The sequence below is a fragment of the Moschus berezovskii genome, chromosome 14 (genome assembly GCF_049115385.1).
Source record: "Moschus berezovskii isolate FMDL1 chromosome 14, NW_MosBer_1.0, whole genome shotgun sequence".
Taxonomy (NCBI): Eukaryota; Metazoa; Chordata; class Mammalia; order Artiodactyla; family Moschidae; genus Moschus; species Moschus berezovskii.
In genome coordinates this window covers 84,288,024-84,432,202 of record NC_142473.1, presented here as the reverse complement: position 1 = coordinate 84,432,202, position 144,179 = coordinate 84,288,024, and the positions used below count along the sequence as shown (strand labels likewise).

At 37.9% G+C, this 144,179-nt stretch overlaps 9 protein-coding genes and 5 pseudogenes across 10 annotated transcripts; 11 read left to right on the top strand and 3 right to left on the bottom strand.

Moving 5' to 3' along the window:
• Positions 1 to 8,512: 8,512 nt before the first annotated feature.
• LOC148775730 (olfactory receptor 10AG1-like) lies at positions 8,513 to 9,478 on the top strand. Its single transcript, XM_088843566.1, has one exon. It carries the CDS (start codon positions 8,513 to 8,515, stop codon positions 9,476 to 9,478), a length of 966 nt encoding a protein of 321 aa, XP_088699692.1.
• An 8,567-nt stretch (positions 9,479 to 18,045) lies between these two features.
• LOC129554101 (olfactory receptor 5T1-like) lies at positions 18,046 to 19,073 on the bottom strand (annotated as a pseudogene).
• Positions 19,074 to 26,564: 7,491 nt separating this feature from the next.
• Positions 26,565 to 27,569, bottom strand: LOC148775729 (olfactory receptor 5T1-like). The gene has a single exon (XM_088843419.1). It carries the CDS (start codon positions 27,567 to 27,569, stop codon positions 26,565 to 26,567), a length of 1,005 nt encoding a protein of 334 aa, XP_088699545.1.
• A 15,654-nt stretch (positions 27,570 to 43,223) lies between these two features.
• On the top strand, positions 43,224 to 44,165 carry LOC148775728 (olfactory receptor 10AG1-like; annotated as a pseudogene).
• An 8,874-nt stretch (positions 44,166 to 53,039) lies between these two features.
• On the top strand, positions 53,040 to 54,827 carry LOC148775727 (olfactory receptor 10AG1-like). Of its 2 annotated transcripts, XM_088843564.1 has the most exons (2): positions 53,040 to 53,061; positions 53,899 to 54,827. In XM_088843564.1, the coding sequence occupies exons 1-2, from the start codon at positions 53,040 to 53,042 to the stop codon at positions 54,825 to 54,827; spliced, it is 951 nt and encodes a 316-aa protein (XP_088699690.1). The 2 variants fall into 2 exon arrangements, with proteins under 2 accessions (XP_088699690.1, XP_088699691.1); XM_088843565.1 differs by lacking the exon at positions 53,040 to 53,061 and having other exon boundaries at positions 53,859 to 54,827.
• A 14,862-nt stretch (positions 54,828 to 69,689) lies between these two features.
• On the top strand, positions 69,690 to 70,656 carry LOC148775726 (olfactory receptor 10AG1-like; annotated as a pseudogene).
• Positions 70,657 to 77,324: 6,668 nt separating this feature from the next.
• Positions 77,325 to 78,243, top strand: LOC129554105 (olfactory receptor 10AG1-like; annotated as a pseudogene).
• A 7,205-nt stretch (positions 78,244 to 85,448) lies between these two features.
• On the top strand, positions 85,449 to 86,414 carry LOC148775725 (olfactory receptor 5W2-like). Its single transcript, XM_088843562.1, has one exon. The coding sequence runs from the start codon at positions 85,485 to 85,487 to the stop codon at positions 86,412 to 86,414; it is 930 nt and encodes a 309-aa protein (XP_088699688.1). The 5' UTR covers positions 85,449 to 85,484.
• An 11,054-nt stretch (positions 86,415 to 97,468) lies between these two features.
• Positions 97,469 to 98,416, top strand: LOC148775724 (olfactory receptor 5W2-like). The gene has a single exon (XM_088843561.1). It carries the CDS (start codon positions 97,496 to 97,498, stop codon positions 98,414 to 98,416), a length of 921 nt encoding a protein of 306 aa, XP_088699687.1. The 5' UTR covers positions 97,469 to 97,495.
• Positions 98,417 to 101,037: 2,621 nt separating this feature from the next.
• On the top strand, positions 101,038 to 102,264 carry LOC148775723 (nucleolysin TIAR pseudogene; annotated as a pseudogene).
• Positions 102,265 to 107,444: 5,180 nt separating this feature from the next.
• Positions 107,445 to 108,374, top strand: LOC148775722 (olfactory receptor 5W2-like). The gene has a single exon (XM_088843560.1). The coding sequence runs from the start codon at positions 107,445 to 107,447 to the stop codon at positions 108,372 to 108,374; it is 930 nt and encodes a 309-aa protein (XP_088699686.1).
• A 10,737-nt stretch (positions 108,375 to 119,111) lies between these two features.
• On the top strand, positions 119,112 to 120,059 carry LOC129554111 (olfactory receptor 5W2-like). The gene has a single exon (XM_055422744.2). It carries the CDS (start codon positions 119,127 to 119,129, stop codon positions 120,057 to 120,059), a length of 933 nt encoding a protein of 310 aa, XP_055278719.2. The 5' UTR covers positions 119,112 to 119,126.
• A 9,830-nt stretch (positions 120,060 to 129,889) lies between these two features.
• LOC148775721 (olfactory receptor 5W2-like) lies at positions 129,890 to 130,855 on the top strand. Its single transcript, XM_088843418.1, has one exon. The coding sequence runs from the start codon at positions 129,890 to 129,892 to the stop codon at positions 130,853 to 130,855; it is 966 nt and encodes a 321-aa protein (XP_088699544.1).
• A 7,630-nt stretch (positions 130,856 to 138,485) lies between these two features.
• On the bottom strand, positions 138,486 to 140,256 carry LOC129553700 (olfactory receptor 5D3-like). The gene is made up of 2 exons (XM_055422449.2): positions 139,335 to 140,256; positions 138,486 to 138,574 (listed from the first exon to the last, which is right to left on the bottom strand). The coding sequence occupies exons 1-2, from the start codon at positions 140,254 to 140,256 to the stop codon at positions 138,486 to 138,488; spliced, it is 1,011 nt and encodes a 336-aa protein (XP_055278424.2).
• Positions 140,257 to 144,179: the final 3,923 nt, after the last annotated feature.

The window sequence follows — 144,179 nt, the reverse complement described above, 5'->3', positions numbered from 1 at the left end:
CAGAATTAGACTTCAGAGTTAAAAGATTGGGATACCTTGAAATGTACATTAATTTTTTTTATTGTTGCATAGACATTATCAAAATTTTAGTTTAAACAAATACACACACACAGAGCTACATAAACACAGACACACAGTAATTATTCCCAAGTTCTATAGGCCAGGATTCTTATCATGGAGTTGCATGTTCTTCTGTGCAGGGTCTCACAGGACTGCAATCAGGGTATTATCCAGGGTTGTAGGATCAGCTGAGGATTAACTGGAGAAAGACCCAGTTTTGTTGGCATAATTCAGCTGCTCGCAGTTGTCAGACTGAAGGCGTCACTTCTGGCCAGATACTGGCTACAGGCTCTCTGTTTCTTGCTGCATGGTCCTCATCATAAGCAACAACTAACATGATAGATTGCTTCTTTAAGGCAGTGTGGACAATAGAGCCTCCCACCGGGATGGATGTCACAGGCTTCTGTAATGGACTCTTACGTACATAACCATAGGCATCTTATCGTACTTCCCTGCCTGGACTAGTAGCAGGGGATGTGACCAACTACAGTCAGTTGGAAGGTATTGACCAAAAGTATGGTTATCAGGAGGTAGGGACCACAGAACCCACCTTAACAGTCTGTCCATCACAGAAGGAAATTCACAATGTTAATCTCATGACCATGCTGGTTTTGTGCCTGGAGACAATTTCCTGATCAAAGTTTGAATAAATAGAACTGAAAGACTAGCACAGATGTATCACTGAACTGACAGGGCAGAGATCAGAACTCAACCAAAGATCCCAAGATCTGTCCCAAGGCACAAAACATAAGGGAGGTGTGTTGGTGGCTGGGGCTGGGGACCAACCAAGAGACCTGTATAATATTTTCCTGAGAGTCTCTGGCAGAACAATGGGATATGCATATCCCAGAGAAGGTTGCAGGAGGCTTCTAAGAAAATGACTGCCATGTGGTTGCAGAAGGAATGGAGATAATAGAGATAAAGCATAGCTCAGAGTCATAGGAGTTGCCTCCCAACCAGAACAGTCAACATCTGGGTGTATTTGTGAGGTGGGCAACAGTGGGCATCTGGGCCAGACACCTGGCGTTGTCAAGTGGAGTAGAATTGAGCCTTTGTTCTCACCCCGATACCCCAAGGACAAAGCCAGTGGCAAAAGCTGAGCCCTGCTAAAGCCAAGAGACGTGTAGGTGCCCACTCCTGAGGTCAAGGAAGGCTTCCCTGTGTGCACGTGTGCAGGAAGTCCTTGGGGGTTGGAAAGGGAGAAGGCCCCACCCTGTAGTAAGTGGACATGCATCCACACACCTCTGTGGCGGGATCCATCTTAGAAAAAAAATGTGCATTCCTCTTGAGGAGGATCCAGGGACCAGTCTGGTTGAAGACAAGACAACTGGCCAAAGGTAAGCAAAGCCCCAAAAGGACGGTACTGTGTGTGTGATTTACACACCTCCAGAGCGTGCTCCTCCTCACTCAGGACACACCCACCTCCTCTCAGGGTTTGCATCTCTGCCTAATTTCTGAGACACTGCACTCCTCCTCATAGAGACGATGCCCATACCCTTTCTTTCTGGAGGTGTATCCCTGCCCTGCTTCTGAGTTGGATAAACAAACTGTTTTCCTGTGTGATCTCCTGTGCATTGAGCTATATCTCTAATAGTAAAATTTGTACCTGTTTTACAGTTTTTCTCTTCTTGAAACATTCTTGCTTTCAGATAGGAGCAAGAGTCAGAGCCACTTTAATTCTAGCCCCTGTTGGTCTTGTGGCTAGGACTCTTGGTTTTCATCCCATGCACCATAGGCTATTTAAATTACCAGGAATATGAAAAGCTCAGGAAGACTAACCTACTGTCCAGAAAAAAAAAAAAAAAGAATCAATTGAAAATGACTGCAAGATGTCTCAAGTGATGGATTTAGCAATGCCTCCCATAATCTCTTAATAGGATAGCCAAGGACTTGAAATAAAATCTAGCTAAACAAAATTTGAGTTAAATACAGAGTTTCAGGACTTCCCTGGTTCAGATGGTAAAGAATCATCTTGCAATGAGGGAGACCTGGGTTTGATCCCTGTCTGGGGAAGATTCCCTGGTGAAGGGAACAGCTACCCTCTCCAGTATTCTGATCTGGAGAATTCCATGGACAGAGGAGCCTGGCATTCTACACTCCATGGGGTAACAAAGAGTCAGACTTTCACTTTCACACACAGAGAGTTTCAGCAAATATATTAAAAAACTAGAGTGAAAGGTAAAAAGAAAGGAAATGAAATATAACTAAAAAGTTGGGCTTCCCTGGTGGCTCAGAGGTTAAAGAGTCTGCCTCCAATGCTGGAGACCTGGATTCGATCCCTGGGTCAGGAAGATCCCCTGGGGAAGGAAACAGTAACCCACTCCAGTATTCTTGCCTGGAGAATCCCATGGACGGAGAAGCCTGGTAGGCTACAGTCCACGGGGTCGCAAAGAGTCGGACATGACTGAGCGACGGAATGGAACGGAAGTAAAATGAAAAATTAATGGGATTAGATTTACAGTAACTTGGACATGTTCAAAGAAATGTCAGTGAACTTGAATTCAAATCTGGAAAAAATAAAACCCATAAAGAGTATTTAAAAATTATATTAAAAAATCACAACCTCAAGAACAGGTGGATTGTCTAAAATTGTCTAAAATATGAATAACTGAGGCCAAGTGTAAAGAAATAATTATAGTGACAGAATAATTTTCAAATTTGTTGGAAATCGTTAATATACGTATTACGGTGAGCCCCTTGTGAATGAATAAGAATAAAACCTATCACACCATAGTGAGACTGTTACAGAAGTCAAGATTGTGTCCCTGACGCTCAGTGAAGCCAAACACAGCTGAAGCATCCCAGTTTGGAGCAGAGAAAGCTTGACTGCAGGGCAAGAACAGGTGCCTCAACAGGTTCCAAAAACATTTGGAACTCTGACAAGCGTTTTAAAGGCCAGATGAGGGAGGGGTCCCAGTGTGCATGATCAGCTCAGGTACAATTACGTATTTGGTTGATTCTGAGGTAACAGAGCAGCTGACATTATCATTCACTAGGTGCCAGTAGGTCTGGAAATCAAGCAGTTAATTTCTTCCTTGAGGGCTTCCCTGGTGGCTCAGACGGTGAAGAATCTGCCTGTAAAGCAGGAGACCTGGGTTTGATCCTTGGGCCGGGAAGATCCCCTGGAGAAGGGAATGGAAACTCACTCCACAGTTCTTGCCTGGAAAATCCCATGGACAGAGGAGCCTCGTGGGCTACAGTCCCGAAGAGTAGGACTTGACTGAACAACTAACGCTTGACTTCTCCAGCATCGGAAAAACGCAGGAAATATGTATGAAACACTGTTATCTGGGGTCTTCACAGAGGGACTAGACAGAGCATTTCAGGGAGGCCCAATAGGGGTCCTGATCTGTTAGACAAATGACTACTCAAAGCTAAAATATTGACAGATAAGGTGGGGTTACAGTACAGACACAAGTATAATATACGACACCAGCAACACAAAGAGCGCAATCTGAGCAACTGGCAGAACACTGTTACAAGCTATGATGTTTGCGAGACGTCCGGTGCGACGTGCTTGATGTGAGACATGAAGTGCAATGTGGAAAATTGTAAACAAAGATCAAAGTGGAACAAGTTTAACTGTAGGCGAACATTGATATCTTGCACATTTTAAATTGTAAGCCCTGAAGCAATCACTGAAATAATAATAAAACGTCAGAGCAAGATATCAAATGTAAAATATAAAACAATTCCAAAATTGGCAGAAGAGCAGCAAAATGAAAGAATAAATGGAAACAAATAGGAATTTATAGTTAAAAAAATGTTAAATATGGAGTAAGCACTCCAAGTGAAAGGTAAACATTAAGATTTTAAAAAGCTGTATGTTCAATATCTGCCACATTGAACTGCATTTTTAATAAACAGATTAAAATTGATTGAAATGAAAAGAAAGAGTGAGATAATTTCATATAATAAATTGTTAATAAATATTTTTGAATGTGCAAAAGTGGAGAAAAGAAAAAAATGAGATAAGGTATAAAGAAAAAAGAAAAAGTGAAGTCACTCAGTCGTGTCCGAATCTTTGAGTTCTCACGGACTGTAGCCCACCAGGCTCCTCAGTCCGTGGAATTTTCCAGAGAAGAGTACTGGAGTGGGTTGCCTTTTCCTCCTCCAGGGGATCTTCCCTACCCAGGGATCAAACCCGGGTCTCCCTCATTGCAGGCAGACGCTTTACTGTCTGAGCCACCAGGGAAGCAAGGTATAAGAAAAACGTATATAATATACTAGATATTAAAGAGGTCATCGTGCAAGTATGTTCTGCATGGGGTGTGTGTGTATGTGTGTGTGTGTGTGTGTGTACGCTATATTGCTTCAGTCACGTCGGATTATTTGCAACCCTATGGATTACAGCTCTCGCGTTCCTACATCCGAGATTTCTCAGACAAGAAAACTGGAATGGGTTTCCATGCCCTCTTTCAGGGCATCTTCCCAACCCAGGGATTGAACTCTGTCTCTCTTAGGTCTCCTGCACTGGCTGGTGGGGTCTTTAGCACTAGCGCCCCTAGAATGTGTTCTGAGTACAAAGCAAATCTGTCAAAATCAGAAGCGGAGACAGCCCTCAAAGAACACCTTTGAAATAGGAAAGCATTTTTTCAGCAGCAGTAAGATGGGAAAAAACAATCAGACATTTGCTTGTACTATATGTAGTTTATCTTGTTTCCCTGCTTCATCCATAAACTTCCATAAACAAATACAGCTTGCTTTTTTTTTTTTACATTTCATTTATTTATTTATTTTGGAGGCTAATTACTTTACAATATTGTATTGGTTTTGCCACACATTGACATGAATCCGCCCCGGGTGTACGTGTGTTCCCCATCTTGAACCCCCTCCCACTTCCCTCCCCGTCCCATCCCTCTGGTTCATCCTACTGCACCAGCCCCGAGCACCCTGTATCATGCATCGAACCTGGACTGGCGATTCGTTTCACATATGGTAATACACATGTTTCATTGCCATTCTCCCAAACCATCCAGCTTTTGTCAGTAATAAGAGTACTTCCCAGCTTCAGGAAGGAGATTTTTGTAAGGATTCCTCCCGGCGCTGAGTGTTGTGTGTGTACACGGGGCGAGCGGGGCCGGGTAGAAGACCCGTCTTCTCTTTTCTGGCTGCAGGGAGCTCGTATCAGAGCCTCGTCATGATCATCAGATTCTCACTGTGTGTGCACTGGGCATTTAGGAATCCTTTTCCTAGGAATAACGTGCTTTGAGTCACAGGGTTCCTGGTCAAAATTCTGTGTGTAACACAGTCATAAGGTCCCTGTGGGCACATGCTGCGTGATAAGTGTTTGCCCCAAAACCTGTGGGGAGGGTAGGGGCACATGATTTAGAGTCAGAAAGCATAGTCTTTATACTTTTACTTAGAGTCTAATTCTACATTTTTGGCAGTGAAAGTGGGATCCAGCCGACAGAGGTCAGCGTTAGGTACTGTTTGAAATTACCTAACATCCCCAATAGAAGTATGGTAAAATAATTGCAAGGGAGTATAATTCTTCTGACTAAGTAAAAACAGTGAGGCTCAAAATTCAAAGAAATAGTCTCCTAATACAGTGTAGATTAGCAGAAATCCAGGCCTGGAAAATGACTCTGTTACAGGAACAATAGCAAAACTTGGTCTGTAAACGTTAGATTCATGCTTGAAGTACTTCTCTTCACAAAATATATGTTTGTGTGTTGAAACTAAGAAATGTAAATTACTAAATGTTTCAGTAAGAAAGAGGAGTTTTTAATTTAGAAAATTTTACAAATAATGGTTGGTCTTAGGACTTCCCTGGCAGTCCAATGGTTAAGACTTCACCTTCAAGTGCAGGGGATGCAAGGTCCATCCCTGGTCAAAAAACAAAAAAACATGAAACAGAAGCAATATTGAAACAAATTTAATAAAGACTTTAAAAATGATCCACATTAAAAAAAACTTCAAATAATACAGTTGTTCTTAATCTTTGTTTATAGATTTCATTAATGAGCTGTATGTGTCTATTCAGGGATTCCCAAGGTGTCTGAGAGATAATCGTACTTTGAATAAAATAATCTGTTTTGCTTAAAGGTGAGAGAATAAGTAGAGCATGTTCAGATGATGATGATGCATGGTTTTTGGGAAAAGACTATTCAGAGGAATTATAGAGAATAAAATAACACAGGTAAGAAACCAGTTGATAAAGAATTCGGACATTTTCCTGCAGGTACTGTTGGACCATTCAAAGTGTTTCTTCTTCTAGGACTTCTTTGCCCACTAACTGCATTTAGGAAATGGAGAAGGCATGAAATTATATTCTGTGAAAGGCCTGAAGGAAAGTCTGGTCTACCATGGAAGAATTTTTTGCAAAAACACACCAACTTAATTGCCAACTGAAGCATTTAACTAGCAATTTGTATTTAACTATCAATTTAGATGTATAGAGGGAAAAGAGATATTCCCTTGAGGAAGAAGTGAGGATTTCCTCTATAAAGAGCCTTGCCTTATAAAAGCAAGTGAACTTGTTTAAAAATCTTACAGATCTTAAACAATATAACATTTTAAAATATATTTTAAAAAATTCATCAACAGCACTAAAGTAACCAGAAAAATTTGAAAAAGGTAAATATAAACTCTTATGTATTAATATTCTATTTTAATTCAAGATAGTTTCTAAATTTCAGGATCAAGATTTAATAAATAATATTGAACAACTATGGGCTTTCCCTTGTGGCTCAGATAGTAAAGAATCTGTCTGCAATGCAGGAGAACCAGATTCAATCCCTGGGTTGGGAACATCACCTAGAAAAGGGAATGACTACCCATTCCAGTATTCTTCCCTGGAAAATTTCACAAAGAGAGTAGGTAAGCTACTCTCCAAGGTGTCACAAAGAGTCTGACATGACTGAGTGACTAACACACATGTCAAATAACTACAATCATGAGTATCCATGTGTTGAACACCTGTTTATTTTTTAAGATAGCCTTATGTAAGTTAGACTTCTTACTTTCTGCATTAAGAAGTTAAATAATGTGTTTGAAGCATTTGAGATATATGCTTCTAATGTGTCTATTGCTAACATAATGCTAACATTAATATTATTTATTTCTAGAAATAATCGATTAAGAAAACTGTAATCAAAGAATGCTATATTGCATTCAAATTAATCAAACGTATTTTGCTAAACTGACAATAAAGTAAATGTTGCCACTGTAACGAAGATAATTTCGATGAGAAAGGATCACATTTTATTAGTGAATTTCCTTCCATAGAGCTTCCTGAGTGGCACTAGTGGTAAAGAATCTGCCTGCCAGTACAGGAGACATAAGAGACACAGGTTTGATCCCTGGGTCAGGAAGATCCTTTGGATGAGGGTATGGCAACCCACTGCAGTATTCTTGCCTGGAGAATCCCATGAACAGAGGAGGCTGGTAGGCTACAAGGTCGCAAAGAGTTGGACACGACTGAACATCTGATCACTTCCCTCTGTAGTGGAATATATGAAGCATTTTGCACATCCAAATTATAATTTCCTGAAAAAGAATATTTAGCTTAACCTTTTTGGTTGATTTTTGTTATTGTTTATGTTACTCAATCAAATCAGACTGCAAACAGGGAAGGAACTGGACACAATATCTGACTGCATTTGTGAAACCTTTATATATTGCTCTTTCTTTTCCCTGCTACTGCTGCTGCTGCTAAGTCGCGTCAGTCGTGTCCGACTATGTGCGACCCCATACACGGCAGCCCACCAGGCTCCTCCGTCCCTGGGATTCTCCAGGCAAGAATACTGGAATGGGTTGCTATTTCCTTCTCCACCAAAATTACTGGGATTAAAAAGAGTTACATGTCAGAAAGTTGTGTTTTTAAGCAATGAGATGCATTTTAATTCAGTAATTTGTGATTCTAATCAGTGGAACCTTATGATCTTGAATATAAAAGCTTTGTCTCTTGCATTGTTACAGTTATAGCTTTCTCACTCCTCAGAAAATAGCCACTTCTAATAATAATTTCTACTTTTGAGTTAATTCAGAAGCATTTATGAAGCAGTAAATTAGGGCAGAGCCTTATGCCGTATCTTTATAGAATGAGTTATTAGATAGAATGTTAAGGGTAAAAAGGATACATAGTCAATAGAATATTGTGTTACATGTTTTAGACCAGATATCATATTATAGGCGAGATTGATTGGGGAATAAAAATCACGGAAGTTAGACAATTAATAGTTAGTTGATGATTTGACTATAAGAAGTAGTTTATCTGCTTTCTCCATTCTCGTGCCATAATTTAAATTAAAATGATGAGACATATGGATTTTATTAGAATGTGGATGTAACATTATAAACATTTAAGATTTTTTTTTCTGCAGATGAGTTTATAGCTCCTGATTTCAAATCAAATCTCCCCAAATCACAGAACACAAGTGTGTCAAAAAGTAACTGAGAACTTATTAAGACTAAAGCCCATGTCCTGGCACAATTGTACAAAAAGAAAATGCAGTCAAGAAATGTAAATTTAGAGAGAGAAGATCATTTGAAAATTACAGAAACAAATCTTACTATCATAATGGAATTTGTCCTTTTGGGTTTCACTGATATTCCCCAATTTCAATGGTTTCTTTTTGGGATATTCTTAGTTATCTACATGATTATCCTGTTGGGGAATGGCGTCATAATTCTAATAACCAGAGTAGATGCCACTCTTCAGACACCCATGTATTTTTTCCTCAGCAATTTTTCCTTCCTAGAAATCTGTTATGTATCCACCACTCTTCCCAGGATGCTCATGGACCTTTGGACCCAGAAAGGAACCATTTCTTTTTTCACTTGTGCTACACAAATGTGCTTCTTCCTTATCCTTGGCGCCACTGAGTGCTTCCTACTGGCCGTGATGGCCTATGACCGCTGCGTGGCCATCTGTGACCCTCTGCACTATCCCCTGGTCATGCGTCCCCAAGTCTGCGTCAGGCTGGTGGTTGCCTCTTGGGTCAGCAGTGCTCCGGTCCAGATAGGCCAGACATGCCAGATTTTCTCTCTGCCTTTCTGTGGCTCCCGCACAATCAATCATTTCTTCTGTGACATTCCACCATTATTAAAACTGGCTTGCGGAGACATCTTTGTGAATGAGATGGTGGTCTATGTATTTGGTATATTGTTTGTCACTGTTCCCTTTTTGCTGATACTTGGCTTCTATATCAGAATTAGCTCCAGCATCCTGAAGTTGCCAGCAAACACAGGACGGACCAAAGCTTTCTCCACTTGCTCTTCCCACATCACTGTTGTACTTTTATTCTACGGATCAGCCACTGTCACCTACTTAAAGCCTAAATCGAATCAGCATGAAGGTATAGACAAACTGTTATCTCTTTTCTACACCATTTTGACTCCAATGTTCAATCCTATCATATATGGTCTGCGGAACAAAGACGTTAGAAAGGCAATGAGAAAATTTCTTCCCTAATTATCAGGATTAGGAGACATTTGAAATAATACAGAAATTATGCTGCATTTATGTATGTAATTTGTTCACAGACTTAATTGAAATTTACTGTTTGGTATTGTCCTAAATTTTTAAATACAGCTCATGCTGTAATTTCCTTTTAGTAGAGAGTTATGTCCTCAAGTTTATGGCAATTGTGTTCATTTACTTAGCAATGTTTTACTCTTTAAGATCAGTTTTCTCCTGACTGTAAACTAGTAAGTAGAGCTGTCTAAATAAACAAGCAGGTGTGACAGTCGGGATGTGCTATAATTGAAAGCATGCCATTTTCCCTTTTTTTATGCTTTCTATACTTTACTTTTATATTCTCTATTAAATAAATAAAACACCCTCAGATGCTACAGAATCATTACTAAGTGATTTCCTCATAGGGAAAAAAAAGGTCTAAATATGTAAGGGTATAAGTATGAGAAGTACTTGTAAAAACAATAATGTGTAGTGTAATGTTTATTGAAGCACTATTTTTCTAAGCAAAATAAAAAGGAAAATGAATGCTCATATCGAGAAAGGTTTTAATAAGTATTGTGCATAAATATAATAGAAAAATATGGAGTCATTAATAAAACACATTACATGTATAAGGTAAGGGCCCCCAATAAATCATTTATTCTTGTATCCATGTTTTTTTGACATTCCTTCCTACACTGACCCTTTGTTTAGCTATATGATTACCTTTGGCAAGGAAACTTTAGTAAATATGAATAGCACTTTGACTTTATAATCTGTCCTCTCTAACAACAGAAATCTTTACATCACTGTGTTAAAAAGCTCAGTCTAGACTCCTGGACAATTAAAGAGCACATAGAAAGAAGCTACAGCTCATAAATGATATAAAGATGGAATCAATTTCAACAGACTTGCAATCTTCTACTTTAAGGGTTTTTGAATCAATTACACAACATTCTTTCAGTTCAGTTCAGTTCAGTCGCTCAGTCATGTCCGACTCTTTGCGACCCCATGAATCACAGCACACCAGGTCTCCCTGTCCATCACCAACTCCCAGAGTTCACTCAAACTCATGTCCATCGAGTCGGTGATGCCATCCAGCCATCTCATTCTCTGTCGTCCCCGTCTCTTCCTCCCCCCAATCCCTCCCAGCATCAGACTCTTTTCCAGTGAGTCAGCTTGTCACATGAGGTGGCCAAAGTATTGGAGATTCAGCTTTAGCATCAGTCCTTCCAATGAACACCCAGGATTGATCTCCTTTAGAATGAACTGGTTGGATCTCCTTGCAGTCCAAGGGACTCTCAAGAGTCTTCTCCAGCACCACAGTTCAAAAGCATCAGTTCTTCGGCGATCAGCTTTCTTCATACTTTACATGCTCTTTAAAGCGTATCTTATTCATTGATGTTAAAAATTTCTCAATCTCTTTCTGTACTAAAATGTGCATTTTATTTTATTTATTTATTTTTCTTTTTTTTTTATTCTGCTCTACAATATTTATTGATGTGTAAAATATATATCCTTTGTGTACAATGCCTAGTACAAGTTAATTATGCAACAAAGGTACCTTCATTGAGTACCTTGCCTCAACAATACAATAAGATGCATAAAGTTAAAATATATTTCATGAGTAAATTAAAATGTTTATATTTTACCTTTAGATGCACTTGTGCACAGTAGGCAAATCTCCCACCCCTGAGCTGTATTTCTTCTATTTATTTTTTTTTTATTTTTTTTAAGTAAGTAATTTATTTTTTATTGGAGGCAAATTATTTTACAATACTATATTGGTTGGTTTTGCCATACATTGACATGAATTCACCCCGGGTTTACATAAGTTCCCCCTCCTGAACCCCCCTCCCACCTCCCTCCTCCCTTTATCCTCCCTCTGGGTCATCCCCGCACGCCAGCCCCGAGCATCCTATAACATGCATCAAACCTGGACTAGTGATTCGTTTCACATATGACAACATACGTGTTTCAATGCCATTCTCCCACATCATCCCACCCTCACCCTCTCCCACAGAGTCCCAAAGACTGTTCTATACATCTGTGTCTCTTTTGCTGTCTCGTATACAGGGTTATCATTTGCATCTTTCTAAATTCCATATATATGTGTTAGTATACTGTATTGGTGTTTTACTTTCTGGCTTACTTCACTGTGTATAATAGGCTCCAGTTTCATCCACCTCATTAGAACTGATTCAAATGTATTCTTTTTAATGGCTGAATAATACTCCATTGTGTATATGTACCACAGCTTTCTTATCCATTTGTCTGCAGATGGACATCTAGGTTGCTTCCATGTCCTGGCTATTATAAACAGTGCTGCAATGAACATTGGAGTACATGTGTCTCTTTCAATTCTGGTTTCCTCGGTGTGTATGCCCAGGAGTGCGATTGCTGGATCATATGGCAGTTCTATTTCCAGTTTTTTGAGGAATCTCCACACTGTTCTCCATAGTGGCTGTACTAGTTTGCATTCCCACCAACAGTGTAAGAGGGTTCCTTTCTCTCCACATCCTCTCCAGCATTTATTGCATGTGGACTTTTGGATAGCAGCCATTCTGACTGGTGTGAAATGGTATCTCATTGTGGTTTTGATTTGCATCTCTCTGATTATGAGGGATGTTGAGCATTTTTTCATGTGTTTGTTAGCCATGTTTATATGGAGAAATATACCATGTTCATGGATTGGAAGAATAAATATTGTAAAAATGAGTATACTACCCAAAGTAATTTATAAGTTCAATGCAATCCCTATCAAGCTACCAACGATATTTTTCACAGAACTAGAACAAATAATCTCACAATTTGTATGGAAATACAAAAACCTCGAATAGCCAAAGCAATCTTGAGGAAGAAAAATGGAACTGGGGGAATTAACCAGCCGGACTTCAGGCTCTACTACAAAGCCACAGTCATCAAGACAGTATGGTACTGGCATAAAGACAGAAATATAGATCAATGGAACAAAATAGAAAGCCCAGAGATAAATCCACGCACCTATGGACACCTTATCTTTGACAAAGGAGGCAAGAATATAAAATGGAGAAAAGACAGTCTCTTTAACAAGTGGTGCTGGGAAAACTGGTCAGCCACTTGTAAAAGAATGAAACTAGAACACTTCCTAACACCATACACAAAAGTAAACTCAAAATGGATTAAAGAGCTAAATGTAAGACCAGAAACTATAAAACTCCTAGAGGAGAACGTACGCAAAACACTCTCCAACATAAATCGCAGCAGGATCCTCCATGACCCACCTCCCAGAATATTGGAAATAAAAGCAAAAATAAACAAATGGGACCTAATTAAAATCAAAAACTTCTGCACAGCAAAGGAAACTATAAGTCAGGTGAAAAGACAGCCTTCAGAATGGGAGAAAATAATAGCAAATGAAGCAACTGATAAAGGATTAATCTCCAAAATATACAAGCAGCTCCTGCAGCTTAATTCCAGAAAAATAAATGACCCAATCAAAAAATGGGCCAAAGAACTAAAATGTGCATTTTAATTGTTGTTTTGGAATACTCATATATGGTAAATTTTTCTAAGTGCTTTCATGTCTGAAAATTTACTTCACAAAGTTAATATTTTTGGTCTAAAATAAAAGTCTCTCTGCTGAGTACTCTAGATCAAAATTTGAATGACCTTCAGTGTTACTACAAAGCAGTAAGGCACACACACTGTTAGATACTGGGAACAAGGATAAAAATTTCACGACCTAGTTTTTTTAAATCTACAGTTCTCAACACAGTGGTAAGTGTATCTTTACTTTTTTAAGGAAAAAAAAATTAACAAAAAAGACAAAAAAATGTAAAACTAAACAAACAAAAACAAACAAACAAGTCAGATTATGTTTATATGTTCTATCGGCACAATGGAATTAAATTTAAATGATATTTTGTGAGTGGTGGGGAATGGTGAAGGGAGGGAACATGAGAAAATTTCTGCATATGATAGACATGTTCCTTATCTTGGTTGAGATGGCAGTTTCACTGGTGTACACACGTGCAAAATATGTCTAATTATAGGTTTTCAATATTCACTGTTTATTACACTTTATGCTTTAGGGCTTCCCAGGAAGCTCAGCTGGTAAAAAATCCACGTGCAATGCAGAAGACACAGGTTCAATTTCTGGGCTGGGAAGATCCACTGGAAAAGGGACAGGCTACCCACTTCAGTATTCTTGGGCTTCCATTGTGGCTCAGCTGGTAAAGAATCCACCTGAAATCGGGAGACCTGAGTTTGATCCCTGGGTTGGGAAGATCCCCTGGAGAAAGGAACAGCTACCCATTCCAGTATTCTGGCCTGGAGAATTCCATGGACTGTATGGTCCATAGCTTCCCAAAGAGTCAGACATGACTGAGCAACTTTCACTTTCACACATTAGCAAAATGTTAAAAAGAAATTTTAAAAAGATTGGAATTAAAAGTAGAAACTAAAATAAATAAATAAATAAAAGTATATATCATTTAACAAAAGAAAAGAAAACAAAGCAGAATTGTTACTATCAGTCTTGATCTATCAACAATGTCAAACAAATATTTAACCTGTAGTAACATGAACTGTTGGTAATTTCATATCAGAAATAAACTAAAAAATACAGTAAATACAAGAATAAGCATCACATATTATGTTTCTGTTTTATTTTCAATGCATATGTGTCTTTAAAACAAGCATTTTAATATTATAATTATATAACTCTAGTTCATAAAAGGTATTATAGGTCTTATGGTAATTTGGTAGGTAATGATCAAGTGTTCAGTTTCTACTAATGCCCAGTAGCAAGTCAAGAGCTCAGTATTAAAAAGAAGAGTACTTTGAAGAGAATGAAAGAATCTTACTCAAAAATCCTAAAGGCTTGAGCTATAATTCACTTTTGGGGACCTGTCAAAGGCTTCAAGAAGCATTCCTATCTGCCATGACACTTCAAACACCATTGGGTCTACTGAAACATATGGACCAAGTGATGGAGAGGCTTCGATAATAGCTTAGACCTATTGCAGAGCCTTCTGTTGTTCTAGGCTTCACTCAAAACTAGCAGCTTTTGGGGCCACTTGGGAAATGGGCCATAGGAACACACTTAAAAATGGAATATGTTGCCTCCAAAATCTACAAAGGCCCAGTATATCTGATCCTTCTTTCTTTGCTCTAGGAGACAACAGATGCAACAATGACTGTTCATTTGAGAAGAGCCATCTCAGCATGCTCCACTTCACTGGCCCTCCAGAAATTTCACTGAGTCAGAAGAGCCTTGAAATTTAGTCATGTTTATTTTTCACCCCGTGATAGGAAAATATTTTAGCAACAAGCCAGAGCATTTGCTTTGTTCCCTCGGTCCAGTCAGCATCATTCCATCAGTGTTAGGACCAGTGTTATGTTCTTTGGAAGAGAAAGATGATGAAGAGCTCTACAGACCAAATTATGACAGGGAGATGAAGAGCTTCAGTTCAGTCCAGCCGCTCAGTCATGTCCGACTCTTTGCTGCCCCACGGACTGCAGCACGCCAGGCCTCCCTGTCCATCACCAACTCCCAGAATTTACTCAAACTCATTTCCATTGAGTCAGTGATGCCATCCACCATCTCATCCTCTGTCATCTCCTTCTCCTCCAGCCTTCAATCTTTCCCAGCATCAGGGTCTTTGCAAATGAGTCAGTTCTTCACATCAGGTGGCCAAAGTATTGGAGTTTCAGCTTCAACATCAGTCTTTCCAATGAATATTCAGGACTGATTTCCTTTAGGATGGACTGGTTGGATCTCCTTGTAGTCCAAGGGACTCTCAAGAGTCTTCTCCAACACCACAGTTCAAAGCATCAGTTCTTTGGTGCTCAGTTTTCTTTATAGTCCAACTGTCACATCTGTACAGGACTACTGGAAAAACTGTAGCTTTGACTAGATGGACTTTTGTTGGCAAAGTAATGTCTTTGTTTTTTAACATGCTGTCTAGATTTGTCATATCTTTTCTTCCAAGAAGCAAGCATCTTTTAATTTCATGGCTGCAGTCACCATCTGCAGTGATTCTGGAGCCCAAAAAATAAGGTGTCCAGTTGTTACAGAAAATTATGATTATTTCCTTTTCCCCAGTGCATTTGCCTTGACAAAATCTTTGAGTCCCTTTGGGGAGGGTGGGATAAATATTAAAAATAAAAATTCTGGCTATTGTAGCAAGTCCTTCATTAGAAGACCCAGACTCCCCTTCAGTGAATGGTTCCTGGGGCTGTAAATTGGCTCAATTCTGGGAATTAATGAGGATCCATGACTACCTATTTTAATAATTTTGGTTAGACTTTGGTTCCCTTGAATTAAATCTCTTCTGCTTACAGAGATAAAGTAAGAATTTAATAAGCATCTATTTTGCTTCTAGGGAAACCACGATTGCCTAGCCAATGCCATAGGTCTGTGTGAATCATACTGTTCTGATGCTACTGTCCATTACAGTAACTAGGACGACTGTACCTTTGGTGATTGATTGTTGCCAGTTGGCACTTGCCACTCCGGGACCCAGTAAACATCACTGCACTTTTCAATTTAGTGCTTGTGTTCCCTTTGTAAGATTTGATCTTAGAGAAGACCACATATGGAGATCTTCAAGAGCTAGAGCTCCCTTCACAAATATATTTCTCATTTTGTTGGTGAAAAGGATGCCTTTTACACAGTCCACTGTGAATTAATAGATCTTAAGTGACAAATTTACTTTAATATTCCAACCCCTCCCTAAGACCGTGAGTCTCTTTCCCTACATCAAACAAAGCAGATTGGCCATTGCCATATATCTCACTGTTGGCCACCTTTTTTCCATGTTTTAGCCAACTCATCAATCAAACCTCTTTCAGTCTTTTTTAACTCACTAAACTGTGGCCTAAAATAAGAATCTCTGCTAAATTGGTCCATACCAATGTTTGGCTTAATCTAACATTACGTTCCTTCACCATTACTCCTCACTCTTAATAACCACACATGTTCCCCATATGACTATCTGTAAAACTCAGAGACTGTTAGTACTGACAGAGTGTGATATACCTACACATGGGTCAGTTCATGGGTCACTCCACTTGGGTCTCACCTTTTGGGGCCTTCTGGGACTCATGTATACAGGTCTAGAAGCAAAGACAGGCAGTTAGGGTGGGTCCTGATGAGCATCTGCAGTGATGCAGACAATGGCAGCCTCAGAAGAGGCCATAACACTTGCCTCAGGCAATGCTGGGTTATCTGCGTTGTCTGCATGGTCACCTCCAATGGGAAGACCAGAGCGGTAACACCAGTTCTCTTGATCACATAGATTTACTGTTTTAATTTTTAGGTCCCTTTTTTAAATTTTTCCCCAGTCAATTCCCTCTCTCTAAACAGTAGGTACTGTACAAAGTCAGCTGATATTGGTTATGTTTTTAGCAAACTCATCTCTGTAGGTATAGGAGATAAAGGCAGACACAGAAAATTTGAAGTCATGTATATAGCACTCAAGTTGGGAATTTGAATCTCTTATTAGTAGAATGTAGGTGTGACACGGAGAAGGCAATTGCACCCCACTCCAGTACTCTTGCCTGGAAAATCCCATGGATGGAGGAGCCTGGTAGGCTGCAGTCCATGGAGTCATGAAGAGTCGGGCACGACTGAGCAATTTCACTTTCACTTTTCACTTTCATGCATTGGAGAAGGAAATGGCAACTTCAGTGTTCTTGCCTGGAGAATCCCAGGGACAGGGGAGCCTGGTGGTCTGCCATCTATGCGGTCACACAGAGTCAGACATGACTGAAGCGACTTAGCAGCAGCAGCAGCAGGTGTGTTAAGGGGAAACTGAGCCAAAGCTGAGTCAGGACCAGGAATGGAGAGAAACCCATATAGATGTTCTGCAACTTAGTGGGGTAAGGGGAATATTTAGCAGGTACTTGTATCTTATTCTTGAGTTGTGTTTTTTTTTTTATGCTTTAGTTCATGAACATTATTGATAAATGCTAACACCAAGACTCTGTATCTTGTGAGAAAATAATGGTTTATACATTCTTCTGTGTGTATATGTGTGGGTATAAATAAATCCAGTATTTGCCTGTTGAAGTCCTAGACTCCTTACCTCAATCTGTCACTGAATTTAGAAATAGGGTCTTTGAGGGGGCAACTATAGGGTGGGGCCTTAATTCAATATGATTGTGTATGTTGATGAGAGAGGCCTCAGGAGAAAACAACCCTGAATACACCTTGATTTCAAACACAAAGCATCCAGGACAGTGAGAAAATACATTTGTGTTGTTCAGCCACACAGTGTTATGTAGTTTGTTATGGCAGCCTTGGCAAAAGTATATCACCAGTTATCAGCATGTATATGTACATATGTTAATATATATGTGTATATTGGGGTGTGCATATATTTATAAACTCATTAAGAAACCAATGGATGATCATTATCCACATCTGCAAAAACTACACAGTTGGTTGTTGACCACAATCTTTATTTATGAAATATCCAAGAAGAAATAAAAGGCATAAAATTAAAAATAAAAAAACTTGTATCATGACTTTTTATATGGAGACAATAACGTAAGTCTTAATTTCTTCAACTCAGTGTTTAGATTGAAAATGTACTTTATGAACAAACTGATTTTTTCCCAAACACTCTTTTGATTGCCTCTTTGACATCTTTGTTCCTTAAACTGTAGATGACAGGATTTAGCATGGGGATCACAGTGCTATAAAACATTGACACAATCATGTCATGGTCTAAAGCATAGCTGGAACTTGGTCTCAAATACATGAAGAGGATGGTTCCATGGTAAATGGACACTCCAGTTAGGTGAGAGCCACATGTAGAAAAGACTTTCCTTCTCCCTTCCGGGGAACGCATCCTCAGAATGGCCAACAGGATGAAGCCATAGGAGATCAGGACAATCAGGATAGTGACTATCTCAATAGAGCCCACAAAATAGAAGAGTAGAAGCTGGTTTGTGTGAGTGTCAGAGCAAGAAATAGCGAGGAGGGGAGGGATGTCACAGAAGACATGTCTGATCTCCTTGGAGGCGCAGAAGGAGAGGCTGAAAGTAGCCACTGTGTGTAAAGTAGCGTGCAAGATGCCACCAGCACAGGAAGCAGTGATTAGTGACACGTAGACTCTGGGCGCCATGCTGACTGAATACTGGAGGGGGTCATAGTGGCCACATAGCGATCATAAGCCATTGCAGCCAGAAGAAAGCATTCTGTGGTCCCAAAAGTAACTAAAAGAAATGTCTGTGTTACACACTCAAGATATGGAATAGTTTTATTTTCCACCAGGAAATTGACTATCATTTTTGGAGCCACAACTGAAGAATAGCAGGCATCCAAGAATGATAACACACTCAGAAAATAGTACATAGGATTGTGGAGCCTGGAATCCACAATAACCAAGAAAACCAATCCCAAATTCCCTATCATTGTGAAAAGATAGATTGCTAGAAATAGTAAAAATAGAAAAACTTGAACCTCAAAATCATCTGTAAACCCTATCAATATAAACATGGTGATTTCAGTCACGTTTTTTACCTGAACCCTGTATAAATCTAAATCTGATAGTGACCCTGACATTTCAGTTTTTATTTTTTTGTTCTAAAGGCAGTATATGGTGAATATAGAGTCCATGCTATTATATCCTCCTATTTGTTTCTTAGAAGGGTATATTGAAATCCTAAAATTATTTGCAATGAGGGAATAATCAGAGATTAAACGTTGAGTTCAAGCAGATGTATTACCCTGTAAAAATAAATAAATAAATTGTTGGTTAAATTTGTTCCATTAAAAAATTTACCAATTTAGTTTATTTTCTGTTAAATTTACTGCTTACTGTTTTAACATTATATCATTTTAAAAATCACAAATGCAAATAAATATAGGAAGTTTTAAATTAACAAATAATGGAAAGCACACATCTGAGTGCTAACCCTAGATTTTCATCAATGATTATACCTTTCTTCAATTTTGCAACTTGTAAAATGGGAGCAAGCACACATCATAAGACTGTGTTGAATTTAAATGATAAAAACCAATGTGGAAATTATTAAGCTTTAAAGAATGTCCAGATGACTAAATGAGATAAGTTAGACTTTACAACTAGCATACGAGGCAGCTTTTCCAAGCCAAATCATTTTGTGTCCTCTTTTCTGACTACTTTCCCTGTTTAACTAGTACAGATGGAACAGTGGTGAACAGAACCAAATACATTATTCTGCGGGTAAATGCAGTATGCCAATGAAAACAGCAAGTTGTTGTTGTTTTGTGGTTTTGCATTTCAGCTTTTGTTCTTTGAAAAACATTCAGTTTGCCCATTTTCTCCCCCACAATTTATTACACTGCTAACGTTTACTTGACTACCAACTAGAATTTTCCTGTACATACATTCTATCTCCGCAAAGTCCTTGCATGTGTGTTTGAGACATATTCTTAGCAAAAATAAATTGTGGGACATTCATTCCATATATTATAGTTGCATATGGAGTTTCTATAAATACTATAAAATAAATGTCACCTGATGATATATAATAAAGTTCTTTCTGCAGTGTATTGCTAAAAGCATAATATCCTGATTAAATCACAATGTAGTGTTTTATCACTGCTATATTTCCCTGTGTTGGCAGTGTTGCTTATTCAAAGGAATATGAAAACAAGGAAAATGTATAATACATAATCAAAATGTTAATGAGTCACCAGTATCTGCTCCTACAGCTTCCATCTTTGAAACATAATTAAGTATTGCATCTATATTATAGGAGCAAGATTTCAGCCTGTTAACTTTTGTTCTTCCTCAGCGTTCCATAGACCGATTTGCATTAAGGGTGTGCAAAATCTGTAGTGCAGAGGACTGGGTTGAATTCAATGACTTACAAATGATTTATACTCTTAACGTGAAACATTATATTTTTGTTTTGTTGAGACTTGCTTATATCAAGAGGAGAAGGAAACAATTATTAGACGAAAAAGAGAAAAAAAGAAAAAACAAAAGTTGTATGTCTTCGCTTTCCCGGAAACTTCCTTCTAGATTCACATGGATGATTTTTCTAACACAGATAACAAGTAATAATAATAATAATAGCATACTGTATGTGCTAAGTCATTTCAGTCTTGTCCAACTTTGCAACCCTATGGACCATAGCCTGCCAGGCTCCTCTGTCTGTGGATTTTCCAGGCAAAAATACTGGAGTGTGTTGCCATGCCCTCCTTCAGGGAATCTTCCTGACCCAGGCTGTTGTATCCTGATCACTGCAGGAACCCACGGCTCTTATGGCTCCAGTATTGGTAGGTGGGTTCCTTACCACTAGTGCCATCTGGAAAGCCCCGACAATAGCATAATACATGAAAGTATTAGAAGAAACTAGTTTAGTTTGAAGGATACATTAATAAAATAACTTATAAAACCACAATAATAATATGAAATAGATTAATGTATAGAATATCAGAAAAATAAATTTATGTTTTAAAAATTCTCATTTTCTTTCACCCTCATCTATGTCTGTCTCTTGCTCTTCTCTCTCTGTTTTCTCTCTTTCAAGAAAGGAAGCATAGTGTACAAAAGTGCTTACCAGAGAGTGCCAGACACAAAACAGGAATTAGGCAAATAAGAAAACACACAGTGAAAAGAAAAAAAGTATTATGCAAGCAAATTTTGAAATTTGCACCAATAGTTCCTCTACCAACCCTTGACCAACATGAGTTGAACTGTGTAGATACACTTAAACATGGGTGTTTTTCAATAAATATGTTGAAAAAAAATTGGAGATTTGCAACATTTGAAAGAATTTGTAGAAATATGTAGCCTAACAATATTTTTAAAATTAAAGATTATTTAGGTATATCATGAATGCATAAAACATATCTAGATACCAGTCTATCTTTATATAGGCATTAATATAGAATTAATAATCTGTTAGTTTTCTCACTATTTTACAATTTTACTTTAGAGGAATTGCTTGACTTTACAGAATGCTTCTCTCATTTAAATGGAGAAACCTGTGTATTGGCTGGTCATTAGAGGTATTTTTTAATGTAACAATGTTTCCAATAACTGTATTATGAATATGACTGTAATATCATATACCATAATATGTAAGGACTTTATCTCCTTCATCTAAGGTGCTCCAGCACAGGCACTTCTATCAACTAATATTTAAGGAAATTAGAACTGATTATATCCAGCAAATATTACTTTAAGAGATAGAGCCTAGAAAACCAAAAATATGGAATCCAAATTTTTAACAAAATAGCCACATTCTGGAAAATCAAATAATCTCCTCAACTCTCATACAGTGAAAAAACATGCAGAACTTAATATCTGTGAAAAAAAATACTACAAACACCAGTCTTGAAAAGAAGGAAAGACATGATAGCAGTTACCATGTTATTAAGTGGCTAATAGGTGTTAGAAAATTTGTGTACTTCATCTTATGTATTCTACATAACAACCTGCAGTTAAATAATCCTGCATTTTAAACATGAGAAATCTAAGGACTAGCTAAACCAAGTTTACATAATAAGTTACTAGCAGAGTCAGGATTCAAATTCAGAATTTTCTGTTCCCGCATGTTAAGCTATTTCCCCTTGACTATATTGCACTCTTTGTGATATACCATTGTTCTGGAAATTACATACCCCAGAAATAATGCCAAATAATGTCTTCATGTATTTGAATTCGCTTATACAGCCCTTAGGTTAGGGATCAGGATATTAAAGCAAAACAAAACAAAAACCAGAAGTACCTTCTAGAGCAATTAACTGACTAGTAACATAGATTTCAAATTTATCTATATCCCTCCATGAGAAAAACATCCTAATCACCAAATGGCACTTACCCAGTTGCTGATTGATAGTTAACTATCTCTCCCTTTGATGTTTTTTCTTGTTTAAATCAACCTTTTATTTCCATCATTCTCTTTTTGTTACCTTCCATTGAGGAAATTAATTTTCTAATCTGTAGTTCTATATACCTAAGTATAGTCAGAGTGGGTTCTAGTTCTCTATCATGATCCCTGGACTTCTCAAAGCTTCTAAAAGTTTTTATAAGTGATGAAAAACCTTTCCTCTTACCTGTGGAAATTAATTGTTCAAGTAAGGTATAAACAAATAGTAGGCATTAGGAGTCTTCCACCAGATTGCCGAGCTCTTCTTGAAATCTACAGGGAAGCTCCAAGGAATAAACACACTCATTCTCTTCTGGGACAGAAAGTAACAACCTGATTTCATTTTTTTCCCTTATAGTAAACAAGTAGCTGGTTCTGGAGCAATGAACTCTTATTATAAATAAAATTGAAAAAGTGCAGTAGGCCTCTGAATAAAATGATCTCTTAGTGGAAAAAGGATATTTATAGAATTGGAAATTAAATCTAATGATACAGGACATAGTCCTCATTCTGAGACTAAATACCTATATACCAGGAAATATAACCTGTTATCTCCCAGAAATATGTAGTGTTACTTCTCTCAAAATTCTTTATACATACACATAATTTCATTATGTGAAAGCATAAGCTATGAGAGAATTCATAATCATTTAGTGATGATTATTATAGTTACTTAAACTTAAAAGTGCTAGATTTCTGAGTATTATGAGAGACAAATTTTTTAAATAAATCGTTCAAATATATTAAATTTTAGTGAGTAGTTTAATGGAAGAGGTATGATATAAATATATGAATAGATAGTTTGACAGGAGACATGGTACAGTACACAGGTAACTTTAGTATAATATGTGATAGAACCTTATAAATTAGACATTTGGCAGATAAATTCCAAGCTTTTTGAGTTGCGTGGAGACTTGGAGTGTGCCATATACCACTCCATGAATTAGTACCTAGCAATGCATTTAAATTGTTTTCAAACAATTGTGAAACAGTACACACATGCTTCCAGTCTACATCCAGAGATTCTAAATCAGTAATTTGCAAGTACTGCTGATAGAGTCTGAGTACTAAACCAAAGAGAGAAAAAGAAGAGAAAAACAAAGAAAAGAGTGAAAAGAAACAGGAAAAAAAAAGGAGGGAAGAGAAGAGGAAAAGAAGGAAGAAAGAAGGAAGGAGTTTTGTAAACAGTCCAACTGTGAACAAAGGCTCTATTAATTAAATGCAATCCCCAAAGATCTCTATATTCAGTGGAACCACACTTAAAATTACACAAGCATTTTTACAGAAAAGACAAGGTAATAAATTATAATTTTTATGAAAACGTAAAGGAGCTAAGGTAGTCAAAACATTTTTGAAAGTGTTGGAGGCCTCACATAATTTCAATATTTAACACAAACCTAAAATAACCAAGATATTGTGAAACTGGTGAGAGGATAGACATCTAAGTCAGCAACAAAATAGACTTTTCAGAAGTGAATTTACACAGTAGAGTCAATTGATTTTTGACAAAGCCATTAAGGAAAATCCATAGAAGAAGGATAGCCCCTTTTCAAAATAATGATGCTGAATATGGATAATATCTTAAAAGAATACTAAATTTTAACAATATGAAAATGAAAGATTAACAGTAAAACATGGACATAAAGTACAGATACTTTATCACAAAAGATACACAGACGGCAACTTCAGTTCAGTTCAGTCACTCAGTCGTGTCCGACTCTCCGCGACCCCATGAATCACAGCACGCCAGGCCTCCCTGTCCATCACCAACTCCCGGAGTTCACTCAAACTCATGTCCACAGAGTCGGTGATGCCATCCAGCCATCTCATTCTCTGTCCCCTTCTCCTCCCGCCCCCAACCTTTCCCAGCATCAGAGTCTTTTCCAGTGAGTCAACTCGTCGCATGAGGTGGCCAAAGTATTGGAGTTTCAGCTTTAGCATCAGTCCCTCCAATGAACACACAGGATTGATCTCCTTTAGAATTGACTGGTTGGATCTCCTTGCAGTATAAGGGACTCTCAAGAGTCTTCTCCAACACCACTTAGCACATTAAAAAACAAATGTTCAACATGATTTGCAATTCAGTTCAGTTCAGTTGCTCAGTCCTGTCTGATTCTTTGTGACCCCATGTACTGCAGCATGCCAAGCCTCCCTGTCCATTACCAACTCCTGGAGTTTACACAAACTCATGTCCATCGAGTTGGTGATGCCACCCAACAATCTCATCCTCTGTCGCCCCCTTCTCCTCCTGCCCTCAATCTTTCTCAGCATCAGGGTCTTTTCAAATGAGTCAGCACTTCGCATCAGGTGGCCAGAGTATTGGAGTTTCAGCTTCAACATCAGTCTTTCCAATGAATATTCAGGACTGATTTCCTTTAGGATGGACTGGTTGGATCTCCTTGCAGCCCAAGGGACTCTCAAGAATCTTCTCCAACACCACAGTTTGAAAGTATCAATTCTTTGTCACTCAGCTTTCTTTATAGTCCAGCTCTCACATCCATACATGACCACTGGAAAAACCATAGCCTTGACTAAATGGACCTTTGTTGGCAAAGCAATGTCTCTGCTTTTTAATATGCTGTCTAGTTTTGTCATAACTTTCCTTCCAAGGAGCAAGTGTCTTTAAATTTCATGGCTGCAATCACCATCTGCAGTGATATTTGAGCCCAGAAAAATAAAGTCTGACACTGCTTACACTGTTTCCCCATCTGTTTGTCATGAAGTGATGGGACCAGATGCCATGATCTTAATTTTCTGAATCTTGAGTTTTAAGCCAACTTTTTCATTCTCCTATTTCACCTTCTTCAAGAGGCTCTTTAGTTCTTCTTCACTTTCTGCCATAAGGGTGGTGTCATCTGCATATCTGAGGTTATTGATATTTCTCTTGGCAATTTTGATTGCACCTTGTGCTTCTTCCAGCCCAGCGTTTCTCATCATGTACTCTGCATATAAGCTAAATAAGCAGGGTAACAATATACAGCCTTGACGTACTCTTTTTCCTATTTGGAACCAGTCTGTTGTTCCATGTACAGTTCTAACTGTTGCTTCCTGACCTGCATACAGGTTTCTCAAGAGGCAGGTCAGGTGGTCTGGTATCCCCATCTCTTTCAGAATTTTCCACAGTTTATTGTGATCCACACAGTCAAAGGCTTTGGTATAGTCAATGAAGCAGAAATAGATGTTTTATTGTGAAAAAAAGGGAAGCGAAAAGCAAAGGAGGAAAGGAAAGATATACCCATTTGAATGCATAACAAGGAGAGATAAGAAAGCCTTCCTCAGCAGTCAATGCAAAGAAATTGAGGAAAACAGTAGAATGGGAAAGATTAGAGATCTCTTCAAGAAAATTAGAGATACCAAGGGAACATTTCATTCAAAGATGGGCTCAATAAAGGCCAGAAATGGTAGGGACCTAACAGAAGCAGAGGTGGCAAGAATACAATAGAACTGTACAAAAAGACCATCACGACCCAGATAATCACGATGGTGTGATCACTCACTTAGAGCCAGACAGCCTGGAATGTGAAGTCAAGTGGACCTTAAGCATCACTACGAACAAAGTTAGTGGAGGTGATGGAATTCCAGTTGAACTATTTCAAATCCTGAAAGATGATGCTGTGAAAGTGCTGCACTCAATATGCCAGCAAATTTGGAAAACTCAGCAGTGGCCACAGGACTGGAAAAGTTCAGTTTTCATTCCAATCCCAAAGAAAGGCAATGCCGAAGAATGCTCAAACTACCACACAATTGCACTCATCTCACACGCTAGTAAAGTAATGCTCAAAATTCTCCAAGCCAGGCTTTGGCAATACGTGAACTATGAACTTGCAAATGTCCAAACTGGTTTTAGAAAAGGCAGAGGAACCAGAAATCAAATTGCCAACATCCAATGGATCATCAAAAAAGCAAGAGAGTTCTAGAAAAACAACCAGTGTCTATATATGCATATGTGTGTGTGTATACATGTGTATGTGCTTATCTGTAGATACATATATGTATGTATATATATAAAGTTTCATATGAATATGATAATAAAATACATGTTACATATCCATGTTATGTGAAGATAGATGTACATAGATTTTACAGTTTCCTGCATGTGCAAAAACTGCATATGTGATGGGTTGACTATATAATCTCTATTTTAAACATCTAAGAATAACAGGTAGACTCAAATAAACCAATAGAAAATATTTTAATTATAACTTTTTGATTTGAAAACAATAAACATCAGTTTTAATTTATTTCAATTTAATGTTTGGTGTGAAAAATATACTTTGTTGATAAACCAGTTTTTCCCAAACACTCTCTTCATTGCCTCTTTGACATCTTTGTTCCTCAAACTATAGATGATGGGATTCAGCATGGGAATTATGATGGTGTAAAATACAGACACGATCATGTCATGATCCAAGGCATAGCTGGAGCTGGGCCTCACGTACATGAAGAGAACCGTACCATGAAAAATGGACACTCCAGTGAGGTGAGAACCACATGTAGAAAAGACTTTCCTTCTCCCTCCAGCAGAACGCATCCTCAGAATGGCCAAAAGGATGAAGCCATAGGAGACCAGAACAATCAATATGGTGGATATCTCAATAGAGCCTGCAAAATAGAAAACTAGAAGCTGGTTCATGCGAGTATCAGAGCAAGAAATAGCGAGGAGGGGAGGGATGTCACAGAACACATGTCTGATTTCATTGGAGGCGCAGAAGGAGAGGCTGAAAGTAGCCACTGTGTGTAAAGTAGCGTGCAAGACGCCACCAACATAGCAGGAAATTATAAGTGGCACATGGACTCTGGGCGACATTTTCACTAAGTACAGGAGAGGGTCGTAGATGGCTACATAGCGATCATAGGCCATTGCAGCCAAGATGAAGCATTCTGTGGTCCCACAAGTAAGAAAGAGAAACATCTGTGTAGCACATCCAAGAAAGGAAATGGTTTTATTCTCTGATAGGAAATTGATCAGCATTTTGGGGGTGATAACAGAAGAATAGCAAGCATCCAAGAATGACAATGCTGTCAGAAAATAGTACATGGGGTTGTGGAGCCGGGAATCCATAATGACCAAGAAAACCAACCCCAAATTCCCTACCATTGTAAAAACATAGATTGCGAGAAATAGTAAAAATAGAAAGATTTGCACCTCAGAATCATCTGTAAAGCCCATCAGTATAAACATGGTGACCTCAGTCCTATTTTTTATCTGAATCCTGTATAAATCTAAGTCTGATGGTGACCCTGACATCTCAGTTTTCATTTTTAAGTTCCAAAAACAATATATGGTAAAAATAGAGTCCACCAATTATATCCTCACGTCTGTTTCTTAGAAATCCTTTTCAGTGAGGGAACAGTCCAGTGATTAAAAGTTGAGTCCAAGTGGATACATTACTCTGTAAAGATAAATTAACTGCTGTTGATTAAATTTTCATGTTAAAAATAGTGCCAGTTTACATGTTTTAACTTCTAATTTATTTTCTGTTGAATTTATGACTGCTCACTTTCATATTATGTCATCTTAAAATCCACAAAGACAAATAATATAGGAGTTTTTAATCCCAAAATTATTATAGTAGAAAATACACATCTAAATGCTAATGCCAGATTTTCTACAGCATGCATGAAGCTTACAGTTTGTAAAATGTGAACAAATACATTTACATCAGAAGATAGTGTTAAATTTAAATGTTAAAAACCAACATGAAATTTACTTAACTTTATCATGTCCCCAGATTACTAGGAAATAGGATTATTATTATTGTGATACCACTTAGTCACGTCCAACTCTTTGCAACCCCATGGACTGCAGCCCACAAGGCTCCTCTGTCTAGGCAAGAAGACTGGAGTGTGTAGTAGCCATTCCCTTCAGGGAATCTTCCTGACCCAGTGGTCGAACCTGGATTTCCTGCATTGCAGGCAGGTTCTTTATAATCTGAGTCACCAGGGAAGCCCAAGCAGATTCACTTGTACCAGAAGTGAGGTTCGAACCCACAATGATATAAATCCATTGGCTTTTAAGTCCAATGCCTTAACAACTTGGGCATTCTGGTACCTGAATTTTCTATAATTACTATAGTATACAGTCATCCCTAGGTAGGGGGCATGTAGTTCCAGAATTCCCCTCCCACATACCAAAATGAAAGATGCACAAGTTCTTTATATCAAATGGGGAGATATTTACAATATAAGCAACACACCTCTTCTCACATACTTGAACCCATCTATAGATTACTTATAAAACCTAATATAATGTGCATGTTGTCTAAAAGATTGTAAATGCAATTTAAATGCTTTTAGAATAGTTGATGTGCTGCAAATTTGTTTTACTTTTTGAACTCTGCAAATCATTTTCACAATACTTTGGACCTACAGTTGAATCCAGGGAAGTAGAACCCTTGGATATAAATAGCACTAATTGTAAATATCTCCTGATGACAGAATATAACTCTTTAGAAAAGGTATTGCTAAAAGAAGCACATGAGTATATAAACCACAATGTAGTGTTTTATTATGGCTCATATTTCCCTATGATGTCAGACTGTTGCTTATTCAGTGGAGTATGAAGAAAGCAAAGTGCATAACAAACAAGCAAAGTGATAAAAGGTCATCAGTATCGGTACCTAAAGTCTCCAGTATTGAAGCAATTCGATATTTCATTTACTGTATTTAGGAGCAAGATTTCAGTATCATGACTCTTGTTTTCCTTCAGTCTGCTATATAGATCAACATTTATTTAAAATAATGAAAACTCTGCTGTGGGTGGAAATGAGCTGAATTCAGTAACCTACCAATAGCTTATATTACTAACATGAAATGCACTATATCTTTGTTATAATGAGACATGCATAAATCAACTAGAGAATGAGCAAATCAGCTTAAAATCACTTTTAGAAGGAAAACAAAGTCTTATGTCTTTATTTTCCTAAATAGTTCCACCATTCACTTGAAAATTTTTCTTAATACATATAATAAATAATTTTTCAACTATGGAGTTGTCAAATTGAAAAGGAAAATCTTAATTAATCCTTAGAAAAATATATATGGTACAAATATAATATATAATTAAATCAAATATTTATCTCTTTGTTAATTCAAAGAACTCACATATTACTCTTGAAAGTACATATACACACACAAATGTATTATAAAAATTCCAGTTTCGTTTGAATGGTTATATTAATAAAATATCTTATAAAACCATCAAGTTTTTTAACATTAAAATTATTAAGTGTACTAAATGTATTATTTGAGTATCGACAATGTAGTCATTTTTAAAATTCTTTATTACCAATCTTTCTCCTTCAATAATACATATATTACACACAAAAATATTGATTGACAAGAATTAGTTTCAAAATAGGAATTAGACAGATAAGAAAAACAGTAAAGATAATAAAAACACGCAGGCAACTCTCCGACATAAATCACAGCAGGATCCTCCAAGACCCACCTCACAGAATATTGGAAATAAAAGCAAAAATAAACAAATGGGACCTAATTAAAATCAAAAGCTTCTGCACAGCAAAAGAAACTATAAGCAAGGTGAAAAGACAGCCTTCAGAATGGGAGAAAATAGCAAATGAAACAACTGATAAAGGATTAATCTCCAAAATATACAAGCAGCTCCTGCAGCTCAATTCCAGAAAAATAAATGACCCAATCAAAAAATGGGCCAAAGAACTAAACAGACATTTCTCCAAAGAAGACATAAAGATGGCTAACAAACACAAGAAAAAATGTTCAACATCCCTCATAATCAGAGAAATGTAAATCAAAACCACAATGAGATACCATTTCACACCAGTCAGAATGGCTGCTATCCAAAAGTCTACATGCAATAAATGCTGGAGAGGGTGTGGAGAGAAGGGAACCCTCTTACACTGTTGGTGGGAATGCAAACTAGTACAGCCACTATGGAAAACAGTGTGGAGATTCCTCAAAAAACTGGAAATAGAACTGCCATATGATCCAGCTATCGCACTCCTGGGCATACACAGCGAGGAAACCAGAATTGAAAGAGACACATGTACTCCAATGTTCATTGCAGCACTGTTTATAATAGCCAGGACATGGAAGCAACCTAGATGCCCATCTGCTGACGAATGGATAAGAAAGCTGTGGTACATATACACAATGGAGTATTACTCAGCCATCAGAAAGAATGCATTTGAACCACTTCTAATGAGGTGGATGAAACTAGAGTCTATTATACAGAGTGAAGTAAGCCAGAAAGAAAAACACCAATACAGTATACTAACACATATATATGGAATTTAGAAAGATGCAAATGATAACCCTGTATACGAGACAGCAAAAGAGACACAGATGTATAGAACAGTCTTTGGGACTCTGTGGGAGAGGGTGAGGGTGGGATGATTTGGGAGAATGGCATTGAAACATGTATATTATCATATGTGAAACGTATCGCCAGTTCAGGGTCAATGCATGTTACAGGATGCTCAGGGCTGTTATGCGGGGATGACCCAGAGGGAGGATAAGGGGAGGAGGGAGGTGGGAGGGGGGTTCAAAAGGGGAACTCATGTACATCTGGGGCGAATTCATGTCAATGTATGGTAAAACCAACCAATATAATATTGTAAAATAATTAGCCTCCAATAAAAAAAAAGCTTAAAAATAAAAAAAAAACATACAGGCAAATTTTGAAAAATACATCAAGATTGTCTAATAAAGAAATTCTTTTTTTTTTTAATTTATTTTAATTTGAGGCTAATTACTTTATATTATGGATAATACATGTTCACTAACCTTAACAAGAGAAACTTTAGCTTTATTTTGATTCTAATTTTTATTTAACTGGTGTGTTTGAGACAGCACAGTTGTGGAAGATAAAAAATATTGTATTTAAGTCTAGAACCTTAATATTAATCTCAGATATAGCCCCTAATGTGATTTAGCCAAAGTAACTTGAGCCTCCAAATGAAAGAATAAAATTGATCAAAATTTTGGTGCATATTTTGTTCAACTACATGAACATGGTATAACGAGAGTTCTTACTTATGAGATGCAGTAAAATGTTTTATTGAAGTGTCAATTATATGTGAAGGATGCATATATATTAAGTATGACTATAATTTGTTTCAAATTTTTCTTAACTTCATGGGGCAGTTATAAATAAATAGGGAGCTTGGAAATCAAATTTTTTCAAAGCATTGGGTAACAAATAGACTCCAAACCAAAATCTAAGTAGCTCTTCATTTAGTTAAGCTTATGTGTTACATTACACTTAATATAAATTAAAAATATAATTCTCATGAAATTAAACTAACTGAATTCCAGTATTTAATCCTATCAATCATCTTAAAATTATCTTTCATTGCATTCTGATGTAGGGCATATCAATAAAATAATAGTATGTTTACTTAAATATACCAATAATTTTGTCTTTTACAACTTTCTCATAAACCTTTATATCTCTGATCTATTTTTTTACTCCAATTTTTCCTTTATTTTGAGTTTATTTGTTCTTTAATTGAAGAATAATTGCTTTGCAAACTTTGTTGTTTTCTATCAAGCTTCAACATGAATCAGCCATAGGTACAAAAGGTGGATTATGAATGAAGGCATATGTTATTCTTAATCATGCCTCATTAGAGCAATTACCTATTTCATTGCAGAGAAATGAGGGATGATAGATAAAACGTGTTTCCCAGGTGGTGCCAGTGGTAGAGAATCCATCTCCCAATGCAGGAGATGTAGGTTTGATCCCTCACAAAGATACCCTGGAGAGGGAAATGGCAATCTAATCCAGTACTCTTGCCTGGAAAATTCCACGGACAGAGGAGTCTAGTGGGCCAGTCCATGGGGTGGCAAAGAGTCAGACATGACTTAGCACACACAGACAAAAAGAATGGAGTCATTTGCTTCATCCAGGATGCTCTTCAAACAGGCGCTTCTGTCCACTATTAAGGAAATTAGAACTAATTGTTTTTGCATCTAGCTGATTTCACTTTGAGAGAAAGCATTTAGGAAGATGGGTCCCAGATTTTTGACAAAGTATCATCATCCTCAATTCTCAAACAGGTGGGAAACAGACACTCATGAAATGAATAATATTATCAACACAGAATTTGAGAAAAACAAAGCTGAGTTAAAAGCTACCGCAAATCATAAAGTGGCTACAAGAGGTTAGAGATGGTACATACAATGTTCTGTGCAATCTGCATAGCAACCTGCAACCAAATAAATGAGAATTCTTTTATCCAAACCAATGGACAGTTGAAGGACCAGCAAGATCTATGAACTGAGTAAGCTCACACAGTGAGTTATTAGAGGCACCAAGGCTGAAGTACAAATTTCTCTGTTCCCAGACCCCATGCTATTGCATCAACATATCACAAGCTAATTGTTACATGCCACAATTCTGGAATTGCTATGCCCCTAGAAATACAAATTAACATTCTTATGTGTCTGAATCTTTTTTTAAATCAAGCTTAAGTAGACTATGAAAATAAAATGGAACAAAAATTTGGCTGTAGCTTCTAGATCAATCAGCTAATTAGTGAAATAAATTTAAAATTAATTTAATCTCTCAATGAAAAAAAAATGATCTTCAAAAGACGTATACCCAATGGCTTGTTAATAAATAATTTTCTTTCCATTTAATAATTTTCCTAAAGTTTAAATATAGCCATATATTCATACCCTTATTCTGACTGCTGTCTTCCATCTAGGAAATTAAAACAATATTCTAATTTATAGCTACATTGGGCTAAAAATTCAGGGAGTCTTTCTTATTTCCCCTACTATGTTCTCATAAATTTCCTCACTCAATCTTTAATTCAGTTCTGAATTAACTAGAAAATTTTATCTAAGAGTTAAATATTAAGGCATAGAATCTAGTATGAGATTTAAGGTTATCGCTTCTAAAATATTTTGTAGTCAATGAAAATCCTCTCATATTACCTGTGAAAATGAACTGCATGCTCAGTTAAAATACGCTATGAGGATTGAGCATTTGAACTCTTATACCAGATTCTCTGGCTCTTGAAATCTTTAGAGATATCTCAGGGACAAAAAAACACTAATTCTCTTCTGGGATAGAAAAGCAACAAGATCTTTTTTTTTCCCCTCTTCTTAGTGATAAAAAAAAAACAAATGCTTGATTCTGGAGCAATGAACAACAAAGTTAAATGATTATGTGAATGCACTCTGGCCTCTGGTGTAAAATGATCTCTCGGTGGAAGAAAAATATACACAGAATTGGAATGACATCTAATGATATAGGAGATGGAACTAGCTCTAACGTTTAATAGCTATGCCATTGGGCTGATGATTTAATTACTCTGAAATCCAATTTCCTCTACTTGAGAATATAGCTTGCTACTATTCTCAAAATTTTGTAAATGCTTACATAATTAAATAATATGAAAGTACCTATAATAGACTTCATTATCATTAAATAAAGATTCAGTTCAGTTCAGTCGCTCAGTCGTGCAGAAGATATTAAGAAGAGGTGGCAAGAATACACAGAAGAACTGTACAAAAAAGATCTTCACAACCCAGATAATCACGATGGTGTGATCACTGACCTAGAGCCAGACATCTTGGAATGTGAAGTCAAGTGGGCCTTAGAAAGCATCACTACAAACAAAGCTAGTGGAGGTGATGGAATTCCAATTGAGCTATTTCAAATCCTGAAAGATGATGCTGTGAAAGTGCTGCACTCAATATGCCAGCAAATTTGGAAAACTCAGCAGTGGCCACAGGACTGGAAAAGGTCAGTCTTCATTCCAATCCCAAAGAAAGGCAATGCCAAAGAATGCTCTAACTACCGCACAATTGCACTCATCTCACATGCTAGTAAAGTAACGCTCAAAATTCTCCAAGCCAGGCTTCAGCAATACGTGAACCATGAACTTCCAGATGTTCAAGCTGGTTTTAGAAAAGGCAGAGGAACCAGAGATCTAATTGCCAACATCCGCTGGATCATGGAGAAAGCAAGAGAGTTCCAGAAAAACATCTATTTCTGCTTCATTGACTATGCCAAAGCCTTTGACTGTGTAGATCACAACAAACTGTGGAAAATTCTGAAAGAGATGGGAATACCAGACCACCTGACCTGCTTCTTGAGAAACCTGTATGCAGGTCAGGAAGCAACAGTTAGAACTGGACATGGAACAACAGACTGGTTCCAAATAGGAAAAGGAGTACGTCAAGTTTGTATATTGTCATCCTGCTTATTTAACTTCTATGCAGAGTACATGATGAGAAACGCTGGGCTGGAAGAAGCACAAGCTGGAATCAAGATTGCTGGGAGAAATATCAATAACCTCAGACATGCAGATGACACCACCCTGATGGCAGAAAGTGAAGAGGAACTCAAAAGCCTCTTGGTGAAAGTGAAAGAGGAGAGTGAAAAGGTTGGCTTGAAGCTCAACATTCAGAAAACGAAGATCATGGCATCTGGTCCCATCACTTCGTGGGAAATGGATGGGGAAACAGTGGAAATAAAGATTACTGTAGATATTTAAATTTTAAAGTTGCACTATGAAGGGGTACAGGGGCAAAAAGAGAAAGCTCACTGGCAGTTTACAGAGGAGATATATTAATAAATGAATAAGATGATTGAAGGAGGGATTATAAAGCACACAAAATAAATATTTTACGTAGTAAAATCAAGTTGAATATAATTAGGGAAATTTAAACAATGAAGAAGTAACTTTCATTTCTGGTTGTGACATATAGGATCACAGCAAGACATTCCTCCCACTGAAAACACTAGACAAATTTGGATAAAAAATTACAAAACTCCTGTTTTGAAGGAAACAGATAGCTATGAAAAAAAGTAAAAAGTCAATGACAACATCAAAATGAAGGCTCATTAAGTCAAAGAGAGACAGTCCACCTGATAATTCACAATTGGGTGAATGATCATCTTTTACAAACAATGCTGAAAAATGCAAAAGGACATCAAATCATACTTAGGCATGTTTATTGATTCAAAGAGTAATTGAAGGTGCCCAGTTCTTCTCCACAGGTTTGGGCATTGACATTCTCATGAGGGTAAAAAGTATATTTTCCCAAGAGATTGATTGGGGAAATGTCTTAGACTGTTTTATGTACTATATCTACACAATATACATTTTCCATTCCTTTTTCTTGAATGCAATTGAGATTTTGTCCCTATTTTTAAATGATAATTTTCCTCCCTTTTCTGCAAACTGTTACTTCAACTATTTGGTTCATATTTCTACTTTGTTTTATTTTGACTTCCTGATATTTAAGTGGAGCTTATTAATAAAAGCAAATAGCACTTCAGGGGAGGTATTATGTTTTGTCATCTTTATCAAAACATTTTAATTTTACTTTTAGTGTAAGGTTGTACCATGTAAAATTATTTATTTTTGTGTAGATTTTTGGGGTTTTGTGTTCTGCATTCTAATTCTGCATCAATCAAGAAAAACTTTCTTTTCTTTAACAGTATAGAAACATGTACTATAACTCTTTCATTATTTCACTTTTGAAATATTTAAATGTGTAAACCCTTAGAAGATTTTCTTACTCTATTATAATGTTCTAATAAAAATCCATATTTCTTTCTCAAAGTTTTCTCAATAGTTCAATAGCAGTTTTTGTTTTTGTTTTTTAGTGCTCTTATTTTGCCAATTTGGTATGCTATTTTTATTATAGGATAAATTTTAACTTCTATCAGAGTTTTACTCAATATAATTAGTGTATTAATGTGTTTTCCCAGAAAACTACACAGAAAAATATCAGATTATTTTTAACAACTAAATCTCTGTACAGTTAAATTTTTTTCCTTGTTCATTAACAAGGTGAGTGTCTTCCCATTTTTAAACAATTGTTTCGCTCTGTTTTCTGTGAAGTGTTCCTTAAACTATTTGTATCATTTGTATCTAATTTCATTTTAGACTTTTCCTTGATAACTAAAAAATACCTTTTTGTAATGGAAAATAAAAGTCTATCTGAGATATGACATATTTTTTCCAAAACTTTACCCACACTAGTTAACTTTACTTTTGGTGAATGCCCATTTCCATCAAGTAGAATTACCTACTTTTATGTAGTTAATTTTTTTCCGTTTTTGTGTCCTGAATTTTAATTTTTTTAATTTATTTTAATTGGAGGCTAATTACTTTGCATTATTTATATTGGTTTTGCCATACATTGACATGAATCCACCCTGGGTGTACATGTGGTCCCCATCTTGAAACCCCCTCCCACCTCCCTCCCCATCCCATCCCTCTGGTTCATCCCAGTGCACCAGCCCCGAGCATCCTGTACCATGCATTGAACCTGGACTTATCTCATCCGAATTTTAATTTTGAGCCAAAATTAAAGTTTTCTTGCTTCAAGATTATACAAATTTCAATTTAGAATGCCTTCACTGTTTCACTTTTTTGGTGGGAGGAGACGGGGACGACAGAGAATGAGATGGCTGGATGGCATCACCGACTCTGTGGACATGAGTTTGAGTGAACTCCGGGAATTGGTGATGGACAGGGAGGCCTGGCGTGCTGTGATTCATGGGGTCGCGGAGAGTCGGACACGACTTAGTCACTGAACTGAACTGAACTGAACAATGTTTCACTTACTTTCTACACTGTTTAAACCTATGTATCATGTAAAGCTTTCCTATTTTAAAGCCACTGTGCTGTTTCAATAACATTAATTTAAAAGTCTCTATTTTGCAAATATGTTATGGTGTTTTGGTATTGGATGATAAATTTGGGTCTTTTTTCTGAATTTTATTTTCTATGGCATCGGAAGTTTTCTCTATCCCTGCTCACTACACTGTGCTAATTGTGAGACTTTAGAGCTCCTCCCAGCACAGTTGCTCTCTGGTTACGCACCGGCAGTAGCTCAGACCTGGCTGGCTTCTCACGTCACCCACTCCTCACCTTCCGTGATGTCTTCCACATGATCCCTGATACTCTGTTATTACCTTCATAGTCACTCTCTGTTATAACACTACCATGAGAGCTCCCTCTCAGGGAAATATTTTCTGTTTGTATCATCAACCCTTAGAAGCCACTGTTTGCTAATAAGTAACATGGCTGGGAACAAATCAACATTTTTGAAACAATCTAGGTGTTGGGAATAATTGTTTTTTCCCAGAACTTAAGCCCAGAAGACACAGGTTGTATCTTTTCCGCACTATCTCAGTTGGAGAATTCAAGTTATTTTACTCGATACAAAGTTTTGGTATTATTTTCTCTTACAACTGCATTCACACTAGAAATTTGAAACTGAGAAAATAAAACCTCTATTATCAGTGGTTCTATTTTTTTTTTTAATTCTAGGAATAATGATACAGAATTTATCTATCTCTTAGGTCTCCCTTTTTGTACAGTTCTTGTGTATTCTTGCCACCTCTTCTTAACATCTTCTGCTTCTGTTAGGTCCATACCATTTCTGTCCTTTATTGAGCCCATCTTTGCACGAAATGTTCCCTTGGAATCTCTAATTTTCTTGAAAAGATCTCTTGTTTTTTCCTATTCTGTTGTTTTCCTCTATTTCTTTGCACTGATCACTGAGGAAGGCTTTCTTATCTCTCCATGCTATTCCTTGGAACTCTGCATTCAGATGCTTATATCTTTCCTTTTCTCCTTTGCCTTTCACCTCTCTTCTTTTCACAGCTATTTGTAAGGCCTCCTCAGACAGCCATTTTGCTTTTTTGCATTTTTTTTCCATGGGGATGGTCTTGGTCCCTGTCTCCTGTACAATGTCACGAACCTCCGTCCAGAGTTCATCAGGCACTCTATCTATCAGATCTAGTCCCTTAAATCTATTCCTCACTTCCACTGTATAATCATAAGGGATTTGATCTGGGTCATATCTGAATGGTTTAGTGGTTTTCCGTACTTTCTTCAATTTCAGTCTGACTTTGGCAATAAGGAGTTCATGATCTGAGCCACAGTCAGCTCCTGGTCTTGTTTTTGCTAACTGTATACAGCTTCTCCATCTTTGGCTGCAAATATCTTCACGACCAAGATAGTCACGATAACGTAATCACTGACCTAGAGCCAGACATCTTGGAATGTGAAGTAAAGTGGACCTTAGAAAGCATCACTATGAACAAAGCTAGTGGAGGTGATGGATTCCAGTTGAGCTATTTCAAATCTTGAAAGATGATGCTGTGAAAGTGCTGCACTCAATAAGCCAACAAATTTGGAAAACTCAGCAGTGGCCACAGGACTGGAAAAAGTCAGTCTTCATTCCAATCCCAAAGAAAGGCAATGTCAAAGAATGCTCAAACTACCGCACAATTGCACTCATCTCACACGCTAGCAAAGTGATGCTCAAAATTCTCCAAGCCAGGCTTCAGCAATATGTGAACCGTGAACTCCCAGATGTTCAAGCAGGTTTTAGAAAAGGCAGAGGCACCAGAGATCAAATTGCCAACATCCGCTGGATCATGGAGAAAGCAAGAGAGTTTCAGAAGAGCATCTATTTCTGCTTCATTGACTATGCCAAAGCCTTTGACTGTGTGGATCACAGTAAACTGTGGAGAATTCTGAAAGAGATGAGAATCCAAGACCACCTGACCTGCCTCTTGAGAAACCTGTATGCAGGTCAGGAAGCAACAGTCAGAACTGGACATGGAACAACAGACTGGTTCCAAATAGGAAAAGGAGTGCGTCAAGGCTGTATATTGTCACCTTTCTTATTTAACTTCTATGCAGAGTACATCATGAGGAGCGCTGGGCTGGAAGAAGCACAAGCTGGAATCAAGATTGTTGGGAGAAATATCAATAATCTCAGATATGCTGATAACACTACCCTTATGGCAGAAAGTGAAGAGGAACTCAAAAGTCTCTTGATGAAAGTGAAAGAGGAGAGTGAAAAGGTTGGCTTGAAGCTCAACATTCAGAAAACAAAGATCATGGCATCTGGTCCCATCACTTCATGGCAAATAGATGGGAAAACAGTGGAAACAGTGTCAGACTTTATTTTTTTGGCCTCCAAAATCACTGCAGATGCTGATTGCAGCCATGAAATTAAAAGACGCTTACTCCTTGGAAGGAAAGTTATGACCAACCTTGATAATATATTAAAAAGCAGAGACATTACTTTGCCAACCAAGGTCCGTCTAGTCAAGGCTATGGTTTTTCCCATGGTCCTGTATGGATGTGAGAGTTGGACTGTGAAGAAGGCTGATCGCCGAAGAATCGATGCTTTTGAACTGTGGTGCTGGAGAAGACTCTTGAGAGTCCCTTGTACCGCCAGGAGATCCAACCAGTCCATTCTAAGGGAGATCGATCCTGGGTGTTCATTGGAAGGACTGATGCTAAAGCTGAGACTGCAGTTCTTTGGCCACCTCATGCGACGAGTTGACTCACTGGAAAAGACTCTGATGCTGGGAGGAATTGGGGGTGGGAGGAGACAGGGACGACAGAGAATGAGATGGCTGGATGGCATCACCGACTCGATGGACATGAGTCTGAGTGTACTCCGGGAGTTGGTGATGGACAGGGAGGCCTGGCGTGCTGTGATTCATGGCGTCACGGAGAGTCGGACACGACTGAGCGACTGAACTGAACTGAACTAGGTCTCCCTGGTGCCTGGGGAAGAATCAATAACATATAAGATTAAAATAGTATTTATCATCTGGGCAATTACATGTGCAGAACTTTAAATATCAGTTAAGAATATAATATAGGAGGAAATAAGAAAAACATGTTCAGGAAACTGTGCTGCAAGCTCAGTGTTAATAGAGGCTCACAGTAGAGTGTTCATGACAGTGTTTGAACTTGGTGTGTGTCAGTTTTAGATGGTCTCCAGTTATACTGCTCAGCACCTTATTCATTTTTAAGAAATAGAAAGTGTGCTGCACACTCTAGTCCATGGAAAGGCTGAAGAGAAAGTGTTCTGGGTGGAGTGAGAACTACCTGGGAAAAATAAAACCGATCATAGAGTGCCAAATGGTGCTTTTAATTGGAAATGCAACATGACTGGTCAAAGAGTTCTCATGGGGTAGGGAAACTTTATTAAAGAGCACTTTATTTGGAAAGAATGGAGTATTTTAAAGGCAAGTTGAATGTCTGATTAAATTGTGATTTCATGTAAACTAATATAATTATTTATATCCTCTACAGCGAGATAAAACCAGTATCATATAAGAATGGTAAATATGAACTAGTTTATATTCTTGTAAGCTTTAGTTTATAACGTTTATTTTAAAATTTAATACTTAGTATATAATAGCAAGAGTGATATGTTAAAGGAACTTCCATGTATTTCTAAGTCAAATATAGTTTACAGTTAAAAATATTTAATAATAATATTAAATTATTTGAACTAAAGACTTGAATAGCATATATTTTATACAACATGGGGAGATAAACTTGATTTTGAGCCGATATATTTTAACGGGCATTTTTAAGTTAATTAGAATCCTGATGATATTTTAAGAAGAGATTTAATATAAAACAATGATGCTGAAGCTGAAGCTCCTATACTTTGGCCACCAGATGTGAAGAACCGACTCATTAGAAAAAACCCTGATGCTGGGAAAGACTGAAGGCAGGAGGAGAAGGGGAGGACAGAGGGTGAGGTGGTTGGCTGGCATCACTGGCTCCATGGACATGAGTTTGAGCAAGCTCCCAAGATTGATGATGAAGAGGGAAGCCTGGTGGGCTGCAGTCCATGGAGTCGCAAAGAGTCGGACATGACTGAGCGACTGAGCCGAAATGAATATAAAACAATCTAGTTCATACAATTGCAAGTTCTGGGGAATTCAAGGAACATCTATTTTAAGAAAAAATAAATGCTTTTAAATTAATATAATGAAATAATTTTGAGTTCAATACTGATTTTAAATTACATGATTTAACCTGCTCATTAATATTAAATATACAGACCTTCCTGAAGTATACAGGGTGGACATGGGTACACGACCAACAACAACTGATACGGAATCTCGTTATACATCTTCTTAGTCATTTGAAGTTTTCCAAGGAATGGAGACTTGAGTTCAAAAATAGCAGTATTAGAGCATTAATACCTATTTCCCTTAATAATAAACACTTAAACATTTACAAGAAAGAGAAATAGTATAGATAATTTAGAGATAGCACATGGAGTAGTTGTTTTTTCTAAATTGCTCACTGTTGAGAATGACATGCAAAAATTTTGTCTTACCATGAATCTTGTTCATGGTATATGCTGAAAATTTAACTATCGAGTGGGTCACAGACTAAATGGTAAAAAAAAAAAAAAAAAGAAATGCTGGACTTGTGCAATTAGAAATTATAATTTATTTAGCACTGAAAAACAAGATATGTTGGGGATGAAGGAGTGAAAGCAAATGCTAAATCTTCTTTTTCTATAGAGAAAACATGAAAAAGAGAAGAAAACAACAAAAAAGAACAGCAATGAAAAGCAAAAAATCCAACAAAAATTTACCAGAATAAAATCTAACCAAATTGAAGCAATCCTTCTCTTGGTCTTTGCCGATGTTCGCTGTCCCCAGTGGCTTCTATTTGGCTTGCTTTTAGTTAGGTATATCATTATTTTGATGGGCAATAGAGCCATAATTCTAATAACAAAAGTAGCTCTTGACCCCTACATGTCTATGTATTCTTTCCCTGGCAATTCTTTCCTTTTGGAAATAGCTCTGGATCTGTTACCCTTCTCACAATTCTCATGAATCCTGGAAGTCAAAGACAGCATCTTTTTTTTTTCCCTTAGTTTAAGCATGTACACCTTTGAGCCCTAGTTTCTTCATCTATAATATCAATATAACATGACATTAACACAATTTAATAATATGTTTTTGCAAGAAGCTTACTAACACAAGAGTAGCACAAAGTAATTTGTGTTTTCCAGTTTGCTAGATATTATTTAAAGCTACAGTTTACTAATCACCGTTCATTTAAAATTCTTATATTTTCCAAGTATATCTCAATATAGGAGAACTTTGAGTGTCTGTTCAGTTCAGTTCAGTTGAGTCACTCAGTCGTGACTGACTCTTTGCAACCCCATGAATCGCGGCATGCCAGGCCTCCCTGTCCATCAATTACTCACTAAACCATACTTGCTTACCTACCTACTAGCTAAAATATATATTCTCTGCTTTTGATATTTTTGACAACTGTGTATTAGCCATATTTTAAATAATTTATAGTTTTCAGTTTTAATTTTCATGTGCTGCATCTTATATATATTATTAGCATGATAATTTTTAAATGAAAGTGACCTCTGGTACATCCTAAGAGATTTTAGAATAGATTTACCAGGCAGAGTTTCAGAAATCATATCATCAATGTAATTTCTTCAAGTTTGTCATTATTAATCAAATAACTGATAAGTCAAGAACACTGACAAACATAAGCTGCATCCTTGTAAAAGATAAATAAATGTTCCTGCTTTATAACGCCTGATGACTATGTTGATTATTTTAGTAGATAAAGGCAGTCAGAATGGTCTCAAATAAAGTGCACACACAAGAAGTAACAGCTATCATTGCAGAATATGGAAGGAAAGGCATGTTTTATTCTTGAAAAAGTTCTAATGGAAGAGTTGGGAAATACCTGAAAAATGCATTACAGAATTTAGTGGTGCCCTACCCCTGAGAAAATGGGATGGAAATATTTCTGCTTCAGACTTTTGCTTTTTGAATATAAGCAAAATGGATAGATTTTCCTCTGCATACAGATTCAAAATGAAAGTGCATCATTCTTAAACATATTACTTTTAATTAAATTTAAACCTTGAATTGCAACTTATGCTTTTATATTTAGAATTTAGCATACATATTCTTCATTAAACTTCAGTTACGTTGAGTCCAGGATATAAAGTACTAAACATTAATAGAGAGTAGAAATCATATGTACTATTAATGATTCCCCTAAATGCCTTTAATTTATAGAAATTACAAAACGAAAAATATAAATGTCTAACTGTACTATTTCCACAGATGGAACCTCAAAAATATCTGGTGAATGTGGATCTCACTTCAATGATGGGATTTGTTCTTTCGGGATTTCCTGACATTCCCAGTCTCCAGTGTTTCTTTTCGTGATGTTTCTGTTTACCTATGTGATAACTCTGATGGGAAATGGCGTCAATCATCATCATTCTCGTAACCGGGACAGACCAGACTCTCCAGACTCCCATGTACTTTTCCTCGGTAATTTTTCCTCCTTGGAAATCTGTTATGTGTCTGCCACTCTTCCTAGAATGCTCATAAACCTTTGGACTCAGAAAAGACACATTTCTTCGTTTGCTTGTGCAACACAGATGAGTTTTGTCCTTATATTTGGAAATGTAGAGTGCCTGCTTCTTGCAGTGATGGCCTACGACCGCTACGTGGCCATTTGTCGCCCCCTGCACTATCCTCTGGTCATGAACCACAAGGTCTGTGTCCAGCTGGTGGCTGCCTGCTGGGTCACTGGGGTTCCAGTTGAGATAGGGCAGACGCACCAGGCTTTCTCTCTGTCCTTTTGTAGATCCAACCAAATCAATCACTGCTTCTGTGATATCCCGCCAGTACTGAAGCTGGCCTGTGGGGACACGTTTCTGAACGAGATGCTGGTCTTCCCAGTTGCTGTGCTGTTTGTCATGGTCCCGTTTCTGCTGATACTCGGCCTCTAGGGTAGAATCAGCTCCACCGTCCTGAAGTTGCCATCGGCAACAGGAAAAGCAAAGGCTTTCCCCACCTGCTCATCTCATGTCATGGTTGTGACTTTATTCTTTGGATCTGCAATCGTTACATATTTACGACCTAAATCCAAAACTTGTTCCAGAACAGACAGATTTCTCTCACTTTTCTATACCATTATCACCCCGATGTTTAACCCCCTGATATACACTCAGAAATAAGGATGTCTTGACAGCCTTGAGAAAACTGATACCTTAATATAAAGCATTAGCAGCTTGATTTAAACTCATTTTCTGTTTTCCTATTTAATTTTGTCATTGTTTAATCAGAAATAGTTAGTTTGCTTTTTCCACATGATTAATAGTTATATTTATTCATTCCTGGCCTTATTGTTTTATGCCGGATTTTCTAATATCAGGATTATATTGTGGTGTCTTGCTGATAAGAAACCATGTATTTAGGCAATCTTATATTCAGTCCACAAATTTACTGGTGATTTGCAATATCATGAGAAAAGATAGTATCACTTACCTACCTTTTCCCCTAAAACCATAGATATTTTTGTACTTTTCTGTTCATATAACTATCATGCACTTTATTTTCTTTTCATGATGTTTTTAGATAGTACAGATGGCAAAACTTTGGAGAACAGTTGTTAAATATCTACATGTTTTTAACTTTAGACATTTTACCTTTCAACGACTTCAATTTGATCCTTCTGTAAGATTAAAAACAAAACTCTGCATAATGACCCTTGAATTTTGCCGTGTTGCACTAAACTTTTACCCTCTGCTTCTCTCTGAATTCTTCTTCTTAGATATGCTTTGTTTTTGTAGCCAAATCATGCTACTAGCATCTTGATAATTTGTTACCTTAATTTTTACTAATGCAAAAATTATTAATGCATGTTCGCTGTTCAGAGATATAAGATATACAGGATTCAGTCATTTTGTGTCCATATAGTTTTATTTATTCTCTAAGAACTCTTTTTTTAATAATTTTGGTGAAGTATATAATTGAAATTAAAATAAAAATACATAAATATTTAGTATATTATTTTCCCAAGTTTTATGGCTGTAAAGGATGATACTTGATAAGACAGAATCATTATATTAAACCAAAAAAAAATACTATTAAAAAAGATCTTGTATTTCTTCAAATGGAAGGAGTTGAACTACAGACAGTACACGGGATCATTTTCAGTCAAAATGATTGGGAAATGATTCAATCTGAGGAAGGTTTTTTCTTTTATATTTTCATTTTAAATCTGTCTTTCTCTTATTATACTATGTGTTTAAATAACCTATTTTCATAAGACCAGAATTCATCTATCAGCTAGTTCTCTTCTTTGAGTAGGTAGCAAGTCATCCAAAAAGACATCTAAAAAGCACACAAAATTACAGCAATCATTTCAGAGGAGATCATGCGCAGGTGACAGTCACAGATGACTACTGTGGGTATTACATATTACCCACTGAAAGGATGAAGGAAGTAAAATTTAAAAGTTGGTTTTGTAGCCATTTTAAAGTTCTCTGCTCCAATATTCTGTTGCTGCACAGCAAATTACATCCAAAATTTCTGGTTTAGAAGAATATCTTTTGATTGTATCACATGCACTGTCCAGTATGGAGGCAGCGGTCAGCTGCATGGTTGTCCTCTTCCATATAGTATTGACTGTCATCATGAAGGGGGATTCACATGGGGACTGATTTGGTTTTCATGTCTAGAAAAGCTTCGTGTAACTATGTCGTGTAGTTACAATGATGCATTACATAGAAGAAAAACCCAGTTTTCACGGAAATTTCATACTCTAGGGGAACACACTGTTACCAGATAAATAATAAAGTAATTTGGCATAAAAGCATAAAATAAATCATACAGTAAAGTGATCCATATTGAACTTGCAATATTAGAATGGTGTTTAACTTAGTTTGGGAAATAAGAAGTTAAAGAATACATTCAGTAAAGGATGACACTATTTTTTTTAATCTCAACAATAGGGCTAACAAACACAATTAAATTAAAAAATGTTGAAAAGTGTCTTTCTGTAATTTGAACCAAGGAAAGGGATTTTTCTCTCACAGTTTTTTCTCAACATTTTACTGAGCCTACGCAGTGGGGAAAAAAAAGAGAGAGAATAAAATGTATACGTAAACACTGCAGAGTGTTATGGCTCAGTCATGTCTGACTATTTGCAACCCAATGGACTCTAGTCTGCCAGGCTCCTCTGTCCATGGAATTCTCCAGGCAAGAATACTGGAGAGGGTAAACATTCCCTTCTCCAGGGGATCTTCCCAACCCCGGGATCAAGCCTGGTTCTCCCATATTGCAGGGAGATTCTTTACCGTCTGAGCCACCAGTATTTTATTAACCTAATTGTTGGAAGATGTTATATATGAACATGTGGAAAATATTTAATAACCTACAATGAAGTTATTAGACATAATAAATGAATTCAACATGTGTATTGGATATAGAATCAACAAACACAAATCAATTTATTTCCATGCTAAGTCGCTTCAGTCATGTTTAACTCTCTGTGACCCTATGGACTGTAGCCTGCCTGGCTCCTTGGTCCTTGGAATTCTACAAGCAAGAATACTGGGGTTGATTGCCATGCCCTCCTCCAGGGAATCCTCCTGATCTAGGGATCAAACCCCCATTTCTTACGTCTCCTGTATTAGCAGGAGGTTCTTTACCACCAGCACCACCTGGGAAGCCCTTATTTCCACATTGAAAAGCAAAAAATAAGTAGAGGTTGAAAATAGTATTTAAATAAGAACAAAGATATGAAAAATAATGGAAATGAAAACCCTGCAGGAAGTTTATTCAGTAAACTGGAAAATAATTTGAGAGAAATTTCAGATAAGGAACTAAATGGATTGCTATAACATTTTAATGTACTGAAAAACTCAATATTTAAAAGATATCAATTTTCTATGATAAAATTCAATTCAATGATACAGAAATTCCATAAAGTAGGTAAAATTCCTTTGGTCTATTGGTGGGTGAGGTGGTGTACGGGGAGTGTGTGTGTGACTTGGCTAACCCTAAATTGTGTATATGAAGACAAGCAATTATTGCCAAGGCACTCCCAAAGAACAGTAACGTGAGAGGATTTACTTTACTGGACAGCATGCCTTTCCATAATAGTACAGAATTCAGATAGTGATAGAGAAAGACTTCGGGGATGTGTGATAGAGAGCCCAACAAATATCGCCTTCATGCACACACACCTAAAAGGAAAAAAAAAAAGATAAAGCTAGAAGCAACCAGGGTTAAATACATATCATAACAGTGGGACAGATTTGTTTGCTGCATAATTCAGTTTGGAAACTATTTAGGACAGAAGAACAGATTACATCTTTAAAGAACTGTAAAACAAGTATCAAACCAGAATGATTTTTCTAATAAAATTATCCCACAAAACAGAAAGTGAACTTTAAGAATAAAAACATCGACTTACAAAGTAAAGGGAAAAAATATATCACAAGCATATTTGCATATGAGGATGTAAAATGAAGCTTTTCAAGTAGAAAAAAATAATACAGTTTAAAATAATTTGGATCAACACGAAGAATGAACAGATCACAAAACAGAAAATAAGATGACCAATATAAACATTTTTCATATTTTAAAATGTCCATCAAATAATAAATAGCAGTTGAAAAAAACAAAAAAATGTATCATAGTGTTTATAAATTAAACAATAAATGTGGTACATATATATATGAATAATACTCAGTCATAAGAAAGAAATAATGCCATTTGCAGTGACACAGATGGACCTAGAGGTTGTTAAACTGAGTGAAGTGACAGAGAAAGAAAAGCGTCATGTCGTATCATGTATATACATCATGTATATGGGATCTATAAAATTGGTACAAATCTCTTTACAAAGCAGAAATAGAATCACACATGTTGCAAACAAACTTAAGGTTGCCAAGAGGGAATGGTGGAAGGGGAGGGTAAATTGAGAGATTTGGATTGAAATATACATACTAACCTGTCTAAATAGATAGCTAGTAAGAACCTACTGTATAGCACAGGAACTCTACTCAATACTCTGTAATAATCTATATGGGAATAGAATCTTAAAAAGAGTCAAAGTATGTATATGTATCACTGATTCACTTTGCTGTATGGCGGAAACTAATATTGTAAATCAACTGCATTCTAATAAAAATTAATTTAAAAAGAGTAAGTGTAAGGCAATAATATAAAACAAAAGATAAGATTGCACAAACAGGAGTATTTTCTTTTCAGGATCTTAACATTTTGCATATTAAAGCATATAATTTATTTAATGATAGATTGTATTAGGAAGATATTTATTTTGTAAACTCTACAGTTACAGCTAAAAGTTAAAAAGGAGCATTGGATAAAAAAAATGATTCAGTTCAGTTCAGTTCAGTTACTCAGTAGTGTCCGACTCTTTGCGATCCCATGGACTGCAGCATGCCAGGCTTCCCTGTCCAACACCAACTCCCGGAGCTTACTCAGACTCATGTCTGTTGAGTCAGTGATGCCATCCAACCATCTCATCCTCTGTCATCCCCTTCTCCTCCAGCCTTCAATCTTTCCCAGCATCAGGGTCTGTACAAATGAGTCAGTTCTTTGCGTCAGGTGGCTGAAGCATTGGAGTTTCAGCTTCAGCATCAGTCCTTCCAATGAATATTCAGGACATCTCCTTTAGAATGGACTGGTTGGATCTCCTTGCAGTCCAAGGGACTCTCAAGAGTCTCCTCCAGCACCACAGTTCAAAAGCATCAATTCTTCGGCGATCAGCTTTCTTCACAGTCCAACTCTCACATCCATACATGACCACTGGAAAAACCATAGCCTTGACTAGACAGACCTTTGTTGGCAAAGTAATGTCTCTGCTTTTTAATATACTGTCTAGGTGATACATAAATACTAAAAGTCTATTAAAACAATGAACAAAATATATGTATAAGAGAGATAAAACACAAACATCAAGGCAGTACATTTAAATTTAGTCATATTTATAAAACCTCTATTAAAATGTATAGCAATCCAATCAGTGTACAGCATGGTGCTGTTGTTCAGTGGCTAAGCAGCGTCTGACTCTGCAACCCTATGAACTGCAGCACACCAGGCTTCCCTGTCCTTCACTATCTCCTGGAGTTTGTTCAAACTCATGTCCATTGAGTCAGTGATGCCATCTCATCCTCCATCGCCCCCTTCTCCTTTTGCCCTCAGTCTTTCCCAGCATCAGGGTCTTTTCCAATGACAGCTCATTGCCTGAGGTGACCAAAGTATTGGAATTCAGCTTTAGCACCAAAACTTCTAGTGAATATTCAGGGTTGGTTTCCTTTAGGATTAACCAGTTTGATGTCCTTGCAGTACACGGGACCCTCAAAAGTCTTCTCCAACACCACAGTTTGAAAGCATCAATTCTTTGGTGCTCAGCCTTCTTTATTTCCTAACTCTCATATCCATACGTGACTACTGGAAAAACCATAGCTTTGTCAGCAAAGTGATGTCTCTGCTTTTTAATACACTGTCTAGGTTTGTCATAGCTTTTCTTCCAAGGGACAAACGCCTTTTAATTTCATGGCTGCTCACCATCCACATCGATTTTGGTGTCCAAGAAAATGTAATAGAGCATGGTGACTATAGTTAAATAATTTTGTATATTTGAAAGTTGCTAACAGAAATTTTTTAAAAATTCATGTCACAAGAAAAAAAAATGCATAATTTTGGGTGGTGATGGATATTAACTAGACATTATGATGATCATTTAAAACATATTTTTGTTGTAGAGCAGAAGTTAATATAATGCTATAAGTCAAGTATATCTCAAATAATCACTGTGAGTTTTAAAGGTCTTGCTTTGTGTTATGCAGATTTTGCCTCAATACTATTGCTAATTTAAGCATCTAAGCCTAATAAAAATAATAATGACATTGTGTTGTTAGGCTCAAAAATATCTATAAAACAAATTAATATGCATGAATATGTACATGAATAGTTATTCCATTATGTGTCATGTTGTCTTCAGTCTAAAGGTATACATGTTGCAGCATGCTATAACACCTTTTTTTTTAGTGACCAAAAGTGAGGACTGTGGCAGAGTCTGGCTTTATGCTCTTCAAATACATCTGTTTTATTGACATACAGTGAACGTCATTCCCTAACCTTCTCAGAGCTACACTGGAGCAGGTGATTAGTTTCTACAGTGACATGTGGGTAGAAGTGATGTGTTTATTATGTATAGAGGCTCTGAATAGTGTATTTGTTTCCTTATGTTCTGTCTGTCCGGCGTCTCGGGTTTCCGCATGCTGAAGATCCAGTAGGAAACTACACAGAAGAAGTAGGAACAGTGGGACCCTTAGATGGAAGCGACCGGAGTTTCTTCATCACTGACTGCAAACGTCTGCTGTAATATGATTACAAGATGTTTCTTCATATTGTTACACTGATATATTTGAGGTGTTGTCTCAGAGTGTAGATTTGTTTTCAGGTGATGGTGATATTAAATTGAACAGAGAGATATTCAATTCACTATCTTAATGATAGAATTAGGGATTAGATCAGTTTTCTCACATGGGTGATGGACATTCAGTTTGCTCCATCCTGTAAGTAAAATTTAATTGAAACAAATCATGAGTACAATTCTCATTTGTAAATAAACATGACACTAAATGACATGGATACCACATCAATTCTAAAAAAGTATACATAGGTCCAATTTATGAGGAACATGCTATAATAAAGATAAGCAAATTCAAAATAGAAAAATGAAATACAATTTTGGAAACAGCGATAGTGTTTTCAACTTGTCAAAGAATCTCTAAATGGAAAGAAAAAAATGTGCTTATGAGCGGAAGTGGATATTGGCCTTGTAACCTCACTCCTGATAATTTTACCTACACACCTGCCTGGAAGCAGCTGAAATAGAAAAAGCATTTTGACAGGAGAGGTTGTTTTTTGTTTTTTCCTGTCTTAAATAATTGTATTTAAATGTTTATTTTTTAATATATTAATTGGAGGGTAACTGCTTTACAGTGCCGTGTTGGTGCTGCCGAACCACAAAGTGAATCACTCATAAGTGTACATACGTCCCGTCTGTCTTTAACCTCCCTCCCCCGACCCTGTCCAGGTTGTCAGAGCATCAGATTGAGCTCCCTGTGTTTTATGCACACAGCAGCTTCCCACTACCTATCTGCTTTACACGTGGCAGTTTACATGTTTCAATGTTGATCTCTCAGTTCCTCCCACCCTCTCCTTCCCTCGCTGTGTCCACAAGTCTCTTCTCTATGTCTGCGTCTATATTCCTGCCTTGCAAGTGGGTTTTTCTGTATCATTCTTCTCAAGCACATATGTGTGTGTGTGAATATATGATATTTGTCTTTCTGACTTACTTCACTCTGCATAACAGGCTCTAGGCTATTTTTAAGGTGCCTTTCATTTTGAATCTGCTAGATACCTACGCTGATGACCGACTAGATATCCTAACATGAATAAACCTATCCAGATTTTTGTCAGCAGATACAACAAACTTTAATTTCCACCAAAGTTAATCTAGGAACAGAGTGTTCCACTTCTGAAAAGGAATCTAACCCTCCCTGCAATGGATTGGAAAGAACAAACATACCACGGTCGTGTATTAGTAAGTGACACATTTTTCTAAAGATGTGAAAGATGAGATCTGGATGAATTATGGGGTAAAATTAAGGAAAGCAAATTTACAGCAATTACTGATGGTACGAAATGCAATAAATTGAAAGTTTTAATTTTTTTCTCAGAAAGTATTGTTGATGCGAGAAAATTAAGTGTCATTTCCCTGCTAAGTTTCCACCCCCACAGAGGGGAACCTTTGTGCCAAGAAGGAGCTCCTGAAGACAAGTCATCTACAGAAAAAGTAGTCTTAAAACACAAACCCAGATGGTCAGCAAACAGGAGCAGTCTTCTGAAAATTAAACTGATACTCAAGAGAAAAATGTCCCCCAGGGTGAGCATGACTACTTCCTATTTAAGAGCAGCTGATCTTTGAAGAATACTCCAGAATGACAGTGACTTCCTGATTCAAAAGTATTATAAAATGTAACAGGGTCAAAACATCTATATTCTCATAGATAACTTCATGCAGATCCATGACGGTAAGATGTTAGATGGTTTTATTTAAAAATAGTTCTGAATTTGAGGTTTAAGATACAAAGGATAGAACAGAAAAATATGAACTTCTGAGATCTTTATCTAAAAATTAGTTAATAAATTAACAAATGCATTTCTTAGCTTTTTTAATAATAAAATTAGACATAAGTAAAATAACAATAATAATAACAATAGTATTTATAATAAAACTTACACTTAAGGTAATTTTGAAACCTAATTCTAGTGGAAATAGAGAAATATGAGAGACTATTTGTTGACTCAATTTTATTAATCAAAGTATTAACGCAAAAACAATAAATAGTTTGTGGGACTGCAAGATGAGAACAGATATAGTCGATTTAATGAAATATGAAAACACAGTTAGGAGAACAAACATTAATGAACTGTTGTAAGAATTGTCAAAGTGTTGACTGCCTGATATCTGATTACATGAACTTGAAATGAAGCAAGATAACGGGCCTCTGTGTGTGTTGGTCCCACTCATATGCTTTTGCCATTTTCATTCCTAAAATAAATAATCATAGGGTTTAAATAAAGTTGCATTTATTAGATAAAATTACAACGGAATTATGTAGGACATATTTTATTTGGTTGTAAGAGAAGTAGATGACAATGGATCAGAGAATCACATATATTAAGAAGAAACTATGTTAAACTATCATGAAAGTGGAAGTCACTCAGTCGTGTCTGACTCTTTGTAACCCCATGGACTATACAGTCCATGGAATTCTCTAGGCCAGAATACTGGAGTTGGGTAGCCTTTCCCTTCTCCAGGTGATCTTCCCAACCCAAGGATCAAACCCAGGTCTCCCACCTTGCAGGCAGATTCTTTACCAGCTGAGTCACAAGAGAAGCCTGGGAATACTGGAGTGAGTAGCCTATCCCTTCTCCAGTGGATCTTCCTGACCCAGGAATCAAACCGGGGTCTTCTGCATTGCAGGTAGATTCTTTACCAACCGAGCTATCAGGGAACCCCAAATATCATGAAGAATGGATCATATTTATGGACTGAGTTAAAGATTAATTGGTATTTATAATGCAATGTACAATGGGTATTATTATTTGTTCCCCCAGTAACAAGGAATGAGTTTAAGAAAGTCAGTTCTCATTGAAGTAGAGATAGGAGGGCTTAAAATGATTTGAATAAGAATTAAGCAAAAGTTTTAAGTGAAAATCTTTGAATTGAAAGGAGATGGAATAAGTCAATAGGTACAGAAAAAGAAATTGATGAACCCAAAGAAAAACAATAGCAAGCCTGTGTCATATATAATTCTACCCTTAAAAGGGGTAAAATAATTTAACACTATTGCTGCACAATAAACTCTAAATAAAAATGTGTACATCTTATTGTTTCTGGTATCCTTACTGCTGCTGCTCAGTCACTTCCATCACGTCTGACTCTTTGTGATCCCATGGACCATAGTCCGCCAGGCTCCTCTGTCCATGGAATTCTCTAGGCAAGAATACTGGAGTGGATTGCCATCCCGTCCTCCAAGGGATCTTCCTTACCCATGGATCAAACCCACATCTCCTGTATCCCCTGCATTTCAGGCCAATTTTTTTACTGCTGAGATACCAGGGAAGCCCTCTGGTATCACTACATCCAACTGTAAAAAATGAAGATTTTATTTTTCTAATTGATTTTAACTGCACATCAGTTCATTGCTGAGGTTTCAAATCTCATTTCTTAGAAACTGAGCAAGGCAAAGGCAGCAATACTTGCATGGATTATGTAAATAAGTTCATGCATCCAATTCAGTTAACAGAAGGGAAATGTTGCTCAAAAGCATTAATGAATTAACCATCTTGAATTTACCGTATCTACAGATGGAGTACAAATTAAGAACAGAAAAATCAAATATCACCACAATGATGGAATTTATCCTCTTGGGGTTTTCTGATATTCCCAATTTCCAATGGATTCTTTTTGGGATATTTTTAGTCCTCTATCTGACCATCCTGATGTGCAATAGTGTCATTGTACTGATAACAAGAATTGACCCTACTCTCCAGACCCCCATGTACTTTTTCCTCAACCACTTTTCCATTGTAGAAATCTGTTATGTGACTGTCACTATCCCAAGAATGCTCACGGACCTCCTGAGCCAGAAAGGGCACATTTCTTTCATTGCCTGCGCTTCACAAATGTGTCTGGTCCTTCTGTTTGGAGGTTTAGAGTGTCTCCTCCTGGCCGTGATGGCCTACGACCGCTACGTGGCCATTTGTAACCCTCTTCACTATGGTCTGATCATGAGCCCCCAGGTCTGTGTCCAGCTGGTCACTGCCTCCTGGGCCAGTGGAGTTCCTGTTGTAATTGGGCAAACGTGGCAGGTTTTCTCTCTGCCCTTTTGTGGGTCTACCACAATTAATCATTTTTTCTGTGACCTCCCCCCAGTATTCAAGCTTGCTTGTGGGGACACATTTGTGAATGAGATAGCAGTCTATGCAGTTGCCGTGGTGTTCATCATGGTTCCATTCCTGTTGATTGTTGTCTCCTACGGCAAAATCATCTCCAACATTCTGAAATCGCGGTCCACCAGAGGGAGGGCTAAAGCCTTCTCCACTTGCTCGTCTCATCTCACAGTGGTGGTCTTATTCTATGGCACAGCCTCTACCACCTATTTACAGCCCAAACCAAATCAATCTGAAGAAACTGGGAAACTGATCTCTCTTTTCTACACAGTTTTGATCCCAACGTTGAATCCCATTATATATACGCTAAGGAACAAAGATATCACCGTGGCACTGAGAAAACTGCTAAGTAAATTATCAACTTGACTCGAAGGCTTGAAATTATGGAAGCAACTTGTTTCTACGTTTCTCATGTGAAGACATCAGAAAATATCATCTAGTATTATTTCTATGTTCCTATGGAATGATAGTTAATACCATCACTGTCATCTCACATTATGTGAAAGGACCTTAGTGTCAGAGAGTTAAGAGCTCCTGGGTTATCAAAGCACACATTATCTCCATGGCAACGATCTGTTCTGAAGACCTATCTTTCCTGTCACTGGAAAAGAGTGAGTTAGATTTCCTGAGCAATAAAATGATAGTTTACTGCTATATAACTAATGATCAGGGTCATGCCCTGTAAGAAATTTGCCTGAAACTTCCCATTCCTTCAGGCATATTCACTGTCCTTTTCTGTACTTACGATTGGATTTAGATGGTGAGAAAACAACAACCACATCCAAGTTGGTGGGAGTAGCAGAATCTTAGTATTTTCTAGCATTTTTTCCTTCTTTCTCTGCTTTGCAACTGTCCATATCCCTTTCAGAGTACAAACCCTGAAAGCATCCTTTTTTACCTCAATGCTGACTTTTTTTCTCTAGTGACACAATTTCCTCCTGCTTGTAGCTTCATGTTTTGTTTTTGTGGTGTCTCCTTAGGAATATTGGGAATTTAAACTATAAATGGCACTGGGTTGAATGTTGACCCCTCTAAATATATGTCAGGTTATAACCTGCAAACCTGAACTTATTAGGAAAATAAAAGCTTTTGCAGATGTAATTCAGTTAAGGACTTTCAAATAAGATTATCTTAATTTAAGGGAAGGGCACTATATCCTATGATCAATGTTCTTAGTTCTTATAAGGGGGGAAGAGAGATTAAGTGATGACTAGAGATGTAGCGACACATAGAAGAATATCACGTGAAGATGGAGGTGGCAACCAGGAGTGACACAGCCATAAAGCAAAAGAGGTCAGGGACCACCGAAAGCTGAAAGAAGCAAGGAGTGACTATCCCTTCAGAGCCTTTGGAGGGAAACCCTGCCAGCACTGTGATTTGGGACACTGGCTTTTAAAGATGTAAGAAAGTCAACTTTTGTTACTTAAACCACCCAATTTGTGATGATTTGTTACAATAGATCTACAAAAGATCTAGTGTACAAATACACTATGTAAGCAGTCTTTTTATTATGGTGTTTTTATTCTAATCATCTGGAATAAATTCTGTATCTTTTAGGAACAGTGATTTCAAAAAAAATTGTAGGATTTTTTTTTCAGTTTAAAAACTATATCAATGAAACTTCATAAAAATATTTGCCCAAGAATGATGGCTACCCGTGCCCATCCAAGATGTTTGTTAAAAGCTTTTTTAATACTGCGAAAGACAGCACTAGCAAAGCAAAGGGAAGCTGTTTTCAGCTGGAACATATTAGACACAGGCATCCGTCTACCATGTGATGCTGCATAATCTCTCAACAATGTTTTAGAGACACTCCAGTGAAGAAATCCAAAGCTTTTCAGACATGCAATAAGTACATAAATATATGTATAAAATATAACTTTATTTTTGTAAAGCAAAGGGAGATAGCATCCATATATTCATATAACATTTCACATGTGCATCTTTGCAGTTGGTGTGTATAAATGTCAGCAGTATCTGGATGTGTATTAGAAGAGAAATGGGCTTCTTTACAATGAAGAGAGTTCAGAAAATGCCTGACTTATTTATTTATACTTTTTGGAGTATGGGTTTGTTATGAAGAAGAGAATAATGTGCACATCACAAAAATCATAAATTTTATTCGGAAAATAAAAAATACATATGGAAGAAAATTACTGCATATCTTCTTTTCTTATTGCCTCCCAACATTTTACAGAAAATTTAGTAGCTAACAGGGTAACTTTAATATCAGCCAAATAATCTTTGACATTTGAAATAAATAACACAATTTTTGTGAACTAAACAGAATCAGAATATATATTTGATCATTTCTTTTTAAAAAAGGACTAAGATAGCTTTAATAATAGTTACAAATAGAGATATATTTAAGATTATGAAATGGATATATATGTACATAGGCACTTTTACATATGCGTAATATATATTTTATATAATATAACCATACATATTTCAATATTTACTGGAAGGACTGATGCTGAAGTTCCAATACTTTGGCCACCTGATTCAAACAGAAAAGACCCTGATGCTTGGAAAGATTGAAGGTAGAAGGAGAAGGGGGCATCAGAAGATGAGATGGCTGGATGGCATCACGGATGCAATGGACATGAACCTGGGCAAACTCCAGAAGATGGTGAGGGACAGGGCGGCCTGGAGCGCTGCAGTCCATAGGAGGTGAAGAGTTGGACACGGCCGGAAGATTGAACAACAACAACAGATACATATTTATATATAGCTATACAAAAATAAAAATGACTGATTACACTCTTTTCACAGAGAGAGCCTGAAACACACACACACAACCAGAAGCATATCTCACTTCAGTGATAACATTAATTCTTTGGGGATTTTCCTGTATTCCCAATGTCTGAGTGTTTCTTTTTGTAATATTTTCTTTTTTATGTGATTATCCTGGTGAGAAGCACCATCAATATTCCCATAATCAGAGTTGACCAGGCTCTCAAATTCCCATGTGTATTTTCCTCAGTTAACTTTTCCTTCCTGGAAATCTGTTATGTATCTGACAATCTTTCTAGAATATCCATAAACCTTCAGTCAGAATACATATATATATTTTTGCCTGCACTACAAAGATATATTTTATTTCATTTTTTTATTTTTTTATTTCTTTTTTTAAAATTTATTTATTTTAATTGGAGGAACACATGTATTTTATTTCTATTCTTAGGATAGAATACTTGGTCTTGGCAGCTAAGGCCCGTGACTGCTATGTGGCCAACTGTGCCTTTCGCAGCCTCCTCTAGTTATAAACCAGGAGCTCTGTGTTCAGCTGATGACGCTTGGCTCTTGGATCAGGGGTGTCACAGTCAGGATACGGCAATCTTGCCAGATGTCCCCTCTGTCGTTTTTGGATCTAACTGCAAGCCGGGCTGTGGCGCTGTTTTTCTGAATGAGATGCCAGTTTCCACAGTTGCACCATTAGTGTACTGTCTGTCATGAGCCCTTCTCAGTTGACACGTGGCTCCTACAGTGAAATCATGTCTCCATCCTATGTTTCCCATCAGCAGCGGTATGAGCCAAAGTTTTCTCCTCCTGTTCATCTCACATCAGGCGTGTGCACTAGGTGCGTGTCCGACTCTGCAACGTTGTAGACCGTAGCCCACCAGGCTCCTCTGTCCAAGGGATTCCCCAGGCAAGAGCCCTGGAGTGGGTTGCTGTGCCCTTCTCCAGGGGATCTTCCCTACCCAGGGATCGAACCTGCGTCTCTTATGTCTCCTGCATTGGTAGGTAGGTTCTTTACCCTTAGCGCCACCTGGGAAGCCCCATAGTTTATTTTGTAGACCCAGAACCACTACATATTTATGGCATGATTCCAAATATTTCTACAGGAAAGATTTTTTTCTCTCTTCTTTCTAAACCATGTTACCCTGATGTTTAATCCCGTGACATATACTCTGAGGAATAAGGCTTTCACGATAGCATTGAGAAAATGACTGCTTTAATGTTTAACGTCTTATCCACTGCTTTGAGCTAGTGATCTTTTTCCCCACTTAGTTCTGCTGTTGTCTTAATCAGATATTATTTGGAATTTTGCTTCCTGCATTAATATAAATTGATTATCCTAATAATCTTGCCATTTTATGCTTGACTTTCTGATATTAGGATTATCTCCCTAGTGTTTCTATTTATAAGAAATTAATTTTTTTGCTGATCTCATATTTAATGGACTAGCCTCTGTCAGCAAAAATTCACTGCTTATTTGATGTGTTGTTCAGCTGGTAAGTCATGTCCGACTCTATGTCTTCATGGACCCTAGCATGGCAGGCTCCTCCGTCCTCCCCTATGTCTCGGAATTTGCTCAGATTCATGTCCACTTAGTCAGCAACACTGTTTACATCCAACCATCTTGTCCTTTGCTGTCTCCTCCTTCTTTTTGCCTTCATCTTTACTAACATCAGGGTCTTTTACATTGAGTTGGCTCCCTGCATCAGGTGGCCAAGTACTAAAACAATATAGTATATTTTATCTAGCAATTGGCTTCCCATATTTTTATCCAAAATTCACAATGTATATGGGCACACTTGAATAAGCAAAAGTTCATACCGCAGAAAATGTAGAAAAGATGGTCTTTCAATAAATTATATTAATTTAAATATATATATAATGGTACAAAAAAAGAGAGCTTGACCTTCAGTTCACAACATTTATTTTAAAATGTAATCTCAGATAATTTGTAAATTTAAGTAAAAATGCATAACAACGAGTCTTTTCCAAGATAATGTTTATTAACTTCATGACATTGGTGCAAGAAAAGTGTTTTTCATAAAATTATTAGTCATAATGTAAACATTAATCAGTTGAACTTCCTGGACTAAGAAATGCTGCTTATTCAGAGTGAAATTTTTCAATATAAAAGGTTTAAATACACTATTGTTAAAGGAGTGCTCTAAATCAAAAGCGTCAAAAATTCAGGAGAAAAATTGACAACAGACTTAAACATGCATTTCAAAAGAGAATAATCTAATGCTCAGAAAAATGAAGAAAATAACTTATTCAGTTCAGTTCAGTTCAGTCGCTCAGTCGTGTCCGACTCTCCGCGACCCCATGAATCACAGCACGCCAGGCCTCCCTGTTCATCACCAACTCCCGGAGTTCACTCAAACTCATGTCCACAGAGTCGGTGATGCCATCCAGCCATCTCATTCTCCGTCGTCCCCTTCTCCTCCCGCCCCCAACCTTTCCCAGCATCAGACTCTTTTCCAGTGAGTCAACTCATCGCATGAGGTGGCCAAAGTATTGCAGTTTCAGCTTTAGCATCAGTCCTTCCAATGAACACCCAGGATCGATCTCCCTTAGAATGGACTGGTTGGATCTCCTTGCGGTACAAGGGACTCTCAAGAGTCTTCTCCAACACCACAGTTCAAAAGCATCAATTCTTCGGCGATCAGCTTTCTTCACAGTCCAACTCTCACATCCATACAAAATAACTCATTAGCAACCACTAAGTGCAAATTAAAACCAGATTAAAACCAAATGAAATCTATGACACATTCATTACAAGGATAAAATAAAACAAACAAAAAGACTCACCCTATCACATACATAAAAGGTGTGGAGTAATGAAAGCTCTCACCTAATGCTGATGTGTGAATTGTACAGCATGTTAGCACACAGCCTGCCTTCATCAAGAAAAGCTTACCCTTGGCCATGTACCAGAAGAAATGTGTGCACATGTGTGCCAAGGGACGCATCTGAGAATGCTCATTTCTCATCATTCATAATGTCAAATCTTTATCAAACTAGAATTGACTGTAATTGTGATAATTTCACACAGAGGAAAACCAAGGAGTTATTGAAATGAATAAAATGTAATTACATACAACACGGATTAAGCATATTTTTAAGCAAAACAAATCATAATTATATGGTACATATCCTTTTTGTTAAGCTAAAAAGCCATATTTAGAACACCATTTATCATATATATATACATAATTCCCTCTATTTCTTAAATTTTATTTAATGAGCACATTCTATCATGGAAAAAAGTATAATACTCTTTCTTATTTTTGGCTATGGTTCTATTTTTTTCTGAAACTAATTCAGAAAAATGAATTACCTTTTATTATAAAAGAAGTAGTAATCAAGCAACAAAAATACGATTTAAGACTGGTGATGCCACTGAATTGTTTTGAAAAATAAATCAACATCTTTATAAAAGAACATCCTTAAAGCCAAGTTTAATTTTCCAATCTCTAAAACAACAACAAAAAAATAACGTTCGTTTGTGGTTAAGAGGCACTGGGTCACAACAAGCCAGTCTAGTTTCAAGCACTAGACATTTTTGATAAATTACAGAACATATTTTAAAGGTATCATATAACTATGGGAGAAAAAAAATAGATGACAATATCAAAATCAAGGCTCATTAAGTCATAAAATAGGCACACTTTTTCAAGCCACAAATTTGCTGCAATATCATGTTACTGCATATCTTAGTATGTGCACATGCTTACTGATTAATTCAGAGGGTGGGCACAATTGTGTATTGGTCGGTTGGATATTTCTTGCCACACATACACAGCGCATAGAAAAATGTCTGATATTTTAGTACTGTATCAGTGTTCAGATTACAATTTACTTATTTTTTTTTTAACAAATGGAGCTGTTGTCTGTATGTTGAAAGAATAATTTTGTTCTGTGAATTGTTAATTCATCTGGTTTACCCATTTTTAAAATTCATACTTTGGACTTTTCCTCTGTGTAAAACAAGGAGCCAAGATCACTTAATCTGAAATCAGTTGTAACATTTTTTTCTGTTATATTAATTATATTTGATGCTTATGGAGCCTGATGTTTTTTAGCATCTAGAATCATTTATTTTTACACAGTATTGTGTGTGTCTGTGTGTGTGTCTGTGTGTCTGTCCTGCATTCTAAATTTTAATGAGTTAAACTTTCCTTACTCCAAAATTATAAAACCCATTTCTTAGAATACTTTAATCATTTCACTCTAAAATATACAAAATTGTGTATCATTTGTAGTTTATTCTGCTGTGGGATAGTTATCAAAAATACATATACTGTTGTTTTTTGTTTTTTTTTTTTCTCTCTAAGGGTTCCCAATTGTCCGAATGATAGTTATTTTAAATGTCCATGCTTTACCTATTTGGTAGGCTATTTTTAGTCAATGACAAATTTTCTTGTATATCTGAGCCTTTTCTGGAATTTCTATTCTATTTCAGCAGAAGGCTTCATTTATGCATAATACCGCTCTGTGCTGTGCAGTCGCTCAGCTGTGTCAGACTCTTTGTGACCCCATGGACAATAGCCCTCCAGGCTCCCCTGGCCTCTCCTACCTTGATAGGCAGATTCTTGACCACTGAGCCACCAGGGAAGCCCATGTATAATGCTGCACTCTGCTGATCAACAGGTCTTAAAACTCCCTTGCAGCACTAGCTATTTCTTGGATGAGCCCCTGCAGGAGCTCAGCCTGGCTGGCCTCTCACTCCCCTTTTGTCCTTTATCACATCCGGTCCCCATGAGAAGCCTGTCCAACCACCCACTACTCACAATCTTTGCCCTGAGGCTCCTGATACTTTTTAATTAACCTTCTAAATCACTCCCACTGTCACATTACTATATGTGTTCCCTCTCTTGTAAATATTTTCTCTTCATAATCATAAATCTTAAGAAATCACTATTTACAAAAAATAGGAAACAATATCCAATTTTCGGGGTCATGAGAAACTGGCTCTAAGCCAAGATTTTTAAACAATCTTTATGTTGGAGGAATTTCTCCACATTTGAAACGTATAACTCACAAGCTTTTTGTTTAACATCTTTCCCATGATCTCAGCTGGACTTATTTCAGATTCTCATATTATTGTAACTAGAGACTGAAAGTATACACATCTTGAAGCTGTAAAATAAATCTGGGGAAAATTGGTGGTAGGCTGCAAAAGAGAGGAAAAATTTTCTCCTACTACAATTAACCTTGGGTTAAGTTTTTAAACTTTGATATATGTTTAATACATTCATTCATAAGCTAAATCTCAAGTTGCTTAAGAAATCAATAACACGCTAATTTTGCACATAAAAATATTGCCATCAGAGACGCCCGGCTCCCGCGGCGCAGACGCGAGAGGCGCCCGGCTCCGGCGGCGCAGACGCGAGAGGCGCCCGGCTCCGGCGCAACCGACCACGTGCAGAGTCGTGGCTGAGAGGAGCTGCCCTGCGCCCAGGGTTAAGGTGGTGGCCGAGAGGAGCTGTACCACGTTCAGGAGGCGGTGGCTGCTTGGGCACCGGAGGGCCGAGAGGAGCTGATCTACATTCGGAGCAGGAGGCACGGCCTTGAGGCGATACTCCTCGTCCAAGGTAAGGTACAGCGGCTGCACCTTGCTGGAGCAGCTGGGAAGAGATACTCCACGACCAAGTGGAATATAAGAATCCAGTGTTCTGGGGAGGAAGGAACAAGATGGTGGAGGGATAAGACGGCGAGACCACTTTCTCCCCCACAAATTCATCAAAAGAACATTTGAACGCGGAGTAAAGTCCACAAAACAACTTCTGAATACTGGCAGAGGACATCAGGCTCCCAGAAAAGCAGCCCATTGTCTTCTAAAGGAGAGAGAAGAAATCCAGCTCCACCCACCAGAACACCGACACATGCTTTCCTAACCAGGGAACCCGGACAAGTCACCCGTCCAACCCCACACACAGCGAAGAAACTATGTAATAAAGAGAATTCCACAAACTGCAAGAAGAGGGAAAGGCCACCCCAAGCAAAGCAATATAAGCAAGATGAAGAGGCAGAGAAATTCTCAGCAAGTAAAGGAACAAGATAATTGCCCACCAACACAAACAAAAGAAGAAGATATAGGGAATTTACCTGATAAAGAATTTCAAATTTTGATGGTGAAAATGATTCAAAATCTTGAAAGCAAAATGGAGTTACAGATAAATAACCTGGAGAAAAGGATTGAGAAGATGGAAGAAAGATTTAATAAGGACTTAGAAGAAATAAAAAAGAGTCAATATACAATGAATAGGGCTTCCCTGGTGGCTCAGAGGTTAAAGCGTCTGCCTCCAATGCGGGAGACCCGGGTTCGATCCGTGGGTCGGGAAGATCCCCTGGAGAAGGAAACGGTAACCCACTCCAGTATTCTTGCCTGGAGAATCCCATGGACAGAGAAGCCTGGTAGGCTACAGTCCACGAGGTCGCAAAGAGTCGGACACGACTGAGCAACGAAACAGACAAACAAAAACATACAATGAATAATGCAATAGATGAGATCAGAAACACTCTGGAGGGAACAAACAGTAGAATAACAGAGGCAGAAGACAGGATAAGCGAACTAGAAGATAGAATTGTAGAAATAAATGAAACAGAGAGGAAAAAAGAAAAATGAATTAAAAGAAATGAAGACAATATTAGAGACCTCTGGGACAATGTTAAACGCTCCAACATTCGAATCATAGGAGTCCCAGAAGAAGAAGACAAAAAGAAAGACCATGAGAGAATACTTGAGGAGATAATAGTTGAAAACTTCCCTAAAATGGGGAAAGAAATAATCACCCAAGTCCAAGAAACCCAGAGAGTCCCCAACAGGATAAACCCAAGGCAAAATACTCCAAGACACATATTAATCAAATTAACAAAGATCAAACACAAAGAACAAATATTAAAAGCAGCAAGGGAAAAGCAGCAAATAACACATAAGGGGATTCCCATAAGGATAACAGCTGATCTTTCAACAGAAACTCTTCAGGCCAGAAGGGAGTGGCAAGACATACTTAAAGTGATGAAAGAAAATACCCTACAGCCCAGATTACTATACCCAGCAAGGATCTCATTCAAATATGAAGGAGAAATCAAAAGCTTTACAGACAAGCAAAAGCTGAGGGAATTCAGCGTCACCAAACCAGCTCTCCAACAAATGCTAAAGGATCTTCTATAGACAGGAAACACAGAAAGAGTGTATAAACTTGAACCCAAAGCAATAAAGAAAATGGCTACGGGATTGTACATATCAATAATTACCTTAAACGTAAATGGGTTGAAATTTTCAAAAAGGCTAGGAAACAATTCTCATAGCCATCAATAGTTCAGTGTTGAGTTCATGAGGTTTTTAAAGTTTGGGACAAAGTGTAGTATTTGCTATTTGAAGTACTATTTGTAATTGGCATATTACGATGTAACATCGGTCTTCATTTCCAACCTAAAACGCCTAAAAATGCCTAACAGGTTTTTAGATTTGTGAATTTTAGTTGAAATGTATTTTATGATGTTACTAAACCTGCAGAAATATTGAAATATTTCAGAGAACTTATTCACTGTACATTTAATTTATTTTATTTATAAAAGTTATGAACTGTAGAAAGTTTTACTTGTTGGGTCAAATGCTTGTTGCTTCAAATGCTTGTTGCATTTGAAGTGCTAGTTACAAGAAAATCAAATACCTTCAATGTATAAATGCTATTAAGTTTTTAAAGGACTCTGGAGTATAAGTAAGTTTGTTTAAAGAAATTTAGTCTGTTCAACTTGAATCAGCTCTGTCAAACATTAATTAAAAGCCTCATTTAAAAAAATAAATAAATAATGGTGGTGGGAGGGAGGGTTGGGAAGCTGGCTGGAGGGGGAGGTGGTGAAGTTTATAAATCTAATTAAAAATGAAGTTGCATTTCCATTTTCCAAAACCACCCATCCACCAGAGTACTGTGTCACTAGACATTATGTACGATTTTACTTTGTGATAGAAACCATTACATTTAAAAATTCATTACAGCAAGGTTAGTTAGACACACGATGGATGCAGCTTTAATCCTGCCATATATTATTACAGTTAAAATGTAAATGATGAAAAATATTTTGTGCTTATCAGCATTTATGTGGAAATGTGTTTTACAGTGATGAATGGTGTTATATTTCTATTATTGTGATGAAAAAGAAAGCAATACAAAAAGACGAAGTGTTTATTAAAACATGAAAAAAAAAAAAAGAAATAAATGGTTTTGCAGCACTGAAGAGATTATAGAAAGTAAATAAGCTAGATCAGACCTGTTTTATGTAGTAATTTTATAGTTTATTTTAATTATTTCAGTTGTAAAATATTGTTATACTGTTAATTAGTTCTGATTGTTCATATTAAATCATTGAAATGCAAAAATAAATAAATAAATTTTGGAAAAAAAAATATTGCCATCAGAATATGTGTTATAACTATTACACAGATCTGTCCTCTAACTAGGAATCAAGGAACATATCACACAGAGGCTCTGCATAATGCATTCATAACAGTTAAGGTAAGAACTGGATCCGTGCCTATTTGATCAACGCAAATAATATTGTGTAGTATGTGTGTTCAGTCATGTCCGACTCTGTAGCCCACCAGGCTCCTCTGTCCGTGGAATTCTCCAGGCAAGGATTCTGGAGTGGGTTGTCATTTCCTGCTCCACATGAATTTCATGACCCAGGGATCTAACCTGTGTCTCTTGCATCCCCTGCATTGACCTCTTTGCATTGGCCCCTTGCATCGGCAGGCCAATTGTTTACTAACTGTACTGCCTGGGGAGCCCACAAATAATATTACTTAGCACCCTGTTCACATCTGAGAAATAAAATGCACTGTGTCCTCGATTCCCTAGAGAGGCTGAAGAAAAAAACATTCTGAGTAGAGTGAGAGCTTTCTGGGGAAAATTAAAAAAAAAAATACAACAAATCAGAGAATTCAAAAAGTGATGATTTTTAAATTAAAAAAAAAAGGGAAAAAAAAGTGATGATTTTAATTAGAAATTTAAATGTGCTAGGTGGCAGAGATCCCTTGGGTAGAGATAACTACTTTTATTTAAGAGCACTTTATGTTTAGAGAGAATAGAATATTTAAAGGTCAGTTGAATTACTTTGATGAAACAAATAATTCCAGTTACAGTAAATATTCAAAGTCTCTCTAGTGAGAAAAATCAGCAACATTTCAAGTAAGAAAGGTAAATAAGAAAATGACAGTAAGGCTTAATTCTTATTTTAAATTTAAAATTAATCATGTACACAGGTTTTTAATGTGTATATTATTAATTTTACACATGGTAGTAAATATTTTTGTTCATTAAAGCAACTTCTATATATTTCTTACTCTATTAAATGAAATTTATTATCATAAATAATGGTATTAAGTCATTTTGAAATGCCAGAAAATATAATAGCTTAAGTCTAGGTATAGATAATATTAAAGAAAACTTCATTTGAGCCCACATATTGTAACAAAAAAGGTAACATTATGTCTATTCAGTTTGATATTATAATAAGAGATTGAAAATAATGTAATACATAAAATTAAGTTTTAACCATTGGAATTCAAAGAACAATTATTTTGAAAAAAAATTACAGAATTCAGAATTTATAAAGTAATAAAGATAACTTTAGTTTCAACAATGTTTTTAAATTATTTTCAAGGATTGAGTTACCAATTTTTATCAAATATACAAACATACTTAAAGTATACCTTACTTTACTCTTGAGAAATTCAAACTCAATCTTACCTATTTCATGTTATACAAGATTTCATCATGAAAATATCATATCTGTACAATTAGAAATTATATTTTATATAGCATTGGAAATAGTTCTATTCAGGTAATGAGTGAAATACTAACTGCTTTTGTTCATAAAAATGATAAAGATTGCAATTCTTTACTTTTGTAGATTAATTTTTCCTCTCTTTTAAGATTGACAATTTTAAATTGTCTGTTCCTTTACTCAATTTCAGAATCAAATAATGAACAATTTATTAAGCAAACAAGCATTTTCTAAGATCTATATTGCTTTCAAGCAGGAAAACTAGGACTATTTTTCTAGATCTCAGTCCTTAGATCCTAGAACATGTAATATCAGTGGGAAAGAAAAACGGTATATGAAAGGAATTAGCCAAACTGCAGCACTGTGTTCTACAAAGTCATGTGTTTTCTCCCTATTAGTTCTACAGAGTAGAGGTGATAATATTATTAAATTATTGGCAGAAATTTCATGGAGAATTCACATCTAAAAGTCTGGGATTTTTATAACACTGTGATGATCGTTTTAATATCTTATTTCATTCCCATATTAACCATGTGATACCAAGCCAATGTAAATTAGAGAGCAGTTTTTCATACTGTTAAAGCAGAGAGTGAAATTTAGAAGAATAAAATTTAGCTTTCAATAAAAACAATAATAGTTAGCTTTCAAATAGACTTTCTATGAATGCCAAAAAACTTTAAGTTGCTTTGTTGTATCCAATGAATTAATTCATGTAGCAATCCTAACTGTTGGTTCAACTGTTAAGTCAGATTTGCAGCCAAGTGAACTATGGCGCAGGGAGATTAAGCAATTCGCATTGTCAAACAGCTGGCAAGTGAAGCCGTGATTCAATTGCAGGCCATCTTGTCAGGATTGTATTTTTTGCCTATGACACTATATTTAGACCATGCTTGCATGGAAAAACTTGAAACATAAAGGGTGGGACTCATGTTGAGTCAAGTGATGCCTGGAGTGTAATATTTAAGGAGGCAGTCATTTTAACAATGGTGCAATGCAGAATCAGCCCTGAAACTGAATGTGTGCTCTTAGATTCTGTACTAGAGGAGTGTCATTCCTTATTTAGGTAAGACCGCGTCATACTCCTGGCTCTGATGAAAGGAAAAAATGGAAAAAAGTATCATCAATGAGTAACTTAATAACTCTACCAAAAACAATTTTTCTAGGGAGTGTGTTACAACCCTGGCAACTAAAGATTTAAGAACTTACACCATATTAATAATTATAATTATAGGACCATGACTTATACATAAACATATTAAAAGTGATAGGCAATTTTATCAATAATATCATATTTAATTATCTCAAAAAAGAAAGCAAACAGAAAATTTAAGCAATTACTTAATATACCAAATGATAAATAAAGGAGTTAGGATTCAAACTTGAGTATGATTTAAAAAATAGGCACTGATTTGCAATCACAAAACCAATGTGCAAATGAGCAATGTATCCATCATTGTTAAATCTCAATATCCTAGCCCAAGAAAAGTGAGTTTAGAAACTGTTATCGAATTATTATCACTATTATTATTATTTGAGGAACAAGACCTCAGAGATGCACACAGAACACGGGGTAAAGCGTAACAGGAAGTATCCCACACAGCTAGTGAACACACGCCAGGTAACCCCTCTTTTCCCACAGTGACCCTCTGAATGCTTCCTCTGTATCTATTCCCACACAACTTTTCCAGAGTAAAACCCTCTGATAGCCCCCACAGAGCATCTTACTGAAATATATGTATTTTCTTCCCCTGTGTACAATAAAATAAAATATTCGCTCATTTTTTTTTATAAATTGCCTAAAAATGTGAATTGTATATAAGAACATGTATGATCAAGACCATCAAGTGATGGCAGGGAAATGAAGAGTTGAAATACATAGCTGAAAATATATAAGGAAGCTAATTTCTGTTATATTAATAGTTCTACTGAAGTATGTGAAATCATAGAGAAATACAAAAAATTGTCAAAAAATGTAAATATTTAAGGGAAGTCCCTAGCAGTCCAATGATTAGGACTCTGTACTTTCACTGCTATGAGTTTGAGGTTCAATCTCTGGTTGGGGTACTAAGATCCCATAAGCCATGTGACACGGCCACAAAATAATGTAAGTATTTATATATTTTTTTAATTTAAAAAATAAATAAAAATAATGTAAGTATTTAAAACTGAGATCACATAGCAACACTGTGGGTCTATCTTTAATAGCTATCAGTTTGTCCAATGTCTGTGCTGATCAGGGCTTTGGGGGCTTCCCTGGTGGCTCAGGCGGTAAAAAATCTACCTGCAATGCGGGAGACCTGGGTTTGATCCCTCGGTCAGAAAGATCCCGTGGAAAAGGGAAAGGCTACCCACTTCAGTATCCTTGCCTAGGAAATCCCATGGACAGAGGAGCCTGGCGGGCTACAGTCCATGGGATCATAGAGTCAGACATGACTGAACAACTAACACTCTAACTTTTTTGACTTCAGACTGCATTCAGAAAGAATGCCCTAAAAGATATTTCAAGGGAGAGTTTATGGTGATAACACATGGATTATAAACTGAGAAAGGAGAAATGCATAAATAATAAAATTCTTAAATTAGAAACAACTGCATTGATCATGAAAATCACCCTGGATATCCCGATACAATTTATAAAAGAGGCACTGATCCCTGATGGTAAAAATAAAAAGCAGATAATACATTTACCCTTTTTCACAGATGGAACACCAAGAAAAAGCACCAGAAGGTAATCTCACCAAACAGATGGAATTTGTTCTCCTGGACTTTGCTGACGTTCCTCATCTCCAGAGGTTTTTATCTGGACTGTTCTTGCTCATCTATATAACTATCTTGATGGGAAATGGCATCATATTTCTGATAACAAAACTAGATCTGGTCTCCAGACTCCCATGTATTTTTTCCTCGGCAAATTTTCCCTTTTGGAAATCTGCTATGTGTCTGTTACACTCCCCAGAATGCTCGCGAGTCTTTGGACACAAAGAAGAACGATTTCCTTAGTTGCTTGTGCCACACAAATGTGCTTCTTTCTTATATTTGGAGCCACTGAGTGCTTCTTTCTGGCCGTGATGGCCTTTGACCGCTACGCGGCCATTTGCAGCCCTCTGCACTATCCTCTAGTCATGAGCTACAACGTGTGTATGCAGCTAGTGGCTGGCTCCTGGGTCAGTGGAATCCCAATCCAAATAGGCCAGACAGGCCAGGTTTTCTCTCTGCCCTTTTGTGGTTCTAACCTCATCAACCGCTTCTTCTGTGACATCCCTCCCATACTCAGGCTGGCCTGTGGGGACACTTTTCTGAATGAACTGCTGTCTTCACAGTTACTGTGCTGTTTGCCATGGCTCCATTTCTGTTGATACCGTTCTCCTACGGCAAAATCATCTCCACAATCCTTAAACTGCCATCAGCCACAAGTCGGGGCAAAGCCTTCTCCACCTGCTCAGCTCATCTTATGCTTGTGGCCTTGTTCTTCGGATCAGCCGTTGTCACATATTTAAGACCCAAGACCCAAGGCTCAGCAGGAACTGGCAAAGTGCTTTCTCTCCTCGACACGACTGTGACGCCTGTGCTTAACCCCATGATACACAGTCTAAGGAACAAGGATGTCACGACAGCACTGAGAAAATGGCCATGCAAATACCTTAGTTCATTGAAAAAATAAGTGGTATTTCAGAATTTGATTTCTTATATATTTGTTATAAATTTTCAATATTTATCTTAAACTCAATTTATCTGTCTATAAAGTGGTTCAGTTCAGTTCAGTTCAGTCGCTCAGTCGTGTCCGACTCTCCGCGACCCCATGAATCACAGCACGCCAGGCCTCCCTGTTCATCACCAACTCCCGGAGTTCACTCAAACTCATGTCCACAGAGTTGGTGATGCCATCCAGCCATCTCATTCTCCGTCGTCCCCTTCTCCTCCCGCCCCCAACCTTTCCCAGCATCAGACTCTTTTCCAGTGAGTCAACTCGTCGCATGAGGTGGCCAAAGTATTTCAGCTTCAGCTTTAGCATCAGTCCCTCCAATGAACATCCAGGATTGATCTCCTCTAGAATGGACTGGTTGGATCTCCTTGCAGTATAAGGGACTCTCAAGAGCCTTCTCCAACACCACAGTTCAAAAGCATCGATTCTTCGGCGATCAGCTTTCTTCACAGTCCAACTCTCACATCCATACATGACCATGGGAAAAACAATTGCCTGGACTAGATGGACCTTGGTTGGCAAAGTAATGTCTCTACTTTTTAATATACTATCAAGGTTGGTCATAACTTTCCTTCCAAGGAGCAAGCGTCTTTTAATTTCATGGCTGCAATCAGCATCTGCAGGGATTTTGGAGCCCCAAAAAATAAAGTCTGACACTGTTTCCACTGTTTTTCCATCTATTTCCCATGAAGTGATGGGACCAGATGCCATGATCTTTGTTTTCTGAATGTTGAGCTTCAAGCCAACATTTTCACTCTCCTCTTTCACTTTCATCAAGAGGCTTTCGAGTTCCTCTTCACTTTCTGCCATAAGAGTAGTGTCATCTGCATATCTGAGGTTATTGATATTTCTCCCAGCAATCTTGATTCCAGCTTGTGCTTCTTCCAGCCCAGCGTTCCTCATGATGTACTCTGCATAGAAGTTAAATAAGCAAGGTGACAATATACAACCTTGACATACTCCTTTTCCTATTTGGAACCAGTCTGTTGTTCCATATCCAGTTCTAACTGTTGCTTCCTGACCTGCATACAGGTTTCTCAAGAGGCAGGTCAGGTGGTCTGGGATTCCCATCTCTTTCAGAATGTTCCACAGTTTATTGTGATCCACACAGTCAAAGGCTTTGGCATAGTCAATGAAGCAGAAATACATGTTTTTCTGGAACTCTCTTGCTTTTTCCATGATCCAGCGGATGTTGGCAATTTGATCTCTGGTGCCTCTGCCTTTTCTAAAACCTGCTTGAACATTTGGGAGTTCACGGTTTACATATTGCTGAAGCCTGGCTTGGAGAATTTTGAGCATGACTTTGCTAGCGTGTGAGATGAGGGCAATTGTGCGGTAGTTTGAGCATTCTTTGGCATTGCCTTTCTTTGGGATTGGAATGAAGACTGACCTCTTCCAGTCCTGTGGCCACTGCTGAGTTTTCCAAATCTGCTGGCATATTGAGTGCAGCATAAAGTGGTAGTTATTACCAAAATAAAAATTACTTGTAACACTGAGAAACCTTTCTGTCTCCAGTTATACAGTTGTGTATGGGTCAAAAAATAGCAAATCTTCGCTTGGGAATTCTATAACTTTATTGTGAAATATTCTCTTGTAGTAAGAACTTTAGACAAGAATTGCTATAATAGGCCCAGTTGTAATACAGACTCAGCTATATCACTTATTGGAAAGCATATTATTCAGTCCCATAGAGCTGTCACAGAAATTTTCAAAACTAAGTTAGTGATGGACATTAATTAAAATGTTATGTATAGTTTGGCCTAGCAATTATTCTACAGAGAAATAGTTTCTTAGAGTGAAAAGTACCTCTCATTGGTAATGTGGTTTAATAAATGATGTTGCACAATGATATTAGTAATTATTAGGCGTCATTTATGTGTATATCATATTAAATCCATAATATGATTTGTTGAGTTGATAAAACAAAAGATATTATTGAAATCTTTACATATAATAAGATGAGCTTGGAAAAAGTGATGGGAATACTCATAAGTCATGGTTTTTTAATATATTTTCTTAGAGATGATAGTGGGGATAGGAAAGTTAGGGGAAAGAGGAAAGGATTTAAATTTTTGTAAAAGTAAGTATCTGCTATAAAAGCACAAGTATTGTACACGTTAAACCTTACACACACACATATTAGAAACGGCCAGTACAAAAGTCATCATAGTTAATTACAGAAATCACAGAGTAAATCATTCTATTTTTCCCTTTGTTTTATTGAAATTGTGCGGTTTATTAAAATAAGCTTGTGCTATTCAGGTAATCAAAATCAAACAATACATTTGTATTCATTCTGGACAAGGAAAATCACAATTATTAGTTGTGTGTGCTATTTCTGTAGTTACATATTTTTCAAAATTCCATGTATATATAATAATCCTTCATAAAGACAGACAACAGATCATTGCAGAAATATGACCTGTCACCATTCAGTTCAGTTCAGTTCAGTTACTCAGTCGTGTCCGACTCTCCACGACCCCATGAACCACAGCACGCCAGGCCTCCCTGTCCATCACCAACTCCCGGAGTTCACTCAAACTCATGTCCACAGAGTCGGTGATGCCATCCAGCCCTCTCATTCTCTGTCGTCCCCTTCTCCTCCCACCCCCAACCTTTCCCAACATCAGAGTCTTTTCCATTACTCAAAGTTAAAAAATATGATGAAGCTTGAACCGTTGCTTTTAAAGTTTATTCCCATAAAAATATATGTCAGTTCTGTTCACGTTTATATGGAGCTGGCTATTTCCAGATGTATATGGAGGTGCAGTACCACTTTCTCCTTGGGAAAAAACAACCAGATGACCTGTGACCAATTCTGATAATAAAGTGAAGAAGGAAGCACCAACTCTTATTGAGAACCAAGTAAACAATGAATCACCAAGATTCTCAGATAATACAGCCAACATAACCCACTAAAATCTAATGGAAACGACTGATTTCCATTAGGGGAGGTTAAAAGAAAGAGAAGTATAATAACAGCAACAAAATGCCAGAAACATTTCTAGGCAGAAGTTGGAGAAATCCTGAAACTATTATATGTTGAAAAGACTGAGGGCAAATAAGAGTGATATATTGGCGCATTATGACTTTTTGGGTAGATGCTGAAGTTCCACAAGCTAGAATTGTCAGTAGACAGCTTCAGAAATTATTTTCACTTTGGCCTGGCAACTAACAAACCGTATCTAAACGAGTTACCACATTCAGTGGCAAAGGCTTGCCAAGAATCTGTATCTGTATCACTTGTTTTTCAAGCACAATGAATGTGAGCAAATACTACCACTGCTTTGTAAATTACAAATATCTTTATTAGCAATATAATCTTTTGTTACTACTTTGCATTGTACTATTCCCAGAACAAGTCACTTATAATTCTGAGAATCTAAGCACACCCGCTTTTATTATTTAGAAACACAGAAACAGATATTCATTTATGTAGGTATACATGCTTGTCTGTGTGTGTCTGTGTGTGTACTTTAGGACACTATTGCTTTTGTGGACTGAAGCCAACTGACAACGAAGGATGGGAAGGTCAATAATATGTGCAAAGTCTTTCCAAGATTAATAGCCTGATTCGGGGAAAGTGAAAAGTGAATATGTCTTCATTGTGCATCTGGATTGTATTAATAGCTATGGATCTTTTGCTGGAAAAGAATATTCAGGGAATAATGGTAGACATCTTTTTCTTTCCTTCTTTTAAAGGTATCTGCATATTTATATTTATATAGGTATCATATGTATAATTGTTTCTTGGAATAGTGTTTTGCTATATGTAACCTTTATATCGATAAACTATTTCTTTAGCTGTGACATGAAAGCATGTAAGCTTATTTCACTATCATATAATTAGTGCAGAGAACATATATAGAAATAGAATAATAGAATTGGAAGATAAAGAGAAGGTGAACATATGGTCTAAGGGGAGAGTTGGAAAAAATATAAATTATGAAACAAACTTTCAGAGAGATGATGTTGAAATTTCAAAAAGGAAGATGATTGAGCTTTGCCATAATAAGCATTACACACAAAGGTATACATATTTATATACGTATATTTATATTTTGTGTTTAAAGCATTTAGATAGATGATAGATACACAGAGAAAAAGTTTGTGAATGTGCATGCAATAACACAGATGTGAAATTTTCTAGGTGGATTCATTGAACTAATTATATTTAGAATGATTAAGGTTGTCATATATGGCCTTCCCCAGTGGCTCAGTGGCAAAGAATCTGAGAGAAGTGCAGGAGCTGCAGGAGACATGAGTCTGATCCCTGGATTGGGAAGATACCTTGGAGAAGGGCACGGCAAACCATTCTAGTATTCTTGCCAGGAGAATCCCAGGGATAGAGGAGCCTGGCTATCTACAGCCCATAGGGTGGCACAACCAGACGCAACTGAAGTGACTTAGCATGCACACACAAGGTTGTCACACACACACACACACACACACACATATATATATATATATATATATATATATACAGTTGTTATTCAGTCGCTCAGTTGTGTCTGACTCTTTGTGAGTCCACGGACTGCAGCACGCAGGCTCCCCTATCCTTCGCCATCTCCCGGAGCTTGTTCAAACTCATGTCCATAGAATTAGAGATGCCATCCAGCCATCTCATCCTCTGTCGTTCCCTTCTCCTCCTGCCCTCACTCTTTCCCAGCATCAGGGACTTCTAATGAGTCGGCTCTTTGCATCAGGTGGCCAAAGTATTGGAGCTTTAGCTTCAGCATCAGTCCCTCCAATGAATATTCAGGACTGATTTCCTTTAGGATTGACTGGTTTGATCTTCTTGCAGTCTAAGGGACTCTCAAGTGTCTTCTCCAACACCATAGTTTAAAAGCATCAATTCTTTGGCACTCAGCCTTCCTTACAAAATGTGTCTTTCAGCCATCAAAAAGAATGCATTTGAATCAGTTCTAATGAGGTGGATAAATTGGAGCCTATTATACAGAGTGAAGTAATCCAGAAAGAAAAACATCAATACAGTATACTACTAATGCATATATATGGAATTTAGAAAGATGGTAACCTTAACCCTGTATACGAGACAGCAAAAGAGACATAGGTGTATAGAACAGTCTTTGGGACTCTGTGGGAGAGGGTGAAGGTGGGATGATTTGGGAGAATGGCATTGAAGCATGTATATTATCATATGTGAAGCGAATCACCAGTCCAGGTTCGACGCATGATACAGGACGCTTGGGGCTGGTGCACGGTGATGACCCGGAGGGAGGGTATGGGGAAGAGGGAGGTGTGAAGGGGGTTCAAGAAGGGGAACACATGTACACCCGGGGCAGATTCATGTCAATGTATGGCAAAACCAACCAATATATTAATGTAAAGTAAAAAAATAAATAAAATAAGATGTCTTTGAAGGTCATTATTCTGTGACAGCCAACATACTTGACAAAACAGAGAATCAATTAATAACTGCCTCATATATTGGATTTCCATACTGAAAGTATATGTAAACATTAGCAAACCACTGAATTTCTATGGAATAGCCATCATAGTCAACAAATGAGTCCGAAACAAAGTACTTGGATGCAATCTCAAAAGCAAGAGAATGATCTCTATTCATTTCCAAGGCAAGCCAATCAACATCACGGTAATCCAAGTCCATGCCCCAACCAGTAATGCTGAAGAAGCTGAAGTTGAATGGTTCTATGAAAAACTACAAGAACTTCTAGAACTTACACCCAAAAAATGATGTCCTTTTCATTATAGGGGACTGGAATGTAATAGTAGGAAGTCAAGAAACACCTGGGGTAACAGGCAAATTTGGTCTTGGAGTACAGAATGAAACAGGGCAAAGGCTAATAAAGTTTTGCCAAGAGAACACACTGGTCATAGCAAACACCCTCTGCCAACAACACAAGAGGACTCTACACATGGACATCACCAGATGGTCAACACCGAAATCAGATTGATTACCTTCTTTGCAGCCAAAGATGGAGAAACTCTATACAGTCAGCAAAAACAAGACTGGAAGCTAACTTAGGCTCAGATCATGAACTCCTTATTGCTAAATTCAGACTTAAATTGAAGAAAGTGGGGAAAAACACTAGACCATTCAGTTATGACCTAAATCAAATCCCTTATGACTGTACAGTGGAAGTGAGAAATAGATTTAAGGGACTAGATTTGATAGACAGAATGCCTGATGAACTATGGATGGAGGTTCGTGGCATTGTATAGGAGACAGGGATCAAGACCATCCCCAAGAAAAAGAAATGCAAAAAATGCTAAATGGCTGTCTAGGGAGGACTTACAAATAGCTGTGGAAAGAAGAGAAGTGAAAAGCAAAGGAGAAAAGGAGAGATATACCCATTTGAAGGCAGAGTTCCAAAGAATAGCAAGGAGAGATAAGAAAGCCTTCCTCAGTGATCAATGCAAAGAAATAGAGGAAAACAATGGAATGGGAATGACTAGAGATCTCTTCAAGAAAATTAGAGATATGTTTTCTTTAAAATATATTTAATATTAATGAAAATATATTTCTCTACACTTTCACAGGTCTTATTAATAATAGGTTTTGTTTCTTTAGGGAATTGGAAAAATAAGAGGACATAGAATCCTGTTTATACATAAGGAAACAAAAGTCAAAAAGTGAAATAATGGTACTTCTGATTGAATCATTCCCACAGATGAAATATGAAAAGTTGGATGCAGAAGACAACGTATCCACAGTTATACAATTTGTTCTCCTGGGGTTTTCTGACCTTCCAAACCTCCAAGGGTTACTATTTGGGGTGTTCTCCATCATTTATATCATTATCTTAACTGTAAATGGTCTCTTAATAATACTAATGAGGCTTGACCCTGCACTGCACAAACCCATGTATTTTTTCCTGGCAAATTTTTCCTCCTTGGAAAATTGTTACGTGTCCATCACTCTTCCTAGGATTCTGGTGAACCTTTGGACTCAGGACAGGAGCATTTCTGTGCTGGCCTGTGCGGCTCAAATGTGTTTCTTCCTTATCCTCGGAGCCACTGAGTGCTTCCTCCTGGCGGTGATGGCCTATGGCCGCTGTCCCCTGGTCATGAGCCCAAAGACGTGCCTCCAGCTGGCTGTGGGCTCCTGGGTCAGTGGGATCCCAGTGCAGATGGGCAAACGTGTTGGGTCTTCACTCTGCGTCTCTGCCATTTGAATGGGATTAACCCCTTTCGTGGCACCCCCCATTCTGGCGCTGGCCCGCGGGGACACTTCTGCTCATGAGCTGTCGGTCTATTGATAGTTCTGCTGGTTGCTGCGGTGCCTGTCATGTTAATGCTGGCCTCTTACAGTAAAATCGTCTGCCTGCACTGAGGCTGCCAACAGCCAGAAGAGCCAAAGCCTTCTCCACGTGTTCTTCTCACCTGTTGGTTATCTGCTGCCGTTACCGACTTAAGGCCCAAATCCAGTCACTCTGCAGGAACTAACAGACTGCCCTCCTGTTCTACACCGCAGTGACTCCGGTGTTAAATCCCATGATATACAGCCTTCGGAGCAAGGGTGTGATTGCAGCTTTGAGACAACTGTTACTTAAAATCTAGATTGAAAGCAGGAGGAGACGGGACCACAGAGGACAAGATGGTTGGATGGCATCACTGACTCACTGGACAACAGCTTGAGCAAACTCTAGGAGACAGTGAAGGACAGGGAAGCCTGGCGTGCTACAGTCCATGAGGTTACAAAGAGCTGGACTGCACTGAGGGACTGAAAACAATAAAAGTATAGAATGATGAGTATATTTATAAATGTTTTAACTGTTTGCCACACAGTTATCAGAGAAAGGTTTTAAATATCTATACTTTCCCCTTAAAAACTTAACCATTTCTAGCTTATAAGATACTTTAGATGGTTTAAAATAATCCACCGTTGACTGTGCTTAAATATTTATTGGGCTATCCTGGTGGCTCAGACGGTAAAGAATCTGCCTGCAATGCAGAAGACCTGGGTTTGATCCCTGGATTGGGAAGATCCCCTGGAGGAGGGAATGGCTACCCACTCAGTATTCTTGCCTGGAGAATCCCCACGGACTGAGGAGCCTGGCGGGCTAATTAGTGAAAAGATCTTCAATATTTCATATCTAAATAATCCTCTATTGTGAATAAAGAGTAATGTTCATTATATACTCTATGAAAAAGTAAAACAGAATTCAAGTTGTTAAGACTTTTGGCTTAAATATGCCTTAAAACATGCAAGATTCCTTACCTAAATCACAGCTTATATTTTTCCACTCTTACTGTTGGCACTTTTTGATTCAGTTGCATGGAAACTGACCAGTAGCAGTTAAATAATGACTATTTGAAGGAGGAATTGAGCAAGTGAAAGAGCGAATGCATATTACCATGCCTATGTCATAGCCCTATGTTAAAACCCCTGGCAAAGTCTAGAGACTTCAAAGAATCAATAGACACTAGGAATATGTTTATTTAGCCCACTATACCCTCATGAGGAATTACTTCAATCATCATACCAAAAGAAAATTTTTCATGTACTGAGTACTTTTCCTAAATGCATGTTATAGAAGAATCTCCCTGTTTGTCTCAACTCTTTTACTTTGTACATATTTCTATATTCTATGTAGCAATTTTGGCTCCAAAATAATCTGCTTTGAATTATTTCATCTTTTTCATGCCTTCCAAACTATGCCCTTATGCTAATTCATATTTTAAAAATAAAATATACGTGATTTTAATGTGAAGAAAATGTTAGAAGTTACTTTCAGAATTACACAAAGCTTCCACAATTGCATTTACATTAGTGTGCCTTGCCTAATCCTCTATATTTTTAACCTTTTCTAAGTGCTATAATTTTTAAACCTTTGAACTGATATTCACCAGGAAAATGAGCATCTGTCTGTCAATAGAATCACTAACAGGTATCCTCCCAATTCCATTCAGATGGCACGGTGGTAAAGAATCTGCCTGCCAATGCAGGAGATACAAGAGACACGAGTTCGATCCCTGGCTTAGGAAGTTACCCTGGAATAGGAAAGAAAAACTCACTCCAGTCTTCTTGCTTGTAAAATTCCATGAACAGAGGAGCCTGGTGGGCTACAGTCTAGGCGGTCACAAAGAGTCCGATACGACTGAGCACACACACACATAAGAGCCATCAGCAACTCCTTTAGAGAATATGTCCACTGGAAGTGCTTTTGACAATTATGCTCTTTTATTTTCTTCCAAATTTTACAGCAATCCTAAAAATGTATATAACATGAATGATTTTATTGATAATCTAGAAAAGTTTTTTTTAATGTATTTATTTTAATTGGAGGCTAATTACTTCACATTATTGTATTGGTTCTCCCAAACATTGACATGAATCTGCCCTGGGTGTACATGTGTTCACCATCTTGAACCCCCCTCCCACCTCCTCCCCATCCCATCCCTCTGGTTCATCCCAGTGCACCAGCCCTGAGCATCCTGTATCATGCATTGAACCTGGACTGGCGATTCGTTTCACATATGATAATATAGATGTTTCAATGCCATTCTCCCAAATCATCCCACCCTCGCCCTCTCCCACAGAGTAGACAGCAAAAGAGACACAGATTTATAGGACAATTATGCTCTTTTGTTGTTTTAGTTATAACTGTACACATGTGTATAAGGCAATGTTAGCTCCTGTTTTGAAGCTAGCAGTGGTCATGTATGGATGTGAGAGCTGGACTGTGAGGAAAGCTGATCGCCGAAGAATTGATGCTTTTGAACTGTGGTGTTGGAGAAGACTCTTGAGAGTCCCTTGGACTGCAAGAAGATCAAACCAGTCCATCCTAAAGGAGACCAGTCCCGGGTGTTCATTGGAAGGACTGATGCTAAAGCTAAAACTCCAATACTTTGGCCACCTCATGCGACGAGTTGGCTCACTGGAAAAGACTCTGATGCTGGGAGGGATTGGGGAAGGAGGAGAAGGGGATGACAGAGGATGAGATGGCTGGATGGCATCCCCGACTTGATGGACATGAGTTTGGGTGAACTCCGGGAGTTGGTGATAGACAGGGAGGCCTGGCATGCTGCAATTCATGGGGTCGCGGAGAGTCAGACACGACTGAGTGACTGAACTGAACTGAACTGAGTTGCTTTAGATGTAAGGTTGTTTATTTATGATTTTTCTTGTTTCCTGAGGAAGGACTGTATTACAATAAGTTTTCTTCTTAGAACTGCTTTTGCTGTGCACCTTAGGTTTTGGATTATCATGTTTTGTTGTCATTTGTCTCTAGGTATTTTTTGATTTCCTCTTTGTTTTCTTCAGTGATATTGGTTGTTTAGTCACATATAGTTAGCCTCCATATGTTTGTGTTTTTTACAGCTTTATCTTGTAATGGATTTCTCATATTGTCATTGGAAACAGATGCTTGTTATTATTTCAATTTTTAAAAATTTACTAAGTCTTGGTTTTTATCCATGATATGATCTATTGTGGAAAATGTTCCATGTTTACTTGAGATGAATGTGTATTCTGCTTCTTTCAGATGGAATGTCCTACAAATATCAAATCTATCTGGTCTATTGTGTTATTTAAGAGTTCAGTTCAGTTCAGTTCAGTTCAGTCGCTCAGTCATGTCCGACTCTCCGCGACCCCATGAATCACAGCACGCCAGGCCTCCCTGTCCATCACCAACTCCCGGAGTTCACTCAAACTCATGTCCACAGAGTCGGTGATGCCATCCAGCCATCTCATTCTCCGTCGTCCCCTTCTCCTCCCGCCCCCAACCTTTCCCAGCATCAGAGTCTTTTCCAGTGAGTCAACTCGTCTCATGAGGTGGCCAAAGTATTGGAGTTTCAGCTTTAGCATCAGTCCCTCCAATGAACATCCAGGATTGATCTCCTTTAGAATGGACTGGTTGGATCTCCTTGCAGTATAAGGGACTCTCAAGAGTCTTCTCCAACACCACAGTTCAAAAGCATCGATTCTTCGGCGATCAGAGTTGGTTTACTTATTAATTTTCTGCCTGGGTGATTCATCCATTGGTTTAATTTGAATGTTAGAGTCCCCCACTATTGTTGAGTTACTGCCAATTTCCCCTTTTATAGATATTAGCACTTGCCTTATATATTGAAGTGTTCCTGTGTTGGGTGCATATATATTTATAATTGTTATGTCTTCTTCATGTTCATTGTGTAGTGTCTTTCCTTGTCTCTTTTAACATTCTTTAAAGTCTATCTTGTCTGATATGAGTATTGCTTTTCCAGCTTTCTTTTGATTTTCATTTGCACAGACTACCTTCTTACATCCACTCATTTTCAGTCTGTATGTGTCTTTGGGTCTGAAGTCGGTTTCTTTGTGTATATCTTCTTGATGAGACTTAATTTGTTCAAACTCTTTGTTCAATTTTTATTAGATTGTTTGTTGTCTCACTGTCTGTGAGGACTCTTCATATACTTTGGCTACAAGTTCTTTGTCAGATTATATATGTGTGTGTGTGTGTGTGTGTGTGTATAGTTTTCAAACATTTTTCCTCAATCTTTGAATATACTTGCATTTATATATATATTCAAAAGCTTGCTTCTCTGATTTATTTTTGCACAATGTTCCACTTATCTTTTGCTACATAAACTGCATTTCAAAACTAGATAACTTGAGAGTGACCATTGACCACGTATGCGCAGTCATGTCTGATTCTTTGTGACCCCATGGATGGTAGCCTGGCAGGCTCCTCTGCCCAAATTTCCCAGGCAAGAATACTGGTGTGGATTGCCATTTTCTACTCCAGGGGGCTCTTCCCAACCCAAGGATCAAACCCACATCTCCTGCTAGACAGTCAGATTCTTTTCTACTGAGTCACCTGGGAAACCCTTGAATATGCATGCATTTATATATATTCAAAAGCTTGTTTCTCTGATTTATTTTTGCACACTGTTCTAGTTAGCTCTTCCTACATAAACTGTATTTCAAAACCAAATAGCTTAAGAGAATGACCACTGACTCCTTATTTTGTTCTTTCTCGTGTTTACTGAGGTTGCATGAAATATTCAGTGGAGAGACTGGCTAGGTTGCAAGTTCTTTAATAATTGACACTAGATGAGAATGTCTAGAAGATGGACTTAAATACTCCCTTTCGGTTCGTGTAATCTCAGAATGTGCCACACTGTTTAATCACGTGGCTAGTTGTAATAGTAATTCATGGCTTTCACATACTGTCTTCTTCAAGACAAGACCCAGAAGTGACTTACAATATTTCTGCTAATTTTTTTTTGTCAAAACAGATGAAGTATGGCAAAAAGTCAAAGAAGGATAAATATGTAATATAGATGAACCTTGAATATATTTCAATGAAGACAAGAAGGCTGATGAAAAGAATAACAACAACCAAAAAAAAAGCATGTTGCATAATTCTGTTTAAAAGGAGGCCAAGAATTGGAAAGCACAAATAATCAGAAAGTAAATTAGTAGTTGCCAGGCTCAGGGAGGAAGGACGGGAAAGTGACAGCTAATAAATATGGATTTCTTATTGTAATAATGAAAATGTTGTGCAAGTAAATACTGGTGATAACCTAAAAATAATAAAAATATAGTAAAAGCAAAGAACCGTATACATTAGAAGGGTGAATTTTATAATGTACACATTGCATTTCAGTAAAAAAGAAAACATGAACCAAGTGTGGTAATATCCTTAAATGAGATGTGAAGGAGACTCTAAAACACTATGAACAAATCTAACGAAACGGAAGTAATGCAGGGAGGATCTTTTTGAGTTTCAGTAGGTTTACTCTTTAACTAAAGAAAGACGAAACCGTTTCAGGATAACCGGGAAGCCCATCACACAAAAAAAATTCGCAACTTTCTTTTTACCATAGATCAATCTGATGACAGTAGTGAAGCATGAAAACTCAGTCTGTGCTAAGTGGCTTCTGATTCTCAGCGGGGAATACAGAAGCAGAAATATAATTAGTGAAATGTTTGTGTAACATCAAAGCAGAGGGGCAGGAACACAGGGATTTAAGTCCCAATGTACCTGGTAAAATAAGAGGCCATCTGCTTATTGTTCAGCTAGCCAAGACCTGCTCATCTCAGGTAGGTTTCCAGTTCCTAACTTAAAGAATATAGAAGAAAATACTTCACATTTTGAGGGAAAAAAAAATTGTAAATGAACCATTTTGTGCCTGCCTACTCATTAAAACCTGAAATTAATGGCTAGAAATATTTCGATCTCAGAATTACAAGAATCTGAACTTGTTAATATCCACAATGCCACTGTTTATTTATTTTATTTTGTTCTTGCTTCACAGGAAATATTTACTCTTTTTATCATTGGAAAAATGCATACATGAATTTAAAATATGTTTTGTTTTATTAAAATAGAGTAGGTACCGCAATGGGCTTCCCTGGTGGCTCAGAGGTTAAAGCTTCTGCCTCCAATGCGGGAGACCCGGGTTCGATCCCTGGGTCGGGAAGATCCCCTGGAGAAGGAAACGGTAACCCACTCCAGTATTCTTGCCTGGAGAATCCCATGGACGGAGAAGCCTGGTAGGCTACAGTCCACGGGGTCGCAGAGAGTCGGACACGACTGAGCGACGGGACAGAACAGAACAGGTACCGCAATAAAAATAAAAACATGTACAAATTCATATCCATGTGAACCAAGTGCCATGTTTACTTAGGTCTGAGGGGGGAAAAGTTCATTGCTTCCATCCTATTCTTATAAACATTGAAATGTATACACATACACACATATAACAAAGAGGAAAGTCTATGCATTTTAGGAACATTATTGCCCCTCATCTTATTTCCGCTTTAGTAACTAACAGGCCATTTAAAATCTAAAGTGATGCGAATCATACAATGAATTCCGTTGTTTTCATTTCCTTTCAGCACTTTATTTCCACTTGTTAAGAGATTCACCTTTTGACAACTGCCACTCCACAAAGAGGTAATGAGCACTGTGGGGAAGCAAGAATAAATTTCTAGAAAATCAGGTCATTAATACTTAATTCATGTCCAAACAAATACTGATCATAACATAAACTAACACCAGGAGTATAATAATTTTTTTACTAGTCATTGATATACTCACTGTTCTGGAACTAAGTCAAATTCTCTGAAACCAATCATTCTTTTTTTCTTCTTCTTTTTAATTTTCAAAAATTTTTATTAGAAAACTGAAATTTACAATGTGTTTATATCACTCACTGAGTACATGGCATTTAAAAACAACATCATGACAGAAAGATAACAAAAATACAAAGTCTTAAAACCTACAGGATATGGAAAACATTATCCACTGAGGCCTTTTTTTAAATTTATTTATTTTAATTGGAGGCTAATGTAGTAGACTTTACATAAAAAGGAAAAGCAATGAGTATACAAGTATACAGCCAGTTTAGGAGAAACATAAAAATTGTTTTCGCTTTTTGTACCTAAGTGAATATTTTCAGCCCTCATAAATGCTCAGTTCTTATGTCTTACAGTCTGGTCTCTCTAACACTGGTGTCTCTTCTAGATTTTTCTCAAGAGGTAAAGAGTTAAATTTCTGTAAATCTACTCCCTGGGATGAAGAAACTAACATGCAGAGAAGAGCTTATAGAAAGTAAAAAACCTCATGAATGACATCTAGATTTACATCCAATTTCTCAAAGTTCTTTTTCAGATACTTTTTTATTATTGCAGAATAGAGAGCCATGCCTCTCTAAATAGTGGGTGCATGACTGAATAATTTTCTAAGTATAAAAAGACACAGAAAAAAGATTCTGTCTTTTGACATTTTGTAGATGCTGAAAAGTGTTACACACGCAAGTATCATTTTCTTGATCATTTTCTCCAAAAGTTTACACAAGAACAAAAGAGAATGGACACAGGGAATTGCTCCTCTGTAACTGAATTCATTTTCTTGGGAATTACTGATAATACCAAGACCAAAGTGATTCTATTTACCATGTTTCTCCTTGTCTATCTCATCACTCTTCTGGCAAATCTTGGAATGATAACCCTGATTCTGACGGACCCCCAGCTGCACACACCCATGTACTTTTTCCTCAGCCACCTCTCCTTCTGTGACCTCAGCATTTCCACAGCAGTTGGCCCCAAGATGCTGGTGGACCTATTGGCTGAGAACAAATCAATTCCTTTCTATGGCTGTGCCCTGCAATTATTGGTGCTCTATACCTTTATAGATTGTGAGTGTCTGCTGCTGGCAGTGATGGCCTATGACCGGTACAAGGCCGTCAGCAGCCCCTTGCTCTATGCAGTCAGCATGTCCAGTGGGGTGTGCTCCCTGCTCATGGCCGGGGTTTACCTGGTGAGTATAGCAGAGACTTTGATACACATGACATTAGCATTCCGCTTATGCTTCTGTGGGTCAAATGAGATTAACCACTTTTTTTGTGATGTTGCTCCTCTTCTATTACTATCTTGCTCAGACACACAGGTCAATGAGTTACTGATATTTACTGCTTTTGGCTTCATTGAACTGAGTACAATTTCAGGAGTCCTTGTGTCTTACTGTTATATCATCCTATCAGTCTTGAAGATCCACTCGGCCAAAGGCGGGTTCAAAGCTTTCTCTACCTGCATCTCTCACCTAACTTCTGTGGCAATCTTCCAGGGAACAATGCTCTTCATGTATTTCAGGCCGAGTTCTTCGTACTCTCTAGATGAAGACAAAATGACCTCTTTGTTTTACACCCTTGCGATCCCCATGTTAAACCCTCTGATTTACAGCCTAAGGAACAAGGATGTAAAACAGGCCCTGGAAAAATTGAAAAATAAATGGCTTTAAAAATTTATATTTTGTGTATGTGCACACATACCCATCCATACATATATGGTGATTGTTGATTTATTAAAATTAAATGGTAAGTTACATGAGAAACATAATTTCTATTTAAAGTATGTTGCTATTTCCCCCACCTGTCATGCTTCTTTACAGTTCCAGAATTTGTATATGGCATTAGTTTCTGGGAAAAACTTTTCTGACTTTTTAAATATGTTAGTTTTGTTCAGTTTTTAGTCAAGCACTATTTAAATTACACTACGATATATAATGCATTTTGTTCATTGATCTTTTTTTAGTATTTATTTATTTATTTATTTTAATTGGAGGCTAATTACTTTACATTATTGTATTGCTTTTGCCATACATTGACATGAAACTGCCCCGGGTGTACATGTGTTCCCCATCTTGAGCTTTTCGGTTCTTTATGCACTACGATACATCTTGCAGTTTAAATACTACTAAATATAAGCTACTATTAATAATGTATTAACTAAACTGTCAAGTAATTCTGAAATTCATCATGAGATAACACATAGTGGTCTATTATTCAAAAGTAAAAATATCTAAAAAAGTCTAAAGGAAAGGCATCTTTGGATATTCAGTCAAATCAGAAAAGGATTCAATTTGGGAGATGAAAAAATAGCAGGCAGAGGATATGACAGTTAGTCAAATCTTGAAGTGTACGAGTCCATGCCTGTTAGAAGAAGTCATATTGGCTACAATATGGAAGAGCCGTGAGGGGCATATGCTAAGTGAAATAATTCATTCAGAGGAAGAAAGTACTGTATGGGTCTTACAAACACGTCGGCTCCAACTGGTCAAGCACATAGAAATAGAGAATAGATTGGCTATTGCTACGGGCTGGAAGGGGGGAGCAATGGGTGATGTTGGTCAAAGTTTACAGACTTTCTGTTACTCAATGAATAAGTCATGGGGTCTCATGTGCACTGTGGCTAGTTAACAGGTGTTCATTGCAAGACTGAAAACTGCTGAGAGCAGTTCTTAAAGGTTTTCATGGTATGCACACTCAAAATGAGAGCTGTGTAAATTGATGAATGTGTTAACTAACTTTATTGTAGTAATTATTTCAGAATGTAACTTATATTAAATCTTCATGCTCTATATCATAAGCATGCTGTTTGTCAATTTTATCTAAACACAGTTTAAAATAAAAGAGTAAAAGAAGTTAAGGGCCAGTGGACAGAATCCTGGTAAAGTACATCACAGTGCTTCATCAGCTATCGATTCTTCTGTGACTATCTGCACACCAAATTCCTTCCCATTTTCCTTACTCTTTGCTCTGGTTAAACAACCCCTTTGTCTCTTTGTGGTTCACAAGAAACCACCTATTTAAAAGATTGCTTTATATCACCCTGTTTATCAGAGATCTTTGCTAAAGACTGAGCATTGCATTATATAAACAAAGCACTACATGTTGTCTGGAAGACCAAATAAACAAATCATAATAAACTAAAAACAGAAGACAAACTTTTTCACTGTTAATTTTATGTCAGTAGTACAAAATTAAATGAGGGTTTGATAAGTAGCTTAAAAATGTATATCAGAATATAGTTAACATATTGAACACATAATCACGTTTGTTTGGAATGTCCATAAAATGGTTTTTTACATTAAGATAATATACTATAAAGACATGCTTATTAATTTCACTAGAAAGAATAAGCTCTAAGTTCTTGCTATTTGAATATTTCATCTGCTTTTGATCTGGTTTCCTGAAGGCTAAAGCACTAAATTAGTTTGTTGAGAAAGCTAAGATGTGACCATGTATTTAAAATACCATAATGTACTGAAAGAGACATATTTATCCATTGCAATTATAAAATTAAAAACCTCTGATGGTCTTCAATTTTCTTGCTTCCATTGTAAAATGTCCTTATGTGACAATATTTCAGAATGGAAAAATAAAGCCTACATAATTCCTCTGTTGTTCAGGGTGGTATTTGTAAAGCACTATGGCATGTTAATTGGAGAAGGAAATGGCAACCCACTCCAGTATTCTTGCCTGGAGAATCCCAGGGATGGGAGAGCCTGGTGGGCTGCCGTCCATGGTGTCGCACAGAGTCGGACACGACTGAAGTGAATTAGCAGTAGCAGCATGGCATGTTAAGAAAAATTCTCATAGTGACAAAATTAGGATAATTCTTGCATAATATAAAAGACTTAAATATGTGTACTCCTGGCATACTTTATCAATTCACTCAGACTTCTTTTGACTTGTTGCTTATAAGCAGTAAAATAGCAGCAAATAGTCAGAAATATAGTTAAAATAGGGTGTCGATGGACTACCATTAATTCAGAGATTAATAAAAATGGATCTAATTAATCCATCTTCATATATATGATCAGTTTCATGTCAGCATCTAAAGACTAATTCAACATGAATACTAGCCCATTTTATTGTATCCAGTGAGGAATATGTAAATAGAAGAATATTTTAAGCCCATTAAATGGAATTCCAAAAATAGAGCCTACTGATTCAGTAGGCTTCCTATCCTCAAATTGAAGAAATTAATGAGAAATTATGGAAATTATTTTTTAGATGATTTCTAACTCAGATAGGAATTTGGGCAGGATGATTCTTCTTTCTTGACAGTAATCTGTGAAAAAATGGTAACAATACATCACAAACTTCATTCTAGCCTATCAATTTCAGTATTCTTCATTCTTTACCATTTTAATGTCTTCACATCACATTATCCTCATACATGCACCAATGACCCATGGAAAATATCATTGTGCAAATGCAATTTATCAATGATATATGTAATGTTTTAATACTACAGTCAAATCCCTATATCTTGACCTCTTTCTTCATCCTTGCCACTGAAATACTTCAGCATAAACATGGCAATCACCAACTCAATGGCATGAGTTTGAGCAAGCTCTGGAAGTTGGGGATGGACAGGGAAGTCTGACGTGCTGCAGTCCATGGGGTCGCAAAGAGTCAGACACGACTGAGAGACTGAACTGAACTGTCTAATGCAGAGGACAGACAGAGTCATACTTGTTGCAGGCTGTACAAGTGTACTCCTTACAAATAGGAAAGCAGTAACGTTCACCATACCAGTAAGTAGTAGGATCTGATCTGGGTTAAAGTTAGAGGAAGAAATCTTTAACCACCCTGGATGTCTTTCTCTTTAGTTAGAACCATGCTCTGAACCAGGCAGGAACACTAATCTAAATACCTCACTCTTTCTCTCTATCCCTCAGATCACCCTGTGTAGAAGAGGGATTTAAGCTATATTACCTCTAAGGCTCTTTTCAGGCAATATGATCTGCCTCTGTAAAATATGGCTTTAGTAGTGTAAATCCATCCATATCAGTGGAAAGAATATGAAGAAAAAACAAAAAGAGTCACTTCACATTCAGTCAAAGAATTGATCTGAACATATCGGCTGGTTATCTCAGTTGGTAAAGAATCCGCTTGCAGTGCAAGAGACCCCAGTTCGATTCCCGAGTCAGGAAGATCCCCTGGAGAAGAGATAGACTACCCACTCCAGTATTCTAGGGTTTCCCTTGCGTCTCAGCTGGTAAAGAATCCACCTGAAATGCGGGATACCTGGGTTTGATCCCTGGGTTGGGAAGATCCCTTGGAGAAGGGAAAGGCTTCCAACTCCAGTATTCTGCCTGCAGAATTCCATGGACTGTATAGTACATGGGGTTGCAAATAGTTGGACATGACTGAGTGACTTTCACTCACTCACTCAACCTGAAATGTCAGTTACATGAAGCCATCAAGACAGTGTGAGCTTTAGTAGGCCAAAAACTTTTAAAAACATCTGTTTTACATGCCCTGTTATCCAAGTTCAACATCTCATGGACTCCTTATGAGAGGGTAACAGGCAGGAAGGCTAGGGATCCCCAAGAAGAGGAAATAAACTGCAAGTGGCAGATGTTTTTTGTTTGTTTGTTTTGTTTGTTCCTTCTCTATACAAAATTAAAAGAAGGTTTGTTTTAAATGCTCTGTTGTCAGGAAGACCCCTGGTTCAGCCTGGACCTAACTTTTCTCAAACCTTGAACTGAAAATGGCTCAACAGATCCATATGTCTTACTCATGCGAATGCTCTCTTAAGCTATGCTAATGAAACTATGTATTTGCTTGGAAATCTGCCTTTCTTTAAGGTTCATGTCAATTGTTTTATGGCTGGGGATGATTCACGTTGTGTCCCGTGCTGTCTCAAAATGCATGTTGTGGGAGAGGGCCTGACGCAACTCTCTCAGTTTTGAGGTGATTTTTTAACAGATATATAACTCCTTGCTAAAAGCTAGCAAGGGGGGCACTCTTTCTGCCCCCTTCTGATGTCTATGTCAGAGCTTCCTCTATCCCTTAATGCTTTAATAAAACTTTATTACACAAAAACTTCAAGTGATCAAGCCTCCTCTCTGACTCCAGATCAAAATCCTCTCCTCTGGAGGTCACGAATTCTGGAGTAGCTCATGGCGTGAGGCTGCAAACGTTCACTTATAGAAGCGGATAGATATCCAACTTTATTAGTGCTGAAGTAAATGGAAGTGAAATAAAATGCTGAGTTGTGTTGACATTTACCAAATGGCAAAAGTACTTGTTTACACACCAAATAGTAAACAAGTATCTACTACTGTGGCAGACTGGAAAAGACTCTGATGCTGGGAAAGGTTGGGGGCGGGAGGAGAAGGGGACAACGGAGAATGAGATGGCTGGATGGCATCACCGACTCTATGGACATGAGTTTGAGTGAACTCCGGGAGTTGGTGATGGACAGGGAGGCCTGGCGTGCTGTGATTCATGGGGTCGCAAAGAGTCGGACACGACTGAGCGACTGAACTGAACTGAACTGAACTGTTGCGGATATGAAACAACCACAGTTTTTATGCCTTGACAGTAGGTTGAGATTTGATACTGCACTTGGTAAAATTCTATGTCTGAGTCGCCAATAGCTGGACAAATAAATGTCCTAGGACCAAAAATATTATTCCTAGAAGTATGTCCAAGAATAGAGAGTGAATATGCACCCAAAAGACATGTACAGAAATGCTCACCATTTATTGATTACAGAAGTGTAACAACAAAAGCAACTCGTTTCTTTTAATACATTAGATCAAGACGACATACTTTTTTGAAAGTATTTAATAGCAGATATTTTAGGGTTTGTAGACCATAAAATCTTGGTACATCTAAACTGTTTTGTCCTCTATCACAAAAGCAGACATCCATAATATATGAATAAATGGTGTGTCACAGCTCCAATAAAACTTAACAGGTCAAGTTCACTGACTCCCGCTTTATATTAGACAAATGACTTTATGATAAGTTCATATGCTGGAAAAGTACACAGCAATGAGAGTGAATAACTACATCCTCATACAAGAGTATGGGAAAATTTCACAACATAATCTTGAGTGAAAAAAGTCAGACATAAAAGTGTAAAATCTGTATGATCTCACTACTATGTACCTTAAAAATAAACAAACACATATCATATGGAAAATCAATTTCTGATGTATGTACGGACAGTTTCTGAGAATCTAGTATTTTTTTTCAAACAAGTTTATTTATTTATTTATTTTTTACTTTACATTATTGTACTGGTTTTGCCATACATTGACATGAATCTGCCCTAGGTGTACATGTGTTCCCCATCTTGAACCCCCCTCTCACCTCCATCCCCCTACCATCCTTCTGGTTCATCCCAGTTTTTCTTTTTTTTGGTTTTAGGTGCAGGAATCTTTCCATTTTTGAAAGGTTTTTGCAGCCTGCATTTTTAGATGGAAATTTTTCTGTATGTATATTATATTTTAAAATCACCAACTTTATTTTTTTTCTCTATGAGATTGTAAAAAATATTAATATTTATTTTAAGTCTAAAATTTTCTTATATGAAATGATTATTCTTATAGATTTATGAAATTGATGTAGAGCATAATTACCAGAGTATCTCAGTACATTATTGATCTCTATATCACTGAAAGCGCTGCCTTGCTTGTAGAGCAGCACTGCATTCGTCCACCCACTGGCTCTCCTGGTCACTCTCACAGCAGCAGGGAGCGCTAATGCACTTCAGTATTGGACCATGCAATGAGCTCTGTGTCATACTACTCAAGGTTTGAGGAACTGACCCTTATATTCTAAAAAAAGATCATCTTCGGGTAGTATTTGCCGACATAAAATTGTTTTCGTGTCAGCAGAAGCACCAGGAAAAACCTAAATAATGACTTTTTTTTCCCCTCACTTGTATTGGAAGCATACATTTTCTCCTTAAGATGTTTTTTGATTACTTAAAATCTCCATTTTTAATGAAGCACCAGTCCCATTGGGAGATATTTTTGTTTATCCACCTTGCAATTAGTAATGTAGCTACCCAGTTCAGTTCAGTTCAGTTCAGTCGCTCAGTCGTGTCCGACTCTCCGCGACCCCATGAATCACAGCACGCCAGGCCTCCCTGTCCATCACCAACTCCCGGAGTACACTCAAACTCATGTCCACAGAGTCGGTGATGCCATCCAGCCATCTCATTCTCCGTCGTCCCCTTCTCCTCCCGCCCCCAACCTTTCCCAGCATCAGAGTCTTTTCCAGTGAGTCAACTCGTCTCATGAGGTGGCCAAAGTATTGGAGTTTCAGCTTTAGCATCAGTCCCTCCAATGAACATCCAGGATTGATCGCCTTTAGAATGGACTGGTTGGATCTCCTTGCAGTATAAGGGACTCTCAAGAGTCTTCTCCAACACCACAGTTCAAAAGCATCGATTCTTCGGCGATCAGCTTTCTTCACAGTCCAACTCTCACATCCATACATGACCACGGGAAAAACCATTGCCTTGACTAGACGGACCTTGGTCGGCAAAGTAATGTCTCTGCTTTTTAATGTAGCTACCCAAACTCAGGTTTAAATCTTTATGTGGGGGACGATAGAAAGCTGTTGCTGCTGCTGCTGCTGCTAAGTCACTGCAGTCATGTCCGACTCTGTGTGGCCCCATAGACGGAAGCCCACCAGGCTCCCCCATCCCTGGGACTCTCCAGGCAAGAACACTGGAGTGTGTTGCCATTTCCTTCTCCAATGTGTGAAAGTGAAAAGTGAAAGTGAAGTCGCTCAGTCGTGTCTGACCCTTAGCGACCCCATGGACTGCAGCCTACCAGGCTCCTCCATCCATGGGATTTTCCAGGCAATAGTACTGGAGTGGCTTGCCATTGCCTTCTCCGAGAAAGCTGTTAGTCCACATGTTTTTGAGGAGCAGGCCTGTTAAAAAATGAACACTTGCTTCTGGCTGAACAAAATGTAACCCAAGGGATTTTTGCATCCCTGAAGATAGGGATGTATCTGAGGGAAAAATTAATTTTGATATTAGTAGAATTAGGGGAGTGAGAACAACTGTAGGTACACCATATATGTAACAGAGAAGTAAATAATGATAGCAAAATGCTTTTGAAACATAATCAGTTTCTTGATCGTGTGTGTGTGTGTGTGTGTGTGTGTGTGTGTGTGTGTGTAGGCGCGCACACACACGTGCTCAGTTATGTCCGACTCTTTGCAACCCCTGGATTGTAGCCTGCCAGGCTCCTCTGTCCATGGAATTTTCCAGGCAAGAACACCGGAGTGGGGTGCCATTTCCTCCTCTGGGGGTCTTCCTGAACCAGGGATCGAACGTATGTCTCCTGAGTCTCCTGCATTGGTAGTTGGATTCTTTACCACTGAACCACGTGGGAGCCCTTCTTAATTTCAGCAGGAAATTATTAGCAATCATATTGTGGTTTGAGATTTGCCTCAATGATATCTCCACAGGTTACAGGTGACATTTTCGTGTTGAGCTCCTCATAGGCAAGAATAACAATGACATATATAAAGGCATTTTAAAAAATTGAGAATCACTTTTACAAAATTGTATGTGTACTATATTTATGAATTTTAGCATAAATAATTTCTCAGATTTAAAGGAAAAAAGTAGAAAAACAAACAAAAAGATTGAAAAGAACTGAGAAAACACCCAAACTGATAGAAAAAGCCTGTGTATTTCACAAATGAGAATTCAGATGAAACAGAAAATTAGTTGTGAGTATTTAATTTCAGTCCATTAACATTTAGGTTATGTTATCTTATTGTGGCTTTATTGCCACTGCCTTGCTGCTGCTGCTGCTGCTAAGTTGCTTCAGTTGTGTCCGACTCTGTGTGGCCCCATAGACGGCAGCCCACCAGGCTCCCCTGTCCCTGGGATTCTCCAGGCAAGAACACTGGAGTGGGTTGTCATTTCCTTCTCCAATGCATGAAAGTGAAAGTGTAGTCGCTCAGTTGCGTCTGACTCTTTGCGACCCCATGGACTGCAGCCCACCAGGCTCCTCTGTCCATGGGATTTTCCAGGCAAGAGTACGGGAGTGGGCTGCCACTGCCTTCTCCATGCCACTGCCTTAATACCTACTGATTCACATAAGAACGAAATTCTTAAGCATTAATCTCTTGCTTATTTATCATCTTGTTGAGAGTATTTGTTCAATTTTTTTTTTGGCTCACTTTTTGTTTTTGTTTTTTTTTACTATTGATGAAAGTTCATATATTTTGAATACAAGTTCTTTGTCATATATACAAATGTATGGTTTTTAAATATTTTCATCATATATTATGGAAACATGTCTATATTTGCTCACACTGCTTCATCCTTGGTGGTGGTGGTTTAGTCACTAAGTCATGTAGGACCCTTGGGATCCCATGGACTGTAGCTTGCCAGGCTTCTCTATCCATGGGATTTTCCAGGCAAGAGTACTGGAGTGGGTTGCTATTTCCTTCTCCAGGGATCTTCCTGACCCAGGAATCAAACCCCGGTCTCCTGCATTGCAGGCAGATCCTTTACCAATTGAGCTACAAGGGAAGCCCCCCTTATGCTAGATTAACTTATGACAATATTGGTGTAAACAAGGTCATCCTGTGCTACATTTGTCCCTGAATTCATGAGCCAACATGAAGAAGCAGAAATATAATTAATGACATGTTTGTACAACACCAACACTCAAAGGCAGTGGCCCAGGGATTTAAATCCCATTGTGCCTGGTAAAATAAAATGCTATCTGCTTACTGTTCAGCTACCTAAGATCAGCTCATCTCAGGTAGGTAGGTTTTCAGGTCCCGATTTAAAGAACAGAGAACAATATTTTCTTCTCAGAACTGGCAGATTCTGTGCTTGTTAATATCCATAAGATAGCTATTAATTTACCTCGATTCAGGTTTATAGGAAAGATATTACTCCTTTTATAATCAGAGTAGCATAAAGGTGAATTTAAAGAGAGCTTGGTGGATTTGTTCTCTTTTATTTAAAATATAATGTAGGGGTGAATTTAAGAATTAAATGTGCATATTCATCTTTATGTGAAGCCCCATAGCTACTAAGGTGAAAAGAAAAAATCCCTTACCCACATACTAGTCTCATATACATCAGAGACATGTGCTCTGCATGCAGACATGGCAGACACATGCTGCATACATACTAGACAGAGAAACCTATGTATCGTGTGGGCTTTTATTGTCCCTAAACCTATTTCCTCTTTTATAATATGAAAGTTAAAATCCAAAGAGATGCAACAGTGGGTGTTAGATTCTGTGGTTTTCACTTCATTTTAGGATTTTCCTTTGTTCAAGAGACTCCTCCTTTGGCTGGCAGCAGAAACTCTATAAATCAGTAATAAGTCATATGGCAAAGCAGTGAGGAATTTTTAGAGAAAGGTTTCAATGTTACTTATTTCATGTCTCACTAAATACTAAAGACTAGGATGAATAACAATTATTTTCATTGTTATCAGTGCAATCTATTAGTATACTAACAGATTGTAAACCTAACAATAAATATTTTAAATTCTGTGTTATGTGCAACATGATAATGAAAATAAATTTTTGTATCCAAGGAATTTTTTCAGCACAGTAAATGGCTATTCACATACTTTCAGCCTGATGTCTCTAGGACCGGTGTTTTTTTTCCACACTGCTTTGGCGATGTAACGAGATGTCAATTCATCTAAATATCCTTCTCAATACAAAGAATACAGTGCTCAGAGAAATTAAAGAGCTTATGGCAGTAGTTTAGTTAGGAACAACATTTGGAAATAGAAGTTTCTCAACTGTCTATTTCTGATATATTTATTATTATCAGGTAGCTAGAGATACCTCTTTAAAGAATGCCCACTCACTCACTCTTTTTCTGAGGATATGCTGTCGTCATGTCCTGTCTCTCTCATTGCGACCTCATGAACTGCAACCCACCAGGCTTCACTCTCCGTGGGATAAGAATCTTTCCTGGAAAATTCCATGGATAGGAAGCCTGGAGGGCTGCAGTCTATGAGAACGCAACAGGTCAAACAGAGTTTATCGACAGATCACGCATGCAGGCACACACTCAGAAAATGACTTGATCAATGGGCATTCTTTAAAGGGGTATTACTATCAACCTGATAATAATAAAAATGTCTGAGATAGGCAGTTGAGAAACTTCTGTGCAAATCTAGATGTAATTTCTGAAGTGTGTCACTGCCTATGTTGTTGCTGATCAGTCACTAAGTCATGTCTGACTCTTTGTGACCCCATGGACTGCAACACTCTAGGCTACCTTGTCCTTCACTGTCTCTTGGAGTTTGTTCAAATCTACGTCAGTTGAGTTGGCGATGCTATCTAACCATCTCATCTTCTGCTGCCTCTTCTTTTGCCTTCAATCTTTCCGAGCAGTAGGATCTTTTCTAATGAGTTGGTTCTTTGCAACAGGTGGCCAAAGTATTGGAGCTTCAGCTTCAGCATCAGTCGGTCCTTCCAATGAATAATCAGGGCTGATTTTCTTTAGGATTGACTGGTTGCTGTCATGAATGCTTCATTTCCTCTGAGCACTACCTTCCTTGGATATTTGGATGAACTGATATCTCATCATATCTTCAAAACAGTGTACAAAAAACACTGATGTTAGAGACACCAGGCTGAAAATATATTTTTAAAAAAAGACCATTGCAGAAATAAATTGTGTTCTTCCTTGCAGATATTTTGTCAGCACCCTGAAGTGGTTCCCTTACGTGTATCGTTTTCTTGATCATTTCCTCAAAAGTTTAGACAAGAAGACAGAAGGATGAAAAGAGGAAACTGCTCCTCCTTAACTGAGTTCATATTGTGGGGAATTACGGACAAGCCTGCAGTCAAGACGATCTTATTTATCATGTTTGTTATTGTCTATCTCATTAACCTTCTGGCAAACCTTGGAATGATTATTTTGATTAGAATGGATCCCAAGCTGCACACACCCATGTACTTTTTCCTCAGCCACCTCTCCTTCTGTGACCTCTGCTATTCCACAGCCGTCGGCCCCAAGATGCTGGTGGACCTTTTAGCCAAAAAGAGGTCAATCTCCTTCTACGGCTGTGCTCTGCAATTTTTGGTGTTCTCTAACTTTATAGATTGTGAGTGTCTGCTGCTGGCAGTGATGGCCTATGACCGGTACAAGGCCATCAGCAGCCCCTTGCTCTATGCAGTCAGCATGTCCAGCAGGGTCTGCTCCCTGCTCATGGCGGGAGTTTACCTGTTGGGAATGACAGATACTTTGATACACACGACATTAGCATTCCGCTTATGTTTCTGTGGGTCAAATGTGGTTAACCACTTTTTTTGTGACTTACCTCCACTTCTCTCTCTTTCCTGCTCTGATACACGAGTCAATGAATTGGCATTATTCATTTTTTTTGGCTGTGTTGAACTGACCTCCATTTCAGGAGTCCTTGTCTCTTATTGTTATATCATTCTAGCAGTACTGAAGATCCGCTCTACAGAAGGAAGGATCAAAGCTTTCTCCACCTGCACCTCCCACCTAACCGCTGTGGCAGTTTTCCAGGGAACTGTATTCTTCATGTATTTCAGACCAAGTTCATCCTACTCTCTAGATGAAGACAAAATGCCCTCGTTGTTTTACACCCTTGTGATTCCCATGTTAAACCCTCTGATTTACAGCCTAAGGAACAAGGATGTGAAACAGGCCCTGGAAAAGCTGAAACTTTAAATATGAGTTTAAAGGTTTATATTTCACACAATCTCAAAGTCACAAGTACACACATATTGCTGTTTTTGTTTTTATAAACTTATACTGCGTGATGCAAGAGAAACAAAGCTGTCTTGAATAGTTCAAATGAGAATTTGTTGTTATAAAGTCTAAGTTTTAGAAATATTTTAGTTCTGAAATATTGCATACTTTGATTCATGTATCAAGAATTTATATATGGTGCTTTCCCTTTGTTGAAAACTTTCCAAAATTCTCTAATTTTGTCAAATTTTGCTGGTTTATTCTGTCATTTGAATAATATATTGGCTACCTTAAGAATTATTGCTCTATGGTATACACTGTACTTGATATATTAATGAATATAAGCTAATGCTAACAAGAGGCATTAATTGATTAAATAGCTGTATAACTTATAAGAAATCTCAAAATCATTATGAAATAAAAAATGAGGATTTTAAATACAAAATAAAATCGAAAACTAGTGTATCTTTTGATAGATATATTCAGTCTTAGATCTAATAATTATTCTACTTGGGAGATAAAATGATAGTGGGCCTGAGGATCTGACAATCAGATGGGTCTTGAGAGGGACAAGACTGTGTTACTTAGAATTCAGGATGCTTTGTTTACCACATATGGAAGAACCATAAATGCATTATGCTGGCTAAAAAGGCAGACAGATAAAGGTAAATACAATATCAGTTCAGTTCAGTTACTCAGTCATGTCCGCCTCCGTGACCCCATGAACCACAGTACACCAGGCCTCCCTGTCCATCACCAACTGCCAGAGTCCACCCAAACCCATGCCCATTGAGTCGGTGATGCCATCCAACCATCTCATCCTCTGTCATCCCCTTCTCCTCCTGCCTTCAATCTTTCCCAGCATCAGGGTCTTTTCCAATGAGTCAGCTCTTCGCATCAGGTGGTCAAAATATTGGGGCTTCAGTTTCAGCACCAGTCCTTCCAATGAATATCCAGGGTTGATTTCCTTAGGATTGACTGGTTTGATCAAATTGATCAAACCAATCAACCTAACAAATTGCGCGATGCAAATATTTGAATTAGAAACTCTTGGTGAGGATGTGGACCAACCATTACTTTACACATTAACAGTAGAATAAGACTTGTTGCCACACTTTGTAAAACCTGAAGGTGGGTCTAATATAGCTGGACATGTACATGTCATATGACTCAAAAAATGCAGTTCTTTGAATGATACCCCAAAGAAATGAGTGACTATGACACCCAAAAGATGTACACAAAGGATTCTTCATTGCTTTACTTGTAATGGCATAGAACTAAAATTTTCTTCAGCTTTTCTTCTTAAACTCAACTTTCTCAACACATTAAAGACCTAACAAACTTTTCAGCAGTGTTAAATAATGTACATTTTAGAGGTCACAGTTCATATACTTTGTCACAACCCTCAGATCACGAAATCATGAATCATGAAAGCAACCATGAATAGCATATAAATAAATGGTATGTTCAGTGAAATTTATAGGTCAATGAAAATTTATAGGTCAAGTATAATGACACCTGCTCTTGATTACATAAATTACTATATGGTACTTTTATACGTAGGAAAACTACGTAAAATGAGGATGAATGAACTGCCTTGAGATACAAAAGTGTAGAGAAATTTCATTCAAATAATATTGAGCAAAAGAAGTCAGAAATGAAAATATAAAACCTATGATTATACTACTATATAACTCAAAATATTAAAACTAAGTATCTGTGGTGGTGGTGGTGGTTTAGTTGCTAAGTCTTGTCTGACTGTTTCGCAGTCCCACAGATTCACAAGCTTCCTCTATTCATGGGATTTCTTGGACAAGAATGCTGGAGTGTGTTGCCATTTCCTATTCCAAGTGATCTTCCTGACCCAGGGATAGAACCCGTGTCTTCTGCATTGCAGTCAGACTCTTTACCACTGAGCCATCAGGGAAGCACAAAGTACTGTATTGGACATCAATTTGTGATAAATGTGGGATGACAGTTTCTGAGACACTAGGCATGTTTTATCTTTGGTGTTCTGGGATTAGCATCTTTTCATTATTGAAAGTTTCCTTGTAGTATACTTTTATAGAAGAATGTCTTCTTTATGTGCATCGTACTCTAAAAAGAAAATTTCCGGCCCCGTTTCCTGCCTGGCTGGTGGCGGCGGCCATTTTGTCCATCCTCCTCCTCCTCCTGCTCCTCCGGATTGGAGCGCAGTGTCCGGAGCGGGCTGGAGGGAGAAAGCCCGAGAGCGCGGTCGGGGCCTCTTCCTGTGTCCCCGGCCGGTGCCCGGAGCCCCCCCTCCCCTTCCTCCCTGCCCCCTCCCCCTTGTCCCGGGATCGCTCCGGCGCACCCACCATGATGGAAGACGACGGGCAGCCCCGGACTCTCTTCTTCTAGATGCAAGTAACATGATGAAAAATTTGAAGGTGACTTGGAGATCCTTCTTTTATTTTACACTGTGATCTTTGGTTTGGGCTTTAAAGTGGTTGACACACACAAGCTAAGACATATGGTTCTATCATCAGAAAATATGGTGTTTATAGCCTAGATACGTAGGTAACCTCTCCAGAGGTGTGACAGAAGTTCTTATTCTTCAGTTGTTCAGTCAGATTGGACCCTGTAAAAGCTGTAAAATGATCGCAGAGCATACAAGCAATGACCCATATTGCTTTGTGGAATTTTATGAACACAGAGATGCAGCTGCTGCATTAGCTGCTATGAATGGGAGAAAAATTTGGGGAACGGAGGTCAAAGTAAACTGGGCAACAACACTAAGTAGCCAGAAAAAAGATACTTCCAATCATTTCCACGTGTTTGTTGGAGATTTGAGTCCAGAAATTACAACAGAAGATATCAAATCAGCATTTGCCCCCTTTGGTAAAATATCAGATGCCCGAGTAGTTAAAGACATGGCAACTGGAAAATCCAAAGGCTATGGCTTTGTATCTTTTTATAATAAACTGGATGCAGAAAATGCAATTGTGCATATGGGAGGTCAGTGTTTGGGTGGTCGTCAAATCAGAACCAACTGGGCCACCCGTAAACCACCTGCACCTAAAAGTACCCTAGAAAATAACACTAAGCAGTTGAGATTTGAAGATGTAGTAAACCAGTCAAGTCCAAAAAACTGTACTGTGTACTGTGGAGGAATTGCTTCTGGCTTAACAGATCAGCTTATGAGGCAGACCTTCTCACCATTTGGGCAAATTATGGAAATCAGAGTTTTTCCAGAAACGGGCTATTCATTTGTCAGATTTTCTACCCATGAAAGTGCGGCTCATGCTATTGTTTCGGTGAATGGTACTACAATTGAAGGACATGTTGTTAAATGCTATTGGGGTAAAGAATCTCCTGATATGACTAAAAACTTTCAACAGGTTGACTATAGTCAGTGGGGCCAGTGGAGCCAAGTTTATGGAAACCCACAGCAGTATGGACAGTATATGGCAAATGGGTGGCAAGTACCGCCTTATGGAGTATACGGGCAGCCATGGAATCAACAGGGATTTGGAGTAGATCAATCACCTTCAGCTGCTTGGATGGGTGGATTTGGTGCTCAGCCTCCCCAAGGACAAGCCCCTCCCCCTGTAATACCTCCTCCCAACCAAGCTGGATATGGCATGGCCAGTTACCAAACACAGTGAGCGGGGACTCTAAACAGAATGTAATTCATGATAGCTTCAATTTCCTTGTGACACTCTGAAGACATGAAAGTAGACATCGGAAAATGAAAATATTTATTTTAAAAATTGAAATGTTTGGAACCTTTAGCACAGCTTTGCTTTGGTGAAGGACACATGTCTTCTAGTTCTGCCTTTTTAAGTTTTTGTTCATGTTGGATATGAACATGATTTTTCTTTGTGTATAAAAACTAAAATAAAGTGAATAAAAAATTCTGACTACAAAAAAAGAAAAAGAAAATTTCCATAAACAAAGTATGCTCACTGCAGATTGTTAATTTTTTTTGATCTAACAGTTTCTTGGGCAAATAAGTGCTGATACGTTTGTGAAGATGATGCAGTGCATTATTTCACAGAGTATCTCAGTACATAATTAATCTTTATGCTGGAGAGTTGCTCTGTTTGTGGAACAGCACCGTCTGGGTCCTTTCACAGGTTCTCCTAGTCTTTCTCCCACCAACACTGGGCCATAATGAACTTTGGTTCCCGGTCATGCAGTGAGCTCTGCACTCAATACTCCAAGTTTGAGGAGCAGACAACTGTGTCCTGAAAAAGTAACCTTCTGGGTAGACACCTCCCTACACACAATCTTACTGTCACCAGGGGCACTAGAGAAATGCTAAGTATAGATTGTTTTTTTCTCACTTGTTTGTACCTGAGGAACACATTTTCTCCTTGAGACATGTTTTCCAATAATTTAAGGTCTCCATTTTTAATGAGACATAGATCCCTTTGGGAGATACTTTAGTTTATCCAACTTACAATTGTAATGTAGCTGCCCAAATTGAGTTTTAAATGGATACATGGGAACAGATTGAAGGCACGATAGTCTACATGGTTTTGAGGAGCTGTTACAAAGCTAAAGTCAGGTTCTGGTGGAATAAAATGCAACTCGAGGGATTTTTGAATCCCAGAAGATCAGGAAGTACCTGAGGGAAAATTAATTTGGATAGAAATAGAATCAGATAATCAAGGATAATTCTACATACAGCAAATATGTGCCAGAGAGGTTAATAATTACACTGAAATTCTTTTGTGACATAAATGCATCAGTGTCTTGATTTTAACCAGTGGAAAATTATTAGCAATTAGTTACATGGTTGGTGATGGACAGGGAGGCCTGGCGTGCTGTGATTCATGGGGTCGCGGAGAGTCGGACACGACTGAGCGACTGAACTGAACTGAACTGAACATGGTTTGATCTTTTTCTCAACAATATCTCCACAGTAATACATTAGATGTTTGAGTATTGGGTTGATCACATCAAGAATGGCGATGACATTAAAAAATGAATCAACAATTGTCCCTATTAATCTTTTTCCCAAATTAAAAATGTACTAATGATATGAAATTTAGCTTGATGAGTTTCTTGCTAAGTCACTACAGTCGTGTCCGACTCTGTGCGACCCCATAGACGGCAGCCAACCAGGCTCCCCCATCCCTGGGATTCTCCAGGCAGGGTTTACAGAAAAAAAAAAAAAAAATGCAGAAAACAAACAAATAGAAATGTAACCCAAACAAATAAAAACATAATCTTTGTTCCTGTTAAATACTAAATGAAAATTCAGATAAAACAGAAAATTAGGCATGATCAGTATTTTTAATTTACTTTGTTGTCATGTCCCTAACAAGTAAAGATGCTAAGCAAACTGCTATCCAGGACCTTGCTATTTATACATCTTCTTAGTGAGAGTATCAATCCAATCCTTTGAGTAAATTTTATTAATTTGATTTTTATTATTGATGAGAGATTTTCATAAAGTTTGGATACAAGTTAGTTGTCAGATATATAGATACATGATTTTCAAACGTGTTCCTCACTTTCCAATATTGTTATTATTGTTCAGTTGCCAAGTCATGTTGGACTCTTTGCAACCCCATGAGCTGTAGCACGCCAAGCTCTTCCATCTTCCAGTATCTCCCTGAGTTTGCTTAAACTCATGTCCCATGAGTCAGTGATGCTATCCAACAATTTCATACACTGTAACCCCCTTCTCCTCCTGCCCTCAATCTTTCCCAGCATCAAGGTCTTTTCCAGGGAGTTGGCTGTTCGGAGCAACTGGCCAAAATATTGGAGCTTCAGCATCAGCATCAGTCTTTCCAGTGAATATTCAGGGTTGATTTCTTCCAGGATTGACTGATTTGACCCTTTTGCTGTTGAAGGGACTCTCAAGAGTCTTCTCCAGCACCACAATTTGAAAGCTTCAATTCTTCAGCCCTCAGCCTTCTTTATGGTCCTACTCTCACAACTTTATGTGACTACTGGGAAAACCATAGCTTGAAGCTGTTTGGGTCTTTGTCAGGAAAGTGATATCTCTGCTTTTTAATACACTCTCTAGGTTTGTCATAGCTTTCCTTCCAAGGAGCAAGCATCTTTTAATTTCAATGTCCATAGTGATTTTGGAACCCAAGAAAATAAAATGTATCACTGCTTCCACTTTTTTCCCCATCTATTTGCCATGAAGTGATGGGACCAGATGCCGTAATCTTTGTGTTTTGAATGTTGAGTTTTAAGACATCGTTTTCACTCTCTTCTTTCACCTTCGTCAAGAGACTCTTTAGTTCCTCTTCATTTCTGCCATTCGAATGATATCATCTGCATATCTGAGGTTGATATTTCTTAAGGCAATCTTGATTCCAGCTTGGGCTACATTCTATCTGGAATTTTGCACGATGTACTCTGCATATACAAGCTAAATAAACATGCTAAATACATGTACAAGCTAAATACAACCTTGCTGTAAGTCCGATTCCGACTGTTGTTTATTGACTGCACACAGGTTTATCAGGAGGCATGTAATGTGGTCTGGCATTTGCATCTCTTTAAGAATTTTCCACAGCTCATTACAATCCACACAGTCAAAGGCTTTTACATAGTCAATGAGGCAGAAGTAAATGTTTTTTTTTTTTTCTGGAATTCTCTTGCTTTTTTTATGATACAACTGATGTTGGCAATTTGATCTCTGGTTCCTCTGCCCTTTCTAAAGCCAGCTTGTACATCTGGAAGTTCTTAGTTCATGTCTGTTGAAGCCTAGCTTGAAGGATTTTGAGCATTTCCTTGCAAGCATATGCAATGAGCACAATTGCATAGTAGTCTGAGCATTCTTTGCCATTGCCTTTCTTTCAGATTGGATTGAAATCTGACCTTTTCCAGTCTCGTGAGTTTTCCAATTTGCTGGCATATTGAATGTAGCACTTTAACCACATCATTTTAAGATTTGAAATAACTCAGCTAGAATTCCATCACCTCCACTAGCTTTGTTCATAGTACTGCTTTCCAAGGCCCACTTGGCTTCACACTCTAGGATGTCTGGTTCTAAGTTTGTGTCCACACCATCATGGTTATCCAGGTCATTAAAACCTTTTTTTTTTGTACAATTGAGCTATATCTGTAGAAAATTTTTCAAAGCAGGTATACTGCTATTTTTTACATTATTTTCCCAGGTGGCTCAGTGGTAAAGAATCTGCCAGCCAATGCAGGAGATGCAAGAGACACAGGTTCCATCCCTGGGTTGGGAAGATGACTGGAGGAGGAAATGGCAACCCAATTTCAGTATTGTTGCTGGGAGAATTCCATGGACAGAGGATCCTGGCTGATTATGGTCCGGGGGTTGCACAGAGTTGGACATGATTGAACAACTGAGCACAGCACATTATTTCAGTTTGGACACAATAATGAAGCACAAAAACTCCGCTTCTGCTAAATTGTTTCTGAATTAACAGGGGAATGTTGTGGTGGTTGTTCTGTTTCAAAGTCTGTCTGACTCTTTGCAACCTCAGGGATGGCAGCGCACCAGCCTCCTCTGTTCTCCACTATCTCCCAGTTAGATCAAATTAACGTCCATCGAGTCAGTGATGCTATCTAGCCATGTCTTCCTCTGCCAGGGGAGTACATGGAAGCAGAAATATAATTAATGAAGTGTTTGAATAACACTAAAACCTAAGGGCCATAGCACAGGGATTTAAGTCCCAATATACCTGGTGAAATAAAAGACCAAATGCTCATTACTGTTCACCTACCAAGACCTGCTCTTTCCAGGTACGTTTCCAGATCCTAACTGAAGAAAAATAAGATAAAATATTTAAATTTGGGGGGAAAATAAAAGTTTGTAAATGAAGGACTTTATGCCTACCTACTCACTGAAATCTGCATTTAAAGGCAGAAATAATATTTTCTTCACAAAATTGGAAGAATCTGTCTGAACTTGTTAACATTCATAATGTAATTTTATTTTTCTGTTGGTTCACACAAAATTCTTTGCTCCTTTTTTCACTGAGCAACTGTACTTGAATTTAAAGTGTGTTTTGCTTTATGGAAACAAAAAAATTAAAGTGTGTTTTGTTTTATAGCATAGATCCCACAATAAAAACAAACACAAGTACAAATTCACTTCCACCTAGACCACATACTATATTTACTTAGGTCTAAAGAAAAAGTCCATTGCTTTCATTTACATTAAGATATATACACAAGCATACACATAAATACAACAGAGAGAGCAAGGTCTTGGCATTTTAGAAGCATTTATTGTCCCTTATCCAATTTACATGCAATTAAACTGAAATTCATTTACAATCTAAAGTGATGCAAATATATGTGGTCCATTCTTTTGTTTTCACTTCCTTTGAGCTCTTTCCTTCCACTGGTCAACAGTCATCCTAGACAGTAATCCCTCCACAGAGAGGTAATGAGCATTTTGGGAAAGCAATAGCAAATTTTCAGAAAGCATGTCAGTAATAACTTAGTTCATGTCTCACCAAATGCTAAACAGAAGATAAGCTGAAACCAGTAACATAATGATTTTCATAATTATTAGCCAATGATGGGCTCACTGTTCCTGGAACTAAGAACATTCTTAAACCAATCATGTTTTTTGGAGAGTCAAAAACTAGTAATTTTTTTTTTTTTATTCAAGTGAACATTTTTAAACAAAGGAAAAGCTCAGTCCAAAGTCTTAGAATCCGGTCTCACTAACATTGGTATCTCTTCCATGTGGTTTTAAAGAATTGAAGAAAGGCAAAATCATCCAGCTCTACTCTCTGATATAAGAAAAATAAGGCTCAGAGAAGTGTTTGTAGAAAGTAGCAACCTCGTGAATGGCATCTAGATTGACTTAAAATGTTCTCAAAGGTCTTCCTCATATGCCTTTTATTATCGCAGAATATACAGTTATACCTCTTTAAAGAGTAGGTACAAGACTGGATTATTTTCTAAGTATAAAAAAAACAAGAAAAAAAAACATGCTCTGCCTTTTGATTTTCTTTTTAGATGTGCAGAAGCATTAAACATGCATGTGTGATTATCTTCATAACTTTCTCAAAACTTTGCACAAGGTCTAAGAAGAATGGAAAGAGAGAATTGCTCCTCCTTGACTGAATTTATTTTCTTGGGAATTACTGATAACACTGAGAACAAAGTGATCCTGTTTACAATATTTCTACCTGCCTATCTCATCAATCTTCTGGCAAACCTTGGAATGATAACCCTGATTCTGATGGACCCCCAGCTGCACACACCCATGTACTTTTTCCTCAGCCACCTCTCCTTCTGCGACCTCTGCTATTCCACAGCCATCGGCCCCAAGATGCTGGTGGACCTATTTGCCAAGATCAAATCAATCCCCTCCTATGGCTGCACTCTGCAGTTCCTGGTTTTCTGTACCTTTGTAGATTCTGAGTGTCTCCTGCTGGCAGTGATGGCCTACGACCGTTACAAGGCCGTCAGCAACCCTTTGCTCTATGCAGTCAGCATGTCCAGCAGGGTGTGTTCCCTGCTCATGGCTGGAGTTTACCTGGTGGGAATGATAGATGCTTTGATAAACACGGCATTAGCATTCCGCTTATGCTTCTGTGGGTCAAATGAGATTAACCACTTTTTTTGTGATGTTCCTCCTCTCCTATTGATATCTTGCTCAGACACACAGGTCAATGAGTTAGTGATATTCATGATTTTTGGCTTCATTGAATTAAGCTCCATTTCAGGAGTCCTTGTCTCTTATTGTTATATCATCCTATCAGTCTTGAAGATCCACTCTGCTGAAGGGAGGCTCAAAGCTTTCTCCACCTGCACCTCCCACCTAACTGCTGTGGCAATCTTCCAGGGAACTCTGCTCTTCATGTATTTCAGGCCGAGTTCTTCGTACTCTCTAGATGAAGACAAAATTACCTCATTGTTTTACACCCTTGTGATTCCCATGTTAAACCCTCTGATTTACAGCCTAAGGAACAAGGATGTGAACCAGGCCCTGGAAAAATTGAAAAATAAATGGTTTTAGTTATTTGTATTAGGCATTTCTGTACGCATATGTATTCATATACATATACTGATTGTTGATTTATTAAAATTAAATGATAGGATAATGAGAATAATAATTTCTCAAATTCTTTTTTTTTATGAACAAGTTATAAAAATTTATTGAGTCGTATGTTGATCATTTTTTATTTATTTTTTATTTTTTTATTTTATTTTTTTATTGGAGGCAAATTATTTTACAATATTATATTGGTTGGTTTTGCCATACATTGACATGAATTCGCCCCGGGTTTACATAAGTTCCCCCTCCTGAACCCCCCCTCCCACCTCCCTCCTCCCTTTATCCTCCCTCTGGGTCATCCCCGCATGCCAGCCCCGAGCATCCTTTAGCATGCATTGACCCTGAACTAGTGATTCGTTTCACATATGACAACATACGTGTTTCAATGCCATTCTCCCAAATCATCCCACCCTCACCCTCTCCCACAGAGTCCCAAAGACTGTTCTATACATCTGTGTCTCTTTTGCTGTCTCGTATCAAATTCTTAAAGTGATATTTGTATTAAATCCTAATTTTGTTTCCCCCATACATATGATGTTTCATTATGCTTTAAGGATTTATATGTATATATATGTATGTATGTATATATGTATGTATGTATATATGTATGTATGTATATATGTATATGGCACTTTGTCTATGTGAAAAGCTTTTCTGTCTTTTCCATTGTAGTAATTTTTGTTCGTTGTTTAATTGAAACATTGTTTTCAATTATACTAAGATTTATTGTGCATTTACTCAGTGATCTTTGAGCCTGTAGCCTTTTTATATATTATTGTAGATCTTATAGTTTATCACTACTGAAGTTAGTACTAAAAACAAATTTAAAAAACAGTCAAGTAATTCATAATTGGTCTCAAATTCATCATGATACAAAACATAAAGGGTTATAATTTCAAAAGAAAAATATCTAAAACTATTCACTGGAGTACAAGTGTCTCTTTCAGTTCTGGTTTCCTCCGTGTGTACGCCCAGGAGTGGGATTGCTGGGTCATATGGCAGTTCAATTTCCAGTTTTTTGAGGAATCTCCACACTGTTCTCCATAGTGGCTGTACTAGTTTGCATTCCCACCAACAGTGTAAGAGGGTTCCCTTCTCTCCACTACCATCTGGGAAAGGAAAAGGTTGAAGTCAGAAGATCTGACAGTTATTCAGATCTTGAAGTGGCAACACTGACTCAATGGACATGAGTTTGAGTGAACTCCGGGCGTTGGTGATGGGCAGGGAGTCCTGGCGTGCTGCAGTCCATGGGGTCACAAAGTGTCAGACGTGACTGAGCGACTGAACTGAACTGAACAGAAGTGGAAACGTCCTTGTCTTTTAGAAGTCATGCCTGCTACAACATGGAAGAACTGTGAGGTCATGTGCTAAGTGAAATATTAGTACAGAGGAAGATAAGTGCCATATGATGATCTCACATATATGTAGAATCGAAAAGGTCAAATTCAGAAGCTCCCTGGCAGCCCAGTGTTTAGAACTCAATGCTTTCACTAACTGGGTCCAGTTTGACCCCTCTTCAGGGAACTAAGATCCTGGCAAGCTGAGTGCTACAGTCAAAAAAAAAAAAAAAAGATGAGATTGATATAAACAGAGTGAGTTGAATGTTGCTAGGGCCTGAAAGGCAGGGGAAATTGGTGATATTGGTAAAAGTGTACAAACTTTGTTATTTGATGAATAATTTAGGGGGGTCTGTCGCAAAGAGTCGGACACGACTAAGCGACTGAACTGAACTGAACTGAACTGAAATGTATATGATGACTCTAGTTAATAATAATGAAAACTTAAGAAATTTGCCAAAAAAAAAGTAGATCTTAACTAACCTCACTATACACACACTCAAAATGGTAACACTGTGAGGTGAAGCCTGTGTTAATCAACCTTATTGTGGTAATCATTTCACAATGTATACATATATCACACTGTGTACTTATAATTGCATATGTTATTAGCCAATTACACTTGAATAAAGTTAGATAAAAATAAGATATCTAATGATTAGATTTTAAAGACACACAGAAGAGCTGTCCACTTGTTAATGTACAATATTGTGCTATTGTCATCAACTGTCAGTTCTTCTGCGCTTCTGCCAAGATAATCCTCTTTCCTTCCTCCCCATCGTCAACCCTGGTTAAATGCCCACCTCTCTATGGTTTAGAAACAATCACCTTTAAGGCATTGCTTGATATCACCCTGTTTGTGAGCATTCTTTGCTAAAGAACTGCACATTCCATCCTTGTTCACCAAGCACTGAATTTTCCCTGGGATATAAAATAAATAAACATGAATTTACCTAAAAACAGTAGGCAACATTTTTTGGCTATTACATATGTCTCGATAACACAAAAGTAACTGAAGGTTTGTTAAGTACCTTAACACACACACACACACATAGACACACATCTCACATCAGTGTATACATATTGCATGTATTTACAACAGTGTATACATATTGTATGTATTTACAGTTTTTTGTAAGGTGCATAAAATTGTTGTGGACACTAAGATAATGTTCTTATAAAGACACATGCATTTGTTAATTGCACTACAAGTAAGAATCTATAACTTCTTGATATTTGACTATTACATCTGACTTTGATATGGCTTCCTGGAGGCTAAAACACTGAATCAGTTTGCTGAGAAAGCTAGGCTACAATCCCATCATATATTTGAAATATCATAAACTACTGAAGAACACTCTTATTTACATATTAAAATTGTAAAGTTGAAAGCCTCAGATGGTCTTAAATTTTCCAGCTGCCATTGTAAATTGTCCTTGTGTAAAAATATTTCAGAATGAAAAAATAAAGCCTATGAAATTCCTTTGTTATTCATGGTGGTATTTGTAAAACACTAAGAAGAGTTCTCATGGTAAAAACACAGTTTAATATAGCTAGTCTATAACATAAAAGGTTTATAGGTTTCTATTTCTGGTATATTTTATTAATTTACTCAAACTTGTTTTGAACTGTTGCTTATGAGGAGTAACATGGCAGAAAACATGGGCTGGAATGTATTAAAGTCAGATAAAATATGGTGTCAATGAGTGAGTGAAAGACATTCAGTCCTGTCTGACTCTTTGCCACCTCATGGACTAAACAGTCCATGGAATTCTCCAGGCCAGAATATTGGAGTGGGTAGCCGTTCCCTTCTCCAGGGGATCTTCCCAACCCAGGGATCAAACCCAGGGCTTCCGCATTGTGGCAAATTCTTTACCAGATGAGCCACAAGGGAATCCCATGGTTTCAATGTTTTGCCATTAATTATTGGTTTACTAATATAAAATGTTAGCACTATGTCTATCTCAATAGTCTTCATTCTTTTCCCGTTTAATCTTTCAACACCACTTTCTTCTCACACAACCAGTGCAATGTGTGATGGTAAATATCATTGTCCAAATGCAACTTATCAATGAGTGTGTCATGTGTTAATATTATAGTCATATATCTTGACCTCTTCCTTCATCCTTGCCACTGAAATAACGAAGTGTAAATATGGCAAAAACAATGCTAGATTTGGGTAAATGTCTAACACAGAGGACAGATAGAGGCATACTAATTGTGGGTTGCACAAGTATATTCATTATGAATCGTGCAGTAATAATGTTCAGTAGAGGGTCTGTGTCACAGTGAGAGGCAGCAACGTTGAACCTCCCTGGACATCTCTCTCCTTAGTTAGAAACATGCCATGGCCCAGACAGCAAGTCCACCCTAAATTTAACACATCACTCTTCCTTTCTGTCCCTCAGGTTCCCTGAAGTTAAATACAGGCCTCAGCTAGATTACTTCTAAGGTCCTTTCCAGCTGGTACAATCTGTCTCTACAAAATGTGACTCTGCCTCTGTATAAATTCACCCCCAGTACTGGAAAGGACTTGAAAATTGCAAAAACAGAAAAAAAGAATCACTTCATATTCAAACAAGAAATTGTTTGATACATGTAATCTGTTTAACCCAAAGTAGTGGTGACATGAAGCCATCTAAGTAGTATAAGTTTCAGAAGGGCAAATATTTTCAAATGTGACCCTTTTGTGTGTTCTGTTATTCAGATTCAGAAACTCATAGACTCATCACAAACGTTGATATGCAAATATTTAGCACTGAAGTAAATAAAACTTAAATAAAATGTTAGAAATTGTATCATGCAAGGAGATCCAGCCAGTTCATCCTCAAGGAAATCAGTCCTAAATATTCATTGGAAGGACTGATGCTGAATCTGAAACTTCAATACTTTGACCACCTGATGAGAAGAACTGACTCATTGAAAAAGACCCTGATGTTGGGAAAGGTTGAAGACAGGAGGAGAAGGGGATGACAAAGGATAAGATGTTTTGATGGCATCACCAATTTGATGAATGTGAGTTTGAGCAAGCTCCAGCCTTTGGTGATGGACAGGGAAGCCTGGCGTGCTGCAGTCCGTGGGGTCGCAAATGGTCAGACACGACTGAGTGACTGAACTGACTGACCAAATGGCAAAGTGTAAACAAGTGCAGTATCTGGTGAGGACATGAATCAGCTGTAGCTTTTACGCATTGACAATAGATTGAGAATTGCCACTGCACTTAGTAAACAACATGGCAGAGTCTCTTATTACCATAGAAAGGGAAAGTGAAGTCACTCAGTCGTGTCCGACTCTGGACCCCATGGACACCAGGCTCCTCCATCCATGGGATTTTCTAGGCAAGAATACTGGAGTGGGTTGCCATTTCCTTCTCCAGGGAATCTTCCCGACCCAGGGATCAAACCCAGGTCTCCCGCATTGTAGACAGACGCTTTACCGTCTGAGCCACCAGGGAAGTCCCTTATTATTGCTGGACATAAATGTTCTAGAACCCCAAAATACCTTTCCTACAATTATGCCCAAGAGTGAAGAATGAATACGTCCACTGAAATACATGTACAGAAATATCCACCATTGGGTTATTTGAAATTATGTAAAAACAGGACAAGTTCAAATTTGTTTCAACACATTAGATCATGACTTGACAAACTTTTCTTTGAAGCATTTGTGTGCGTGCTAAGTGGCTTCAGTTGTGTCTGACTCTTTGTGATTCCATGGACTGTAGCCCACCAGGCTCCTCTGTCCATGGGATCCTCCAGGCAAGGATACTGGAGTGGGTTGCCCTGACTTCCTTCAGGGAATCTTCCCAGCCCAGGGACCAAACTTCTGTCTCTTACGTCTCCTGCGTTGGCAGGTGGGTTCTTTACCACTAGCACCACCTGGGAAGCCCTTGAAGTATTTCATAGTGTATATTTTAGGGTTTTAGGCCATAAATTTTGGTCACAACTACACAGTTTTGCCCTGTATCACAAAAGCAGCTGTCCATAATATATTAATAAATGGTACGCCCCAGCTCCAATAAAACATGAGTCAGGTTCACTGACCCTTGATATAGATTAGATAAGCAACGTTCTCACAGTCTGTGTGTAATAAGGCTATACAAGAATGAGAATGAATGACTTCTGCATGTGATAACACAGAAAAATTTCACAAATATAACATTGACGGAAAAACCCAGACATGAAAGAGTAAAAGCGCTATCATTTCACCACTGTATACCTCAAAAATATACAAACTAACATATCACATTGCACATCATTGCTGATGGCTGCAGGGAGAATTTCTGGGAATCTAGCAATATGCCTTTTTTCTGGTTCTGGATGTAGGAATCATTCCATTTTTTAAAGTTTCCTTGCAGTATACATTTTTAGATTAAAATTTTCTATAGTTATGAATGCGTTCATGTTAAGTTGCTTCAGACATATCTGACTCTATGTGACCCTATAGACTGTAGCCTGCCCAGTTTCTCTGCCCAAGGGATTCTCCAGGCAAGAATACTGGAGTAGGCTGCCATGTCCTTCTCAAGGGGATCTTCCCAACCCACAGATCGAACCCTAGTCACTTATGACTTCTGCATTGGTAGGAGGATTCTTTACCACTAGAGCCACCTGGGAAACCCTTCTATGTGTATCAATTCAGCCACTCAGTCGTGTCCAACTCTTTGCGAATCCATGGACTCTAGCACACCAAGCCTCCCTCAGTTCAGTTCAGTCGCTCAGTCGTGTCCGACTCTTTGCAACCCCATGAATCACAGCACACCAGGCCTCCCTGTCCATCACCAGCTCCCGGAGTTCACCCAAACTCACGTCCATCGAGTCGGTGATGCCATCCAGCCATCTCATCCTTTGTCATCCCTTCTCTGCCTACCCTCAATCTTTCCTAGCATCAGGGCCTTTTCCAATGAGTCAGCTCTTCGCATTAGGTGGCTAAAGTATTGGAGTTTCAGCTTCAACATCAGTCCTTCCAGTGAACAGCCAGGACTGATCTCCTTTACGATGGGTTGGTTGGATCTCCATACAGTCCAAGGGACTCTCAAGAGTCTTCTCCAACAACACAGTTCAAATGCATCAATTCTTCATCACTCAGCTTTCTTTATAGTCCAACTCTCACATCCATACATGACCACTGGGAAAACCATAGCCTTGACTAGACGGACCATTGTTGGCAAAGTAATGTCTCTGCTTTTTAATATGCTGTCTAGGTTGCTCATACTTTCCTTCCAAGGAGTAAGTGTCTTTTAATTTCATGGCTGCAATCACCATCTGCAGTGATTTTGGAGCCAAAAAATTCAAGTCTGCCACTGTTTCCACCGTTTCCCCATCTGTTTGCCATGAAGTGATGGGACCAGATGCCATGATCTTAGTTTTCTGAATGTTGAGCTTTAAGCCAACTTTTTCACTCTCTTTCACTTTTATCAAGAGGTTTTTCGTTCTTCTTCACTTTCTGCCATAAGGGTGGTATCATCTGCATATCTGAGATTATTGGTATTTCTCCTAGCAATCTTGATTCCAACTTGTGCTTCTTCCAGCCCAGCATTTCTCATGATGTACTCTGCTTATAAAGTAAATAAGCAAGATGGCAATATACAGCCTTGACATACTCCTTTCCCAATTTGGAACCAGTCTGTTGTTCCATGTCCAGTTCTAACTGTTGCTTCCTGACCTGCATACAGGTTTCTCAAGAGGCAGGTCAGGTGGTCTGGTATTCCCATCTCTTTCAGAATTTTCCAGTTTATTGTGATCACAGGCTTTGGCACAGTCAATAAAATAGAAATAGATGTTTTTCTGGAACTCTCTTGCTTTTTCGATGATCCAGTGGATGTTAGCAATTTGATCTCTGGTTCATCTGCCTTTTCCGAAAACAGCTTGAACATCTGGAAGTTCACGGTTCAAGTATTGCTGAAGCCAGGCTTGCAGGCTAATGATTACACAAAGCAACTCATCTTGCTCAAGGGTGTGTTTTTCCTTAAGCTCTGTACTAATGATTATGTAACAAAATGTATCTTGCTTAAGGACATGTTTCTCCTTCTTAACAAGAACATTCTGACTAATCTTGCTGTTTAAAACCTATGGGATTGGGTCTGGTAAGACCTTTCTATTGCAGTTTTAATCCTGTTAATTTAAAATGTATATTGGGGAAATGGGTTTGGTAAAAGCATATAAGGGTTTGATAAGACTAGTTGAGTGGGACACTCTCTGCCCGCTTCTGATGTCTATGTCAGAAGCCTTCTCTGTCTGTTTTCACTGCATTGAAACTTCTGCCACACAAGAGCTCTGAGTGATCAAGCCTGGTCCCTGGTCCTGAAGCTAAATCTTCTTTGGAGATCACAAATCCAACATTGTTCACTGTAAGTTATCAGTATGAGATTGAAGGATGTGAATAAACTAATATGGTTTTGAAGGCTGCCTTGAAAGGCAACGTTGACATAAATGTTCAGTTCAGTTCAGTTCAGTCGCTCAGTCGTGTCCGACTCTCCGCGACCCCATGAATCACAGCACGCCAGGCCTCCCTGTCCATCACCAACTCCCGGAGTTCACTCAAACTCATGTCCACAGAGTCGGTGATGCCATCCAGCCATCTCATTCTCCGTCGTCCCCTTCTCCTCCTGCCCCCAACCTTTCCCAGCATCAGAGTCTTTTCCAGTGAGTCAACTTGTCGCATGAGGTGGCCAAAGTAAAACATCATTATTCATAATAGATAAAGAGTAGAGACAAGCCAACATTCATCTGTCTGAAGAATGGATCTATAAAACGTGCTGTATCTATAAAATGCAATATTGTGTCATTTAATGAAACAGAATTCCAATGAGTTCAGCAACATGACTTAACTTTAAAGACATTTAAATGAAGAAAAGAAACCTGACAGGAGACACACACACATAGACACACATTATTTCATGATGCTTTTTATGTGAGATGCCAGAATATGCAATTAGTTAGACTCAGAAAGCAGATGAGTGGTTGCCAGAGCTGGGGAAGGGAAGAAGAGGTAGTGACAGACATTAGGATGACTGCCTTATTGATGCCAGTGTTCCAGAAGGAGATAATGGTGGTGGTTGAGCAACCTTGAAAATATGTTCAAACTCAAAGAACTATTTATATGAAAAGAGTGAATTTTATGGTGTGTGTGTGTGTATATATATAACATTTAAATAAAAATAATTATTTATAATATATAAATATATTTATATATTTATAAATATATAAATTCAAAGTGTAGTAATATCTCCACATGAGGTAGTTAACGAGAATGCTGCAGAAACACAATGAACAATCCAAAGAATCTGGAAAAGAGGGGTCTGTTTGGTTTTCGTTGGATTTCCTCTGACTAGAGGAGAATATTGATGGAGGTGTCAACTACAAATTAGCACGTGCCAAAAATCTTTGCCAACAACTAAACAACAACAAGGTGTTTGCCATCTGCCTGTGTGGGACTGAACCCTGCGCTGCAGCTGTTGATGACCTGTGACACCCCCTGAGGGGAATTCAGGGTGGGCAGCGAGGCACCCCAGGGAAACTGGTGGAACAGGTCTTTAGATAGATATTTTCAGGAGCTGATTTATGATCAAATCCTTGCATCCCTTCATATCAGAAAATCACTAAAGCCCTTCACAGAGGCATTAGCTCCTTGTGACCCCAGAAAACCTTTTGTAAAATAAGCCCTTGATTGCATGGAACCCCCCCTTCATCAAAATTTCATACATTGACCTTCTCCCCATGCCTCTTTGGAGAAATCTCTCAGAGCTACCTGAGATGCTATCTCCCAGGCTGCAGTCCTCATTTTGCCCCAAATAAAATCTAACTCACAACTCAAGTTGTGCGTCTTTTAGAGCAGGTAGAGGGTAACTGTGAGGAGCTCCTTAAATGCCTCGTGCAGACTTCTTCACACCGTAGATTAATTTGGTGACAATATTGAAGCATAAAAGTTCAGACCTTACTGAGCTGTTTCTGAATTCACAGGGGGATACACAGAAGCAGAAATAAATTTAATGATGTGTTTGCGTATTGTCAAAACCTAGACCCACTAGCACAGGGATTTCAGGCCCAGCGTGCCTGGTGAAATAAAAGCCTATCTGCTTATTCAGCTACCCAAGACCTGCTCATCTCAGGTAAGGTTTCCAGGTAATGATTTCAAGACTCTAGAACAAATAGCTACTGTTTGGGGAAAATAAATTTGTAAGTAAAACATTTTATGCCTGCATACTCATTTAAATAAATTATATAATTTAATGCCCAGAAATAATATTTTCTTCTCAGAACTGTCAGGATCTGCTTGTACTTATTAGCATCCATAATATGACTGTTAATTTATTTTGATGTTGACTCACAGGAAAACATTCACTTCTTTTATCATCAGAATAGTATATAGATAAATCTAACGGTTTTGTTTTTATTGTTAGTTTTACCTTATTTAAAAAGTAATGTAGGTGGCACTTTAAAAATTAAAATGTGCAAATTCATCTTCATGTATTCACATGTCATAAGGTCTAAAGAAAAGCTCCTCATCTATATTCTATCTTATACACATTGGAGACATGTAATGGACTGTCCAACATGACACACATGACACACACATTAGACAGAGAAACCGATGTATCTCACAAGCATGTATTGTCACTAAACCTGTTTCCACTTGGATGCTATGAAAGTCCATTCAAAATCCAAAGAGATACAGCAATATGTTAAATCCTGCTTCTACCTTTCCTTTTAGCTCTTCTCTTTGACTGTTCTAGAGACTCCATCTTTGGCAACAGACACTCCAAAAACTATCAAGAGACAAGGTGATATTAATTATCGCATGTCTCACTAAATACTAAAGACTAGTATCAATAACATAATTATTTTCATTGTTATTAGTGTATGTTGTAATAACTTATTCCAATACTAATACATAAACGTCCTAAATTGTTCTTTGAGTGACATTAAAATTGTAATCACGTTTTGTATGCATGGAAATTTTTCAAGCATAGAAAATACAAGTCTCTGTTATAGCCTGGTGTTTCTAACATTGCTTTTTTTTTCACATTGTTTTGAAGACATAATGAGACATTATTTCATCTAAATACTCTTCTTGAAACAAGAAAGGTTATGCTCAGAGTAATTAGTTTGTAGATTGTAACATACCTGGGGAACAACATGTAGATTTAGAACAGATTTCTCAACTGCCTATGTCACATATTCATATAATTATCAGGTAGAGAGCAATGCCTCTTTAAAGACTGACTATGCACTAAGTCGTTTTCTGAGTACAAAATGAAAATTGCAGAAGTAAATTGTGTTCTTCCTTACAGATATGCTGTAAACGTCCAGAAGTGCTACCCGTGTCTGTATCTTTTTCTTGATCATTTCCTCAAGAATTTAAAGAAAAGCGTATAAGAATGGAAAGAGGAAATTGCTCATCCTTAACTGAATTCGTACTTTCAGGGATTACTGATGACTCTGGGATTAAAGTAACCCTATTTATCCTGTTTTTTCTTGTCTATCTCATTAACTTCCTGGCAAATCTTGGAATGATTATTTTAATTAGGTTGGACCCTCAGCTGCACACGCCCATGTACTTTTTCCTCAGCCATTTCTCCTTCTGTGACCTCTGCTATTCCACAGCCATTGGTCCCAAGATGTTGATAGACCTTTTAGCCAAAAACAAATCAATCCCTTTCTATGGCTGTGCTCTGCAATTCTTGGTTTTCTGTATCTTTGCAGATTCTGAGTGTCTCCTGCTGGCAGTCATGGCCTATGACCGGTACAAGGCCATCAGCAGCCCCTTGGTCTATGCGGTCAGCATGTCCAGTGGGGTGTGCTCCCTGCTCATGGCCGGGGTTTATATGATGGGGATGACAGATGCTCTGATACACACGACATTAGCATTCCGCTTATGCTTTTGTGGATCAAATGAGATTAACCATTTCTTCTGTGACTTACCCCCACTCTACCTTCTCTCCTGCTCTGATACCCGGGTCAATGAGTTGGCATTATTCACTGTTTTTGGTTTTATTGAATTAAGTTCCATTTCAGGAGTCCTTGTTTCTTATTGTTACATCATTGTAGCAGTCTTGAAAATCCACTCTACAGAAGGGAGGCTCAAAGCTTTCTCCACCTGCACCTCCCATCTAACTGCTGTGGCAATTTTCCAGGGAACTATACTTTTCATATATTTCCGACCCAGTTCTTCCCACACTCTAGATCAAGACAAAATTACCTCATTGTTTTACACCCTTGTGATTCCCATGTTAAACCCTCTGATCTATAGCCTACGGAACAAGGATGTCAAAGATGCCCTAGAAAAGCTAAAAAATAAAAGATGGTTTTAAATATTTATATTTGGCATATGTGCAGCCATGCATTTTATTTATAGCATAAATAAATTATTTACTGTAAAATTATTTTGAATGTTACAAGAAAAACAAAGATGTCTGCAATAATTTACTAAAGCTCAATTTTAAGAAATTTTACATACTTCATTAAATGTCTTAAATTTATAAATAATATCCCCTCTATTTAGAAAGTTTTTCAACCTTTCTAGTTTTGCTAAATTTTTGTCCATTCTTTCATTCAAATATCAATTCACTGTTTTTATAGTACATTATGTGTTTACTAAATGAAGTCTGAGCATTTAAGTGTTTTGTATTCCATGACACTTTGAATAGTTTCTATACTAATAAATCTTATTATCTGTTTGAAGTAACCAACATTAATTATGTAAATACCAAATAATTCATACTAACCTCAATATCATAATGAAGTAAAAACAATAGGTAATAAATATAAATAAAATCCTAAATCTAGTCTTTTTTTTTTTCCAAAGGCTTCTCCTTCCAAAGGAGATTAGAGTGTAAAACAGAAATAATGCATGTTGTGATAGCAGAAGCTAGCAGGCAGAAGGCCTGACAATTATAGAGGTCTTAAGGTGGACAAGGCCATGACTTTTTAGAAGTATTTTTAAGGAAGGAAAAAAGTTAATTCAACCCTCCTAGTACATGTTGGCAGATCAAATAACTAAATTTATATGAAAGAGATTAACAAGAGGAAAAAAAAATGTTTACTTACATACATAGATAGAATCCACATAACATGAGGGATTCCAAAGATAGGTAGAAGAAGGTATATATAATCTCATTTTATCTTTACATTTTGACCGTATATAACTTTGACAAAGGAGAAAGTGGTAGGAGTCTGAAAATGAAAAGGAATGGAAGGCCATTCACCAGGAGGTGAATAGAGCAAATGTTTGGTAGACAAATGTTTCCTGGGATGCACAGAAACATTGATTCATAGAGAGAAAGTATAACAGAATTTTTTAACTTCCTCCCTGTCTAAGAGACCTAATTCATACTACTCTGTAGTCCCCATCTGTGATAATAGATCCTTCTTTGAAGCATGAGATCTATCTAAATTATTTTAGACAGCTAAGGCAAGTTAAAAAGAAAAAACCTTTCTGTGTCACTTGCATCTTAAAATATTCAGCCTACCCACAAGAACTGCTGCCCACTACCTTTCTGACCCTACCCCCACTGGCTCCCTTTCCCTGCAGCCAGTACCAGCTCCTTCCCTGCTGACCTCCAATCTAGGCATGTAGATTCCTATCATGGCCTCCACACTGCTCCTTTTTTCACCCAGGTAATACCTAGAATGATCTCTTGTATATAAAAAGTCAGCATTCAAGAAATATGCATGGAATGAATGATGAATAACCATAAAATGGGGAGAGCCATAATGCCATAGGATTCTCGTGGAATTTAATAAGAAAATATATGTGAAGTGATTAAAATAGAAGTATTTAGCACACAAAAAAATACTCAGCTCAGTATAGTTGTCCTACTGAAGAGCCATATTTTGGGGTGGCAAATTTTGCTCTCCTATAGAATCATAGTTTTGAAAACATAGATAAACCTCAAGGGCATTATGTTAAGTGAAATAAGTCAGAGAAAGTAAAGACAAATATTGTATATTATCCTTAATATGGAAAAAGTTGAATTCAAAGAACTTGAGTGAACTCAAAGAACCCTCCATGGGCTAGAGGAGTTGGGGGAAGGGAATATTGATGTTGATCAGATGGTTCAGAGTTCCTGTTGTAACAGGAATAGTTTCTGGGGACTTAAGGCACAATGCAATGACTATAATTGACAATGCTATTTTGTACACTTGAAATTTGCTCAGAAAATATATCTTAAATTTTCCCAACACAATCAAAAAGTGAAAACTATGTGAGGTTTGCTGTTGTTGTTTAGTACCTAAATTGTGTCCAACTCTTTTATGACCCTGTGGACTATACCCCGCCAGGCTACCCTGTTCCTGTGATTTCCCAGGCAAGAATACTGGAGTGGGTTGCCATTACCTTCTCCAGGACATCTTCCCGATGCAGGGATTGAACATGCACCTCCCGCATTGACAGGCAGTTTTCTTCACCACTGAGCCACCAGAAAAGCCCATATGAGGTAATAGATCTGTTTATTAACCTTATAGCTGTTAACATTTCACATAGTATTATCAAAATATATGTTATCCACCTTAAGGAAAACGATGATGTCAATTACATATTAATAAAACTGGGGGGGTAAAAAAGTACAAATGGTTAGGTTATAAAGAGCAATGGAAAGTGCCTTGAAAAAATATATCATTGTGCATTAATTATCCATAATCACCACTTCTGTCATCCCTTCATGTTGAACAATGCCTTTATTCACCTACAGGCCCTTCTGATCTTTCCTACAGCAGCAAGGAAACTTAGTGTACTTGGGAAAAAATGCAACGCACTAAAATCTGTGTCACAATACTGAATTTTTTAGGGACAGACGACTATTCTAAGAACGTGACCTTTCGGGTGGACACTTGCTTCAGTACTATTGTTCCAGTGTTATCAATTAGTGTTGTGTTAGTCACTCGTCGTGTCCGACTCTTTGCATCCCTACGGACTGTAACTCACCAGGCTCCACTGTCCAAGGAATTCTCCAGGCAAGAATACTGGGGTGGGTAGCCATTCCCTTCTCCAGGAGGTTTTTCCAACCCAGGGATCAAACTCCAGTCTCCTGCATTGCACAGGGATTCTTTATTGCCTTAACCACCACGGAAGACATCAGGGGTACCTGCTGCTGCTGCTGCTAAGTCACTTCAGTTGTGTCCGACTCTGTGTGACCCCATGGATGGCAGCCCACCAGGCTCCCCCGTCCCTGGGATTCTCCAGGCAAGAACACTGGAGTGGGTTGCCATTTCCTTCTCCAGGGGTACCTAGAAATCCATAAATATAGAAGAATTATTGTTGCTTGCTTGAATCTATTGTATAGAATTTCTCCTAAAAACATTTTTTCTAGCTATTAAAGAACTCATTCTTCATGAGACCAGAAATCCATTGAGAGCTAAACTAGGTTACATAGTTTGTAATAATAGTGTAGTTTCAAAGACTCAGTTTTAAATCATTGAAGGGAAGAGAGTCTACATGATCTGAAGGAGAAGCCTTGTTTAAGAAGCTAAAGTTATGTCTTGGTTAAACAAAATGTAACTGGAGGGACTTTTGTATCCCTGAAGACTCAGAAAAATCCTGACAGAATACTAATTTGAAAGGAATCAGAAGACAGAAACAAGGAAAACTTGACATCCTCAAAATGTGTACCAGAGAAGTCAGCAGTGGTATTAAAGAACTTGAGTAACAGAAATGCATGTTTCTTGAATTTAATTAATGCACGATGATTAGCAATTAGTTACATGGTTTGAGCTTTGTCTCAAGAATATTCCCCACAAGAATGCACTTTGGTATCTTAGTATTGGGATCATCACACAAATGAAATATAGAATCCGTCACAATTCATCAGTAGGAATCCCTTTTTTCAAATTTAGGAATGTATCAATTTTGGTGGCTTTAGTCTCATGAGCATTCTATCTTTATGGAAAGCATTGGAGGGAGAGAGCAGCAAACCAGCAAGCAGAAGAAGCAGACAATGATGGCAAGCAAATGTAGAGAAATCCTGTGCACCTCCGAGTGGCCAGGGCAGATTTCTGAATAAATAGGAAAGCCCCTGAAGTCTTTCAGGCATAATCTAGTGTGTGCCTGACACATCTTGCTTAATGTCCTTTACAATTAATTAGATAACATACTAGATATGTGGTATTTTTTACTAGTAACATAGAGAGTATACAACAATTCCAAAATGTTTTCTTGTTGTCCCTCAGACCACTTCTAAGGATTTCCATAAAGAGACCCTGGATATGAGAAATTATATAAGCATACAATCATTGATTTTAGAGTTTATCATATAGATAACTGAATATACATTTTTGTATTAAACAGTACCTCTTTCCACTAAATTAACATTGAAAATAGCAACATAAATATGAACAGCTGTACGTAAACCAGTAAATGAATGAAATAAACGAATATACATCAGAGGAAAGGAATATTCAGAATATTCTGTTCAGAATATTTTACATGCAAATGTGTTTATTAAGGTCTTTTTTATGTTTAAAATCTGAGTTTATACAAGAATACATGGTCCTCTCTGAGCAGTGTGAGTCACATTGGATTTTCCTATCTTTATACAGAATTTGTAATTGTCACAATAAATTTAATGGGTGTGCATATGTGTGTATTTTGCATCTCTGTGTTTTCACTATTATGGAATTAAAACAGTGAGCCTTTGTTGGAGTTGGTTAAGTGTATGTGATAAATGTTGGATGAGTGGGAAATTTTAATCAAGTATAGGACTGAACTCTGAAGAGATAGGGACAAAAGAATAATAGGAAAAAAATCTATATTTCTGTCTCAGTGCTCCCACATGTGAAACCGTGTTGTGCTCGGTTGCTCAGTGTATCCTAATCTTTGTGACTCCATGGACGGTAACCCACCAGGCTCCTCTGCCCATGGAATTTTTCAGGCAAGAATACTGGGGTGGTTGCCATTTCCTGCTCCAGGGGATTTTTCCCACCCAGGGACCTTTCCCACATCTCTCGTGCCTTCTTCTGTATTGGCGGGTGAATTCTTTACCACTAGCAAATTTGTCACATATTTCTGAGAACAAAATAGTTGAAAAATCCAGAGCTCAGACACAGACAGAAATATGCCTTGAATTATTCCGGAGACAAGACTGAATGTGTTGGAAGATAGAACCACACCCAAGAAAACATCACAAGTTTAGTCACATTTACTAATATTTTGCAGTATGTGTTTCTTAGATATATTTTACTTTTTCTCAGTTGTTTTTTTTTTCTTTTCTTGTCACTAAAATAAAATGTTCAACCCTAGTAAACAAAGTTGCATCATGTATTTTGGAGAAAATCTCAATTCAGTTCAGTTCAGTTGCTCAGTTGTGTCCAACTCACTGCGACCCCATGAATCACAGCACCCCAGGCCTCCCTGTCCATCACCAATTCCCAGAGTTCACCCATACTCAAGTCCATTGAGTCGGTGATGCCATCTAACCATCTCATCCTCTGTCATCCCCTTCGCCTTCTGCCTTCAATCTTTACCAGCATCAGGGTCTTTTCAAAAGAGTCAGCTCTTCGCATGAGGTGGCCAAAGTATTGGAGTCTCAGCTTCACCATCAGTCCTTCCAATGAACACCCAGGAATGATCTCCTTTAGGATGGACCGGTTGGATCTCCTTGCAGTCCAAGGGACTCTCAAGAGTCTTCTCCAACACCACAGTTCAAAAGCATCAATTCTTCGGCGCTCAGCTTTCTTTAGGAGAAGGCAATGGCAACCCACTTCAGTACTCTTGCCTGGAAAAGTCCGTGGACAGAGGAGCCCAGTAGGCCGCAGTTCATGGAGTCACTAAGAGTCAGACACGACTGAGTGACTTCACTTTCACTTTTCATTTTCATGCATGGGAGAAAGAAATGACAACCCACTCCAGTGTTCTTGTCTGGAGAATCCCAGGGACAGGGGAGCCTGGTGGGCTGCCGTCTATGGGGTCGCACAGAGTCAGACACAACTGAAGTGACTTAGCAGCAGCAGTTTATATGTCAATCCCAATCTTCCAATTTATCCCTCCCTCACATTACCCAGACATGTCAGACATGACTGAAGTGACTTAGCAGCAGCAGCAGCAGCAGCTTTCTTTATAGTCCAACACTCACATCCATACATAACTACTGGAAAAACCATAGCCTTGACTAGATGGACCTTTGTCAACAAAGTAATGTCTCTGCTTTTTAATATGCTGTCTAGGTTGGTCATAGCTTTCCTTCCAAGGAGTAAGGGGCTTTTAATTTCATGGCTGCAGTCACCATCTGCAGTGATTTTGGAGCCCAAAAATTAAAGGCTGCCACTGTTTCCACTGTTTCCCCATCTATTTGCCATGAAGTGATGGGACTGGATGCCATGATCTTAGTTTTCTGAATGTTGAGCTTTAAGCCAACTTTTTCACTCTCTTCTTTTACTTTCAGCAAGAGGCTCTTTAGTTCTTCTTCACTTAGTTAGCTACCTGAATATAATGTATCTGAATATAATCTGAATATAATGTATCTGTATTGGCACCACTCATTAGCTATAGAGTTAGTAAAATGATTGTTAAGGTGACAAGTTCATTTGTTAAGTCGTTTCTGACTCTGCGACCCCATGTAGTGCAGCACAACAGGCTTCCCTGTCTATCACCAACTCCCGGAATTTACTCAAACTCATGTCCATAGAGAGAAGGCAATGGCACCCTACTCCAGTACTCTTGCCTGGAAAATCCCATGGGCAGAGAAGCCTGGTGGCTGCGGTCCACGGGGTTGTTAAGATTCGGACACGACTGAGTGACTTCACTTTCACTTTTCATTTTCATGCATTGGAGAAGGAAATGGCAACCCACTCCAGTGTTCTTGCCTAGAGAATCCCATGGATGGGGGAGCCTCGTGGGCTGCCGTCTATGGGGTCACACAGAGGCAAAAACGACTGAAGTGACTTAGCAGCAGCAGCAGCGTGTCCGAATCAGTGATGTCATCCAACCATCTCATCCTCTGTCATCCCCTTCTCCTCCTGCCTTCAATTTTTCCCAGCATCAGTCTTTTCTAGTGAGTCGTTTCTTCTCATCAGGTGGCCAAAGGACTGGAGTTCCAGTTTCAGTATCAGTCCTTCCAATAAATAGCCAGGACTGATTTCCCTTAGGATTGACTGGTTGGATCTCCTTGCGGTCCAAGTGTCTCTCAAGAGTCTTCTCCAACACCACAGTTCAAAAGCATCAATTTTCTGGTGCTCAACTTCCTTTATAGGCCAACTCTCACATCCATACATGACTGCTGGAAAAACCATAGCTTTGATAAGACAGACTGTTGTCAGCAATGTAATGTCTCTGCTTTTTAATATGCTATCTAGGTTAGTCATAGGTTTTCTTCCACAGTGCAAGCATCTTTTAATTTCATGGCTGTAGTCACCTTCTGCAGTGATTTTGAAACCTAAGAGGACTTAAATGCATCATCAATTCTCTTTAATACACATATCTTGTTTTTGGCAGAAAGTGAAGAGGAACTCAAAAGCCTCTTGATGAAACTGAAAGAGGAGAGTGAAAAGTTTGGCTTGAAACTCAACATTCAGAAAACAAAGATCATAGCATCTGGTCCCATCACTTCATGGGAAATAGATGGGGAAACAGTGGAAACAGTGTCAGACTTTATTTTGGGGGGCTCCAAAATCACTTCAGATGCTGATTGCAGCCAGGAAATTAAAAGACGCTTACTCCTTGGAAGGAAAGTTATGACCAACCTGGATAGCATATTAAAAAGCAGAGACATTACTTGGCCAACCAAGGTCTGTCTAGTCAAGGCTATGGTTTTTCCTGTGGTCATGTATGGATGTGAGAGTTGGACTGTGAAGAAAGCTGATCACCGAAGAATTGATGCTTTTGAACTGTAGTGTTGGAGAAGACTCTTGGGAGTCCCTTGGACTGCAAGGAGATCCAACCAGTCCATTCTGAAGGAGATCAAACCTGGGTGTTCATTGGAAGGACTGATGCTAAAGCTGAAACTGCAATACTTTGGCCACCTCATGCAACGAGTTGACCAGTGGAAAAGAGTCTGATGCTGGGAGTGATTGGGGGTGGGAGGAGACGGGGATGACAGGGAATGAGATGGCTGGATGGCATCACCGACTCGATGGACATGAGTTTGAGTGAACTCCGGGAGTTGGTGATGGACAGGGAGGCCTGGCGTGCTGTGATTCATGGGGTTGGAAAGAGTCGGACACGACTGAGCGACTGAACTGAACTGAATAAGAGAGGAAATTATGAGTCGTAAAAAGGCTTTAACACCTCAGTCAGTCTTTGTTCTAAGAAGATATAGTGCGGGTATAATATAAGCGCATTTTCCCCACTCTTCATTTCTAACGTTTATTAGTGGAATCCAAGTATCCCCACAAACTACATCAAATCATTGCATTAATCAAAAAGAATTGATTTTATGTAACTGATTATTTGAATCTGTTGGCTTTCCATGCATTGCTTTGATAGTTCTTCATATCCTTTTATTACTGGAAATATCCCTAAATGACATGGGGAAGGTGAATATTTCAAACAAAATGAATCATAGGAAGGTGCAGATTACTAAGGGGGGAAATCTTGTAATTCATCAGATCTCTGCTTTGACTAGGTGAGGAGGGTTTAGATTCAGTGTATCTGTGTGGCTTGAAATAAACATAATCTGTATTTTTCTGTCAGATCAATATGTTGACAATAGTGAAGAAATAAAGCTTCATTTTTGGAAAGGTTGTTACTGTTTTCACAGGGGAAAATGAAGATAAGAAAATATAATTACCCAAATGTTAGCAAAGACTGAGCCAGAGGGTGGAGGCTTCAGAGACTTCAGTCCCAAATGCTACCTGGCAAGATAAAAAGCTAGCTATTTATTTTTTAGACATCAGCAGCAAGGACAGAAAGACCGGCTCATTCCAGGTATGTTCTTGAGTCTCCAGACTTAAGAATATAGGATAAAAACTTAACATTAGAAAATGAGAGATTTAGCAATTAATTATTTATGCCTACAAGTTCAATATAATAAATCCATGAGTTTAAAAGTCAGAAAGTATTTTCCTTTCAGAACTGGAAGAATCCGTCTCTAGCATCTATAAAATGATTGTTTATTTTCTTTTAATTTAGATTCATAGGAAAGCCTTTACTCTTTGTCACTGAGGAAGTATATGCATACATTTTAGTGTTTTTTTTAATTTTATTTCAAAAATAATATAGGTAGAACACTCTAAATAGCAATATGTGCAAACTTAACTCCATGTAAATCATATGCCAATATATACTTAAAGAAAATCTCTCACCAATATGCTAATTCTTATATCAACAGAGACATGCAGACATGACACATGCAAATACATACACACAGGAGGACACTCTATATCAGAAATGTTTATTATACCTCATTTCTTTTTCTTTTTAATATAAAAGTCAATTAAAATCAAAGAGACACAAATGTGTGTGTTAAATTCTGTCGTTTTCACTTCTTTGTATCCTTTTTCTTTGGCTGGTCAAGGGATCCATCCTCTGGCACCAGGACGCTGCAGAGATCAATAAAGAGAACAGCAGCAAAGCAGCAACACATTTGTATAGTAAAGGTCAATAATGCTTATTTTATGTCTACCAAATTGTGAAGGTAACAGACCGGGACGGTAACACAGCAATTTTCATTATGAATAGTTGCTGATATGCTCTAGAATGTATAGAAAATCATTTCAAATCAACATTATCTGAGCTGTTTTTTGAGAAACAACAATGGTAACAAATTTTTGTGTCCAAATGACTATTTCCAGAGATGGAAAATGCTTAATCCTATAACTGACAGCCAGGTCTCTCAAACACTGGTGTCTCTTCTATGGTATTTTGAACAGAAAATAAGACACTAATTCTTCCAATTATACCTCCAGAGATAAGAAAGCAAAATCCTAGGAAAATGAAAAACTCATAGAGTTTTATCTACATCATAATGACATGCAGACTTAGATAAAAACTTTTTCAATGTGTAATGCAGTTTTGTGTTTGTTTTTATTTTTCCAGGTAGGTAACAATGTTCCTTCAAAAAGTAGGTACATGATTGGGCAATTTTCTGAGTATAAAATGACATTTACACAAAAAGACTATTCTCTCCTTTACAGATATTTTGCAGATGTCCATACATTTATATATACTTTTCCTCATCATTTTGTCAAAAATTTAGATAAGAAAAATTAAAGAATGGAGAAAGAAAATTGCTCTTCTGTGACTGAATTCATTTTCTTGGGGATTACCAGTGATCTGGAAGTGAAAGTGACCTTATTTGCCATGTTCCTAGTTGTTTATCTCGTTAATCTTCTGGGAAATCTTGGAATGATAATTTTGATTAGAATGGATCCCCAGCTGCAAACGCCAATGTACTTTTTCCTCAGCCACCTCTCCTTCTGTGACCTCTGCTATTCTACAGCAATTGGGCCCAGGATGCTGGCTGACCTTTTGGCCAAGAACAAACCAATCCCCTTCTATGGCTGTGCCCTACAGTTCTTGATTGCCTGTACCTTTGCAGATTCTGAGTGTCTCCTGCTGGCAGTCATGGCCTATGACCGCTACAAGGCCGTCAGCAGCCCCTTGCTCTATGCGGTCAGCATGTCTGGTGGGGTGTGCTCCCTGCTCATGGCCGGGGTTTACCTGGTGGGGATGACAGATGCTCTCATACACACGACATTAGCATTCCACTTATGCTTCTGTGGGTCAAATGAGATTAACCACTTCTTCTGTGACTTACCTCCACTCTACCTTCTTTCCTGCTCTGATACACAGGTCAATGAATTGACAGTATTTATTGTTTTTGGCTTTATTGAATTGAGCTCAATTTCAGGAGTTCTTGTCTCTTACTGTTATATCATCTTAGCAGTCTCAAAGATCCATTCTGCTGAGGGGAGGTTCAAAGTTTTCTCCACCTGTGCCTCCCACCTAACTGCTGTGGCAATTTTCCAGGGAACTATGCTTTTTATGTACTTTAGGCCAAGTTCAATATACTCTTTAGATCAAGACAAAATGACCTCATTGTTTTATACCCTTATTATCCCCATGTTAAATCCTCTGATTTATAGTCTACGGAACAAGGATGTGAAAAATGCCCTAGGAAAAATAAAAAATAAAAGATGGTTTCAAAGATGTATATCACACATATGCGCACACATATAGCAGTTATTATTTTTGCAAAATTAAATGGTATAACACATGAGAAATTTAATTTTATCAAATTATTTAATAAATGAGTATCGATGCTAAAGTTCAGCCATAGGAAATTGTTGGAGTTTTCAAAACTTGTCATGCTTCATTATATGTCTTGACCTTATCAATGAAACTCTGTGTAAAACTTCCTGGCTCTTCAAATTCTATCATACTTTTTGTGTGTATCCATTCATTCAAACATTATTGTTTCAAGTATATTAATATTTATCAACTAATTCTTCTTTGTCTGCCTCTAAGCGCTTTACACTTCTTTAAAAACCCATTCCGTTCCGTTCCGTTCCGTCGCTCAGTCGTGTCCGACTCTATGCGACCCCGTGGACTGTAGCCTACCAGGCTTCTCCATCCACGGGATTCTCCAGGCAAGAATACTGGAGTGGGTTACCGTTTCCTTCTCCAGGGGATCTTCCCGACCCAGGGATCGAACCCGGGTCTCCCGCATTGGAGGCAGAAAACCCATTAGGTTGTATAAAAATGGACCTTATAATCTAGATGAATAAAGAAACATTTATTAATTAACCACACATACAATTCATAGTAAAGTTTAAGACTTTCATTAATTAAAAAAAAAAACAGTTAAAAATCTAGGAACAAATGTCAAAACATAGTGTGCAGAAGAAAGGTTTTCTTAAATGGAGATATTAATTGTCAGATCCAAAAATTTGGGAAGGTAGTGATTCTAGGAAGATAATTTGACACTTAGAGAGGTCTTGAGTTGAGCAGCTGTATACCTTTTCAGGGCTTCCCAGTGGCTCAGTGGTAAAAAATCTGCCTGCCAGTGCAAGAGACACAGGGGACTCAGATTCAATCCTTGGGTCAGGTAGATCCGCTGGAATAGGAAATGGCGACTTGCTCCAATATTCTTGCTCGGAAAGTTCCATGTACTGAGGAGCCTGGAAGGCTGTGGTCCCTGGGGTCACAAAGAATTGGATGCGACTGACCACAGAGACACATACATACACACACCTTTTTAGAATTAAGAAATCCAAAACTGAAAGCAATTTAAAGTGCCTTGGTAAATTGCGTAGTTTGACTCTGTGGGAGAGGGCAAGGGTGGGATGATTTGGGAGAATGGCATTGAAGCATGTATATTATCATATGTGAAACAAATCGCCAGTCCAGGTTCAATGCATGACACAGCATGCTCGGGGCTGGTGCACTGGGATGATCCAGAGGGATGGGATGGGGAGGCAGATGGGAGGGGGGTTCAAGATGGGGAATACATGTACACCCAGGGTGGATTCATGTCAATGTATGGAAAAACCAATACAATAATGTAAAGTTAAAAAAATAAAATAAAAAAGAATGAAAAAATAAAGTGCCTTGGTAAATTGCATAGTTTTATTATCTCTTAACTCATCCCCTCTTAGCTCTGATCAAATGTTCCTTTTAATAGTTCACAGACAACCATTTTCTTTAATCATTCTATTCAATATCGTCCTGTTTGTGAAATCCTGGCCTACAGTATGAGATGGTGAACAATCTTTGCTCAAGGATCCTGAATTCTGCCTGTATTATCCAAGCACTTACCTGATGTTTGGGACACAAATGGAGGAAGAGACAGAGAATGAGGTAAAGAAAAAGGAAGGAATAAAAAGAGTGGATAACATTTGTGAGTGTTTATTAGACATCAACAATTAACAAAGTAAAAATTAACTGAAGATATGGCACGTGGCTTGAATACATATGTATAATAAATTTTAACAAAGAGTATAAAATGGTTGGAATACCAGGATGCTGATCTATAAAGAAGATACATATCACACCAGAAGTAAAGAGCATTCACCTGGATACATTCTTAATACGTATCTATTCTGTGGGTTTCTGCTCTAGAATCTGGGGCTAAAGCACTGACTCAGCATGTCTAAACAACACAGATAGATTTGAAGAAGCATGTAAAATTCATGGACTTATTTATTACAGTTGCAAAAGTTAAAAAAACCACTGTTTCTTAGATTTTACAGCTATCATTGTAGTGTCTTTGTGCAAAAACATTCAGAATGAAATTAAAGCCCAAGAAGATTCTCTGGCTTTCACAGGGGGCATTTGTGAGAAACTGACCTCTTCCACAGAATCATACTGAAAAGAACTTATGAATAATATTATTTTTAATAAAAGACGTCAGGGGTTTTCACCTGTGCTATGTTTTCTCAATTTACACACAATATTTTAGAACTGTTATTTATAAGCAGAAACATGGTAGAAATCATTTTTTGAGATATACTGTCCAAGAAAAATGGAGTGCTGGTGGATTGTTGCTAATTTAGAGAATATAAATGTGTAATCTGGTTAGGGAATCTCTTTTTGACTGCCCTGTATCAGAGCATCTAAAGAGTCATTTGATGTACGTACTGGCTGTTATTATGAGATCTAGTGGATGTGAACTAAAGGCAAGAATATTTTAAGTCCTATGAATGGAATTATAAAATTAAAATTGACATATTCAATTGTCTGAGGGCCTCCCACTTCAATTTACCAGTATCTCCCTGGAAGGAACTTGTACACATAGATATACCTCAGCTTTTGTGACTATCCTAGGGATATGGTAAAGAATCTGCCTGGAATATGGGAGACTTGGGTTTGACCCTGAGTCAGGAAGATCCCTTGGAGAAGGGAATGACTACCCACTTCAGTATTCTTGCCTGGAGAATTCCATGGACATAGGTGCCTGGTGGGTTACAGTCCATGAGGTCACAAAGAGTCTGACATGATGGAGTGTCTAGCACTTTAAGGGTTGATATGTCTCCAGATCATCTGACTCTGACAGACAGTCAAGAATGTCACAGAAAATTTAAACCATATCAAACACTTTCCCAACCACGACAGTATAAAACTGGAAATCAGTTAGAGAAATAAGTTTAAAAATTTGCAAATGTATGGAGACTAAACATATCCCTGAAAAACCAGTAGTTCAGAGAAGAAACAAAAATGAATTAAAAAATACCCTGAGACAAGTGGAAATAGAAAAATATCATGCAAAAAACTAGAGGACAATAACAAATTACAACAAACATAGTTTAAGAGAAAAGTTTGCAGTGAAAAAATGCTTACATTAAGAAAAAAAAAAAAGCTAGACCTTTTATACCCTAAAGAACTAGAAAAGCAGAACATGGGAAGTCAAAAGTTAGTAAAATGAAAGAAATTTAAAAGATCAGAGTTAAATGAAATTTAAAAAGTCAGTCAACATAAAGGCTGTACTTTTGAAAAGGTAAGCAAAATGGAGAAAAAACATAGGCAAATTTATCAAGAATAAAGAGAAGTCTCGAATAAATAATACTATAAATGGCAGAAGGGATATGACCCTTGATACTACACAAAAACCAAGGATCATAAGAAACTACTATGAATAATATATATCCCCCCAAAAAATCAAATGACTTAGAAGAAATTGTTAAATTCCTAGAGCATAACAACCTGCAAAGACTGAATGATGAAAAAACAGAAAATCTGAATAGACAAATTACTAATAAGGAGATTGAATCAGTTATCCAAAGTTCCCCAAAAGATAAGTCCAGGACCATATGGCTTTGTTGGTGAATTCTAACATTTAAAGAATTAATAATTTTTAAACTTTTACAAAAAAAAAATAGAAGCATAGGCAGTACTTCCAAACTCATTTTATGAATCCAGCATTACCTTGATCTCAATACCAGACAAAATACAACAAGGAATGAAAATTAAGGGTCAATATTCCTGATAAACATAAATGCAAAATCTCTAACAGAAATCTGTCAGAAAACCAAATTCAAAACTGCATTGAAAAGATCATACACTATGATCAAGTGTTATTTATTCCAGGCATGCAAGGACATTTCAACATGTTCTAACCGATTAACGTGATATACCACATTAACAAACACAAGTAAAAGTAATATAATCATCTCAATAAATGCAGAAAACAAATGACAAAATTCAAATTTTTTTCAGGATAAAATTCTCAGAAAACCACTTAGAGAGGGAACCTATCTCAACATAAATAAAGGACATATGTGACAAACTCAGCTTACGTCACATAAAATAGTGAAAAGGTAAACTAGTTCCCCCAAAGACAAGGAACAAGACAAGAATTTCAGTGCTGTCTCAACAGAGTAAAACCCTAAGAGATTTGATGTCCCTAGAGATAGAGGAGTGCCCCATGGAAAAAGTGATTTTGGAAAGGAATCATTATGAAGTAAGCAAGGACAAACTTCAACGTTCAAATATGTAACTAGAAAAGTAGATAATGGTAGTAAAGTTCTTGAGTGACACAAACACCCTCAGTTCAATTCATTTCACTCACTCAGTCGTGTCCGACTCTTTGTGACCCCATGAACCGAAGCACACCAGGACTCCCTATCCATCACCAACTCCCAGAGTCCACCCAAATCCATGTCCATTGAGACGGTGATGCAATCCAACCATCTCATTCTTCGTCGTCACCTTTTCCTCCCGCCCTCAATCTTTCCTAGCATCAGGGTCGTTTCAAATGAGTCAGCTCTTCACATCAGGGGGCCAAAGTATTGGAGTTTCAGCTTCAGCATCAGTCCTTCCAATGAACACCCAGGACTGATCTCCTTTAGGATGGACTGGTTGGATCTCCTTGCAGTCCAATGGACTCTCAAGAGTCTGCTCCAGCACCACAGTTCAAAAGCATCAATTCATTGGCGCTCAGCTTTCTTCACAGTCCAACTCTCACATCCAAACATGACTACTGGAAAAACCAGAGCTTTGACTAGACGGACATTTGTTGACAAAGTAATGTCTCTGCTTTTTACTATGCTGTTTTCAGTTCAGTTCAGTTCAGTTCAGTTGCTCACTCATGTCCGACTCTTTACGACCCCATGAATCACAGCACGCCAGGCCTCCCTGTCCATCACCAACTCCCGGAGTTCACTCAAACCCACCTCCATCAACTCGGCGAGGCCATCCAGCCATCTCATTCTCTGTCGTCCCCTTCTCCTCCTGCCCCCAATCCCTCCCAGCATCAGAGCCTTTTCCAGTGAGTCAACTCCGCATGAGGTGGCCAAAGTATTGGAGCTTCAGCTTTAGCATCAGTCCCTCCAATGAACACCCAGGACTGGTCTCCTTTGGAATGGACTGGTTGAATCTCCTTGCAGTCAGTCCAAGGGACTCAAGAGTCTTCTCCAGCACCACTGTTCAAAAGCATCAATTCTTCGCCAATCAGCTTTCTTCACAGTCCAACTCTCACATCCATACATGACCACGGGAAAAACCTTAGCCTTGACTAGGTGGACCTCGGTTGGCAAAATAATGTCTCTGCTTTTTAATATGCTATCTAGGTTGGTCATAACTTTCCTTCCAAGGAGTAAGCATCTTTTAATTTAATGGCTGCAATCAGCATCCGCAGTGATTTTGGAGCCCCAAAAAATAAAGTCTGACACAGTTTCCACTGTTTGCCCATCTATTTGCCATAACGTGATGGGACCAGATGCCATGATCTTTGTTTTCTGAATGTTGAGCTTCAAGCCAGCTTTTTCACTTTCCTCTTTCACTTTCATCAAGAAGCTTTTTAGTTCCTCTTCACTTTCTGCCATAAGGGTGGTGTCATCTGCGTATCTGAGGTTATTGATATTTCTCCCGGCAATCTTGATTCCAGCTTGTGTTTCTTCCAGCCCAGCGTTCCTCATGATGTACTCTGAGTATAAGTTAAATAAGCAGGGTGACAATATACAGCCTTGACATGCTCCTTTTCCTATTTGGAACCAGTCTGTTGTTCCATATCCACTTTTAACTGTTGCTTCCGGACCTACATACAGGTTTCTCAAGAGGCAGGTCAGGTGGTCTGGTATTCCCATCTCTTTCAGAATTTTCCACAGTTTATTGTGTTCCACACAGTCAAAGTCTTTGACATGGTCAATAATGCAGAAATAGATGTTTTTTCTGAAACTCTCTTGCTTTTTCAATAATCCAGCAAATGTTGGCAATTTGATCTCTGGTTCCTCTGCTTTTTCTGAAACCAGCTTGAACATCTGGAATTTTATGGTTCACGAATTGATGAAGCCTGGCTTGGAGAATTTTGAATAAATTCTTAAGATTTTCTGAAATCTTTATTAGCTTAGAAAGGGCAAGATCTCTAAATTGAACCAGTGTTAACAAACTACATTCAAGGACTATTTGTGAGAGACCCTTTTGATAATGGAAGTGTCATTTCTGTGGTTCTGAAAACTGCAAGAGAGTCAAATGTTTATAGAATATTCAGCTACAGCTAAAGACTTAAAATTAGACAAAGAAATATATTCCAAGGTACAGTACTCAGCAACAGAAGCACTCATATAAGTCTTTGAGTGTATTATTTATGTTATTTTAGCTTTTTAAATCTCATGTGACAACTATATTCATTAAGGAGACATCATCTAGAGTCTTACCAAGGTGAAGAGTTAGTCACCTAGTCGTGTCCATCTGTTTGTGACCCCATGGACTGTAGCCAAGCTACTCTGTCCATGGGATTCTCCAGACAAGAATACTTGAGTGGGTTGCCATTCCTTCTCCAGGGCATATTCCTGACCCAGGAATTGAACCTGGGTCTCCTGCATTGCAGGGGAATTCTTTACCATCTGAGCCACCAGGGAAGCTCCCTTACCTTGGTGAGCACAGTACTAAATATTATTAAGTTAGTCAGAAATTTTCATTTCTTTTCATCATTTTTCATCCAGCAAGTACTCATTGAAGGCCAAATGTGTTTTCTAGGTAATTTTCTAGGCATTATAGATATAAGATACAATACTAATACCAGGAATTTCTACTTTCTTGGAGTGTATGGAGGGAGAAGGAAATGAGACAAATAAATTATTGCATGTATTAAACATATCATCTGTTTCTAAGAAAAAAAATATCATTAAGGGGATAAAGAGTGATTATCTCATTATATTAGATTTTCAGAAAAGAATCTTCTTGGAAGGTGGTATTTGAATAGGCACATACATGATTTAATAGAAGTATATGTATAACATTGGATTGAGCACTAAAATATTTTGGAGCCTATTAACTTCCTTACAAGGTGTTTCGTGTTTTTATATTTCAAGCTATTATGTCAGTGAGTATGTCACTGAGTTCAGTGTGAGAATTGGGATGGTATAAAACAGACTCTACTTGAACAATTACTTATGAGCATTTGGAACTGAGCCTACTATAGAGGGCTTCCCAGGTGGCGCTAGTGATAAGGTACCTGCAGGAGACATAAGCGGTTCTGGCTCAGTCTCTGAACCTGGAAGATCCCCTGGAGGAAGGCATGGTGACCAACTCCAATATTCTTGCCTGGAGAATTCCATGGGCAGAGGAGCCTGGCAGCTACAGTCCAAGGTCTCAAAGAGTCAGACATTAGTGAAGTGACTTAGCACACAGCATGCACATAAAATAGAGATAAAGGATGCTGGTGTGGTGGAAGGCACAGGCAGATCAGACTCTGTGATGCCCACGGGTAGAAAGTATCTTTAAAATAGCGACAGAAGGGAAAGCTAGAAAATGATGACTATGAACTTTCTTAGTTCATTGAATTGGCTAAAGTAAAACAAGATCCCAAAGGGCAGCAGAATACTCACACAAAATATGTTAACTAGGACGGACTCGGAGTAGGCAATAAAACTCAGAGGATGAGTGTAAGAAACAGTCTATGCTCAGCGGTAGCACCAGCCAGAAGGTGGAACCCAGCCTCTGGGCACAACAGCTGTGTAAAGCGCAGGCTTACAAACAGCCAGGAAGCGGTTATGTACCAGCAATACTAAAAATTTGTTGTTGTTGTTGCTGTTAAGCATTGCGTGTGGTTTAGGAGGAAAGAGAGAGAAGCGGAAGTCACACACCTTCCTTTCCTGTGTCTCTGTGTATCTTTTTCTGTCTCTTATAAGGACACTCTCATTGGGTTTTGGCTTCACTTTAAGCTCATCTTGACTCTTACTTTAATTACATCTGCAAAGATCTTATTTCCAAATAAGGTGACATTCTGAGTTCTGGGTGACATGGATATTTGACAGACACTATTCACACACAGTGCTTCCATGTTGGCTCAGAAGGTGGAGAATCTCTCTGAAATGCAGGAAACCCAGGTTCAATCCCTGGGTCAGGAAGATCCCTTGGAGAAGGCAATGGCTACCCACTCCATTATTCTTTCCTGGAGACTTCCATGGACAGAGGAACCTGGCAGGCTACAGTCCATTGGGTGGCAAAGAGTCAGACATGACTGAACAACTCACAGTTTCACTTTTCATACACCCACAACACACATCATTTTGCACATGATATATAGCTATTTTATTTGATACTGAACTGGACAGAAACTAAGAGATCAAATAGCCAATTTATGACTCTAAATTTATGATCTAGTGAGTTGACTACATAATTTGAGTCATCATCTCTACGAGAAGATTAAATTAACAGTACATAATAGATCAAATTTCTTTTGGAAATACAGATCTTCAACCAAATTGTATTAAGTGATTCATTAATTTCCTGACACTCTCTTTCACATCTTTGTTCCTGAGGCTATAGATCAGAGGGTTCAGCATGGGACTCACCACTGTATAAAATACAGAACCTACTTTGACCATGAGCCATGAGTTTTTGGACCTGGGTACACAATAAAGGAACAGGATAGTCCCCTGGAACATGGTGACGGCGGTCAGATGAGAGGCACACGTAGAGAAGGCTTTGTGGCGCCCCCCAGCAGAAGGCATTTTTATGATAGTGCCAAAAATGGAGATATAAGAGGTGACGATAATTGCCAGGCTGCTCACCTCATTAAACATGGCAATGGCAAAACAGAGCCCTTGGCTGATGAAGGGGTCAGAGCAGGAGACAGAGACGATGACAGAGTGCTCACAGAGGAAATTATTTATGATGTTAGAGCCACAGAAGGATAATGCCAGGAGCGAACAGGTGAGTGTCAGGGAGGAGACCACACCCCACGTGTAGGGACCGGCCACTAATGATGCACAGAGTTCTGGGGACATGACCACTGTGTAGAGTAGAGGCTTACAAATGGCCACAAATCGGTCATAGGCCATCACTGCCAACATGAATACCTCTGCCACTGCAAACATACAAGCCAAGAAGAATTGCATGATGCATCCTGTGAACGAGATGGTTCTGTCTTCCACAACCAAATTCTCCAACAGTTTGGGTGTAACTGTGGTGGAATAGCAGAAATCAACAAAGGACAAGTGACTGAGAAAAAAGTACATGGGGGTGTGGAGTTTGGGACTGATCCTGATGATGGTGACCATGCCCAGGTTCCCCACCACGGTGACTGCATAGACAGTGAGGAAAACCAGGAACAAGGGAACCTGGAGGTCGGGATATTCTGAGAAGCCCAGGAGGGTGAACGTGGCTCCAACACTCTGATTTCCTTCAGCAAACCACATAACTGTTGTTGGAGAAAATCTGAGACAGTGATAATAAAATGATAACAATGATAATGACGACAGTGCCTGGATATCACATTTGTCGTGCAGCAGACATTGTGTTAAAACATCGGTACCTTAGTTTTGACCACCAAAGAAGACTTATGAATTTCAAAACAAGCAGTCTCATATTTTACAAAGGGAAATGGAAGCGTATATGAGTTAAGACACTTGTTTGAATTAACACAGCCTGCTAGTGATGAGTTAGGTTTGAAGTTGATCATGAGTGACAGAAATTGAATTTAGTTTAGAGTTAGAGAGAAATATTTTCTATAGTGTTGTAGAAAAACATGTTTTTCACAGTTCCACCATTCTGAAGGTCTGTGCTCTTTAGTGGGAGTAACATAACAATAAATGAAAACAATGTACTCAAATTTATTTTAAAAAGCAGGAGGAGTAATATTTTTAGAGGCCGTAGTACTTCTATCATTATCTTCAAACTGAAGATCATCGAAAAGGCAGAGGTCATGAGTCACCACAAGAGTTTTCACATTTTGGAAAACATAAATGGACATTGAAGAAAATAAAGCTCTATCTTCAAGTTTTCCAATGATTGCAGTTTGATGCTAAAATTATTGGCTCTGTATTCAATGCAGCAACCTGGCAAAGTAATGAAGTTGTATTATAATTTGTAGTACCCTCACTTTTGCTTTCTTTCCTATTTGACTATTTATCATTTGTCTGATACAGTGCTCACTGACATCTCTCATTGTCTCACTGGTGCTCTCAGTGCAGTCTTTTAAATACTTTGATCAAGATCTTTTAACTTGCTAGCAATATTTTTAATGTAATAAATTTATTAGGAATATTATAGCATTAAATGCTTATAGAATATCTGAACTACAGAGTAACTTAGAATATATTTTGCTCAACACTTTCACATTATATACTGTTGCTCAAGAAAATCAGAGAATACGGCAGTAAACACAAGTGGTTACACTATCACACTCAAAATTGCTGGTGACAGGAATATTGAGTTTGATTAAAACTACAGGTGATAATCTTGCTTTGAGTCATACAATCATTATTTGTATACATTATTTTGAGAAAGCAAAAGCATCTTGTACTGGTAAGCAGTTTATAACAACAGAAGTATATTTATTTAGCAAAGATTTTCAAATAAGTTAACCAATAACAAGCACACATCTGAAATATTCATTAATAAAGGGACTATTCAACTCTCATAAACACAGATGCAATTTTAGTTTTGTCTGACCATGTGAAGGGAGAAATAATTCATTATTTCTTGAATAGCTTTATGAATACTTTTGACACTCAAAAAATGTATTTCCTATATGCAGAAAAGGGAACGGGTGGGAAGTGGAAGAGAGTTAGTGACAGACAGACTGGCACAATAAAACAAGCAAGAAGTTGGAAACTTAAATTCAGTTCCAAGCTTTGGCATTTACTGTATGATCTTTGGTGAATCACTCAGATTTTATGAGCCTCAACTTCTTTATCAGTAATAATGGCATGATAATATATATTTTATAGGTATATAAGTATTAAGTTAGGAAATGACATTAATATAATTAGCACAAAGTCTGATAGTTGTGCAATTCAAAATATATAGGCTTTCCCACCCTCGTCCATTTTAATATTGGTATTATTTAATTTATTTATTTTTTAATTAATTTATTTTAATTGGAGGCTAATAAACAATCTAAGAAACAGATCAAGGTTTAAAGTTGGCAGCAACCAAAGTGCAGGAACGATTGGTGATGTCAAAGAGTAGCTCAACTCTTTTTCTGAATTTCCTCTTGGCCCTGTTCATGCTAATTCATCAATCACTATCCTTCAATAAACTGTCTCTGTTTCCCCTGTGTTTTCTCATTATCATCTGAGTCTTACTAATCATCCCTTTTTAATCTCATGGTCACCTAGGCTCAGACAGCTTCCCTGTGCTGCTGCCACCCTGCACTGTGAGAAAATCGGTTTCTTCTTTTCTTGATTACTGTGGCTGATATGACAGTTTCTGACTCTTAAAAACTTTGATTTCTCCCTATTAACTAACTTATCAAATCTAAATTTCTCTGCTCAGTTTTATCTAAAACCTTATCCTAGCTGTATTCTTCAATTTTCAACCTTCTTTAATCAAGTCAGTATTCTCAGAATATAATGCCTGTAACTTCCTCTTTTCTTGCGTACTGATGCAGCACTTGAACAATGTATAAAGCATTTCATGCAAATTACTATCACGAGGACACTTTTCCTTTTCACTTCAGCCATGTTTTCCACACCCTTGACATACCTGCAGACATCACTGTCAGAAAAATGGAATAGTATATTATTATTTTATACATATGATTCTTATCTTCTTTTGACTCAATTTTGAGGTGTTGAGGAATTCCCAGGCATCATAATATTCTTTTTAAAAATTTCATTGTATCTACTCTGCAAAGCACAGTGTGGATATTCTCAAAGCAAAATCCAAGATGACACCCCAGTGAAGGGAGAGGAGATCAAAGCTTAGCCTTCAGGAAAATGGACTCGGGAGACATAACCACACAAAGACTGACAGAGTGTCCACTGCTTTAGAGGTTTCAAGATCTCAGTGTTCCCCAAAGGAGAGAAAAGAAACAAGATAGATCACCCCACCTGAAACCAACTCACCTGAAGATTCTGTTTCTACTATTAATTGTCTCCAGGGGAGTTCCCACTAGAATTCTAACATCATGGAAAACATTAAGGAGTTAATCAATATAGGAGGAGACCCCAAAATTTAATGTAACTGGAATATGCTTCTTTCATAATATCCAGAAAAACTCAGAGAAAGGAAGAAACAGAGAGAGAGAGATTTGGAAGCTGTATCTGATTCTTATGAGTAAAATGCAGGGCTTACGTATGCTTCCATGACCTTGGGGATTTAGACCCTAGAGAGCATTTCTTGAGCTGTTTATTTTTATATCACACATCAATAAATTAGCTTGAAGCTTTTTTCATGTGGCAGTTTGCAAGAAGGTAGTTCCTTCTGAATCACTGGAGATGGCACCTCAAATAGCCCATTTTATTAATTTCTTTATAAATAATTATACAAAAATACATGAACTGAATAAGAAAACTTGGTGACTACAATAAACCCAAAACAAAAGATAAACAAGCTAAAATGCAACTGTTCAGAGATATTAACGCTTTATATATATTTACTGTGTGATTTTTCTTTCCCATTCTGTGTATGAAGTGTGCATGTGTTTTGAGATGTATAAGGAAATATAACTTGGTCTCTGATTTTATTGCTTAACCTAAATAAATATCATTGTCTTCAGAAACAGTGATGTTCTTTACTGAAACTAAATTGTGTTTGCTTCTAAATATAAGCAATCCACACGTTCAAGCTTATATTAATACAATTAAATAATACAGTCTCTTAAAAATGGAAAATGCATTTTGGAAACATATTTAAATCTCTAAAACCTCTGAGTGTCAATCAACCCATTGGTTCTACTATACTGAAATATCACACAATTAGATCCACTCTCTTGCCTGGTGGCTTGGTGGTAAAATTAAAAAAAAAAAAAAAAATCACCTGCAGTGCAGGAGACGTAGGTTCTATCCCTGCCTGGAGTCAGGAATAACCCTTGGTAAAGGAAATGGTCACCCACTAGAGTATTCTTGTGGGAAATCTGTTGGACAGAGAAGCCTGGTGGGCTGCAGTCCATGGATACGCAAAAAATTTGGACACAATTTAGTGACTAAACAGCAGCAGCAAATGCTTTCCCTAGGTTCCTGACAACGTAACTAACATTTGCCAGACTCTTCCTGAAGGCATAACACACCAGAGGCTGTTTCCCACCACGCATAGAATTATTGCACATAGTATGTTCTTGATCCAAAATCCCACAAGTCTGCAGGGTTATTCTCTCACTGAGATAGGTTTGAGTTCC

Bases quoted from the DNA above. Each gene is read 5' to 3' on its own strand.
- LOC148775730 (XM_088843566.1), top strand. From the start codon at position 8,513: ATGCAGTCAAGAAATGTAAATTTAGAGAGAGAAGATCATTTGAAAATT.
- LOC148775729 (XM_088843419.1), bottom strand. From the start codon at position 27,569: ATGTCAGGGTCACCATCAGACTTAGATTTATACAGGATTCAGATAAAA.
- LOC148775727 (XM_088843564.1), top strand. From the start codon at position 53,040: ATGGATCATATTTATGGACTGA. The intron at 53,062-53,898 runs GTTAAAGATTAA...AATTAAGAACAG, and splicing joins GGATCATATTTATGGACTGA to AAAAATCAAATATCACCACA.
- LOC148775725 (XM_088843562.1), top strand. From the start codon at position 85,485: ATGGACACAGGGAATTGCTCCTCTGTAACTGAATTCATTTTCTTGGGA.
- LOC148775724 (XM_088843561.1), top strand. From the start codon at position 97,496: ATGAAAAGAGGAAACTGCTCCTCCTTAACTGAGTTCATATTGTGGGGA.
- LOC148775722 (XM_088843560.1), top strand. From the start codon at position 107,445: ATGGAAAGAGAGAATTGCTCCTCCTTGACTGAATTTATTTTCTTGGGA.
- LOC129554111 (XM_055422744.2), top strand. From the start codon at position 119,127: ATGGAAAGAGGAAATTGCTCATCCTTAACTGAATTCGTACTTTCAGGG.
- LOC148775721 (XM_088843418.1), top strand. From the start codon at position 129,890: ATGGAGAAAGAAAATTGCTCTTCTGTGACTGAATTCATTTTCTTGGGG.
- LOC129553700 (XM_055422449.2), bottom strand. From the start codon at position 140,256: ATGTGGTTTGCTGAAGGAAATCAGAGTGTTGGAGCCACGTTCACCCTC. The intron at 138,575-139,334 runs ATCACTTAATAC...TAAGCCTGCGCT, and splicing joins GAGTGTCAGGAAATTAATGA to TTACACAGCTGTTGTGCCCA.